Source organism: Diceros bicornis, chromosome 12 (genome assembly GCF_020826845.1).
Source record: "Diceros bicornis minor isolate mBicDic1 chromosome 12, mDicBic1.mat.cur, whole genome shotgun sequence".
Classification (NCBI taxonomy): domain Eukaryota; kingdom Metazoa; phylum Chordata; class Mammalia; order Perissodactyla; family Rhinocerotidae; genus Diceros; species Diceros bicornis.
In genome coordinates this window covers 56,231,029-56,353,114 of record NC_080751.1, presented here as the reverse complement: position 1 = coordinate 56,353,114, position 122,086 = coordinate 56,231,029, and the positions used below count along the sequence as shown (strand labels likewise).

Sequence of the window (122,086 nt, the reverse complement as noted above, 5' to 3'; positions counted from 1 at the left end):
TTATAAGAGAATACTATGAAAAGCTATATGCCAACAAATTGGACAATCAGGAAGAAATGGATAAATTCTTAGAATCATACAACCTTCGAAAACTGGATCAAGAAGAAATAGAGAATTTGAATAGACCAATCAGCAGTAAGGAGATCGAAACAGTATCAAAAACCTCCCCAAAAATAAAAGTCCAGGACCCGACGGCTTCCCTGGTGCATTCCACCAAACATTCAAAGAAGACTGAATACCTATCCTTCTCAAACTCTTCCAAAAAATTGAGGATGGGGGGAAGCTCCCTAACTCATTCTACAAAGCTGACATTACCCTGATACCAAAACCAGACAAGGACAACACAAAAAAAGAAAATTACAGGCCAATATCACTGATGAACATTGATGCCAAAATCCTCAACAAAATACTAGCAAATGGCATACAACAATATATTAAAAAGATTATACACCATGATCAGGTGGAATTTATTCCAGGGATGCAGGGATGGTTCAACATCCGCAAATCAATCAATGTGATACACCACATTAATAAAATGAAGAATAAAAATCACATGATCATCTCAATAGATGCAGAGAAAGCATTTGACAAGATACAGCATCCATTTATGATAAAAACTCTGAATAAAATGGGTATAGAAGGAAAGTACCTCAACATAATAAAGGCCATATATGAGAAACCCACAGCTATCATCCTCAATGGTGAAAAACTGAAAGCTATCCCTCTAAGAAGAGGAACCAGACAAGGATGCCCACTCTCACCACTCCTATTTAACATAGTATTGGAAGTCCTAGCCAGAGCAATCAGGCAAGAAAAAGAAATAAAAGGGATCCACATTGGAAAGGAAGAAGTGAAACTCTCACTATTTGCAGATGACATGATTTTATATATGGAAAACCCTCAAGAATCCACCAAAAAACTTTTAGAAGTAATAAACGAATATGGTAAAGTTGCAGGATACAAAATCAACATACAAAAATCAGTTGAGTTTCTATACACTAACAACGAAGTAGCAGAAAGAGAAATTAAGAATACAATCCCATTTACAATTGCAACAAAAAGAATAAAATACCTAGGAATAAACTTAACCAAAGAGGTGAAAGATCTGTACACTGAAAACTATAAAACATTGTTGAAAGAAATTGAAGAAGACACAAAGAGATGGAAAGGTATTCCGTGCTCTTGAATTGGCAGAATTAACATAGTTAAGATGTCCATACTTCCTAAATCAATCTATAGATTCAATGCAACCCCTACCAAAATCCCAACAACATTTTTCACAGAAATAGAACAAAGAATCCTAAAATTTATATGGAACAACAAAAGACCCCAAATAGCTAAAGGAATCCTGAGAAAAAAGAACAAAGCTGGAGGTATCACACTCCCTGATTTCAAAATATACTACAAAGCTATAGTAACCAAAACAGCATGGTACTGGCACAAAAACAGACACACAGATCAATGGAATAGAATCGAGGGCCTAGAAATAAACCCACACATCTATGGACAGCTAATTTTCGACAAAGGAGCCAAGAACATACAAGAAAGGAAAGTCTCTTCTACAAATGGTGTTGGGAAACTGGACAGCCACATGCAAAAAAATGAAAATAGACCATTACCTTACACCATACACAAAAATTAACTCAAAATGGATTAAAGACTTGAGTGGAAGACATGAAACTTCTAGAAGAAAACATAGGCAGTACACTCTTCAACATCGGTCTTAGCAACATATTTTCAAGCACCATGTCTGACCGGGCAAGAGAAACAATAGAAAAAATAAACAAATGGGACTACATCAAACTAAAAAGCTTCTGCACAGCAAAGGAAAACACCAATAAAACAAAAAGACAACCTAACAATTGGGAGAAGATATTTGCAAACCATACATCTGATAAGGGGTTAATCTCAAAAATATATTAAGAACTCGTACATCTTAACAAGAAAAAAAACTAACAAACCATTTTAAAAATGGGCAAAAGACCTGAACAGACATCTCTCAAAAGAAGATACACAGATGGCCAACAGGCACATGAAAAGATGTTCAGCATCATTAATTATCAGGGAAATGCAATCACAACTACAATGAGATATCACCTCACGCCCGTTAGAATGGCTATAATTGACAGGAAACAACAAGTGTTGGAGAGGATGTAGAGAGAAGGGAACTCTCATATAGTGCTGGTGGGAGTGCAAACTGGTGCAGCCACTGTGGAAAACACTATGGAGATTCCTTAAAAAATTAAGGATAGAACTACCATATGATCCAGCTATTCCACTGCTGGGTATTTATCCAAAGAGTGTGAAAACACCAATGCGTAAAGATACATGTACCCCTCTGTTCATTGCAGCGTTATTCACAATAGCCAAGTTGTAGAAGCACCCTAAGTGTCCATCAAGGGAAGAATGGATAAAGAAGATGTGGTATTTATACACAATGGAATACTACTCAGCCATAAGAAACGATGAAATCCAGTCATTTGTGACAACATGGATGGACATTGAGGGTATTATGCAAAGTGAAATAAGTCAGAGGGCGAAGGTCAAATACTGTATGATCTCACTCATTAATTTGTAGATAACAACAACAAACAAACACAGAGACAGAGATTCGATTGGTGGTTACCTGAGGGGAAGGGGGGAGGGCGGAGGGTGAAAGGGATAATTAGGCACATGTGTGCGGTGATGGATTGTAATTCATATTTAGGTGGTGAGCATGAGAACATAATGTAATCCATGCAGAAATTGAAGTATAATGATGTACACCTGAAATTTATACAATGTTATAAGCCAATGTTACTGCAATAAACAACAACAACAAAAACAACAAAAACAAACAGCAACAACAAAAAAATAAATTTGTAAATTCTAATCATTGTCATCCAGGTTATTAGAAATGAGGAGTCAAGGATCTAACTCATGGTTTTGTACTCATTTTTAAAAATTGTTTATAAAAGCTGGGATATATTTGGTGACTTTCTCTGAGACAAAAATGAACACTAAAAATAGATGAGAAATTGATGCAGGAAGATGTGGGTATTGATTCCATGTTTGTTAATAAATTGCCATCATGGAGGTCAGAGAAGGAACCAATTAAGCGAAGGTACCTCTATTTTTTGTATACCGTGTTCTGTGTCATCTGTGAAATTGAACTCGATAAAGTGTTAATTTGGACTGGGAACAAAGCTTGGTTTGAAGGTTTCTAAGCTAATCATTTTACTGTTTTGTTGACTTTGTACACTAGAATGAGATTAATCTGTATTATATAAGAAAAGAACTGATAGATATATATAAAATGACAAATTTGGACCACAGGCTTTCTTCACCTTGTGCAGTACAGTAAAAAAACACCCTTTACTTCTGGCATAGCGTCATGTCCTGTAATTTTGGGGCTACTTTACCTCAAAGTGTGTTTCTGTTCTCTTTCTGTTGCATCAAATTTATTTGAAAATTGTTTTGTGCCTATACTTTATGACATATTTCCCTATGGTGGCAAAGAATTATACCGTAGTCAGTTTTATTGACGTTGTTAGATGAAAGAAAGGTGGCTGTCAACAAGGTAAAAATGAAAATGAGTAACTAACTGTTTCAGAATACTGGGGACTTATAAATTTTTAGTGTACTGTTGACTCTTTTTCTTCGTTTAGTCTGCCATCTTGAAGTGCATCTTGAAAGCCCACATTTGTTATGTAGTGATATAGCAGCTAAAGCAGGACTTAATTACAAATAGCTCTGTGCATTTATGTCATGCCAATTATCATAACATTTCCAAAGTATAAAAGATATTTCAGGCTTACGCATGATATTTTGGGGTGAGTTCACACCCCAGCCTTTCTCCCAGCATACACTAAGCTGCCTTTTGGGGAGCAATGGCATGGTTGGTCATACATGCATGTTTTCTTTACATTTCAGAATAGAGTGCCTTAGCCAGGCCAGAGGTTTGCTTTGTGTTTCTGCTGACCAAAGTTACCTAGACCTGTGATAAGTTTCTTTTTAGTTTATGGTATGAAAAATGTCCTTTCATGCTCGTCAGAAAATAATTCCTCTATATTTGAGGGGGACATGGGATAGAACAATCTAAAAATACTTGGATAGGATATGTTAATGCTGCCTTTTGTGGTTCTTAAATAACATTAGTGATCTTAGTGCAAGGCACAGTTTAAAATTGTCACAATTTAAATCATCATTCCTCCATTAATGCATAATAGATGTAACAGATGTAATTTATGGGTTTTAGTCTTAAGGGCAATAGAGTAAATAACTTCCAAATAAAAAACTAAATAGTCTTCTTTGGCATTTAATAATATCATGGTTAAAAAAGTTTTAATTCTAATTTTAAAAAGAAAGTTCAATGCCGATCATGGTCTAGGAATGTTATAATACCACTACCAACATGTCATTTATTTTAATATAGAATTATTGGAAAGAGGAGTGTATGTCTAGAGTTGCCCAAATTCTAAATAGATATCGAAAGAATATTGATCATGACCTGGAGCTTGGGCACTGAGGGAACAGGCAAAGGAAAAAGCAGACGTAGTATCCACTTTAAGGGGAAGAAGGGATCACCTTAATGCTCAATGTCGTTTGCCCACTGATCTTAGTGCAGTCCACAGTTTAACATCATCACAACTTAAGTTGTCATTCCTCCACCAATTTCAAATTCAAATGTGAATTTGGAAGTTTCCTAAGTGTTCAGTTTTCAGAGAATTAGTTTATTTTGAGGTCAGTCAAAAAGCATTTGGAATGTACCTTTGCTTTTCAAAGCAGACTTTGATTCTGTAACCTATGAAGAATAAAAAGATAATCTGAAGGTGTTTGACTCAAAGGCTACTTTTCCCCTTTATATTTTCACTAGAAGCCTGTTTGTGCCTCTTGCTCTTCATTCTTCACCTGGGTTTCCTTTTGACCTGCCGCCACTTAGGACAAAGATGCCTCCTTGCTTTGCTGCCCCTAGATCTTGCCACATTCAAATCTCCTTGATTGCCTTAGATCTCTTGACTAGTCAAGGATTGGGAACGTGCCAGAGGGAACAGAGTAAACCTGATGGGCTAGAACTGTTGACTTTGGGTCCCCAAATAAGCCAAAAACAGATTCAGAAATCTTTGATTGTGTTGATTCCTGTGTTCAGAGTGGCCTTTATCTTGACCTCAGTTCTGGACTTGATTGAGCCCTCTATAGAAATTTGTGAACTGAGACTGGAATTTTCTTTGTCCTTTGAGGTGTCTTTGTGAGGCAGCATGCCCTTTTTTGAACACCCTGTGGGTGAATAACCTTACTAAGTTAGCTGCCAGTACTAGAACCTTCCAGGAAGAATTTTAACTAGTATGCTGCATTTGAAGCACTTTGACAAGTACATTTTAAGTGACAGTTTTAACAATAAAATTGTGTTAAATTAATCACTGTGAAACTTGGAAGTGTGATGCTTTTTACATTTTAGGAAGCTTAAGTAAATTTCTGATTTTCCTTTATTATGTAACCTATGTGATTTGTATATTTTACTTTTCATGTTTGACAGTGATACAAATGACTGACATATTGCAGGCAGTTACTTTAGAGTATACAGTAAATCATGGTTGTCTGACTTTTCCAGAGAAAGTTGTGATATGTTTACTTCCTTCTTGTGTGGAGGCATGGGAATTGGATTTATTGGCTAATTCATTTCCAGTGTTTCCACAGTACAAAGTAATTGTAACCTTACTTTTTAACCTGCATGCTAGTAATATCCTTTGCTCTTTAATAAACAAATATGCAAAAGTTAGTAATCTAGCTGATTTTTTTATTTTTAAGCAGGGACCAGCTCTTTGTACAGATAGATGTTAAATGAGCTAATATTTATGGTAGCCATTTGTATGTAGCCTTCTCACAGGTGGCCTGAGTGAGGGGGTTGTGTTGCATTTGGTGTGAAAGGGCAGGTTCCCAGAATTGGAAAGTGGCACATGGAGTGATTTTAGAATTTTTTTTTTAACAAGGGCTTGTCTCTCTAGGAAAGTCCATTTGGACACAGCAGAATGATTGTCTAGTCTTCACAGACCATTCATATTGTCTTACTCTTGACGGAATCATTCTTAGAAAGTCAGGCTAAATCAGGGTGGTGCTGTTTTAAAGCATGTGAATTGGATCATGGCCATAGAGTATCTAATGCTACATTGAAATTGGAGACAATATTGAAGACACAAGGAGTGGCTAAATGTTGTGGATGCCTTACGGCTCTTTGGCTCAAGTCTTCTCTTGAGCAGTTTCTATGGGTAACAATTCAGACTAGAATTGATTTTGGTTTTTTACACAATTCACAATTCACCATGAATTCTAGATTCTGATATTTTTGATGAGCACTTTTTAATCTCTAAAGAGTAAGTTCTTGACTAGGAACATGTTTAGTTAGTACTTGATGTTACTAACCAGGTTATAGAAGGAGCCTGTTTTAATTTTACAAGATCTGTGAATGCTGCATTATAAATTTTTTTGAATTACTGGTATCATTCAGTGTCAGATTTTGAGTTTAATAACTATTAATTAAGACCGCCCACAATATTAACAGTTATTGTAGGTTATTTCGTTTAGATAACTTATCCCATTAGAGCAGCCATTTAGGAGACAAAGACTCAGCTATATGTAATGGTTTTGCTCATTCTGAAATGTGCCGAGAAAACAAAATTCAGTATTAAACTCCAAATTTCAATATTTTTTTAAAGTAGCGTTTCCTCTGGGTAAGGGCGAAGGCTGTGAATAGTTGTGGTGTAAACTCCCCGCTGCCTGCCTTCTCCCCTTTCCCTCCCATCTAACATTAAATTTGTAGCCAATTGTAGAAAAAGAAATTGATACTTTTCTAAGTAAGGTTTCATGCCCTGTGACTAAGAATAGGTGGCAAGAATCATGGCCGAATTAATTATTGAGTTGGTTAGCATGGTCCTGTTACAGCTTGCCTTCTGTAGTATTCTGAAACAAAAGGATGATCCCATCCCTTCTCAGGTACCTAGAAACAACACCATTTAAGCAACTGGAATGTGTTTGCTACAAATAGAATATATGAGAGAAAAAGATGAAGAGGAGCACAAAGTCTTACTTTCCCTTTCAAGTAGTTTAACTGAACATGTTAGTAACTGGTCTGTCTAGGACTTGCTGTGTTCATAGTAAATAATGTAGCATTTATTTTATCTGGTTATGTGGCGTGTATATATATATACGTATTTAATATGTACACTTATATTCTCTGTGCATTTATATGTATGATATATTCATATGTACATGCAGTCTACTCTTGATTATGAGCAAAATGGTAAGCCTCATCAGACTGTTGCTTCATGTTGACTTAATCTGCAATGTAGCCCATAACTCTATGAAGTCTCTTCCTCAGCTGGAGCCAGTCTTTCCTACCTCCAGTGCATCTTGGTCCCCAAGAAAGGCCCTTGAAATGTATCACTTTCCATTTCCCTTTCAGCAGGGATTGTGTGAACCAGAAAGACAGCTTTTGAGAAAGATGGCTGCTTCCCCCAGGGTTGAGGCTTCTGGGTCTGCATGATGATGGGGCCCATTCCTGGCCAGCTCTGGGAGCAGTTGTGCTCATGGGCTTGATGGGGGAGAAATCTAGCTCTTGCAGAAATGGACCTTCGCAACTTGCTTAAATTCCTTAGCTGAAATGTTGTGAAGTCCTAGATAACATGATGTACAAATAGAGTACAGGTATGCATTTCTTCATTATTTTTGCATCATCAGTATTGCTGTTCTCCATTGCTAGCCCAGATAATCCAGACTTGACTGTTTCTTGCCACTAAATTCTGGAAGCCTTGCCCTTACAACTGGATTTATGTTTATTTCTGCTGCTGTGAAACCCAAAAGTAATGCAGTAGGTTTTAATTTAAAATTGTTTAATTCTATTATTGATAAATATTTATTGTAATAAAAGTAGAGAGTAAATGATTTTTAAATCCTTTTAATGGTTTTCGGATTGTCGTCTTTGTTTTTCCTTGGTAGGTGCAAAAGGGGAGGGACCTATGGGGAGAAAATTAACATCCAGCCACTTGTCTCAGAGAATCATTGATTATTTTAGAGCAAAACAATTAAAGGATTTTTTTTTGTTTTGTTTAAGATAAAGATCAGCCTGCTTGCTCCTGGGTGTTCCATAGTCCTGTGATTTGTTTCAGAAAGCAGGGTACTAGGCAGGCGGCAGTAACAGCTATTCATAATATACTGCTCCGAACTCCCCCAGAACTGGTCCTGGCAATATGTAATAATACTGGGTCATAATAACTGGATCACACTTAAATAGTTTGTAAGGTGGTTGTTTCATACTCAAGAAACATTTTCCCATAGAAAGAGTTCATTTTCCAGGCTAATTCTACAAGAACCTACTAACCCACACTTAATACACCAAAACTACAGTATGTAAACCATAAGCTCTTATAAAAACTCTGATTTTCTAACATTGCTTCCGAGGAGAATATTTCTTATTTTTTACATCGGAATTGATCTCCCAGTTCTGGCAGTGGACATTTAAAAAAATTGTAACAGGTTTGAAGAAGGTGGAGGAGGAAATGTCCCATATTTAACCCAAGCTAGTTCTTGGCGGGCCATTCCTAATCCCCTGCCCACCCCTTGGCTGCCCTGGCAGTTGTTCCTCCCTTCTCTGCAGACCTCACACGCCTACCTGACACCCTGCAGGTGCGTACTAGGTGACCACACTTGGGTCTATTAAACTTAGACCCTGTGCCCCAAAGTGTCTTGCTTCTCTCCCTGCTCTCATCTTGTTTCTTCTGTTCCAAATTTTCTGAAAGAAAACTTTATAACTGCTTCTTCCATTTTTCTTCTTGCTTTTCTTCTGAAAGTTTTTCAAGACCTCCCAAAGCTTTACTATAATGACTATTTCCTAGTCATGTTCAACTTTGCAAGCTTTGACCCAGGGCAAGTGACTTATTTTCTCTAAGCCTCAGTTTCCTCATCTGTAAAATTGGATTAGGAATATTACTACAATTATGTGTTATGAAGAATGCATGTAGAGTGTTCAGCACAGGAGTAGTCTAAGCTAGGTGCTCGGTTTCTAGTAATACCTAGTTCTCAGTTTTTTACCTTTGAACTTTTTCCTCAGCCTTATGACCTGCTCATGACTTGCCTTCCTCCTTCCTCCTCCCTTCTCTGTTCCTTCCTTCATACCTTTTGTAGGCAATACAGGAAGATGATGGTGAGGCAGTTCTAAAAATAACTAGAATAAAATAAGATTGCCTTCTGAGAATCTATTAGTAAAATTCACACACATTAGGAGATAGGAATAAACCAAGAAATTATGTAAATATTTGATGAATCCTCAAACCCCAATTAAGGTGATTTGATGTAACCTTATGGATGTAGAATTAAGTGTGCGACTTGACGTAGCATGCTAAAATCCAACCAATGTATCATTATTTTTCTGGAAAAAGACTGTAAGCTGAAGTAGATGGCCAGCCTGTAGCATAGCAAAGGAAGCCCCTATAGCCAGGAGGTTTTGCATGTATCACCCAAAACTTACCGAGGCATGGGGGTGCCATGCCTCAAGGACTTGACCTGTCTAATCTTTGTGGCAAGTTATACCCATTGTAGGCCACTGAGTCTGTCACAGTCTGTTGTCCATTATCAAGAAGCTTCCCAATTATAGTTTGAGTCCCTTGTAGATCAGCCATGGAGATGTGCTGGTCACAGTCATAAAACACATATGCTCTGTGTGTCAGTTGTAGTTTCTTGCTCAAATTAGTGTATTCTCTATATATTTTTCTTTCATGAGTGTATTAGCATAAGTCAATTCTCAAAAGCAGGTCTGCTTTTGGAGAATTGCCTGCCACATGAGGACTAGTCTCTGAAGGCTAGTGAATCCTCAGCGACATCCCTCCCCGAATTCCTCTCATCCGTGACAGCCCTACTACTCTTGCTTGCTGCAGTCTCTTCAGGATCTGTCACTGCTCTTTAAAAAAATAATAAATGAATAAATAAACTTTATTTTTTATTACATCAAAAGTGATTTGTGTTCTTTGTAAACTTTTTTTTTTGAATAGAGAATGAAAACCACCCATAGACCCAACCCCTAGAGAGATCAACTACTTTGTGTTCTTTCCCTGTTTTTCTTGTGTACATACTACATATACTTCAAATAAAACTGGGATCATACTCTACACTTTGTGCTGCATCTTTCCTTCCTCATTTAATAGATCTTGGATGTCTTTCTAGGTCAGATTCATTCTTTGTGACTGCATTGTTTTTCATCCTATGAATGCTTTATCAGTTCTGTTGTTGATGGATTTTGGGTTATATCCAGTTTTTTAATAACGATAATAAATTTGATTAATTAATACAAATTATTGTAAATAAATATAAATATTAATAAAAATTTAATAAAATAAATTTTTAATAACTGGGTAATAACTGCCGTGAGCATACCGATACATTTGTGTCCATTTCTTGCATTCAGCAAATGTTTGTTGAGCACTCACTACATATCAGGTATTGGGCTAGGTGCTGAACATACAGTACTGACTAAAACTGATGTCATTTTGACCCCATGGAGCTATAGCCTAGACCTATTATCTCTCAAGGATAATTCTTATAAGTAGAATTGCCTAGTCAGTGCATATGCTTATTTAAACTGTTAACAGATATTGGCAAACTGTCCTCCTAAAAGACGCCTTTCCAGCAGTGAATGAGAGTGTCTTTTTTTCCACACCTATGAATAAGCTTTATTACTTACATAATTGAGGCTGTCTGTGACAGCAAGGAAGACGTCCCAGCTGATTGGAAGATGGCTGGAGAGAGCCAGGAAAGGAGACTGTCTTGAGGCTTTCATTGTGGTTAGGCGGTGGGGGCTGGGATGAGAGGACCCAGCTCACACAGTTGGAACCTCCTGCCAGCGCCAAAGTAGAGAGCACCCAGGCCCCCTCCCTCCTTTCTTTTAATCAGCTGCCGGGATCTGGAGCAGAGAGGAAGAAAGGCGTGAGGCTTAAAAGCTGTCAACAATCAAACAGCAAAAAAAAAAGAGTCAGATTCATTACAAAAGATGTCTGGAATGAAGGTATCTGGGGACAGCTCTAAGGCCGAGTATCTCATTGATCACTTTTCATGGGTTTTGTGGCACCCCTGCTCTCTCACCTATCTGTGGTGTAACAGCTGGTTCCCACTGACTTTCAGGGTATCCTGCTCCCAGCCATAGACATGCACACACACGTGTATTTGTTTCTCTTCTCACAGATGGTAGAAACACAGACCAGAACCTTGAAGAGTTCGAGGTCAAAACTATACCTTGCTCCTCTGATTCCATGGCCCCTAGGGAAGTTTAACGCTTGAGGTTACAGCCAGAAGAGAGAGATTTGGCAGAGGACCCTGAAGCAAACATCCCCTCCCCCACCCTGGGCTAGATATGGGACAAGGATCCAGGCAGCTGTTGGACTCGGCTGCTGCAAGATTTTGGCACTCCTAAATCTCTCTACCACTTGAAGACTTGGAAAAATTAATTAAAAAAAAAAGTACTCCATTTGACTCTGGGTAGGTCTTATTCACAAAGAGCTTATCTTCTTTGGCCTCACAATTGCATGTGAGTTGAGTAGGCAGATGGTACCATATAACAGTTGAGAAAATGGTCCTCAAGAAGTTGCGACTTACCTGAGGTTGCAGGGCAGGTCTAGGACTACTACCTGCATTTTCTCACTGCTCCAGCGCCCTTTCCCGAGTTTCCCACAGGACAGTGTGACAAGACTCCGTCAAACGTTATCCAGTTTGTTTTTGAAAGGGTTTTAATTTTCAATAAGAACACTTTTTTGTTGGCAATGAGACACAAAAAACGCCCAGGATATAGTGCTTTTTCAAGGGATGGTGCTTCTTTGAGAGTTTAATTGTGCTTCTGCGCTCTTAACTTTCATTTGTACCCCACCGCCCATCCCCGCCCTCACTATTTTCCTCTGTGTATAAGCGTGTGATTGGAAGTGGTGATGGTGGGATTCTCCTAGGTTTCAGCCCTACTGAAAATGGCTACAGAAGACAACAATCCCTTGCTGGATATAAATTTAATGATAGTGGTTGCACATTCTAGAAAAGATAGGGGCTCAATGCACAAAGTAGCTCAAAAATGAATGGATGACGAATAGATGTATACAATATACTTTAGTTCAAAGTATCTGAAGAGGCAATAGGCTCAGAGTAGACCTATTATTCTGCACCCTCCATGAGGAAAGGACAACGCTTGTATCCTCAGCTCTAGCACAGTTTGGCACAGAGTAGGTGCTCAATTATATTTGATGAATATGATTTTGAGGAATATTCATTTGATGAATGAATGGTGAATTAATAATCGGGGTGAGTAAGTGATGAACTACACTTGGTCCAGCTCTTCAGTCTTCCAGGCTCCGCTAATACGACTGGGCCTTGGTGGGGGCTCAAGACGGTACTTACATCCCAACTGCAGAAGAGAACGAAACCCGAATCTGCGCTACAGCGTTCGGAATGCCGGTGGGCGGGGCCTGAGCTGCGCGCGCAATCACTGCAGCTGCGGGTCACGTGACTGCTCTTCCCTGGCAACGGCTTGTTGCTACCAACGGGGCTGCGGTCTGGCGGTGGTGGGGCGGGGCTGCCTGGGGGGCGGGAGGCATCCGCTATGAATCCGCCGGGATCGCTGGGGGTGCTGGAGGAGAAGGAGGAGGAACACTTATCGACCCCGATTCTCGGGCCCTCGATACACTCTGATAACCCTCAGGAGCGGATCCAGGCCCGGCGCCTCCGCATCGCGGCGCGCCTGGAAGCTCGGAGGCGGTGAGCGGGGTCTGGGCGGTCCGACCGCGGAGCGCCTGGAGTGCCGGTGACGCAGTGCGGGGCATGAGGGCATGGCTTCCCGGGGCGGGCGCCCCTGTGGGAGGGCTCGGCGTGCCCCAAATGTGAGCGGGCTTTGTTGATTGATGAAATGGAAAACATTTCTTCCAGAGGGTTCAAGTAAAGTATGGGATATTAGAATGTTCAACACACTAGTAAAGTCAAAGACGGAAATAATAATCCCGTCTGCACTTTTATTGAGAGCCCGCCGTGCCAGACACTGTGGGCAATCCACCGAAGATGCAGGAGATCCACCACTAGCCCTCAGGGGTCTGTCTTTCCTCCTTCCTTCCCAGCCTGCCTCCCTTCCACAAGTATGTATCCAGTGGACCTCAGCTACCACTTCTGCTGGTCTCAGTGGCTTATCTGCTTGTGGACACAAACCCTCATTCCCAAAGGGTCTGAGACTGATAACCATACCCTTCTCAGGCAAGAGTTGCTGCCCTTGTCCATTCGCAGACACAGTGGGCTGTCATAATGGGGTACCAAGAGACACTGCGTGATCCCCTGAATTCCTTAACACTCTCACTGTGTAACAGCACTTATACCTTGTCCTGCTGGTCAGGGTCAGCTGCGCTGCCAAGATGGGACTTCTCTTCTTGTCTGCTGGCCATCGGACACAAGGGGCCCAAAGTGGCATGGCAGTATTCCAACAAAACTTTCCTCATGGACACTGAAATTTGAATTTCATGTAATGTTCACGTGTCACAAAATATTCTTCATATTTCGATTTTGTTTCTACATTAATAAACTTCATTTTTTTAGAGCAATTTTAGGTTCGACAGAAAAATTAAAGGTAAAGTACAGAGATTTCCCATGTACCTCCTGCCCCCACACATGCTTAATGTCCCTCACTATCAACATCCCCTACCAGAGTGGTACATTTGTTACAATTGATGAATCTGCATTAACACATCATTATCACCCAAAGTCCATAGTTTATATCATGGTTCACTGTCGGTGTTCTCTGAATTTTGGCAAATATATAATGACATGTATCCACCATTGTAGTATCATACAGAATAGTTTCACTGCCCTAAAATCCTCTGTGCTCTGCTTATTCATCTTGATCTTTTTAAAAAACCGTTTAAAAATGTAAAAATCCTCACCTGTAAGCCATACAAAACAGGTGGGTCAGATTTGGTCCACATGCTGTTGTTTGCCAACCCTGATGTAATGGATCACTGTGACATTCTGTGGAATGTCCAGATGGTCCTGATCTGTTCAGACTATATTTTGACAGAGATCGGGAGAATTAACATGGCCTTGTGAGTGTGAGGGCTATGTGAGTATATATTATTATCTGTTCCATGTAAATGGGAACTTCCTGATCCTTTTTCCTGATTGAGGTAGAAAATAATGCATTTGGTCAATGAGTGGCCACGTTCCATGCACCTAAGGCCACACCGATCTGCTCTAGTAAAGGCTGCATGGCACTTGCAAGGCAGCTGCCATCAGGACTGCTACTTGGTTGAGCTTGCAGTAATTGACGATAATTTTCTCAGATCTATGCAGTTTTTGCAGGGGCCAGACCTGTGAATTAAATGCAGACTTGATAGGCACCACCACTCCTGCATCCTTGAGATCTTTAAGGGTGACACTAATCCCCACCATCCCCCTGGTCTGCGATATTGTTATTTTATGCACTCAAATGCAGTTTCGGAGGGGCCCATTTTGCCTTCCACACCATGATAGCTCTTACCTACAGACCAAGGACCTAATGTGGGAGTTTCTTAAATTTCTATGTATGTTGAGATCACTCTGGTGGCTCTTTGGGGAATGGTTTGGAGGAGCCAGAAGTGAAAGTAAGGAGACTAGTTAGGAAGCAGTTGCATTGGTCCAGGTGAGAGATGAAGTTGGTCTGGGCTAGTTAGTGGCAGTGGGTTTGGAGAGAAAACAGATGTACTCAAGACATATTTTGGAGTTGAAATTGACTGGATTTACTGATTGATTGGATATGCTGGTAAAAGACAGGGAAAAAGCAAGAATGGCTTGAGCATTTAGGTAGATGGTAGTGCCTTTCGTTGAGAGGGTAAAGACAGTGATGGGGGTAGTGAGGCTGGAATTGGAAATCAAGAGTTTGGTTTTGAACATATTAAGCAAAGTTGGATTTTGTAAGACATTAAAATTGAGATGTCCGATAGGCAGCTGGATATGGGTCTTAAATGCAGAAGAGAATTCTGCATTAGAGATATTAGTGCAAAGAGTCAGCAGCCTTATGATTGTATTTAAAACCATGGGACTGAATTAAATTACACTGAGAAAGAGGATAAAAAGAGATGAGAAGAGAGTTCGTGACCAAGCCCCGAAAAAGCCCAGCATTTAGAAGTTGATAGCAGAGGAAACATTGACAAAGGGTCATCTCTGTCATATGAAGATGGGGTTAGAATGGCCAATTGATGCTGGTGAAAAAACAAATCTGTGAGATGCAGTGGTGTACCTAATGAAGTTAACACCTGGAGCAGGTAATTTTTAAAGTACAGATAATAATAATAGCCTGAAAAGAAAAGTTTATTGAACTTTGTTTATATAACCATGCCAATAAAATTTTTTAAAATAAAATTTACAGTACAAAACAAGAAAAAGCTAATGGATCAATACTTTTAAATTACATTAATGTATTTTTGGGAAAAAAAGGAAGAAATCATATGAAGAAATGTTTCCAAAAGAATGAATTCTGCAAGGTTTAGAGAACGAGTTGCATATAGAATGATAGAATTGAAATAACTCAAGTTCGGTTTCTCTGTGTTTTCAATAACTGGGCTCTTGTTGTTTATGTCATGTCTCTTTTCTGCAAGGATATGTAGTATCTCAGGGGTACGCTGTGCCTGAGAGAGCTGGGACAGTTGTGAACCATTTCAGATGTGCTCTCAGAACACATGCCTGCAGCTGGGGTCATGTGTGTCAGAGGCCAACTGGATAACTGCAAGTTCTCTGAAGTAACTTCTTTGTTAATTAGAGGATAAGGAATAAAAAGTTGCTACATTGAAGCTTATATATATATTATTAAAATCAACAGTAACTGAGCAATTGTTTAGAACTTAGATTAACAAAAGATTTTCCAAGAAAAAGTGTTTTTTTTTTTGTTTGTTTGCTGAGAAAGATTTGCCCTGAGCTAACATCCGTTGCCAATCTTCCTCTTTTTGCTTAAGAAAGATTAGCCCAGAGCTAACACCTGTGCCAGTCTTCCTCTATTTTGTATGTGGGTCGCTGCCACAGCATGGCTGACGCACCCGGGAACTGAACCCGGGCCACCGAAGTGGAGTGTGCCAAACTTAACCACTAGGCCACAGGGCTGGCCCCCGGAAAGAAGTTTTATCACTGACATTGTTTTGTTGCTGGCACATGGTGATAATAAAAAGCAGACTGACTTTTAGTCAGTTGTATTGTTTTAACATTATCTATAGTCTCCTTGATTGCCTCTGGTGCCCACTGCCCTACTGCCTGAGCCTTGGTATGTCAATGGGGTGTAGTTTTAGGGAGAAAGCTGTTAACAGAATCAAATGTCATATAAAGATAAAGAGTAGGGTTAATAGGTAACACCCTCAAAACTCCCAATCTCTCGTCTCAATTGAAGTTTCAAATTTCTGGAAGATGTCACTTCTGAGAAAAGAAGGCAAATGGAATGCATACATGTACTTTGGCTCTCTATCAAAACTCCATTAAAATGACATTTAAAGGGATTAAGTAAAAAAGAGACATAAACTCACAAAGACAAGAAAAACAGGAGGACTCAACAGCAACAAAATTTTGGAAGCTGGGAAGCATAGGGACAGATGGTAAATGGCTTAGCAGATTCAAGAATATGGAAATATAAACCGGTCGTGAGGAAAGCTGAGAGCCCCCTGAATTACTTTGAGGTAAATCTCTAAAAGACTAGGAAGTTGGTAACGTCAGGTTCATCTGGATGTAGGGGTGAAGACAGGGACTAAAATAAGGAGAATTGATTGGAAATTAATAGTTAGATGGCAAGAACCTTTCTCCCACTTTGCATAGAAGACTGGAGGTTTGGAGAAAGTAAAACAGAGGATCTATGGTTTGGGGGATGGTAGACAGAGAAGAGGCAGGGATACTGTGCTAAAAACAAGGGGATTCAGTGAATGTGTATATACTAGAGCTGAGATCTTCCTCCTCCTCCCTGTTCCTGGAGCGCTGGGGGTTCGACCTTCATATCGCAGACAGGAGATTGGAGAAGTCTCTGCAGAATCTGACCAGCCCAAAAGAAGGGACTTAAAGACACTGACGTCCAGGATTGCCCACAAAACAGTCCAAGTAGATTATCCCGCACTGAAGTTCACGGTTGTTAAGCCACACCCTTGCACTCGGATCTTCCATCAGCTTTTTAGTCTTACCGTGAAAAGTTAGCCAAGGATTTGCAGACGTCTGAAGAAAGTCTTTAGTATGAAAGGTAGACACCAAAATGAAAAAACAGAAAAAAGCAGCTTAGAGGAAACTGAGAATCTGTAGGAAGAAAAGAACAATAATAATACAACAAAAAGACTATCATTAAGACCATCAGAGAAAAAAGAGATGGTGTTGCAACCATGAAACAGGACTAGGAAGCTATTAAAGGGAGTGTTCAGAGAACAAAATAGAGCTCTTGGAAATTAAAAATATAGACATGGAAAACAATAGAAGGATTGGGAAGTAAAGATGATGGAATCGCCTAGAAGATAGAGCAAAAAGGAAAAAAGAAAATAATAAAGAGATTTTTTAAAAATTAAAGGACTGGTGCAGGAGATCTAGTATCTCCTTTCTAGATCCAGAAGGAAAGGACAGAGTAAATGGATGGGAGGAAATTACCCCTGAAAGAATTCAAGAATGTTTCTCAGAACTGAAGATCATGTTTCCTGATGGAAGAGGACCACCAGACTGAAAATGTTCAGCACGATGAATGAAAATAGACCCACCCTCAGGCACACCACTGAGAAAGTTCATAACACAGAGAAGTGTCCTACAAGCTTCCAAAGTGAAAAACAACAGCTGTCACAAACAAAGAAAAGATTAAGAAACAAGAAGACTTCAGGTTTCTCAAATAGCAACACTGGAAACTAGAAGGCAATGGAGCAATGCCCTCAAAATTCTGAAGGAAAATGATTTCCAACCTAGAACCCTAAACCCAGCCAAATAATCAGTTAAATTCCAATATTAAATCCTGAGAAAACTTTGATTGCTCAGGGAGGTGGAGTATTCAAGAAGATGGCAGCTCCCATTGAGACCACATGGGTGAAAGTGGTGAGGAAGCAGTTTCCCAAAAGAGGGATTCGGCTCAAACCTGGGGAAAAAGAAGTCTGAGGCAGCTCCTTTGGGGAATCTGCTAGGTCAGCACTGAACAATAGAAATACAATATGAGCTACATATGTAATTTAAAATTCTCTAGTAGCCACATTAAAAAAAGAAAAAGGTGAAATTAAATTTAATAATTTATTTTTAGTAACTTAATTGTAATAATAAATTGGTAAATTTAATAAAATTATTTTATTTACACTAATAAATAAACATATTATTAAAAATATTATTTAACCCAATAAAAGTATTATTTCAACATGTAATCAGTATAAATCATACCAGTGAGACATTTTGAGTTTCTTTTCGTTCAAAGACTTCAAAATCCATCTAGCGTGTATTTTACACTCGTAGCACATTTCAGTTTGGACCAGCCACGTTTCAAGTGCTCAGTAGCCACATGCAGTTAATGGCTACCATATCGGACAGTGCAGTGATAGTAGAAAATGATAAGTAAAAGGCGGCAAAGGGATTCAAGTTGAAGCCAGATAATAAGAATTTGTAGCATAGTTCTTTTTTTTTTCTGAAGCACTGGTCTTTGCCCCAGGAAGCAGTTGGAAGAGATTATTTAGATAGAGTTGGTAATTAATTCGTGGTCAAAGTAGAAGAAAGTCAAGAGAATGAGTGCATTTTGGGTAGTAATGAGAACACCGTTAGCCTGGCAACGTCAGAAGACCTGGATAGAATGCAACAATTAGTTTTCTTAGTAGGGGCAAAAAGTAGGTTCAATAAGAATAGGGAAGTAAATGAAATGACAAGAGAAAAGGGTTTCGGTTAGATAGGGAGTAGGGGATTGGAACTCAACCCCATATCTCAAAAATGGTTTAACACTATGTAGGGCTGTGTTGAACTTTGAACAAAGGGAGTAGGGATGGAAGTCAGTGTCAGAAAAAGTCAAGAAAGAATGAGATAAAGGGATCTGTTTGTTTCATCATAGGATGATGGTTTCATTTTTCTTAAGGTAGCACTGGGAGTCTCTTGGCCACTGTGTGCCAGAGGAGAGAGAGGACTTCCATGATGTAAGTGATATGAGGGCTGGTGGGGTCATTCCCCCATGCCTTCTCCAAAGAAATCTGTAATCTGGAAACTTATCCCCCCCCGCCCCCCACTCTTTAGTCTTATTTTATGATTCACACACACACACACACACACATGCACTATTTGTAAAATTCATGCAATACAAAAATGTAGAAAATAGAAGTCCTTGGTAAAGTTCCCTTTCCTTAAATAATTACTATTATCTATTTGTCGCATATCCTTTCAAAAATGTTTCTATGTGTATATAAGCCTATTTTTAAAGAAAATGTATATTATACTTTATATATTGTTCTACAACGGACTCTTTTTACTTAAATGTTGTGGGCATCTTTTCATGCATGCTTGCTAGACAGAACATCATTCTTTTTATAGGCCACAAAATACTTTCTCGTATTGTTGCTTTGTAAGTTATTTAAACAGGCAGCTGTTAATATGTGTGTAGAATATTTCCATGTTCCTGCTATTATAGTCGGTGCCACAATAATCATTCTTGTGCATATTTCTTTGTGTACTTGTGAAAGCTGTCTGTAGAAAATTGCTAAAGGTTGGGTCAGAGGGAGGCACATTTAAGTTTTTGATAAATCTTGCCCAATTGCCTTGTAGACAGGTTGTTGCACTTCATATTCCCACCCATGGAGTATGAATAGTTGGGTGCCCACACTGTTGGCCCACACCTGATAGTGTCAACCTTTTACATCTTTTCTCATCTGATAGGAGAGTAATGATATCTCACAGGGTTTTCAATTTCATTTCTCTGGTTATATGTGAAGTTGAACATATTTTCACATGTCTATTTGCCATTTGTATTTCTTCTGTAAATTGCCGGTTCACATCTTTTGCCAGTTTTTCTATTTGGTATTTTGTCTTCTTTGTATTGATTTGAAGGAGCCCATTGTAATTTTATAGATAGCAAAATTTTGTGAAATATCTGTTATCAGTTTATCCCTTGACTTTCAAGGATAAAATTTTTAAATTTTAGGAAGCAAAATCTTTCCATCTTTTCTTCTAACTTTGGTCTTATTCTAAGATAGGCTCTCTCCTGTATTTACTTCTAGTGTTTTTATGATTGTGTTTTTTTAATATTTAAATTTTTATCCATATGGAATGTATTTTTGTACATGGTGTGAAGCACTACGGAACCTTTAAATATAGAATTAAGTACTAGAAATAACTTTAGTTTCTCTACTGTTTCCATTACAGGGAAGCGCTTGGAGAATATTTAGATGGGAAAAAGGAGAGTGAGGAAGATCAAAGCAAGAGCTACAAGCAGAAAGAAGAGAGCAGGCTGGTATGAACTGGGGAGCAAATGGGTCCCATCAGTCCTGTAAGACTAGGAAGCTGGGGTGATGTCATGGTTTTCGTATTTAGATTAGAAGAAATTCATTAGAGATTCCATGTTCCTCTCTAGGCAGAACTGAATTTGAATTTTTCCCGTTTTGAGAACTGTCTAGGAGTAAGCTTTCATATTATAGTTTCTTACATTGATGCTGTCTCTTCTTTGCTCATACACTTTTTTTTTTTTAATTTTTTGTTTATTGCAGTAACATTGGTTTATAACATTGTATAAATTTCAGGTGTACATCATTGTACTTCTGTTTCTGCATAGATTACATCATGTTCACCACCAAAATACTAATTACAACCCATCACCACACACGTGCCAAATTATTCCTTTCACCCTCCTTCCTCCCCCCTTCCCCTCTGGTAACCACCAGTCCACTCTCTGTCCCTATGTGTTTGTTTATTGTTGTTATTATCTACTACTTAATGAAGGAAATCATACGGGATTTGACCTTCTTCCTCTGACTTATTTCACTTTGCATTATACCCTCAATGTCCATCCATGTTGTCACAAATACTGCTGGTGGGAGTGCAAACTGGTGCAGCCACTATGGAAAACAGTATGGAGATTCCTCAAAAAATCAAGGATAGAACTACCATATGATCCAGCTATTCCACTGCTGGGTATTTATCCAAAGAACTTGAAAACACCAATTTGCAAAGGTACGTGCACCCCTGTGTTCATTGCAGCGTTACTCACAATAGCCAAGACTTGGAAGCAACCTAAGTGCCCATCAAGGGACGAATGGATAAAGAAGCTGTGGTATATATACACAATGGAATACTACTCAGCCATAAGAAACGATGAAATCCAGCCATTTGCTCATACACTTTTAATTGTATTCACTATTCATAGGATAAAGTCCAGATGTTTTAGCTTGACACTCAAGGCCCTTTGTAGTCTGTTCCATCTTAACTTTCCAATCTCTTCTCCCATTGTCACCTAATTTGGGCCTTCCACTTTGGCTAGGCTATCCACTGACTCACCTCCAGCGGGCTTTGTTCTTCCTGCTCTGTGCCTTTGATCATCTGGAATGTCAAGCTCCTCCCCTCCCCTCTTATTTCCTCCTCTCCTCTCCTTTTTTCTCCCCTCCTCTCTTCTCATCAGACTACTTTCCCACACTTTAAGACCATCTCAAGTCCCAACTCCTCTGTGAATTCCTCCGTAACCGAGGCTGAACTTCTTTAATTCACACATCCAATACTTGTCTGTACCATTCATTTCATTTTAGATAGTTTTCTACCTTGTATGACTTTTCAAATGTGTGTGCGTGCGGTGTCCCCAGTGAAATTTTAAGCTCTATGACAGTGAGAGCCTTTCTGTGTACCTGTGGAGTAGTGCATAGCTTGTACTCAATGAACATTAAAAGGAAATTATTGATTGCTCTCCCATGGCAATGACAGGACTCCTGGGATATTTAATAAAAGACCTGGAACAAGAGATGCAGGAGGGATAAACAGCAGTTCGAAACAGCAAGCCAGAACCGCCAAAGTGCCGTGTTTAATTAATTGCTAAATGAACTGTATAGACAGTGATACTGTAGGAATTGAGATATGGAAAAGAGTTCACCCAGCTGGCCTGGTCAGGGAAGGTTATATGTAGAAAGTGGGATTTGAGCTGGGTCTTAGAAAGTAGGTAGAATTTATAAAAGTGGAGAGGAGAGAGATCATTTCTGGCAGAAATTGAAGTGTACTTAATGAGAGAAAAAATACTCAAGTTACTGAAATATTATTATAGAGCATAGAGATATATAGAGACAATTGAATAACCTTACTGTACTCTGTCAGGGATAAGATATTTCACTGTAGTGGAAAGAATATTGAACTACTGTGGGTTCTATTCCAGGTCTGTTGCTTACTGTGAAATACACGAGTCACGTCACCTCTTTGTACTTAGGTTACTTCATCTTAAGGGTCGGTTATCTCTGAGCAATTCTGTATAGGATAAAAAGGATATTATGTATAATCTTGAGATACTGTTATATTTTATTCTGATATGTTCTTGAAAATACTGATATACAGTTCATCCTGAGCACTCTTTAATTGAGAGTAAAACCAAAGAGAGAATATCGTTTTCATTAGCAGCTTTTCAAGGTTCCTTTCACTTAGGACTTAAGTCATGAAGAGTGTTGGCATTGAGAAGAAATGTATACAAAAAAATGCCACCTTCCTCAATATGAAGGTATTAATAACCAGTTCTGCCCTGGACCTGGGCAGAGGGGCCCCTGCCCTTGGCCCTGCACCTTATCAATCATTTTTTAATGATAGTTCTTTTTGTTTCCTGTTTAATTTTGGTTTACTCCAAGTTTATAAAGATATTCTTCCATGTTTTTCTTCTAGAAGTTTTATTGTTCTACCTTTTATATTTTGGTCTATAATCTATCTGGAATTTATTTTTGTGTATGGTGTAAAGGTAGGGCTCAAGGTTCATTATTTTCTATATGGATTTTTAATTGACCCAGCACCATTTATTGAAAAGATCATCCTTTCCCCACCGCATTGCAGTCCAACTTTGTTGCAAATCGGGTGCTCATATATGTGTGTGTGTTTCTAGGTTCTCTATTCTGTTCCATTGGTCTATTTGTCTGTCTTTATGCCAATTCCACACTATTTTAATTACTGTAGCCTTATGACAGATCTTGATATCTGGTAGAGTAAGTTCTCCAACTTTCTTGTTCTTCAATATTGTCTTTGGCTATTTTTGACCCTTTGCACTTCCATATAAATTTTAGAATCAGCTTGTCAGTTTCCACCAAAAAACCTGCTTGGATTTTAATTGAGGTTGGATTGAATGTGTAGACCAATTTGGGAAAGAATTAATGTCTTACCAATATAGAAATTTATAATCCATGAGTATAAAATGTCCATCCATTTATTTAGGTAATCTTTAATTTTACTCAGCACGGTTTTATACTTTTTGTTGAGGTTATAATTATTCGTTGTTGATATATAAAAGTACAGTTGATTTTTATATAGTGACTTGATACCTAGCAACTTTGTCAAATTCACTTTTTAATTCTAATAGTTTAACTGTAGGTTCTTTTGTTTTGTTTTGACATACATAATCATATCATCTGAAAATGATAGTCTTATATCTTCCTGTTCAATATTTATACCTTTTATTTCTTTTTCTTGCCTTGTTGCACTAGGTAGGCCCTCCATTAAATAGAAGTAGTGATGATGAGGGTCCCTTGTCCTGCTCTGGCCCTCCTCTGGATGCACCCTTTCAAGTGGACATGCCTCAAGTCCACTCAGAGCCCAATTACCCCTTTAGATCACTCTCTAAGTATCACAGATCCCTAAATTCCCTGCCCAAACGGTCTGAGCACACTTTCAAGGCCTGCATGGGCCTCTTCCCAGGGTCTATCCAGCTCAGGACAGACTAGGCCACTGTTGTACAACCTCTAGGCTTGATGAATGGCCAAGGGGAGTAGATGGAGTTTGGACATGCGATCTAGGAGATCCACATGCCTGCATGTGAAGCCCTTCATAGTGTAGGACAGAGGTGGGGGTGGGAAGAAAAAGGGGGTGGGCTAGCCTGGGGGCCAGAGACCAGCTCTTCCTTAGTCACCAAGTTCTGAGCAGAACCAAGATATAGTCTGAATTCGAACTAGGACCTCTAAGTTGTTATGAAGGTGTCATGGTAGAAGGACAGAACATATTTTATTTAACAGTTTATTACACGGAATTATAATTTTTAAATATTTAGATATATGGTATGTGGACCTCTATTTAAACTCTTCCCCTGGGTCTCAAAATATTATGGGTGTGTCTGTTGATCTGTTGGTGATTGTAACATTTTCAATTTTACTTTGAGTCTTAAATAGTTGATTCAGAAATTTATGATGTTTGCACCCACTGAGTAGAAAATAGAAAACTGCTCAAAACTACAGGAAAGCCATTGCTTCCTTATGCATGTAAAACCATTTGGTACATGTGATAAAGCTGCAGGCATTTCAAAAAGTCTGGAGTACCCAAGATATCTGGGTTAAGGCTCTGTTTTGTATTCATTAAAACCACATTTCAAAATTGCCATAGAATGGTGAGATGAAATAGAGCCTCTGATCATTTCAATAACTCCTTGGTACAGAGATGTTTATAGGTTCTTAGTTCAGAAATGATTTGAGAGTTGGAGAATTTGTAAGTTCCAAAACGGACTTGGAAAAATTTAGGCATAACCTAAGGATACCTGAACTGTTTGTTGAAATCATGACATCAAAAAAGGCCAAGAGTGAAGATACCGAGTGTGGAATTTACAAAGAGGGATTAGGAAGGGGAGTACCGACAGCAAGATGCCTGAGTCCGTTAAGGGAGAGGGCAGTGCAGCCAGCTACAGTTCTCTCCTGTATTAGAGCCTCTGTAACAAAAGATCCCACACAATGTTAGCTTAAACAAGATAGAAGCTTATTTCTCTGCCTCACTTAATAGTTCAGAGCATAAGCAGTCCAGGGCTGATATGGGGGCTCCTCGATGTCGGGAACCTCATCTCCTTCTGCCCTTCCTTAGGTTACCTTCATTTGCTAATCGCATTGTACTTTAGCACCATTCTAGCCTGGGAGAAGGGAGAAAAGGCGGCAACAGAAGGTACACCTTTTCCCTTCAACGCACAATTCAGAAGTGGCACATATCACTTCTGCTCATGTGCTGTTTATCAGATCGTATTCTAGCTGCAGTTTGGAGTTGGGAGTTTGGGAGCTGTATCTATTTGGGGATTTCAAATGCCCAGCTAAAATTTGGGTGTTCTGTTACTAAAAGTAGAGGGGGACATGGACATTGAATGACAACTATAATTACCTGCCTCACTTCCCAACTAAGACTCTTAGAAAGAACCCTGGCAGTGTCATTCACTTGGAGGTCTCCTGGGCAAAGTGCTGAGACGTATCTAGAATACATGCCAGTGACTGGTTGGCTGATCCCTGCTCTAACAAGACTAAACTAAAGTACATTGAGAGTTGTAGAGTGCTATTGAATTGTGAGCTATAACATCACATGGCAAATGTCCTGTTGGAAATGGGATGCTAAATAGATGCTACGCTTAAAAGTCTTAAGGTAGCTTTTGATTCCTGCTCGGCTGGATAGAAGAGCTACAGACAGTTGTGCAAAATGTTTCTAACTTGGTAAATTCTTATTTCTTTGCTTTCAGAAATTGGCTAAACTGCTGCTCTGTGGCGCTGAGTTTGTGACAAATATCCAGGTAGCTACAGATATCAGAGAGATCCACAGGCGAGTTGAAGAAGAGGAGATAAAGCGTCAGAGGTGAGGAACCCCCTGCTCTGCAGCCCGGTGGATGTGAAGATGTTTATCCCTGTGGGTCCCTAAATTTTCCACAGTCACTGGAAAGTGGCTTTGTCACACTTAGTTTAGTAGAATCCTCTTCTTGCCCCTTAAGAATCTTCCCTCTCTTCTTCTTTCCTTCTCTTCTTTGTTGCTTCCCTCCCTTCTTCAAGTATTACACCCCTGATATGTGCCAAGCTATGTGGATACAGAGAAGAGTGAACATGGCTGCTGCTCTTGCTGTTCACAGTCTAGTTGAGATAGACATGGAAACACCCAAACATGATTTGTGTTAAAACAATAGTATGTATAAAGAGTCGTGGAAACATATTTGAAGAGGCCTTTAATTCTCTCTGGAGAGGTTAGAGAAAATGTTTCAGGCAAAGTGATGTTTGAGTTGGGCCGTAAAGGATGAATAGGAGTTTGAGGAGTTAGGAAGTGGGCATTCTAGCCAGAGGGGACAGCTAGTGCAGAGGCATGAGATCACGTAATGTACTCGGGAATAGCGTGATAGTGAAAGATGTATGGGAGGTGGGTGGAAGAAAAAAGATGAGGCTAAGAAGGCAGATTGGGCTGTCCTGGATTTAAATTAATCACTTCAGTGTTATGTACAAATGTAGCAGCATATTAAAGAAAAGTAAAGACTCCATACCTAGAAGGATAGAGAGTCAGAGGGATACTGGGAACCCATGGCATACCCTCAGCTCCAGTCCTCAGCAGGCAGGCTGCCGTGCACACCCATCTTCCCAAGGGCTTCCCTTGTTGCCCAACAAGGAGGCAGGCATAAGCTGCTTAGGATTAAATTTCTTTGTTCACACACAGAAGTGGACTGATATCAGCAGGCACAGGGGGTCTCCTTTAAACTCTTCCTTTGACTTGTTCTTCAATTAATGTCTTAAATAGAGGTCAAGGAGAGGCGTGACCCACTTGACCATTTTAGTCCATCTCAGCTATACATACACAGTACATTTTTAACGACAGTATTTTTAGTTGTCAGCATAAGTAGCTCCCCCCATTAGCACCTTTACCAGCTTCACCAGTATATAATTGGTGACTTTATTCTTGAAATTTCCCACTGCCTTTTGTGGGCTGAAGGGAGCTGAATTGGCTGATGCCCAGCAGGGTCAGCTTGTGAAAGGCCCTGAGTGCCAGGCCAAGGAGTTAGGCTTCATCCTGTAGCCACTGAGGAAAAATCGAAGGGCTTAGGTGCAGAGTTACAAGATAAATGTGGGTTTTGGAAAGACGACAGACCTGACGGCTGTTTCTCATTTCTTGAAGGAAAAAATCAATTGAATTATTATATGTATCATGTGCGCTAGCTTGAAGGTGGGGTGGGGGATGGAGAAGGGAAGGGGAGAGGGGCTCACAGGATGGTTAAGTTGTGACTTCTGTCCCTTGTTTAGAGACAATCTCATAGATTTACAGTCTTTTAAAGTTTGGAGAGAGTCTCTGGCATATGTCCTTGCCACTGTTCTCAGAAGGGACCTCATAGCCTTCAGTCCAGTCCCATTCTCAAAATACTCCTTCACAGAGTTTCTTTGGAATTTCTGGAAAGACCATACCTATTTTCCATTGCTAATGGTGGCATTTCCAGTTTGTACATCCCACTGGCCATTTATTGATAATTTGGGAGAGGAATGGCCAGACCCTTGAGGTCATGTTGATAATGAAAATTGATAATATAAGTACCATTTGTTAAGTGACTGCTATGCTGAGCACCTGTGCTGAGCATCATCATATTTGTTTGTTTATTTTTTCACCTTTAAGTACAATTTATTTGTTTATCTGTGATAAGAAATTTTATCCATTTTTCTTTTTTTAAAGATTTTATTGGGGTCATAGTGGCTTGCAACATTGTGTAAATTTCAGGTGTACATCACTATGTTTCAGTTTCTGTATAGACTGCCTTGTGTTCACCACCAGCAGTCCAGTTTTTATCCATCACCATATTTGTGTGCCCCTTTACCTCTTTTATGCTCCCCCCACCCCCTTCCCCTCTGGTAACCACTAATCTGTTCTCCTTACTTATGTGTGTATTTATCTCCTACATATGAGTGAAATCATACAGTATTTGTCTTTCTCTGTCTGGCTTATTTCACTCAGCATAATACCCTCAAGGTCCATCCATGTTGTTGCAAATGGCCCAATTTTGTCTTTTTTATGGCTGAGTAGTATTCCATTTTGTATACGTATACCACATTTTCTTTATCCATTCATCTCTTGATAGACACTTGGGTTGCTTCCACATCTTGGCTATTGTGAATAAGAGCATCATCTTACTTAATCCTGACAGCAGCCATACGAAGGTAGATACTTTTATCCTCTCCATTTTAGAGATGTGAAAAACGGGGCTTGCAGAGGTTAAGCAGCTTGTCTAAAGTTGAGAGTCAGTTAGTAGCAAAGTCAGGACTTGAACACAAGTTATGTGACTCCAGTGACCAAGTATTTAACTACTGTGTATCATCATCTTACTCGGAAGTATGTGGCAATTGACTCTTGATCCATATGTATGGTAATCTGTATATGTTTATATATATACACACACACACACACACATGCATACATATATATACACACATATATCTGTATATGTTAATGTTGATCTGTTTTTGTTATGTGTCACTGTTTATTTGGTCTCAGCTACTTACAGTCAAGCATTAAACAAAAAGATTTCTCAGAGCCTGGTTGGGTTTTGGGTGGGTGTATCTGAGGCAGTGCTTGGTGCCCGGGCCCCGTTATTGTAGGCTCTTGAAAGCCTGCCTACTCTATTGGAAGGCAGCATCCTGAGCTGGGCTGGCATGGTGCGCGTGTTTGTATTTGCAGACTCGAAAAGCTGGAGAATGAAGTCAAGACCAGCCAGGACAAATTTGATGAGATCACCGCCAAGTGGGAGGAGGGCAAACAGAAGAGAATTCCCCAGGACCTGTGGGACATGCTCAACACCCAGCAGGTGCACTGTGCTGGGCTGATAGAGGATAAGAACAAGCTCATCAGCGAGTTACAGCAGGCAAGAGGCCGGGGCCACCCAATCCCAGCCCCGTGTGTTCTGGCTGGGGGACTTAACTGGGTTATTGGTTTGCTTTTCCTGAATGGAAAAATGTGGAGGCCTTACTTCATCATTCATAATGCTGCACAACTCATGCAATAAACTTTTAACCAGAAGAAAAAGCTTTGTAGTAATTTTAGAATTATTGGCTACCTAGTAGAAAGATGTGCTTTCATAGCTAATGCTGTTTCAGATTTTGTGTTTTTTAGTGAAGGAATGGAACTTAGTCTGCAGTTAATATCTTCCCATGTTGGAACCTTGACATTAACTGCTCAGTGGGGATGTCCTAGGCTTTCTGGGAACTTGCAGGGAGATTTGCAATAAGCAGTGATGGAGGGGTTTAGCCTGTGCTGCTCATTCAGAGGTCTGCCCCGAGCCGAGCCCACTCCTCGCCGTCCGCCCATGCTTTCTCCGTCTCAGACTTTGCTGGAGCCGCCTTCGCTTCTTCCAGTTGTAACTCCTAGTGCTCACAGATGCTGATGAGGGGGCTCCAGGTGGAATGTGCATGGCACCTGTTGCTTCTGTCTCAGTTTGTGACCAACCTTTGACACGCTCTTTTCTAGGAGCTAAAAACAAAGGATGACCAGTATGTGAAAGATCTGAAGAAACAGTCGGATGACACCTGCCTGCTCCTGGAGAGGATGGAGGAGCAAGTGAAGAATGTGATGAAGAGCTTTCGTCAGGAGCTCCATAACATCGAGGTAGCAGGGTGCCACAGACTGCTTTCTGCCCTTGGGAGGCCCTGGGAGGAAGGCTGGGTCTGGCCTAACAGTCTAAGGAGGGTACCAGATGTCTTGGTCCTCTGATTTCTGTCTCTCCTCTAGGGTTCCATTAATTTATTTACTCATTCATTCACTCATTCATCAAGTGTCTATATGCCAGGCACTGTCCCAGGGTTGGGGGTACAGCTACGAACAAAACAGAGCCCTCGATGGAGCCTGTATTCATTCTAGTAGGAGGCAGCTAGACAATAAACAGATAAATTACTGAATATAGAATTTGACAGGTGGTGATAACTGCTTCGAAAGAAAATAGAACAGGTAAGGGAAGAGGAGTGGAGGAGGGAGGTGAGTGCTCCCTAACCATAGGCATATATGAGTCATTTATTGATTTATCTGTGGCAGTCGGGGGTGGGGGGATGGGGTGATGGGAAAGGAGAGTGCTTCAGGAATCAGTACTTTGAATTTGAGTGAAATGTTAAGGATTGAGATTGAGACAGGCATTTCCAAAATGGAAGAGAGCCAAGAATTTGGGAACCTCTCTCTTTGGATGACTAGAGACTCATTTCTGCATTCCCAGGCCTAGCTACCCCTCGTGAGCTCCATGCTGCCTTTGCTTCATGGGAACCCCAACATGGCAATGTACCAACCTCGGTCATGGCTCAATTATCTGCCAGGGTTTGCTCTGTGACTGCCAACAAGGGCTCTGGCCTTCCTCCAGCCTCCTGCCTCGGGTATTGACCAAACCACAGGACAGTTGGCACATTTCTTCTCTAAATTTGCGTGAAGCATAGACTTGATAACACCTAATTTCTGTGCATTTGGAAATGCAAATTTCTGCATTTGGATTTGACTTTGTGTGGTTGGTGACATGGCACTTGTGCTGCTGTCTAAGAGTTCTCTGATACTGTGGGACCTGCCTAATCAAACCAGACACAAGAGCCCTTTCCCCTCTTGGTCGTAGAAAGCATTTGAGGTGGAACGACAGGAGCTACTGACCAGTAATAAGAAGAAATGGGAGCGGGCGCTACAGGCTCACAACTCCAAAGAGGTGAAGGGGCGTTGGATAGGGGAGGGAGGTGGCGGGAGGGTGTGTCAAAGGTGATCCCTGGCGACTGGGGTGATTTCTGCTGTGACCGAATTTGCTGGCTGTTTTGTATCCTGGGGAGGATGGCCATGGCACACATTCATGACTGCGCTTCATGGTTAATCAGTGTGGCCCTGCAGATGGCGATTGTCTCTGGTGGTGAGCGCCATCTTTGCAGCTTGCTGTGGTCTCCATGGTCCCATCACTCCTTTGTTTCCTGGGTATCTACCCCAGCCATGGATATTTGTGGCCCAAGAATACGTTTTAAGACACAGTTTTAAAGGGTGTTGGATTGTCACTTTATTTCAGAAATGTAAAGAGCAAAGAAATAACTTGACCAAGATCCAGTGGAGTTTTTTAGAACTATAAACATCTAACTGCGGGGTCTGTGCCTAATTTCTTAATGGAGCATTCCTCTTGGAGTTTCTGGAGGAAGGATCCTGTTAAGCAGTACAAGCCATGGCCTGGGAGTTCAAGGCCTTGGGGCACAGAGGCTTCTGAGGCTGACAGACTCCCTCCAGAGTCACGACACTTTCACACCCTCCACTGTGTCACGCTTGTCAGGTCACCTGAAGGATTGAGTCGGGGCAGGCACGGGGCCTGACTGTGTTTCCTCTCGTCCTCCTGTGCCTTCAGCTGGAGTATCTCATGAACCGCATCAGGAAAGTAGAGGACTATGAGAAGCAGCTGAACAAGCAGAGGATCTTGGACTGCGAGGAGTACAACATGATCAAGATCAAGCTGGAGCAGGACGTGCAGGTGCGCCTCGGTCCTCAGCCGGGGTGTTGGGGTGGCAGAGCAGCAGAGCGCGCCTGTGAACGTTTCGTCCTTAGCGACGACCCATACTAGTCTAGAGTTAGTCCATTCAACAAATACTCATTAATTGTCTGCTTTCCTTTAACTGATCATGTCTGAAGGAGCTCATGTACCAGGTACATGCGGAGGAATGCTTTCTTTAATAAACGGGTGGAGAATCGCCAAGATGCCTAAAGGGGTCTGGAAACCATGACATGTGAGGAATGTTGAGAGAATTGTGCATTTTTGCTAGACAAGGGAAAATGTCCCGAGGGCAAGTTAGCTGTGTCAGGGGGCCAAAGCTAGACAGCCACCGTCTAACGAGTGTCTGCCATATTCCAGGCGCCTAACACAGTTGTCTCTAATCCTCACACTAACGTGAAAGGGAGAAATCACTAACAGCATTTTATATGCCAGGAAACTGAGGCTCAGAGACAAGGCTGCTTCTCTTGTAAACAGTAAGCCCTGGATCCAAACCCATTTCTGTCTGGCTCAGTAGGCTATATCCTTCCCATTATTCCAAACAGCCCCCTGACTGATGGTTGAACGTCGCAGTAAGGCAGATTCTGACTCACCATCAGAAAGAACCTTCTAGTAGTTAGAACAGTGTAATATAGAAAAGAGTCATCCCACAAAACAGAGTCCTTTATCTCATAAAGGATTCAAAGCTGAATGACTGTCTGTCTTCAGTGTTGCAGAAGGACTTCTGCAGTGGGAAGATCGTTAGATTTTCTGGTTTCTAAAATTCTTTGCAAGCCTGGGATTCTGTGTTTCAACATCAGTAAAAAAAAATCATCTCTAATTACATTAAATGTAACGTAATTGCATCTTAATATTCAAACACGGTCTCTTCATTTCAGTCTCTATCTAGAAGAACATGTTAGATTAAAGCTTTTCCACAGAGCCTTTGGTAGAATTTCAGCTCTAACTCCTCTTGTAGCTTTATATAGCGAGGTTAAATTAAAGAAACCCATTAGACTACAAATATTTTTACTAGTCTTGGAAATTTTCCTGGGCCTTTCTCAGATTAATGTCATGGAAATGAGAGTTACTGACAAGGAATAGTAGAAGTCTGTGAGAGAGCAGCACTACTTATGTGGGCTGTATACATTACAGTTTTTTTTATTTTTATTTTTTATTTTATTTTATTTATTTTTTGTGTGAGGAAGATCAGCCCTGAGCTAACATCCATGCCAATCCTCCTCTTTTTTTTTCTCTTTTGCTGAGGAAGACTGCCCCTGAGCTATTGCCAATCCTCTTCCTTTTTTTTTTTCTCCCTTTTTCTCCCCAAAGCCCCAGTAGATAGTTGTATGTCATAGCTGCACATCTTTCTAGTTGCTGTATGTGGGACGCCGCCTCAGCATGGCTGGACAAGCGGTGCGTCGGTGCGCGCCTGGTATCCGAACCCAAGCCGCCAGTAGTGGAGCGCGCGCACTTAACCGCTAAGCCACGGGGCCGGCCCTACATTACAGTTTTAATGAAAATGGCTATTGTTAAGCTTTCTGAAGTTATTTTGGTTCTGTGATAAGTTATATGACAAAACTACACACTGTTGGCCTCAAACAGTGAAATAATGGAAACTTGTGTTTTTGTTATTGTTGTTGTTTTGTTTTGTTTTTTCTTTTGTGGTAAGACCCCTTAATATAAGATCTACCCTCTTAGCAAATTTTTAAGTATACAATACAGTATTGTTAATCATAGGCCCTCTGTTGTACAATAGATCTCCAGAACTCATTCATCTTGCATAACTGAAACTTTGTACCCTTTGACCTATGCCTCCCCATTTTTCCTTCCCCAGGCCCTGGCAGCTCCTGGTAGCAAATTCTACTCTCTGCTTCCTCCATGGGTTTGATTATTTTAGATCCCATATATAGGTGAGATCATGCGGTGTTTTTATTTCTGTGTCTGGCTTATTTCACTTAGCATAATGTCCTGCAGGTCCATCCATGTTGTTGCAAATAGCAGGATTTCCTTCTTTTTTAAGGCTGAGTAATATTCCATTGTATGTATATACCACATTTTTTTTAATCCATTAGTCCATGGATGAACATTTAGGTTATTTCTATATCTTGGCTATTGTGAATAATGCTGCAGTGAACATGGGAGTGCAGATATCTCTTCAAGATCCAGATTTCATTTCCTTTGGATATACATCCGGAAGTGAGGTTACTGGATCAAATGGTAATTCTGCTCTTAATTTTTTGAGGAAACTCCATCTTGTTTCCATAGTGGCTACACCAATTTACATTCCTACCAACAGTGTAGAAGGGTTCTCTTTTCTCCATATCCTTGCCAACACTTGTCCTTTGTTTTTTAGATAATAGCCATCCTAACAGGTGTGAGGTGATATCTCATTGTAGCTTTGATTTGCATTTCCCTGGTGAGTAGTGATGTTGAGCATATTTTCATACCCGTTGGCCATTTGTATGTCTTCTTTGGAGAAATGTCTGTTCAGGCCCTTTGCCTATTTTCTAATTGATTTTTTTGCTATTGAGTTGTAGGAGTGGAACCTCATGTTCTTAATCCAATGCTCAAATGTTTGAACAAAGCCAAACCATTCTGGGACATGGGGAGATTATGGGGGCTAGGGGGTGAGGTAAGACTAGGGAGGTGAGGGACAGATAGGCAGAGAGCCTGGGAGACCTGGCTCTCCTGGCTTTTCCTATCCGGATGGACTAATGGTGGAGTGTGGGTATGTGGGAGGCAGGCAGATGGAGATATTCAGAGTGAGAAATGTGTGTAGTTCCTCTGCATAACGGTCCTTTCCTGTGTTAGAATGGAAACCAAGAGTACTGTACCACATTTTACCCTTTAACTGGGAAAATATAATCAAATCAGGCATTACCATTGCAATAGGTGGAATATTTTAGTAGATTTAACTTTATCATAGTGCCTCTTAGTTGTACTTTCACTAGAAATTAAAGTCAGATAGCATCGATTTTTGTCAAAAAGACATGGCCTGCAGCACAATGTCAAATTTACTCTTCCTAACTAATTCATAGCACTGTGTCAGTTCTAAAATATGGAACTAAAATTTTTGCAAACCACAAAAATACAAAGAATGCAATACACATAGATTTGGTTTGATGGGTAAAGTACAAGAAGTAAAAAAAGAAGGTATAGTTTTCAAATGCTTACTGCCAGTAAGGTCACATTAGTTATGGATAAAGAACAGCCTGTAAACATTATGCACTCCAAAGGGATTTTGCCACCCCCACCCACCACCCCAAAATAAAACCACTAGAAACACATGGTTCTTGATGCAGGAAGCAAATATTTTTATTTTGAGCCCTTACATGCTCATTTAAAATTGTAAAATGGTTTAGTTCAACTTTAATACCAAAGTTTTAATCACAACAAAATAAATACAAGTTATTTATTTAACAAGTAATGTGAACTTACATTGTGCAAAGCACAAAAATAAACAAGATACAGTTCCTGCCCTCAAGGAGCTTATAATCTTTTCAGTTAAGAAAGAAAGCTACATAAATAGTATAAAAGAGTGAGTAGCAGGGCAGAAAAGCATGAGCAAGAGTGTGGGCTGGTTATGAACTTGCTAGTCTACTGTTCCAGAATGGAATCCAGGGGTCCCATCGCAGGGCTGAGATTGGTGATGAAGAGGCACAGTGCGATCTTTGGAATCAGCTGGGAAGGTCAGGGAGAAAGGCTGCTTTAAATTGCCACTGTTGCCATTCTGCTGAGGTGTGGATGGCAGCTGGTTTTCCTGAGTCTATGGGCAGGAGGTGGCACCCGAAGGCAGCTGCAGAGGAGCTCATACTGCCCCAGGAAAAAGGGGGGCAGGTGTGATCAACACCTGCAGTACCTGTAACATTGAAGGACTTTTGTGACAGGTTAGATTGTAATCTTTATAAATTATTCACAAAAATACAAACATGGTATTTTGCCTCTAGTCTTGGGAACATGAAGTATAGCTTTGCAAAATATCTTTAGATAATTAAATAAAAAGCACAGGTATTTAACAAAATCAATTACAATTTTTTAATATAAAACTATATTCAATGTATGACAATCAAGGACAGCTATATATGAAGGAGGGAAGTCGAGATGGCGGCGTAGGCAGACTCTGAACTCACCTCCTCCCACGGACACAGCCAATTTACAACTACTCGTGGAAAAATTACCCCTGAGACAGAACTGAAAACTGGATAAGAGGAACTCCTGCAACAACGGACAATCCTAACTGAGGTAGAAGAGGCAGAAACTCCCTTCTGGAGAGGAGAAACGCCACCTTCACAAGCCGCCACCCTCACGGCCACCAGGGAGCAACCCAAAGGTACGCAGCCTCCCTGGAGGAGCGGGGCCCTGAGCCGGGGAGCACCCCCGCTGGGGGCATTTTGTGGACCCAGCACAATTGAGACGAGTGGCATAATATCTGATTTTGCCTGCTACTAAAACATTGGGGAGCACCCCCAGAAAAGCTGGTTCACAAAAAATTAAAACCAGCTCTTAAAGGGCCCATGCAAAAACTCACTCATTTCAGAAAGCAACCTAAAATCACCAGAAAGAAGGGTGCACAGTGCTTTGGTGAAAAGAGACTCACCTAATAGGCCCTGTGTGCATCTCGGTGAGAGGTGAGACCTCTCCAGGGACTGGGACATTGGCGGCGGCCATTGTTGTGGCCCCGTGTGGGCGTGCTGACACAGACGCCATTGGAGTTCTCCCTGAGGCCTGCTAGCCCAGGGTCTACCCCACCCGCTAGAGCACCGATTTAATCTAGCTCAGCCAGGGTGGGCAGCCCACCCTAGAGACTAGCCCCACCCAACAACAAGCCCTCAGGCAACTTGTGGGCTTGCATAGGTTGGTGACTGGATTCTCTGCAGCCTGGCAACTGAGCTGACTTCAGTGGGGCAGGGTGGGCACAAGGAGCAGGTGGAGAGTGTGGGGCGGTGGTGGAGTGTGTGGGGCTCCCGCCGTGGAGAGACTGGGTCCGCTTCAGGAGGTCAGGGCGTGCACACGGGGCAGGACTGTGTTGACTGTGTGTGTGGACCTGTGGGCGGCAGGGCTTGTCAGCTGCAGAAGACTTGTGCTTCTCAAAGATCCACATAGGGGGTTTGCCCCATCTTCCAAAGCCTGAAACAATTGGGTACTCCAGTTCCTGAGGCCAGCCCCACCCAGCTGCAATCCTCAGAGAGCTGACAAGAGACCTAAAGGCTGGAGGCTTATAGCAATTGTAAGGCCCTGAGCCTAACAACCTGCCACGCTGGGGGCCTACTCGCTTAAAAGAAATATTGCAACATAAATGTGGTATTAGAACTTGCAGCCAACTGTACTGGGGCTCCCCACACCTGATAAAGAGACTGAAGGGCCCACAACAACTACAAGCAGCTGAGCATTACAACAGCTGGCCAGGAGCATAACTCAGCCTCCCTGGGCGCCTACAGGGACAGAAAACAGACCACAACGGAAGGACACACGTAGCCCATATAGGGGTCACCCCTGGAACATTGAGAACTGAGGGAAGCACACTGCAGGCCTCCTAAGCCATCACTTACATAAGGTCACCTATCTAAGAGCAGGAGACATAGCTGACCTACCTAATACGTAGACACAAGCATAGGGAAAGAGGCAAAATGAGGAGGCAAAGGAATACATTCCAAGTAAGAGAACAGGACAAAACCCCAGAAAAGGAACTAAGTGAAACAGAAATGAGCAACCTACCTGACAGAGAGTTCAAACAAAGAGTGTTAAGCATGCTCACTGATCTGGGGAGAAAAATAGATGAACTCAGTGAGAATGTCAACAAAGAAATGGAAGATATAAAAAAGAACCAATCAGAAATGAAGAACACTGGAAATGAAAAATTCACTAGAGGGACCTGAAAGCAGAGTAAAAGATACAGAAGAACGGATCTGCGAGCTGGACGAAAGACTAGAAGAAATTACCCAAGCTGCACAGGTAAAAGAGAAAAGAATTAAAAAGAGTGAGGACAGTCTAAGGGACCTCTGGGACAACATCAAGCGCACTAACATCCGTATTATAGGTGTCCCAGAAGGAGAAGAGCAAGACAAAGGGGCAGAGAATCTATTTCAAGAAATAATAGATGAAAACTTCCCTAACCTAAGGAAGAAAACAGACATCCAGGTACAGGAATCACAGAGAGCCCCAAACAAGATAAACCAAAAGAGGCCCACACCAAGACACATCGTAATCAAAATGTCCAGAATTAAAGATAAAGAGAGAATCCTAAAAGCCGCAAGAGAAAGTCAAGTTACGTACAAAGGAAACCCCATAAGGCTATCAGCTGACTTCTCAGCAGAAACCTTACAGGCTAGAAGAGAGTGGCATGATATATTTAAAGTGCTAAAAGGAAAAAACTTACAGCCAAGAATACTCTACCAAGCAAGGTTATCATTCAAAATGGAAGGAGAGATCAAAAATTTCTCAGACAAGCAAAAATTAAAGGAGTTTGTCACCAAGAAACCAGTGCTACAAGAAATGTTAAAGGGACTGATTTAAGGGGAAAAGAGAAGACCACAAATAGGAAAAATTATCTATTTCCATGATAAGAAGGTAATGGATACAAATGCACAAAAAAGAGGTTAGATATGATATCAAAAACTTGAGGGAGGAGAGGAGTTAAAGAGTAGAGCTTTCAGACAGAGGTCAAACTAAAGAGACCATCAATTCTGTATAGAAGAAGAAAGGAACAGAGAAGGACTACTAAAACACTGAGAAAAAAAAGTTAAAAATGGCAGTAAGTACATACTTATCAATAGCTACTTTAAACGTCAATGGACTAAATGCTCCAATTAAAAGGCATAGGGTGGCTGATTGGATAAAAAAACAAGACCCGTATATATGCTGCATACAAGAGACACACTTCAGACCTAAAGACACTCACAAACTGAAAGTGAAGGGATGGAAAAAGATACTCCACGCGAATGGCAATGAAAAGAAAGCTGGGGTAGCAGTACTCATATCAGACAAAATAGACTTTAAAACAAAAACTGTAAAAAGAGACAAAGAAGGGCATTACATAGTGATCAAGGGAACAATCCAACAAGAGGATATAACACTTGTAAATATCTACGCACCCAATGTAGGTGCACCTAAATATATAAAGCAATTATTAACAGACATAAAAAGAGAAATAGACAGTAACACAATAATAGTAGGGGACTTTAACACTCCACTTACACCAATGGATAGATCATCCAAACAGAAGATCAATAAGGAAACACTGGCCTTAAATGACACACTAGAACAGATGGACCTAGTAGATATATACAGAGCATTCCATCCAAAAACCGAAGAATACATGTTCTTTTCAAATGCGCATGGAACATTCTCCAGGATTGATCACGTATTAGGCCACAAAACAAGTCTCCATAAATTTAAGAAGATTGAAATAATACCAAGCATCTTTTCTGACCACAATGGTATGAAACTAGAAATCAACTATAGGAAGAAAATCAGAAAAGCCACAAATACGTGGAGATTAAACAAAATGCTACTGAACAATGACTGAGTCAACGAAGAAAACAGAGAAGAAATAAAAAAATACCTGGAGACAAATGAAAATGAAAATACGACATGCCAGAATTTATGGGATATGGCAAAAGCGGTTCTAAGAGGGAAGTTTATAGCAATACAGGCCTATCTCAACAAACAAGAAAAATCTCCAATAAACAATCTAACAATGCACCTAAAGGAACTGGAAAAAGAAGAACAAACAAAGCCCCAAATCAGTAGAAGAAGGGAAATAATAAAAATCAGAGCAGAAATAAATGAAATAGAGACTAAAAAAACAATAGGAAAAATTAATAAAACCCAGAGCTGGGTCTTTGAAAAGATAAACAAAATTGACAAACCTTTAGCTAGACTCACCAAGAAAAAAAGAGAGAAGGCACAAATAAGTAAAATCAGAAATGAAAGAGGAGAAATTACAGCAGACACCTCAGAAATACAAAAGATTATAAGAGAATACTATGAAAAGCTATATGCCAACCAGTTCGACAATCTGGAAGTAATGGATAAATTCTTAGAATCATACAACCTTCCAAAACTGGATCAAGAAGAAGTAGAAAATTTGAGTAGACCAATCACCAGTAAGGAGATTGAAACAGTAATCAAAATCCTCCCCAAAAATAAAAGTCCAGGACCAGACGGCTTCCCTGGTGAATTCTACCAAACATTCAAAGAAGACTTAATACCTATCTTTCTCAAACTCTTCCAAAAAACTGAGGATGGGGGGAAGCTCCCTAACTCATTCTACGAAGGCGACATTACCCTGGTACCAAAACCAGACAAGGACAACACAAAAAAACAAAATTACAGACCAATATCACTGATGAACATCGATGCAAAAATCCTCAACAAAATACTAGCAAATCGCATACAACAATATGTTAAAAAGATTATACACCATGATCAAGTGGGATTTATTCTAGGGATGCAGGGATGGTTTAACATTCGCAAATCAATCAACGTGATACACCACATTAATAAAATGAAGAATAAAAATCACATGATCATCTCAATAGATGCAGAGAAAGCATTTGACAAGATACAGCATGCATTTATGATAAAAACTCTGAATAAAATGGGTATAGAAGGAAAGTACCTCAACATAATTAAGACCATATGTGAGAAACCCACAGCTAATATCATCCTCAATGGTGAAAAACTGAAAGCTATCCCTCTAAGAAGAGGAACCAGACAAGGATGCCCACTCTCACCACTCCTATTTAACATAGTACTGGAAGTCCTAGCCAGAGCAATCAGGCAAGAAAAAGAAATAAAAGGGATCCACATTGGAAAGGAAGAAGTGAAACTCTCACTATTTGCAGATGACGTGATTTTATATATAGAAAACCCTAAAGAATCCACCAGAAAACTTTTAGAAGTAATAAACGAATATGGTAAAGTTGCAGGATACAAAATGAACATACAAAAATCAGTTGCATTTCTATACACTAACAACAAAGTAGCAGAAAGAGAAATTAAGAATACCATTCCATTTACAATTGCAACAAAAAGAATAAAATACCTAGGAATAAACTTAACCAAAGAGGTGAAAGAGCTGTACAGGGAAAACTATAAAACATTGTTGAAAGAAATTGAAGAAGACACAAAGAAATGGAAAGATATTCCGTGCTCTTGGATTGGAAGAATTAACATAGTTAAGATGTCCATACTTCCTAAAGCCATCTATAGATTCAATGCAATCCCTATCAAAGTTTCAACAACATTTTTCACAGAAATAGAACAAAGAATCCTAAAATTTATATGGAACAACAAAAGACCCCAAATAGCTAAAGGAATGCTGAGAAAAAAGAACAAAGCTGGAGGTATCACACTCCCTGATTTCAAAATATACTACAGAGCTATAGTAACCAAAACAGCATGGTACTGGCACAAAAACAGACACACAGATCAATGGAATAGAATCAAAAGCCCAGAAATAAACCCACACATCTATGGACAACTAATCTTCAACAAAGGAGCCAATAACATACAATGGAGCAAAGAAAGTCTCTTCAACAAATGGTGTTGGGAAAACTGGATAGCCACATGGAAAAAAATGAAAGTAGACCCTTACCTTACACCATACACAAAAATTAACTCCAAATGGATCAACGACTTGAATGTAAGACCTGAAACTGTGAAACTTCTAGAAGAAAACATAGGCAGTACACTCTTAGACATTGGTCTTAGCAACACATTTTCAAGCACCATGTCTGACCCGGCAAGAGAAACAATAGAAAAAATAAACAAATGGGACTACATCAAACTAAAAAGCTTCTGCACAGCAAAGGAAACCATCAACAAAACGAAAAGACAACCTAACAATTGGGAGAAGATATTTGCAAACCATATATCTGATAAGGGCTTAATCTCCAAAATATATAAAGAACTCATGCATCTCAACAAGAAAAAAACTAACAACCCAATTAAAAAATGGGCAAAAGACCTGAACAGACATTTCTCCAACGAAGATATACAGATGGCCAACAGGCACATGAAAAGATGTTCAAAATCATTAACTATCAGGGAAATGCAAATCAAAACTACAATGAGATATCACCTCACGCCCGTCAGAATGGCTATAATTAACAAGACAGGAAACAACATGTGTTGGAGAGGATGTGGAGAGAAGGGAACTCTCATACACTGCTGGTGGGAGTGCAAACTGGTGCAGCCACTATGGAAAACAGTATGGAGATTCCTCAAAAAATCAAGGATAGAACTACCATATGACCCAGCTATTCCACTGCTGGGTATTTATCCAAAGAACTTGAAAACACCAATTTGTAAAGGTACATGCACCCCTGTGTTCATTGCAGCGTTATTCACAATAGCCAAGACTTGGAAGCAACCTAAGTGCCCATCAAGGGACGAATGGATAAAGAAGATGTGGTATATATACACAATGGAATACTACTCAGCCATAAGAAATGATGAAATCCAGCCATTTGTGACAACATGGATGGACATTGAGGGCAGTATGCAAAGTGAAGTAAGTCAGAGGGAGAAGGTCAAATACCGTATGATTTCCTTCATTAAGTAGTAGATAATAACAACAATAAACAAACACATAGAGACAGAGATTGGATTGGTGGTTACCAGAGGGGAAGGGGGTAGGGAGGAGGGCCAAAGGGATAATTCGGCACATGTGTGTGGTGATGGGTTGTAATTAGTATTTGGGTGGTGAACATGATGTAATCTATGCAGAAATAGAAGTATAATGATGTACACCTGAAATTTATACAATGTTATAAACCAATGTTACTGCAATAAACAAAAAATAAAAATAAAAAAAAAACAGGACAGCTATATATTGAGACTAAAACTGAGGTAACAATAGAGTCACTGATACTAAAATTATTGTGACCATAGGTGTTGCAAACGAATAGTGAGTAGCGTAATTCATGTAATTGCCTGCTGCAGGCTCTGTGCTGCAAGAGGCCAAGACTATTATTAGTTCTGAAAGTTCACTGACAGCACTGCCAATTACTTCTCAGTGGTGTCGTGGATGTGAAGCCCCCAGAGGTTGTCTTGGGACAGAGCTGAGATGAAGGAGTGGCTGGTCTGTGATCTGGTAGAGATGGTAAGCCCTCGGCGCATTCTGGGATGGAAGCCCTTGGTGCATGTTGCATTGCTAGTCTCTCCAGGTGTCAGTCCCCTAAGAACATACTCGAGCAAAGAGCAGGAGCAAACATTTTCCACAAGTGGTAATAAAATCGGCCAATAAATATTCAAGAAGCAAAGAAATGTAAATTAAAACAATCAGGTGACAGGTGATTATTGTTTTTTGCTTATAAAATCAACACGGATTGGGGCCGGCCCCATGGCTTAGCGGTTAAGTGCGCGCGCTCCACTACTGGCAGCCCGGGTTCAGATCCTGGGCGCACACCGATGCACCGCTTCTCCAGCCATGCTGAGGCCCCGTCCCACATACAGCAACTAGAAGGATGTGCAACTATGACATACAACTATCTACTGGGGCTTTGGGGGAAAAAATAAATAAATAAAATTATAAAATCAACACGGATTTAATTCTTTCAGGTCACAAAGAAAAAGACATGACCTAATTACTGTAAGCTGTGTTCAGCTAGGTGAGATACTAGTGGTGGTTTTACAAAAACTAACAAAAAAAATGATGCCAGTGATGTTTTTTTCCTTTCAAGATGTATTATGTAGGAAAAATAGAGTCCATTTACACAGTTATTATTTTGTAATAATCTGCCTTTAAGAATGAAATTCACGGGAAAGTTCACATGATGGAGCTTGCATTTTTAACTCGCATGCTCTGACTGTGTTATGAATATAAAAACTATTCTATGGCCCAATAAGTTTGGGAAATGCTGTCTTAGTGGGACTCATCGCAAAGCTTTGAGAAGAAAGAGGTCCCCGGACGTCGTCAGAGCAGACATCCAGCACCCTGGGTCCTAGGGCTCGTGGATGTGTCAGTCTCAGTGAAGGCTGGAACAGCCACCCATTGTCATTCCAAATCCAGAGCAGCCCTGGAGACCCTCCTTCTCTGTGAGTGTTCATACTTTCTCAGATTGTCACCATGCAACGAGAAGCTTTTCTATTGGACTTTTGTGCCCAGCCACATTGACCAGTGGCCTCCCCTATGTCCGGGGCTGGTCACATTTGAAGCAGCAGGGCCAGTTTCATTTGGAGCGCGGCAGCATAAATCATTGTGACTTTGCAGAAAGCACTGCTGAGAATCCATTTGCCTAGTAGACGCTCAGGGCCATCCCTAGAAGGGCACAGTGCCAAGAGCAGCAGCTCAGCCTGGGACCACCCAGGATAATTGTGCTTGAAATGAAGCTGTGCTGTCAGCATCGTTGAGAGGCTCTTTGGGATATTGTTCAAGTCAGAAATTGCTAAAATTAAACTTGAATCATGCTCAGGAAGAGTGGGGTGCAGCTCCCAGCAGCTCCCTGCCTTGCCCTGAGCACCTTGCTGAAGGGCTGGGCCTGTACTTAGAGCTTGGTCGTCTGCCCTGCACACTGCTCGGTGCTGATATGGTGTGGGCAAGTGGGCACTTGCACGCACAGCCAGTGGGAGTGTAAACCATAAATTGTTCTTTGGAAAGCAATTTCTTGAGAGCCTTTGATCTGGTAATTTCACTTCTGAGAATCTACCTTAAGGAAATAAACAAAATACCCAGAAAGTTCTGTATATAATTTTTTCCAGTATTATTTTATAATATTGAAAATTATCAGAACAATATAAATGTACAACTGTAGGGAAATGGTAAAATGTTATGGTATATGATAAACATAAATATTTCATATGTGATAAATAATATATAAAAATATTAGGTACCATTAAAATTATGTTAATAAAACTTTACTAACATGGAAAATATTTATGTTATAATATTAAGGGAGAAAACTAGAATATAAAATTGTGGCTGTTGGGCCGGCCCCGTGGCTTAGCGGTTAAGTGCACGCGCTCCGCTGCTGGCGGCCCGGGTTCGGATCCCGGGCGTGCACCGACGCACCGCTTCTCCGGCCATGCTGAGGCCGCGTCCCACATACAGCAACTAGAAGGATGTGCAACCATGACATACAACTATCTACTGGGGCTTTGGGGGGAAAAATAAAATAAAATAAAAAATAAATAAATAAAATTGTGGCTGTAGTTTGAGTTCAACTACGTAAAGAACAGTGGAAGAAAACATGCCAGTATATTGATGGAAATTGCCTTTGGGAGGTGGAATTATGGGTAGTTTTCCTCCCTCTTTTCCTATGTCTCCTCCTTCTTTTTCCTTTGCCATACTTTCTGCATTTTCTACAATGAGCAAATATTACTTTCACAGCCAGGAAAAGTTTTTTGCAAAGAAAAGTATATAACTAGAAAAAGTAAATAAAAGTTTAACTAACCAAGTAGAGAAATTGAGAGATACAATTAGTTATCACGGTGACCAAGATGGTTCTTCATTGGCCACCTGTTAAAGAAGAGATATTACAGGCTTCTGTTCTGAAGGAGACGTTTGAATACTTGTCTCAAAATGGAAATTAAAAAATCTCTGGGATAGTTAAGTGGGATACTCTTGACAATTCCCTCAGTTACAATGTGGGGATCACTGGGTTCCACATGGAACATGGAAATGACTCACCCTCTGATGATGTGTCAATGCCTTTGTTCTCCACATCACTTCTTGGCCAGTTACCTTCCTTGAGGGTGACCCAAAGATAGCTGCCAGGAATCACTTCCTCTCTTGATTCCTTGGCAAGGGTCAGTAGCCTAGTGGAGGGAGATAGGGAGGAGGCTTGCAGGAGCCCGCACGTCGCATGTAGCTGCTTTGTTAAGATCTGATTACACTTAATTGCATCCTCCATTCCTGCATGTCCACTCAGGAAAGGCAGGAGCAAGCCTGTCTGTATTTTCCCTGCCTCTAGCCTTGCCCCTCTCTAATCTTTTTTTTTCCCAGCTGTCAGAGTGATCTTTCTACACTGCTTGGGCTCATCATTCCACTCTCCTGCTTAACATCTTTAGTGGCCCTCCATCGCCTTCAGGAGAAAGTATTAAATTCCTAGCTTGGTGAGGCCCTGCTGCTCTGTCAGCCTCACTTCTGACCATTTCCTGCCTCATACCTCACATCCTAAACTGCTTGTGGTTTTCCCAAAGCGCTTCACTCTCCCTTATCTCTCCAGAGCTCTCCCCGCTCCACCTGAGTAACTCCCACTCATGCTCAGGTCTCAGACATGCTGATGCCATCGTTTCAGGGATGTCTGCTCTCATCCTCAAGGCCACAGAAAGAGCTCATCTCATTGGTCCCATACCCCTGTGCTTACCTCTCTCTTACTTCCTGTCACCAGTGCTTGTTATCTGTCCCTTTCCTAGACAGAGCAGGACAGTGCCTTTTTCACAGTGTTGTCCCAACAGCACCTGGGAAAGCGTCAGACATATATTAGGACGTATCTTAGGCACTCAGTAAATATTTGCCAAATGAATGAATACAGCTAAGGGAAACCCAGAAAGTAGGGATGGTTCTGTCTATCCTGCTGTAAAATGAACATGGTTTGCTAAACACTAACATTGCCAACTGGAATGTCAGAGTGGGGACACTGTAAGTTTTTATGGTATTTACTTTTGTAGTATTTCTAGTGTGGCTACTTGTATCTCTGAAGGGTCTGGAGCAGGGTACCAGAGGGAGCTAGCTGTGAGAGCTCCAACCATGCTTAGGTATCCAAGCATTAGCTTGGAGTTGAATGGTTATATTGTTTCTGGTTGGCCTTTAATTTGCTTCTAATGATAGATTTTCTAAGAATTCAGGTGGAGGCACTTGTCCTTAAGGTTCCTCTGACATGACTCCAGAATGAACTATCAGGGACCATCAGGCATAACAATTATACCGGGGCCAATTAGTATTTTTTTAAAAAATTTAACTTTAGATTCTTGAGCAGCAGCTTCAGCAAATGAAAGCAACTTATCAGCTAAACCAAGAGAAGTTAGAGTACAACTTCCAGGTGCTGAAGAAGAGAGATGAAGAAAGCACGGTGATCAAATCCCAGCAGAAGAGGAAGATCAACCGGTAAGCTAGCATGCAGAACATCTTTCTTCTGGGGCCTTCTATGCTGAAAATAGGGATGGGTATGCACTCTTCTCTTTTGTAGGATAACCAACTCTTATTAAAAGGGTTTTTTTGGAAAATACATTCAACTGGTTCTACTCCCCCACCCCCTAGACAAGAGTATGCAGAAAAAAGTCTGTCTCCCATCCCCCACTTATCTGGTTCCTCTTTCCCACCTCTGTAACCATTATTTGTTTCTTTTGTTTCTTCCAGAATTTCTTTATGCATATATAAACACAAATAAATATTCTCATCCCCCTCTGCTTTTACACAAATGATAGCATTCCATACACACTGTTCTGTATCTTGAAGATGTTTCCATACCGGATCATAGAAAGCCTTCATGTTGTTTCTTAAGCTGCCTATCACTCCATGCGTAGATACACTATGATTTACGTAACCCTATTGAAGGACATTTAGATAGCTTCTAAACTTTTGCTATTGCAAATAATACCAATATAAGTATCTTGTTATTACAGAAGCAGTACATGTGCATTATAGAAAATTGGAAACTACCACAAGGGAAAGTAAGATAAAAACATAAAAATACTGTATTCCTAGACCAGAGGCTGTGTATCTTTCTGCATCTCTTTCTCTCTCTCTTTAGGTAGATAGGTAGACACAAATAGGATATAACAGCCTACTGTAACTATTGTTATGTAATCTGCCCTTTTTTTTTTTAAAGTCAGCAACCTCCACCTTTCCATTTCAATAAATTTCATTTCATCTAAATATCTGGATCACATTTAGATTTCCCCACTTGTACAGAGATATTCTTTATAGTAGGTTTGTCCAAACTAGTATGTCATCGAGGACGAGAAATTGCATCAGGTTGTTAAATTAAGTTCCTTAAGTCTCTGATTTATCAAGATCCCTCCACCCCTCCACCTGCCAACCTCCTTTTTAAATGATACTTACTTATATACTTACTGTATACTCTTTTTTTGGTGTGTATGTGTGTTGGGGTGGTGGGTGTGGAACCAATCATTTGCTCAAAAGACTGGACCAGTTATCTTACAGAATGTCCCACTTTCTGGATTTGAATTTTTACATTTACTTGTTTTTCTGGTCCTATATGTCCTTTAAATTGTAAATTATAGTTGTAGACTTATGGATTCAATTTACACATTTTTTGGCCAGAATATTTCATAGGTCAGTGTGTGTGCTTCATATTGCATGATAATGGAAGACACATTATATTATCTAGTTGACCTACCATCAGTGATGCTAGGATTAACCATAGATTAGGGTAATGAAGGCATTTGTGATTTTGATAGATATTGCCAAATTGCTCTCCTTAGGGGTTGTGCTGACTTATGCTCCCAGCAGCAATGTATTCAAGTATCTAACTCCCCACAGCCTTTGAATTTTGTCAGTAGTATAAGTGAGAAATGGTGAGTCAGTGTATTTTTACTTGGCGTTTCTCTTGTGTGAGAAATCCGAGCATAGTTTTGTATGTTTACAAGCCATTTGATATTTTCTTGTCTATGAATTATATATTATGTAGAATATACCTTGTCCACTTTTCTTTTGCTGGTGTTGGTGTTTTGCTCATCAATTCTTAGGTACTCCTTCTGTATTAGGGAGATTAGTCTTCTGTTATAGGAATCGCAAATATTTTAAACTGGTTTGCCTTTTGACTTTACGTACAGACTTGTGCAATGCAGATATTTTAAATCTCCATGTTATTGAATTTGTCAGTATTCTCCTTTACAGCTTCTGGGTTTTGACTCATGGTTAGAAATGCCTTCCCCACCCTGAGGTTATAAAGGAATTCCCCCACATTTTCCAGTGATACATTTATAGTCTCACTTTTTACACTTAAACTTTTGATCTACTTGGAGGTGCGAATCCAACTTTTAATTTGCCCCTGATGTCTAGTGATTGTCCCAATACCATTCCTTACTGATTGGAGATGACACCTTTATTACTTAATTTCCATATATATTTGGGTCTTTTCTGTTCCATTTGTCTTTTCAGGTCCCAATACTACACTGTTTTAATTATTGGGGCACTATAATGTGTGTTAACATCTGTTAGGGCTAGTCTTCCCATATTACTCTCTAAAAATATAACCAACTCTTGATTCTTTATATCAGGGACACAAGCAATTACCAAATAAGGTAACCTTATATAGCTTATTTATTTTTGGTCTTTAAATGAAATCAGAGATGTGTTTTTATACACACACCACACTGGTTCAAACACACCCATTCTTCTTATGCTTGATCCCAACACTGTGGCTTACTGAAAGATACCTGTTACTCAGAACTTCTTACCCATTTTTCCACTTCCCTCCCTTCTTTCCTGTCTCCTTTGTTCCATCCCTCCTCCCTTTCGTCCTTTAAGAATTGTCTCCTAAGTGTGTGAGGCTCTGAGGATCAGAGTAGAATAAGACATCTTGTTTAATCTTTGAGAATTTTCTCCCAAAGCCCAAACAGCCTATTATTATTTATGAATTCTTCCACTTATAGGTTGATGATACATTTTGGACAAATGTTGGGTTTACAGAGAAATACCGGTTGACCTTTTGATAGTTACTTATAGTAGAAAATGATACTAAGTAGATGAACTGGCATCTTAAACCTGTTTATCTGAGATAAACAAGAGTAGTTAGGGGACAATATTTATGAGAAAATCCCACTATATGCACCATACTAGATAGGGGAACATCAATGACAGTCACAAATCAGGACAGTGAGAAGGGGTTATCTGGAAAGTCTTCCTGAAGAAGTGAAATAGTGAAGGGGGGAGGGTAGTGAATTTGCAAAAAGGAGTTCAGAGAAGACTCCAGGGTAGACAGTGCCGGAGCCCAGCATGGCAGGTCCGAAGGCAAGGAGGGAGGAATCAGAAAGTTACGTGCTTGACGAAGAGAATGCATGGTGGGAGAAGGGAGGTTGGTAAGATGGGAGGTGGGAGGAGGAGCGTGAGGCAGAGTTTGGGTTTAATCCATGTGGCAGAGAGATGAGTGGCATCATCCCTACCATTGCCTCCTCACTGGCTCTTCCCTCTGACTTCAGAGTTACACAGCTTTTCCTTGTCCTGAAGAACCCTTCAACTGACCCTGCTGCTCCTCTCTAAGAACTATCTTTCTTCTCTTCTTGCTTTCATGGCTATTTTCCTTTCCTCTTCACTCACCCCTCCTCCCCCATTTCATAATTTGACCTATGACCCCAGAACTGAACAAAAACTACCCTCTGTAGGATACCAGTGATGCCCCTCTAGCCGAACAGTGTGGCTTTTCCTCAGGCCTCATCCTAGTGTTATTGGATACCGAATCTCAGAACTTTTCTCCTTTGGTTTTAGTGACTAAAATATTTGCTCACCTTTCTCAATTTATTCCTAATTTGTTTCCTTTGGTGGTGCTGCTTTTTCATGCCTGATAAGATATTCCAGAGAGCATCTTACCCCTTTGCTTTTTGTTCCACCCACGCTGTACGTCAGTCCCATGGCTTTGAATATCACCTCTTCGTTGATGACTGTCATCTTCATATCCCTGATTCGGACCTCACCTCCTTGCTTTATCTAGAACTGCTAACAGCACATTGCAACTTGGAGAGTCGCTGTCGTTTCCAGTGTACCATGTCTGAAACCAGCCTTGCCTACCGTCCGGTTTTCTAGTCCTTCACCTCTCTCCCGTTCATCTCTAGCTTCCAGCCAGTCACTAAGGCCTTGACTTTTTTTTTTTTTTTTTTTTTTTTTTTTGTGAGGAGATCAGCCCTGAGCTAACATCCACCAATCCTCCTCTTTTTTTTTTTTTTTTTTTTTTTGCTGAGGAAGACGGCCCTGGGCTAACATCGGTGCCTATCTTCCTCCACTTTATATGGGACGCCGCCACAGCATGGCTTACCAAGCAGTGCGTCGGTGCGCGCCCGGGATCCGAACCAGCGAACCCCGGGCCGCCGCAGCGGAGCGCGCGCACTTAACCGCTTGCGCCACCGGGCCGGCCCACTAAGGCCTTGACTTTTTGATGAGCCATCCTTTCCTGTCCACTCCCTCTCTTGCCACCTTACTCAGACCTTCAGTATACACCTGGAGTTTATTTTTGTTTTATTAGCCTCTGTGATTAGATGAAACAGAAACTCCTTTACTAAATGACGTTGATAAAAATACTCTGGGATGGCTACTTAAAGAAAATTTTTTAACACCTATATGTGGAAAGTCTCTTAGAATGCTGTAGTTAAGAAAATGAATTAGATATTTCTTTTTCTCAGAGACTAAATAATTTTTACATTTTATTGAGGAGGAAAATATGAACGAGGAATGTTTGTGTTTTAGGGACCTTCTGATTGTTTCAGAATAATGCTTAAGAGGGAAAATTTTATTTAAAAAATGTTTAAACTGAAAATATATAGGCCTTCTCTATTCCTCTGTAAATGGGGCACTGACATAAGACACCTCATCAGTAGTTAGAAGTCTGAAGTATGGTCCTGGGTCTAAAAGCTGTGCCTGCCATGCATGTTTCATAAGGCAAGTTTCCATGCACAGAGCTCCTGTTAGCAGTGAGGTGGCGGCTGTGGCGTGGCTCGATTCACAGTGCTGTTGGCTGGGTTACTGTTCTCTCACTGTGTGGAGCCTTTGGCCGCCCCCTCTCCTGCAAGCCAGAGTAAGTTCCATGCCTCACCTCTGGGCTCCCCTGGCATCCTGTGTAAAACTCTTCTACAGCACTTTTTTACTTTACTGTAATTAATGTTTGTCTTTGTCTCTGACTGGACTGATGGTGCCTTGGATTCAAACATATCCTTGTATTGATCTTTGTATTCAAACATACCCTTGGCAAAAAAGAGACTTTTCATGTTTGGTGAATGAATAAGTGAATGAGTGAATGAATGAATGAGTTATTGGACTTGTTAACAGCATTAGCTCTTATCATAGGCTTGTGGTGTAAAGTTTTAATTTTTCCTTTCTATTTTCCTAACATCCAAGTCATGACAGTGAAGTAGTTGAGACATGTTATTTAAACATGTGGGGTTGGCACTAGATATGGACACTCTGACAAATGTTGTGTTGAGTAAGACTCAATTACACTCTTGATAGGAGACTGCCTCTTGGCGGATTTGGGCTTCTGGACTGTTTTAAATGCGTTTTGTTCTGGACGATCCCGTTACCTCCTGTTGCCTTCGTTTTCTTGATCACAATTGGAGCTGTGTTTTGGAAAATATGGGAGGGTTTTCTGCTCTTCCACAAATCTGTCCCTGGGTTTGTTGTAGAACTGAGTGAAGTAGATGAGGGGAACATACATTACACCTTCTATTCAGCAGCAGACTAACTTCCTTTTTCTGTTCAATGCAGCCTGCATGATATACTTAACAATCTGAGATCAAAATATACCAAGCAGATAAAGCAGTTTCAGGAGGAGAACCAGTCACTAACCTCAGACTACAAACGCCTTGTGGTGCAATTCAAGGAGCTACAGAAAGCCATGAGGTATTTTAGGGACTTGGGTCGCAAGGCACGTGCCCTAGAATAGAGGTGAGGGTGGAGTTGGTAGTGGCAGTGATTTCATTAGACTTTGATATCACCAGCTTTTTGGAGCTGGACCAGGGCACTAAAGAATCCTTTGTGCTGTCTTCCTTGTCCCTTTACTTGCACGTCACATGCGTTTTCTTGAGACTTGTAGGGATGGCTTCCATTCTGTCATAGGTGTGGATCAGCGGTCCAGGGACTGGGCCAGGCCCAGGGTTTACCAGCACTCTGCCTCAGCTCTTGCCATGATGCTAATTGAGGGGACCCTGGCCAGGCCCTGGGGTTGGCGGGCCATGCTCAGTAACTCTCCTTCACAGGCATTTTGCTCTCATTGATGAGGAGAAGTTCCGGGAGATTTGGCTGATGAATGAAGAGGAGGCAAAGGATCTGATAAGCAGAGCCTTTGATGTAGACAGGATCATCCATACCCATCATCTGGGGCTCCCCTGGACGGCACCTGATTTCTGGTTCCTGAAGAATGTGGGCCCTATTTCTCAGCAGCAGCAGAAGTCGGCCACACAAATATTAGAAGAACTGCTGATGCAAACAGGTGACTAGAACCAAGTCATAGAGTCTTAGAGCTGGAGGGGCCCTCTGATAACATCGGGTCAACCAGTTCATTTTACAGATAAGGAAACTGAAGTCCAGAGAAAGGGAAGGGGTCTCATCTTCTTTTCCCTTAGAGATAAGAGGTCCACAGAGAATGCATGGTTGATATGGCTTTTAAGTCTCCTCTAATTTATAGCTTTACTCTCTCCCCTGGATTGTAAACTGGCAATTAGATTTGAAGCTTGATCAGATTCAGGTTCAATTTATTTTTGCTAAGTACACTGTTGTGTACCCACATCGAGATAAACTAATGTCAGGTTGTCTTTCTTCTTATGATGTTAGCAACCACTGATAATAATTGTCTAAGGTCCATTAATTACAAGAGGGATTGCAAAATGGTGATATTCTGAATTCTATCATTCTGTCTTCGTTTATTAGCTGGGACACTTCTGAAAAGAGAGTCTTCCCCTCATCAGCTGTTCGTTACCCTGAGGTAGAGTTTGTACAGGAAAAGCAGGATGGATGTTTATTCTTTCTCTATTTACCAGTTTTCAGAATAAATGAGTTGGGTCTCTGGCACCTTCCAAAGGTGACCAATGAGGTTTTATTAAAAAAAAAATCACTATGAACACATGGATTTAAACAAATTTGATGTGCTTTGGTTTACTGCAGTTATTATCCTTACTGAAACTCAAACTGTCCCATATTTGGCCAGTGAGACTCTCTTCATGTGGCTTTTGGGTCCCTTTGACACAACCTCAGTAGGCTTTGCTAGGGTCCTGGCTTTCCGGAATGACCAGATGTTCCAGGCTCACATTATACTTTTCCTGCTTCAAGTCTGGAATCAGCCATTTCTCCAGGGAGACCCGGTCCTTTTAAACAGGGAATGGTATTGTGAAACCGTAGTTTCATCGTTTTGGATTGGTCATTGTTTTTAGGCCTCAGTGGACGAGCCTAGGGTAGAGGATCATGTTTTAAAGAGAAAATAAATCATGTGTTTGTCCTAATACTTCCTAATCATCAGGGTGCCAGGATTCTTACTTAACCTTATCAAAGTGTGTCTCCTTTGTCCTGACTTGAAAATCCTGGTACTCAATGACTCCAGAATAATTACTCATTGCTCTTCCCACAATACCATAGAGTAGTCTCAGAATAAAATACCAACCCTGCCACTAACAAATGATTGCTAAAAAGACTTTAAACTTTTTCACAATTCTTTTTGTTCGTAGGCTATATCTTACTAGGGATGTACAGACAGATTGCTGTCTTTTAAGGTCACTTAGAATAGTTTCTATGTGGTTATGTCACCGACTGAATACACATTTAGGTCTTTTCATTTTATTTTTGGCTGTTAGGATTGCTTTTTACAATTTAATTTTGTTTTATAATTATGTAAAATATTTACATGTTTCCAAAGTCAGATGTACAAAACAAGGTCGTATACTCAAAGAAGTGTCGCTTTTATCCTCTCTGCCCTATATTTCATCCCTCTCCTAGAGATTTATCTTTCCGTTGCTTTTTAAAATTATTAAAAAATATGTGTATATATTTATATAAACCCATTTTTTAGGTAAATGAGAGCATATACTTTTCTCTGTCTGCTTCTTTCATTTACTATATATCCTGGAGATCAAGCTATAGCAGTAGGAAGAAATTGTCCTCATTCCTTTTTATCTGGTACTCTCTTGTGTGGCTGTGCCGTAATTTAGTCAAACAGTCCTCTGTTGATGATCATTTGGGATATTTCCAGTTTTTTTGTTTTTTTCTTTCTATTATAAATATTGCTGCAACAAATAGCTTTGTGCATTTGTGTTTTCATGTTTTTGCTGGTGAATTATTGGGGTAGATCCCTAGGAGAAGCATTGCTGGATCAAAGGGTAAATGCCTCTGTGATTTTGCTGGCTATTGCTCCACAGGGATGGTACCATTTTGCATTCCCACCAGCAATTTGATGTCTTGTACTTTTCAAAATCTTTTCCTATCTGTTATCTTATTTTACCTTTTGAACAACCAGTATAAGCTGGGTAGTACAATGATTTTTATTCCTATTTTCAGAAGAGGAATGTATAAGATATTTTTTAATTTTTAATTTTAATTAAAATTGAAATTCATATCAACCAGTCGTACTCTTGCCATTAGCCATCTGTCCTTGCTGACAGGATTCTCCCATGAGGCCGCCACCTCTCCTACCTGTTAGTTGGCTTTTTCTAGTCCACTGCAGGTTTAGAAACCACATAGCAGATGTGCCAGATTTCTCTCTAGAATAAGAATGAATGGATTCATACTCTCCCTCTCACTTCCTAGTCATGGCTGGATTTTGAGCATGATGTTTCCAGGAAGGTGAAATTTGGAAAAATGAGCCATTATAGGCTGACCGAAAATGGCAGAATTCTCCAGGTAGTCTCTTATTCTGACCCCAGCCTCCCTTTTCTCCCCACCTGATGGACTTTCTTCAGCCATTTGAAGAGACTTGATGGCACCTTAGAAAGCCATTTTAAGAGGTAAATGTTCTCAGGGAAAGCCATTTGACTGTTTTTCAAAGTCAACAAGGCCAAGAAATTATCTTCTTTTTCTCTCGCTCTCTCTCTTCTCTTTATGCCCCTTCTGCAGAAGAGGAGGAGACAGAAGCAGCTGCCTCAGAACCAGAGTCTTACCTGGACCTACCAAAGCAAGTTTCGGCAAAAACTACCAGAAAGATACTGATGCTCCTCTGTGACGAGTCGGTGAGGTGGGGCCAGGGCTGCAACGGTGGGACTCCTGGTGGCTGGCTTTGCCGACCTGCTGCCGTTGCATCTTGTGTGCTGCTTCTGATGACTCTGGCTGGGCCAGATGTAGCCTGGAGGCAGCAGGGGACCGGCCCTCAGGAGTAGAGCTGAGGGACAGCCCCTGGACTTCGTGAGGCCGTTTGCAGAGAGGCCATGCTTCAGAGCTGGTGCAGCTGGCAAATGGGTCGTCCCTTAGTGGGTCAGCAAGGCGTGGTTCAGGCCTACTGACTGGCTTCTGCTAATTTAAAAAAATGCTCATTCTTTGAGAGATGGGGCACCGGTCTTGCCTCTATGAACCCACCTGCCAAGTCGTGTGGCCACAACTGACATGACCTTTCTCTGGAAGCTCAGTTTGCAATTACTCTGGGTGTGTTGGGCTTTGGCTATCTGCGTTGTATATTAGCAAAAGCCACTAGACTTAGTGTAAAGGCTACTTTGGAGCCTGTTCAGCAGAAGGCGGGGTGTTACCAAACATGATGGTTGTTTAGTTAGACGTTACAGTTCTGAGGTGGTGGAAGAGCTGGACCAAGGACGGGCAGCCTCCAGTGCCCGTGGGGCACTTTCCTTTGGCAGCTCCTGCTGAAGGAGGCAGCTGGCAGGTGCTCCCCTCTCCATTTGCAGGCTTGCTGCCAGTGGCCACCTTTCCATGGAGCCCTCCCTCAGGTGTTCCCAGCTCAGAGTGGGCACCGGGCACCCAGTCTTCTCACCACCGCCCACTTTGTGTGCACTGTGTTCTGACACGGTGTGTCCATCTCCCTCCCTGCCTTCCTCTCTTCCAGCTCAATGCCTACTGCTGTGTTCTCTAGATATTTGGGGACTAGCATATGAGTGAAGTGACAGTGGGCAGGTGGGATTCTGTGACTCGATCAAGTTTGGACTGCTGCCAGAGCTCAGGTGTTTGCCCAGTGTCTTGTGGATGAAGTGAGTCAGCCCCCTCTGAGGTGGAGAAACTAAATCCATAATGAGCATTGGCTTCATCCCTGGGAAGGGCTCTTAGGCATCCCAAGAAGGCCTTCCTCTGGGGGCCCCACTGCCGGAAGTCTCACCCCTGGGGCTTCTGCTCTGTGGAGTCACCCCCGGCTAGTTACACAGAGGGAGGCTGCAGACCCTACGATTCGTTCCTGAAACCTGTCTCTGACTGGAGATGTCATCTTCCTTCTCCTCAGGGTTTCCTCATAGAGAGCAAGCTGCTGAGCCTTCTCCTTCCCCTGGAGAAGAGTGAATGCTATCTCCTGAGGCTGGACGCCATCTTCTCAGTGAGTCCCACTGGGCTGAGTGGACGGGGGGGGGGACCTCATTCTAAGACAGCCACTATGTTCTTCCAGCCCTGGGAGTAGAGGCAGGTCTCCTGGGGCTTCCCTCACCATCACATCCTTCCCTTTACTTGTTCTGATGTGACAGATTGGCCCCAGAGTCATTTAGATGTCTCCCATCCCTGACCCTTGCTCTACTAGCTTCTCTCTCTTGTGGCTCAGCTCTCAGACTGTAGGTTCTCTGCTATACTGCTAAACTCAAGTATGCGTTCAGCCCCCTGTAGCGTTCTCGTGCCCACCAGGCCTGTATGGAGCTGTTCCTGACTGAGCATCGTTCCTCTGTTCTGATGTGTGTCCCTGATCTCACTGCCTTTCCCGGTGTTGAATGCCGTCTACCCTGGGCCGTGGCAGGTGCCGGGGGTGTTGAGGGGGCAAGCCAAACCCCTTGCTCTTAGGAGCGAGGGTCTGTTAACTCGGAGCCGGTGGGCTTCTTGATGTGGCGTTTTAGCAGTCATTCTATTTTCTCCCCAGGCCCTCGGAATTGAAAGTGAAGATGACTTGTATAAACTGGTGAACTTCTTCCTCAAATACCAAGCTCATCATTCACCCTCCAGCCAGGTAAGGTGAAGTGCAATAAAAAAGATAGCGTTTTAAATTCTCCTGGAAGCCCCCAGAGGGCATTGCTGCCTTTAGATAATACTTCTGGAGAAATAGTGAAGGTTTTGTGTCAAGGATAGCTAACTTAGCATTTTCCTTATTATTGTTACTTTTTCTGTTTGCAAAGGGAAGCATGGTTGGGGATCAGATGCTGTTCTCAGCTGAGACCCAAGGGGTCTTTTCCTGGCCCCTCCCTCAAAGCCAGCCTCAGCCACTGTGAGACCTGGGCCCACCGAGTTCTGTGTATTTTGATCTGTAACACTTTCCTGCAAAGCAGGGCCCATTTGTAATACCTATCTTGACTGACTCTTCTGAAGAAGTCATCATGTTAAAAATACTATAAAATTTTAATTTAAAAATTAAAAACTTGAATTTAAAAAGTTGTTTTTAGTTTACTAGCCTCAGGGTGAGATTCCTGATATGCTTCCAAAAAGAGTTGGCTGAGTGAACAAAACCCAGCAGCCATAAAGGCAAAAAAAAAAAAAGATATATTTGACTATGTTAAAAAAACTCTGTAGGGCAAAAATCACTACAAGTAAAGTTAAGATAAGGATGGCAAGCTAGGGGGAAATATTTTTAACTCATATCACAGGTAAGGGCTAATTTCCTTAATATATAAACAACCCCCATAAACCAATAAGAAAAAGACCAACAACTCAATGGCACAGACAAGGAATATGAACAAATACCTCCTAGAAGAGGCAGTACAAATAACTTCTAAACACATGAAAAGATAATCAGGCTTTCTTGTAATAAGAGAAATGCAAATTATAACTGCCCAAATTCCATTTTCACCTGTCAGATTGGCAAAAATCTGCAAGTTTGAGAATGCATAGTGATGGCTGAGGTGTGGGAAACAGGCACGCTTGTAGGAGTTGTGTAAATTGCTGGTGGGAGTGTAAACTGTTGCAGCCTCCATGGGCGGCAGTTGGCAGTATCAATTACAAAACCATATGCACTTTACCTTGCAATTCCTCGTCTATGATTTTATTCTATAGATGCACCTCAATACATTTGAAATGCTGTGTTTACTGTAGCTTATTCATTGCAATATTGCTTGAAGTGGCAGAAGATTGGAAATAACCTAAGTTTCCATCATTAAGAAATTGATTAAATAATATATGGTGCATCTACACTGTGGAATACTATGCAACTGTAAAAAAAGAATGAAGAAGTTCTTTGTGTATTTGTGTGAAAAGATCTCTAAGGTTTATTGGTATGTGAAAAAAGCAAAGTACAGAACTATGTATGTAGTATAGTATCATATAAACATGGGAAGGAAAGTGTGTTTGCTCATATGGACATAATGTTTCTTTGGGAGGATACATAAGAAACTGATAACATTGGTTTGCCTGTGGGAAGTAAACTGAATGAACTGCAAGACAGGAGTAGGAGGCAGACTTTTGTAAATTTAAAAATTAAAATGAAATTTAATTTGTATTATGATTCAAGAGGATATATCTATCATGTAAGTTTTATGAATATTCGTAAAATGAACACCTGGGAACCCCAATTTGGAAACAAAACATTATCATTGTTTTGAAGTCCCCCCCCACCCCATGGCCTCTCCCTGGTCCCACACCCCTTCTTTTCTACTCTTTCTCCTTGTGGTTTCTTTTCTTGTGTAAATGTCTCCCTCTGCATCTTTTCTGTAACTTTGGTAACTTTCTGCAAACTTTTCTCCATTTTTTCTCTTCCTGTCTGTCTTCGTATGCTCATGCTCGTGTACCCCCGACCCATAGTTACTACCCTTGCACCTTTCTTCAGATCAACCCCTGCAATCTCTGTCACCCCCTACAGGAGCCAACAAGCCTGATCTCAGCATTGGAGCCAGCAGAGCAGATAGACCGCGAGGGAGAGGAGGAGGAAAGCCTTGTGGAAGGGGAGACGGAAGAGAAGGAGACCCCCCCTTCTCCCAGGCTTATCCACCCCAATGACGTCCTCAAGATTCTGGAGGCCTTTGTCATGGGTCTGAAGAAGCCCAGGTGGGCTGTGGTGCTGGAGGGCTTGCCCGAGAACTGGGGAAGCTGGATAGGGGGGTGCCAAGCAGATGCTAGTGAGTGGAGAAGAGGCCGCTGAGCAAGATCTTAGGGGGTGAGTAAAGGGATATCTGAAAAGAGGGCTAGAGGAGTCGTTGGACATTATAATGAAATATATGGCGTGTAGAAGTGATTTGCATTTTTTCATTCATCATTCATTCATTCAATGAACAATCATTGCAGTCTGCTGTTGTAGGCCCATGGGGATAACACCTTGTGATCAGAACAATGGTCAGAGCACATACAAGGTGTCACGTTGCTCAGAGGAGGAAGTAGTCAACTCCAATTGACGTGTCAGAGAGGGCTTTAGGAGGAGACGGCACCAGAAGTGGGTTTTCTTAGGTGGATAAAGTGGGGGAGAGAGCATTTCAGGATGTCACAGCCTGGGGAAAGGCCTACTGTATTTAAGAATCATGACAAAGAGGTATGGTTAGTGTCAGGGATCTGGGAAGTGGGACTGGTGATCTCCAGATCTTGGAGAGCCTTGCCTGATGTGCCCAAGATCTTTGTCTTTACCCTTCAGTCGGCCGGAGCCAGAAAAGGATCTAAGGCAATGGGGGAGCCATAATTAGACTTGTGTTTTAGAAAGATCACTTTGGCAGCAGGGAGGAGGGTGATGCTGGGTACAAGGAGAGCAGTCAGGTTTGTCCAGGTGGGAAGTGATGTCCTGGATTAAGGCCATCCTAGCGGAGATGGAGAGGAGAAGACACATTTTGAGAGCTGTTTTGGATGCGTTAGTGAAAGAAATGGGCGTAGTATGAGCTGTAAGGCCAGTGAGGCAAACTGATGGAGAGAAAGAGAGTGCGTGAAACCCCAATGACAAAGGTGACAGTGGCACCAAGAATTGGGAACACTGATGATAAGCATGTGTCCTTTCTGAGGATCTGCCATAATCTGACAAATGTGTATAGCTGAGTGGGGAGGTGACAGGTGGGAAAGCTATCAGTCTGTGAGGGACAGGCACGGTGACTGGCACTGCTTGGGGCCTAGTGGTGCCAGGTGGGGAGAATGGGACCAGTGCTCTTGGCCTGCAGGGACTTTCAGGCACCAGTGAAGTTGCTGAAGGACGTGCGCAATAACTCAAAGGACTCTGAGTACTGGAAGGCCCTGACCACGGTTATCCCTGACTCCACGCAGAACCTCTGGGATGCGCTCTACATGGCCTTGGAGAAATACCAGTAAGTGTGGACGTCATGGCCCAGGAGAAGGAGGGAGCCGGGCAGGTGGGTAGGGGAAAGATCCTGCCTGGAGCAGCCACATTTGCCACCTCCCATCCCATGAACTATTAGGGACAAAAGCTGCCTTTGGCACCTCCTGTTGGGGGGACATGTGGTCTTGGGCGGCCAGCCCCCTGGCCCTGTCCTCCCTGCTCTGTTCCCTCTGGCCTGGCTCACGCAGGGCAGGAGGGTTGCTCTCATGGGTAAGACTTCTGGGGTCCTCTTCCACCTCCAACCAGAACAGAAACACAGAGATGCTGGCCCCTACTTGGTAGAGGATGAAGGATTCAGTGGGCCTCTAACCAATGTTTCCTTCCAAAGCCTCGTCCTGACCCAGAGGGCCAAGTTGCTGATGGAAAACAATTCTCTGGAGCAGCAGAACACGGAGCTCCAGATGCTGCTGCAACAGTATCTAGGTTCCAAGGTGGGTCACGAGGACCCCGCAAGGGGGGTTGGCAGGAAGCAGGGAGGCGGTGGGACTGGAGTTGATGTTAGGAAATGAGGGGTCCTCTCCCCCACTAGAGGCGAGGGGGCTTGGAGATGTGGCTGGTAACAGCGTCCCTTTGGTGCCCACAGTTTTTGGCACCAGCTGCTGTTGGGCCACTCTTAGAAGCAGTGCCAACAGCTTACAGAGCCCTTCCATAGGAATTTTCTTCTTTGGTCCCAACAACCAGTCTGTCAGGTAGATAGGGCAGAAATTATTCTCCCCCTTTCACAAAAGGGAGAATCAAAACTCGGAGACTTTGTGACGTGAGCAGAGTGTGGGCTCTTCCCACTCTACCAGCCGATTTCTCTGGTGTAGGATGTGACGTGGGGAGAGGAGGCTCCGAGTGGGACAGATGTTCCCTGGCCCCCACTCCTGCCTGCTCCAGCGATAGTTGGGGCAACTTCCCCGTGGCCTGGCAAAAGGAGAAATCTCATCATCTCTGCTCCAAAGGAAGAGTTTTGTTCATAGTGCAGTGGCTGGCTCTGCTCTGTTGACGTGGAATTCTTCACGTGGTGCTGAGGCTGTGGGCCAGGAGGGTTGTGACATACTGGGCTGAGCGTAGGTCTTCTGTCATCCACTGTGCATGTGAGAGGTGACTGAGGCCAGGCACAAGCCCAGGCACTGGGAATGTGTGGCTCTGTGTGGTCTCAGACCCCAGGCCACACCTGAATGGGGATGTGGTGAGCCTGGGCGGCATAATGGCTTCTTGGCCTGTGATAGGACTCAGACATGAGGGGACCATGTGGTCCATGCTTCCATTAATGCTGCTGTGTACAAGAGGATGGGGGAGGAGGAGGGAAGGGCAGGGCTAGACTGGGGATGGGATGGGCAGGTGAAGAGGGGAGGGGAGGATTTAAGAGAATGGATCAGAGCGGAAGGTGAAGAACGTGTTACCAGAGGTTAGCTAGCTGGAGAAGCCAGAGGAGAAGCCCCGGGACTTGTCTTCTGAAGGAAGGCCAGCTGGGGCTTTCCCAGGCATCTGGAAGCGTTTGGGGAGGACATGCTTGCAGAGATTTGGAGGCCTGTGGGAGAGCCACCATATGCACCTAACCCCCAGAGTCATGAAGAAGGAGGGCCCGGGGGAAAGTGGAATGACCTTCACTCTTTCTTTTCCAGATAAACTCTGAGCTGCAAGTTCCTCCGACTCAGGTGTTCCAGGTACCTACAAAATAGAGCCAGACCTCGACGGCTGCTGTGCTGGGGCGGACACTGGTGTTGGTGCTGGTGCTGGAGGCGGCACACGTCACCAGGGAGCTGCCTGGGCCTGCTCTGGATGTTCCAGAGCTGCTGTTGTAGGGCCTGTCCAAATAAGGCAACGAGAGGAGTTACCTGTATCCTACAGTCATGATTAAAGTCTTTAAAAAGTTGTGGCTGAATCTGTTTGAAGAGGTCAGGTCCAGGGTGACATAGGCCCCTGCCCCCACCTCTGTGTCGTGAGGGGACTTTGTCCCCGTCCTTGGGTTGTGGTGTGAGAACAGGCAGGTCACTGTGAGGTGAGGCCCAGGCCAGTGGCATGGGGCTCCCTCCTCGCTTTGGGGGAAAGTTGGTTTCTACGGGTGGAGGCTGGAGCGTCTGGGCCCTGGTGGGGTCTTAGGCCTTCAGACTGTCCTTGGGCCTGCAGGACCCTTTTGGTGAGCTTTTGGGGCCCTGGGGTTCACCTTGGTGTGCCCCCCGGGCTGTGATGCGAGGCTGCTTCTGCGGGCAGCCTGGGTGGGCGGCCCTGTGCCTTATACCCGCTTTGAACCCTGGGCCACGAGGCCGCCAGAGGGGCAGAGCCAGAGGGGCCCAGCTGGTACTGAGTTTGCCAACCTCAGTGTGCCCGCCGAGCCTGCGCCCCACACCAGTCCCCTCACTTGACCAACTGCAGACTTATCAGCTCAGTGTTCGATTTCTTTTATTAAGAGAAAAATCACCACTCAGGAAAGGAAAAATAGCCATGAGAAACACAGCTCATGCAGGCAGGGGGCAGCACTTCAAGTACAAACTCCTGGCTGAAGTGGAGGAATGGGAAGGGCCGGCTCTGCAGGGCGGGGAGGGCAGAGGTTGCCTGGGGAGGAGGAGGGGGCTCAGGGGTTCACTCTCCTTGCTCCTTGTTGTCTAGCCTTGCAAGCACTGGCTCGGGCAGAGGAAGCTCTGGGAAGCGAAAAAAACCCACAGGCAGGGCAGGGACTGGGCTGTGCACCTGTCATGGCAGCAGGAGGAGCCCAGGGGAGTGGAGCAGGGGCGGAAGCAGCCACACACAGGATTAGTGGGAAGGGTCTGGCCCACTTCTGCAGAACAGACTGGTGGAGTTGGCTGCCCTCAGGAGATTATGCCTGGGGGAGGGGAGGGTGATGTTTTTAGCTTGATCATTCTTTTTAAAGCCCTGGGCACTGGCCCATGACATGATTCTTGGTTAATTTCATTAAAGCTTTACTCCTTGACCGGAAGGCCTAGGGGAGGGTGTGGGGTGGCATCCTCAGAGCCAGGGCCTGAGAAAGGTGCCTCAGCAAGGTGGGGCAGACCCCCTCCCCTTCCCACACTCCCCACCCCACAGGAAGGGACTGGACGGGTGGGACGGGGCAAGCAGCAGGCTTGGGGTGGTGAGGACGGGCGCCCCAGCAGGCCCCTGGGACCTGAGCCCCAAGGGTGGACAGCGGGCTCCTCAGGCCCCCCTGGGAGACGGGAAAGCCCCTGCCAGAGGAGGGGCAAACGCATAGGCCCAGGAGAGGAGCTGCAGGGAGGCCAGGGGCCTTCATGCTCCTAGGAGCTTCTTGACCATGTAACCGGGGAGGCTGTAGAGGAAGAGGGCCAGCATGAGCAGCCCTAGCAGCGCCAGCACGATCTTGATGATGAGCCACTTGTACCGTGTGCAGATGAGGTACTTGATGGACTTGAGGGGGTTCAGGAACCAGACAAAGGCTGTGTCGGGCCGGCTGGGGGAGGGGGAGCCTCTGTTAGGCGGTGGCATCTCCCAGGGCGCCCTCTCCCCTCAGCCATTCTAGACCCCAAGAGGCCCCGTCACAGCCGCGGTCCCAGAAGCAATGAGTGCAGGAGCCAGGGTTTGAGCCCATTTCTAAGCACCAGGTTTGCAGCGTAGGTTCCCTGCCCTCTTTGCAGGGCCCCCTGGCGCCCCACTCTCCTCCCAAGGCCTAGGCCGCATTCTGACGTTGGGCAGCCATCCAGCTTCTACCTGGACACTTGCAGCGATGGCAGCTCACCACCTGAACAGGCAGCCACAGGACTGCAGGCGGTTCTGGGTATTAGGAAGCTCCTCTGTTTAGCGGTTCATTGTCCGCGGTCCAGTGCTGCCCCTTGCGCGCTCTCAGTGAGATCAGGGTCTCTCACCTACCCCCTTTCCCACGAACATAAGCTTCTGTCCCACTGGCTCTGCCCAGGGTCTGAGGAGCACCACCCCCTCACTGATCCGCCCACCGCCAGGGCGCCATCGCTGCTCTACCTTCTACGTGGCCTCCAAGCCAAGAAGTGTGTGTAGAGCTTTACATTCTGTTGTTTGTGTTACAAAAACAACAGTTTTTCGACAATAATATGTCAAGATATAAAATCAAAGTACTGATTCAAACTCCTGCCCCGCCAACTCCTGGAGGACACTGCCGAGCGGGGGAGCGGGCACGGGGCACCTGGTTTTCAACCCCAGCAGGAACTGGCAAGTGAGGCACCTCTGAGAGCCTCGGGTTCCTCACCGACACAACAGGGTTGACAGTGGACCCTGTCTCCGGGGTTGGTGAGGACTGAAGCAAGACAGTGAAGGGGGATGCTCCCAGCACTGCCTGGCACTGAGCGGCGCTCAGCGAAGGTTGGCTACTGAGACGTGTGAGGGGGATGGAGCTACTGACCGTCCTGCAGGGTGGAAAATGGCTCTGGGTTGGGAGGTGGGTGCTGGTAGAAACTATTCAGGACTCACTGGCTAATCCTAGGCAAACCCTTTCCTCTCTCCCTTTCCACATCTCAACTTCTTTCTGCCAACAGGACTGGGGTCAAGTCTCAGGAATGTCGCTGGGAGAGGAGGTCACATAGCACGAAGAACACTGGATTGGCAACTGGGAAACCCAGGCTGAGTCCTATCTCTACCCTAATTTGCTAGGTGACCTTGGGCAAGTTACTTCACCTCTCTGGCCTAATATGTAAACATGCAAAACAGTCATTTCCAGTTCTGAGTCTGTGATACCGTTTGAAAGCTTGAAAGTTGCTGTGTGTGTCTGTGTGTGCATGTGTGCACCTGTATGTGTGCATACGTGTGTGTATGCATGCGTGTGTGCACGTGTGTGTGTGTGCATGTGTGTGCTCCACATGCTGCCCAGCTCATGAGCCCTAGGTCCAGAGGAAGAAAGAGGAGTACCAGACCCAGGAGGACGCCAGGCTCAGGCTCCCAGGATCTTCTTCACCAGGTAGCCCGGCACAGAGTAGAGGAAAAGGGCGAGGAGGAGCAGCAGCAGTGCGAGCAGCAGCAGTTTGAGGAGCAGCCAGCGGTATGTGCGCCACAAGAAGTAGCGGGCAGACTTGAGAGGGTTCAAGAACCAGATGAAGCTCGTGTCGGGCCGGCTGGAGCAGCGAGAGGAGTGGAGGGAGCACGGAGAAAGGACACAGAGGATGAGGCTCGGGGTGCGGCGAGGGGCCCCGGCCAGGAGGGGGCCGACCCTGGGCTGAGTGTGTGTAGTTCTAGGTACCTCCGCAGCCATCAAGGCTGCCTGGGGCCCCAAATTCCACCACTGCAGCGGTTTGCCTTTGAGAAAACTAGGGAGAGCACTTAACTCTGCTAAGTGGGGCCTTCCCTGGGAGAGGAGCTGCTTCTCTGTACTGACAGCCCCTGCTCTGGTTCAGAGGGAGCTCGTGGATTCCAGGGGGAAGGAGAGGAGGGAGGAGGCTCCCCTGCAATAAGGCTGTGGCCCAGGAAGGGACAGAGAGGGCAGAGGCGGCTGCAGAGTGGGGGCAAGAAGACCAGAAGGTTCTGGCCCCGCCTTCCTGTTCCAGTGCCCCCAGGGACCAGGGGGCAGGGTGGCCTGACAGGCAGGGCACTCACTTGGGTTTCTCTAGGGGGTCAGGTTCATTGCGGGCCAGGCCAACCGGATTCTTCTCCGCCTCCTCAGCAGTGAGTAGATGCAATTCCGCCTCCACCTTGCCCTGCAGAGAGAAACAGAATGGTCCCAGTGCCTGGGCCAGGTGCTGGGCACTCAGCACCCTAGCCTGGCCCAGCCCTGCCCTCTGCTCGAGCAGAAGTGGTGCCCACCGTGAGCTCAAACTCGTCATTCTCATTGCGAGCTAGGAGAGGCCACCAGCCTTTGACGCGCTTCTGCTTGAAGATGGACACCAGCGGCACGTCCACCTCCCCCGTGGCCATCTCCATGGTGCACTGCTTGGCTGTCTTCGCGCCCCGTGGGAACCGGTTCAGATCCAGCTCGATGGCCCCTGGGGCAACATCAGAGTCAGAGATCGGGTCAGACTGGCGCCCTGCCCCACTCACCCAGGGTGGGCTCACCCGTCCCTACCTCCCCCTCTCCTGTCCCCTCTGTTCAGGGTCCCAGTCCCCCGGCCCCGCCCAGCCCTGCACCCAGGAAGTCGTCCGCGGAGAAGTGGTCAGCATCCCAGATCTGCAGGGTGAGCCGCGCGGGGATCTTGTATTCGGTCTCATCCCAGGAGAACATGGACTCCTTCTTGGAGATGACGATCTTCTCCTCGGCAGCCAGGTAGTCAAAGGGGAACAGGTAGCGCCAGTTGAAGTTGCCCTCGCCGGTGAGGGAGTGGTAGTGGACGTCTGTGTCCTGCTTGTCCTCCTGCTGGCCCTTCAGCCACCTGTGGGGCGCCGCCCGCTCCAGACCTGCGGCACACCTAGTGGGGCCTCTCCCCACCCCACAGCTCCCCTGCCTCCCAGGAAGGTGGCCCCCCAGCCCAGCCCCCTCCCAGCCAGGGGACCTCTCACCCACCCCCGCACAAAAATGTCACTGGACTTCTCCCCAGTGAAGAAGTCATCGTCCTCCAGGACCACCTCATCCGTGTTCCACACGATGACCCGCAGCTCATACCTGGGCAGGGGAGAGGCTGGTTAGCAGCCTGGGGAGTGGGGTTTCCCAGGGTCTTGGGTCTCGGAGGGGGCAGGGGGCTGGAGATGAGATGACCGGTAGTCCTGGGGACTCAGGGCCTGGGCCAGGTTGGGGCTGAGCGAGCAGATGCGGGAAGACGCTGAGGGCATGGTGAGATGTTGGGGCTCCCGGTGAGCAAGAGAGGGTCAGCCAGCCAGCATGGCTGTTGTGAGGAGAGCCCTGGGGTCGGGGGAAGCCTGTCTGGCTGGACCATCAGGACCCAGAGCACACTCCTGGGCAGGGAGGCAGACTCAGGACAGGGAGGGGCAGGGGCCGGCTCCTGGGGCTGGCTGAAGCGAGGCCCAGAGAGTCAGGAGCAAGTTCCCCTGTCTCCAGAGGCCAGAAGCTCCACTCCAGTTCCGCGAGAAGTTTACATTTAAGCCCAGCAGCTGGTAGTGGACGCCCACGGAATTTGGTTTCCTTTAAGTCCTTGTCCCCAAAGAGGATTTTCTCCTCAAAGTATAATTGTCATTATAAATTGTAGTTGTATTATAAAAGTTATTTTATAAATAACTTTTTTATATACATTATGAAAATAATTGTCATTTTAAGTGAGTTAGTTACATTTCAACCATTATGAGTGAGGTTGAGTCATCCACTAAAAATTGGAGTGTGGCTCTCCCTGAAGTCTCCCTGGACTGCAAGTCCCAGGTGATGCATAAATTCGGGTGTCCCCTAGTGGCAGGCTCTGGAACAGCACACTCGTGGCCTCAGACCTGGAGGCTATCCAGAACTGGCTGCATAATTTGCCAGCCCAGCGCAAAATGGAAATGTGGGGCTCCTTGTTAAAAAATCATTAAGAATTTCAAGATTGCCATCGTGAAATAAGTGCGGGGCCCTGTGCGAATTCATATGCCCATGAAGCTGGCTCTGATTCCAGGCACTGAGGATGTCAAAGCTGGCAGCGACTCCATCCTGCCACTTTACAGATGGGAAAACTGAGGGCCAGGGAGGGGAAGTGACCTGGCCAGGGCCAACTAGGAGAGGCAGGTGGCTTGGTTCCTGGTCCAGTGCTCTTTCCACTCTACCACCCTCCCGCCTCTTCCGGGCACTCACGCCTGCTCATCTCATCACCAGGTGCTTTAAATAAAACGTGGCCGAGCTTAATGACAGCCTGGAGTGGGGACTGTCAGAGAGCAGAGCAGGCTCTCGGGGGTTCTGTGTCTTGTGTGCAAGTGTACGTGTGGGCACCCTGGGAGTGCACTGTGTGTGGGTGTAGGAGGATGTGTGTGTGTGCGCTCTCCGTGGAGGAGAGCAGCTGTAAGGATGAAAGTCCACTGGAGGGTGCTGGCATGTCCTCCTCGCCCTCATTGACCACACAGTGGGGGGTGTGGCCCCTGCCTCAGCAAAGGGGACCACTTAGGGCAGGCCCCACGACTCTCTTGATGGGTTGGTCTGTCCCCCCAACAAGGCCACACCAGGGGCCTAGGGAACGCCCACTGACCAAGGTGATCTGGGTGGGCCTGGGGCCTCCTACAGGAAGGCCAGCCATGGGGGAGTAGCAAGGGGTGTGGGCAGGGAGGGAGTGGTGCTGGGTCTGAGCAGCTCACTTCTTGGGCTTCCGGGGGGAGATGTCCAGAGGCGTCCCCGGGGCTGGCATGTCCATGGGGAACATGTCCACCCACAGCTCCAGGCGGCCCTGAGGAAGAGGGGGCATGGCAGATCTCCCCACAGACTCCTCCCTGTGCCCAAGACGGCCAGCTCTCCTCTCTCTCCCAACCTTTGTTCTATCAGGACCTATTTCATCAGTTTTCATCCTTGGACGCCAGGAATTCCTACGACGTCATCAATAGCCAATCACAGCTTCTAAGCGGGAAACCCCAGGTCTCCACCCGAGCTGATGTGATTCTCACTCAGAGCAAAGACACATGTCACTGAGTTACTGTGAAGGGCCCTGGTGGGGAGGTGTCCCCAGGCTCTGGGGAACGCAGACAATAGCCTGAGGATCTGTTTTTATGGTTCCCAGTTGGAACTCTCCGATTCCAAATACCAAAGAATCTCAGATCCAGGCCAAGCGTCACCTGCTCAATGCCCGGCTTGTCAGGGTTGAGCAGCGGCCGCGTTTCCACGTGTTCCGGCACCAGGCGGCAGCCCACGCGAGGGATGTCCTCCCAGTGCCTCAGGGCGGACAGCGCCACGTGCTCTTCTGTGGGCTTCCTTTGACCTGTGGGGCGGCGGGTCAGTTGCACACATGGGCTCAGCAGAACAAGAGACCTGTCCTGGGCCAGGGACTCAGGGGCACAAAGAGGCCCCTGAGCCATCACCTGTCTGCCCATCTTCATTTTACTATTGGGGAAACTGAGGCACAGAGAGAGAAGTGGCTTGCCCAAGCTCTCGGCTGCCTCATAGGGCCCAGAGAGGCCTGCGTCCTTGGGTTTCCTCTGCTTGGGGAACTTGACCAGAGAATCCTGCTGTGAGGAGGGCTGTGAGGTCAGGGAGGTGAAGAATCCACTTCCCGTCCCAGCAGCCCGAAAGCAGTCAGCACAAGTCCCCAGCACAGACACCTCCCGATTCTCTGAGAAGTGCCACACGGGCGAAGGAGTGGGGAGAGCACAGGGCTTGGAGCCACAGGGACCTGGGCCCATGTCCTCGCTCTGCCTCTTAAGAGCCACATGACCTTGGGCAAGTCACTGAAACCCTTCGGGTCTTGGTTTCCTCATCTGCAGAATGGGGAGAATCTCCCTACCCGACAGGGACACTGAGAGGGAGAGAGAAGGCCACAAGAGGGCAAGCATTGTGTAGCATGAGGTGGAAGGGCAGAGGCTCAGCAGACAGCAGTGGGACACTGGGCTGATGAGCAGAGGGTCTAAGGAGACCCCAAGCTAGTCTCCGAGGTCCTGCCACAGGGAAATGTGGGTCCCTTCTTGGCCTCTGACACCCCGTAGTGCGTCCAGTGCCCCGTTACCATTCTCGTCCTCGATCTCAGAGGGTCCGGTGAAGACGCGGTTGGACACCTTCACTCTCCCGGGGGGCCCAAAGTGGGGGCCATCCACCTTGCCCTCCTTGCAGAGGCGGGTCAGGATCTGGCTGGGCTTCATGGGGTCCCGCCAGATATTGTAGCCGTGTCTGTGGGAGGGGCAGACAGGCTTGGTGGGGCTCCGGTGGGGCTGGGCCATCCCCAGGTCACGACTGGCTCCAGCAGTTCTCTTAAGTTGGCTATTGCCTGGATCAGCAAGTGGGCCCTGCCCTGGGCTCCAGGCTCAGCTGAGACTCTAGAGATGTTGGAGGCTGATCCCTCCTGCCCCAGGCTCTGGCCCGACATGCCCAGTGTCCCAAGGATGAGTATCCAGTCTCCCCACTGCAGCTCCCTGTGCCTACTCCTCTAGAACCTCAAAGACTCCCATGAGGAAACTGATAACCAGAGAGGTTAAGGGGCTTGACCAGTGTCACACAGCCTGTCCACGGCACAGGCCGGCCAGATCCATAGTGGACTCTTCCTAGTGCACAGTGCTGCCTCTCTTCCCAGCCCACTTTTCTCTCCTTGTCCTGCCTCCTCTGTCTTAGAACCCTCTGGCTCTCTCCTTGTCTTGGAATCTGCAGACCTGGCCCCTGAATGCTCTGCCCAGAGCCCGTAGGGGTGGAGGCCTGGCCTGGGACAGAACCTATAATATGTCTACTTTCCCAAATCATATGCTCTGAACCTTGTGTTCAGAATCGAGGTGCAGCAGGCACGCCCCGCCCTGCCTGCCCCACGCACATGGAGTAGGTCTGGGCGATGCCACAGGTGGCGCGGTGCTTGCTGTAGAAGCGGTTCTCCAGGTCGATCTTGGTTTCCCCAATGAGGTCGTCGGTGCCTACCAGATCCCAGTCGTACACGGCCACCGTCAGCATGGATTCCATGGGGAAGGAGGCCTCGATATCAAAGGACCTGGCAGGACGGGGGTTGGGAGATGGGTTGAGGGTGGGGTGGGGTGGGGTGGCAGGTGGTCTCGGCCAGGGAAGTCGGGGCTGGGCGGGGCACCAGGAGGCCTTACTTCCCAAAGACAGGGTTGAGCTGCTTGGAGATGTAGTTCTCCTTGTCGCGGATGTCAGTCTTGCCCAGCCGGATGGCGATGTAGGGGTCGGCTTTGCCATTGATGTCTGCGGGGTGCAGGTCCGTGGCCTGGGATGGGGGAGGGGTGCTCCTGAGCAGGCTCCCCACACCCTCCTCCACTTCCAGTGCCCCTGCCCCCTCCCTGATGGCCCCATGATGGTGAACGGCAGGAGCACTGGACTGGAGGTAGGAGACTTGCTGTGTGACCCTGGGCAAGTCACTGCCCCTCTCTGGGCCTCGGCTTCCTCCTCTCTAAAAGGTGGTGACTAGAGCAGATGACCTCCCTTGTATCTCCCAGTTGGGGGCTATCAGTTTGCAGCTGCTTCAGCTCCTCCTGGGCAGGAGGACTGGGGACTAGCGGGATGCGAGGGGACTCTCACCCGGACCACATAGACGCGGACCAGCACGTTGATGGGCTCATTGCTAGGGATGCCCTGGAACATGCCATAGGTGGGGTCGTAGCTGGCTTCCCGGGACACGTCCTCTGGGAGTGGCACTTTGTACACGCAGAGGGAGCCCTGGGATGAGGCAAGCTTGGGTCAGGGCACAGGTTCCCACAGGCACAGGCAGGAGTGGCATTCAAAATAGCCAAGAGCACTGGGGTCTCTGCACCCTGCTTGGGCAGGGGCTTGACTCTGTAGCTGCTGGACCCCAGGGAGGTCAGGGGTTCTGGAGGGAGTAGCCAGGGCAGTGGCAGGGGTGGGAGAGGCAACCTGGGGTGGGGGCTCACGGCAGATGCTCTTTATGAACCAGCATAGGAGTATTTTCACCTTTCACCAACCAGCGTGGCTGACAGTTCCCCTGACCGTCAGCCCTGGGCCTAGGGGTGGGGAGAAGAGCCAGTGGGGGGTGGGGGGGTTGTGGGGTGGGGGTGCTCAGGGCCTGGGGCTTACGGGCTGTGCCCCGCTCCTCGCCTGACCTTGAAGCGGCCCACGATGCGCTCCTCCTCGCTGGAGCCGTCCTCGTCATCCCCCGTCTTGCCCCGCAGCAGGTTGAACGTGTGCAGCCAGTCCTCAAAATTGTCGAACTCAGACTCCAGCTCCTTGGGGTACACCTGAGCCAGGCCGGGCCGTCAGGGGGATGAGGCCTGTCCACTGGCCTCCGTCTTGCCCTGCCTGCCGCCTCACACCCCCAGGTGTGACCCCATGGCCCTGGTGGGGTCTGTCCCCAGACTCTCACCTTGAGCTCATCAATCTTGGGTTTCTTCTTCTCAGGGGCCTCAGACCCCTGGCCGGGGCCTGGGTTCTGGGTTCTCTTCTTCTTCTCCTCCTTGGCTGCCTTTGCCTTCTCTTTGCCCTTCATCAGCCCCTTCAGGCCTGGCCAGAACAAGAGAAGGAGGCCTAGTCAGTTCGTGGCAGAAACGATCGAGCAGGAAGGCCTGGGTTGGAGACCCCAGCTCCGCCGCTAATTTACTTTGCTAATTTAACTTCAGGTGTCTGTGCACCATCTGTAAAATGCAGACAAATGCCTGAGAGGCGTGTCCGTCTCAGGCAGGGGCAGGGCACCAATAAGGCCATGCTGGGAATGTGTACAGGACTGTTGTCATGCCCCTTTGACAGGGTGGGGCATGGAAGGAGCATGGGTCTGGTGCCAGCCGACTTTCCTCTCTGGCCTCCGTCTACTTGTCTGTAATATTAAGAGGGTTGGTCTACATCAGCATTTCCCAAACTGCATTCAGTGAAACACCAGGCATGGGTGTTCTTGGAATGCTTTAGAAGAAAGGGTACATTGTGGTCAAATAAGCTGGGGAAATATTTTATACTGTATCTTTCTTTTAGAGATTTATAATAACATTTGTATATTGAAGGTACTGAGAAGTCCTGCACCAAAGGACCTGTTTAACCCCTTTGACCCCAGAACCCTCTTTTCTCTCCAGAATACCCATTAATAGTGTTCCGTGGAAAAGGTCTGGAAAAGGGTAGATGGGATGAGCTCTGAGATCCCTTTGAGATCTGATGTTCTGTGGCTTTAAATGTCTGTCCGTCTCTGTGGTTGCTGAACTGGTCAGAGTAAAAGCTACTCTTACGTAAGAGCCTAATCCTGCCCCCTGGTGCCCAGGGGTACCTGACAGCACCTGCTGTTGGCTGCTGCACCATGAGGGCCCACGGGAGGGAGAAAGAGAAGCAGCTGGTGTGGCAGGCAGGGGAGCTGGCCATCCAGGGGTGGGGATGGGGAGCAGAGATCCAGGGTTCCGGGGCTCACCCTCAGTGTTGTCCATCTCCTCCTTCTCCTCCAAATCAATTCCCGAGTCCTCTTGCTGTCGAAGTTGCTGCCGAAAGATGAGGTGAGAAGAGGGAAGGTGGCCTTCCTGGGGAGGGGGCTGTTGACCCGTGGTCTCAGGCCAGTCTCAAATGCTGAGAACCATCGTCTTTCCTACTAGGTTTCAAACCCACCATGTGCTCTACTTAAGTGGGTTAAAAAGTTTATGATGTGTATAATATAACTAACTGCACTTAGGAGTTTATGATTTTTTAAATTGTGTATCATTTAAAACATATGGTGTCCTTTAATGTTGCTTTCTTAGTGGTATTTTTTTTTTTTTTAATGTAGAGAAGTATAACTGAGTAAGAAACGGTGCTTTATTTTCTTTCACTCAGTACACCCCACCTACTGGAAATGAAATCACCGGGTTTCAACTATGGTGCTACCATACCAGCCTAACCCCCTCCCCGGCCCAATTCCTCCTCTGCCGCCAGCCCAGGCTGGAGGCCTCACCTCCTTCATGGTGTCAATGGAGGCAAAATACTTGGACCACCAGTCGAGCATGCTCTCATCCGGCTCCTCCTCCTCTGGCTCTTCCGAGCTGCCCTTCTTCTTCTTCTTCTTCTTCTTCTCCTTCTCCTCATCAGCCTGGGGGGTTGGCCAGGGCCAGAATCCTGCACACAGTCCTGCACCCGGGCCATTCCCAGAGCCCGGGACAATCCGAGGTCCCCTGTCCATTCTGACCATCTGCTCCTGGGAAGCCCTGGGCTCCACGAGGCTCTGTGGGGCCAACATGTCAAAGGGGCAGGGCCTTGTTTTGTAGAGGAGGATGCCACGGCCCAGAGGGGTCATGACCTGCCAATGTGAGCCCCTGGCCAAGGCAGGATGGCACTCAGGGCCCCTGCTGCCCAAGCAGCTCTCTCCTTGCCTCTGTGGAGGGGTGTGCTGGCCAGAGCATCTGGGGGCTGCGGGAGGCTCATCCCCGATGCTGGGCCCCTTGGCCTGACACCCTATGCCAGTAGGGTCCTTCCTCCCAGAGGTCCCCAGATGGTCCCCATACTCACCACATCCACCTTAACAACAGCATCAGAAGTCTGCAGAAGAGAGCCAAGGGGACAGGGACAGAATTAGTCTCTGGGGCCTGAAGCGGCAGCCCAGCCAGGATCAGAGGAAGAGGGAGCTCATGCAGGGACGTTCTCTGTGTGTCGGGAGCCCTGTGCTCACAGGGCCAACTGTGCACTAACAAGAGCACACTGCCTGGCCAGCTGCAAAAGGTCCGCCCTGCAGATGTTTCCTCAGACCCTCGGGGTGGGGGTGCTCAACCCTGAGAGGGTCGTGAACTCCCCAGATAATTTCAGGGGGCTGTCAAGGTTGGGAGAGGAGCAGACGCAGCAGGCAGTAGTTCAGTAATGTTGGCTAGATGGAGGCCACTCCAAACTCCACTTTTCCTCCCTTACCAGGGCCAGTGCCTTAAAAATTAAGCGGCCACACACACACTGCATAGCTGAAGAGGACCCTGCTGAAGACGCCCCACCAGAGCCTAGGGCCTATGGGAAGATGGGGAAGCTCAGGCCAGTGCCGTCCTCTGTCTTGTTTGCCAATGGCCTGAAACTAGGGGGCTTCCCTCCCTGATCCCTGCCCCCCAGGCTCCTCAGGGAGGAGCTCAGGAGGCTGGGAGCTGAGGGGCTCATGGGACCTCCAGGTGTAGCCCCAGAGCCTCAGCAGTGCCGTCCCAGGGCTATGGGCCAGGCACCGGGCCTGAGCTGCTCCCCTTTCCCAAGAGCCACGTCCACCGCTAACTCAGCTGGCTGGCCAGGACCCTCTGGGGACACAGATTATGGGCCAAGGGAAGGGTGTTTCACACCAAGCTCAGACCTCAGAAGCCGGGAGATGCCCCAGGCTGCGTAAAGTACGTGAGGTTGGGAATAGGATGCCGAGAGTGTGGTGAGGAGCAAGCCCACTTCCGGCCCCTCAGCACTGTCCGGACTCAGGATGGCCTGTTTCAGGCGGGCCTCCATCCTGCCTTCCCCTGCAGATGCCATCTCCTTAGGCAACAGGTCTCCCTCTGACAGATAAACGGCCCTAGTCTCAAGGCCAGGAGGAATAAGGAGCTTCCACCTGGAAATCCTTCCCCAGCCCAGGCCTGGGAGAGCTGTGTGTGAATGACTGGGATGGAAAACCAGGGACCTCTGGAAAGAGCACTGGTGTTCGCACAAGGAATCCATTGCCTAAGGTGTCTTTTGTTGGAGTAAAAATTGCAGGCTATTATCTCAAACTGTTACTGCTCTCTCTGTCTCTCATACATGCATACCACACACTCTTGCACACGTGTGCACACGTGTACGCAGAACTGATAGAGTCTTGCATGCCAGGACAGTGCCAGGATACAGCTGTTTGCACATGCAGTCAGAGTTAACCCTCCACCATCACGTGCCAAATGAGGCGGCCTGGCTCCCAGGAAGCGTCACACGCAGCTGCACATGCCCAGTCAGTGTGGGACTGACCCCGCGCGCCTTACCGCCTCCAGCTTCACCATGGTCTCCAGCTTCCTGACAGGCACCTCCGGCTCCATGTTCACCACGACCTCCCCTGCGGGGTGAGAGGAGGGGCCCCCATTGCACAGCACACGGCAGCCCCGGAGGAGCCTAACTGGACAGAGAGATGGACAGACAGGCAGACAGACAGGGAGGAGCAGGAGTGACAGTGAGAGTCAGGAGTGGCTGGAATGTCCAGAGGCCTAAAGCTGATTCTAGAGCTTTCTGAGGGGAGAGGGAGGGATGGGGCAGTTGAGGGAGAAAAGATAGGCAGAAGGAGAGGGATAAAGTGAGCCAGAGAGGAGAGTGAGATGCAGTGGAGTGAAATAGTGGAGGCTGGGCTGGGAGGGAGGCCGGGACGGAGGCCGCGAGGCAGGCTGGGTCTTCTCTATGAACCAGTGGAGGAAGCCATCTGCCCTCAGGCCCTCTCAGGACATCTCCAGCTCTGGCCCTTTGTGGCTCTAGAGTGAGGGGCAGCCCTGGGCAGCCCTCCTTGTCCCCCAGGTTGGGACCTCCCTCCTGGCGTCCCCCACACCCACTTGGAGATGCCTCCGAGGAGCAAATTGGCAGCTGTGTGGACTGGACTGCGAGCTAGAGCCCCTCCGCGGACAGAGTGGAGCCAGGCCTGGGCTTGGGGTGCGGCAGTACCCGTGGTGTTCCAGTTGGGGGCCAAGCGGTCTGGGGGCCGGTAGATGAAGCGCCGCAGGGAGCTGACGGCGTGGGAGCCCACCAGGGTGTAGCGGCCAAAGGCCCGGCAGTCCACCACGCGGATGTTCAAGGGCGGGTGGAGCAGCTCATTCTCTGGGAGGTCCTGGGGGTGTGGGCCCAGTGGAGCCTGAGCTCAGAGAAGGGGGCAGAGGCCCCCACCATGCCCAGCACACCAGCTGCACCCAGCCCTGCTGGCTATACCCGGGCCTGCACCCACCACTTCAAACCACTTGACAAGAGTGTTGAAGTTGGGGTTCTTCTTGTAATTGTGGATCAGGGAGGACTGCACCCCTTTCCCTGCACACTCGATGTCCACCCGCGGCCGGTCCACCTGGGCTAGGTTCACCCGCTTCAGATCCCGCAGGCCCCAGAACAGCACCTGGGTGAGGGGAGTGGGGTGGGGAAGAGGAGAGGCTTTCAGGCAAGGGAGCCAGCTGTGCGGGGGCTGGGCCACCTGAGAAAGAACTGGGCGGTGGATGGGCAGTGGGTCAGGAGGGGCAGGGCCGGGAGAGCTGATGAGGGGTGGGTTCCCCAAGGGGCTGCGGGGTGAGGGTGGGAGTGGGGGGCAGACAGGAGGGCTGGGAAAAGTCCCAGAACATGACAGTGTGACTCTGTGGAGACTAGACAGGCACTGGACTGGGGCGGGAGCCTGGGTCTGCTGCTGGCTCCGGGTGTGACCTTGGACAATCACTTCCCCTCTTGGGCCCTCAATCTCCTTGTTTGAAAAATGAAGGGTGGCCTGAGGCTGCTGAAGACCCCTGGAGTTTAGTGCCAACAGTGTACTGTGTGCATATGCTCCTTGGTGGAGAGACAGTGAGGGGGGCTGGGAAGCGAGAGCACAGCAGGGCCTGCCCAGGGCAGGGACTGGAGGGGCTGAGTGGAGCCCTCACGCACCTCGACTCGGTACTTGCTGAGCACAGGCCGGATGCCCACGGGCACGGGCATGATGGGACCTCTGTCCACGTCCACCGGGCCATTGATGGGTGGCAGGTCGGCCTTCCCTGCCGGCCCAATCTGGGGGATGGGGGTCACAGTGTCACACCCTGAGGAGCCTGGGGAGAGCACTCACCCTAACACCTGGGGAGGGAGAGTGTCACTGCCCACCCACCGCCCAATTCATTCTCAGGTGGCCCAGCCCCCCCATAGCTGGCTCCCTTGACTGAAAGCCTCTCCTCTTCCCCACCCCACTCCCCTCACCCAGGTGCTGTTCTGGGGCCAGATTGCCATGTGATCTGGGGAGACAGGGAAGGCCAAATGGCCCCAGGCCCCCAAGAACCATGCCCCCAGCTTTGGTCAGGGGAGGCCCCGGCCCCACGCCCCTCTTCCCTGCGGCCCTACCTGCAGCAGCTCGAAGGCAGCCAGCAGGTCTCCAGCCGTGGCATTGCCACGGTAGATCTGGTAATACTCCAGCTGGGGCGGGAAGCGGGGTGGGCAGTACGCCTCATCGGCCATCTTCACCAGGGGCTTGGCAAAGGTCCGGCCCATGAAGTCAGCTTTGCCCTGACACGACAAACAATAGAGGTAACCTCACAGTGCTTGAGTTTACCAAGCACGGTCACACCTGCGATCTCATTCAGTCCTCACCACTGCCCCGAGAGTTGTAAGGGCGCAGGTGTGATCATCCCATTTTACAGATGGGGGAAACCAAGTCTTGGGGCCCACCACAGACTTGCTCAGGGCCATGCTGGCAGTGGATGGCAGATGCAAGACTCAGGACTAGAAATAAGGTCCTCCTACCTCCAGTCCAGAGCTCTCTCAGGGTACCCCAGTAGCTGAGGTAGCTTGTAGTAAGTGGCTCCCCAGCTCTGGAGGGGTCACCCCAATCCTTCACTCCCCACTCCAGAGCTCCCATGGAGACCTGTGAGGCTGTTACTGACTGTGGTAGGCAGGGGCAGGAGGTCGGGGGGCCCCTGGGATGGGGGAGGGCAGAGGACAGCAGGACTTGCTGGCACATCTCCTGAAGACTCTGGGCCTGAGCTCGGTCTGTCTACGCCAGGAGGTGGGGACGCCCTGGCCTACCTCTTCCTTGAGATCCCAGAGGCCCACAGTGTTAGGAAGGGGTCAAGCTGTGGTGACAGTTAGGAGACACCTGGGGTTCCTGGGAGGGCTGGTCAGTAGCCCAGACTCCCAGCTTCCCGGCAATCACCCTGGCCGCGGAACTCTTGGGTGGGCTGGGGAGGTGGCTGTCAATGCAGGTGGAGTGCAGGGAAGAAGGGTAGGTGGGGTGCTGCTACAGGTCCCTGGTGCCAGAGCCCACCCATACCATGCTGTCCTGGTCGTAGATTTCAATGACAATGATGGGAGGATCGTTCCGCAACTCATGAGCTTCACCATACAGCTCCAGGTTGTCGAACACCAGCATCTGGTCCCAGGTGGGGCATAGGGTCTCATTCAGCACCTGCAGCATGGCATGGGGGAAGACGGGTAATAAGTGGCGGTGGGTGGGCAGATACAGGAGCAGGAGTCACCCTCAGTGACTTCAGCTTCCAGGGGACTCAGGGGGCAGGACTGCCATGTTCTCTGACTCTTCCGGGAATCTTAAAATGAAAGCTAATATGAGGTCTGCTCCCCCACCCTCAATGTCTTCCCTGTCTTCTGTGTTGAATGTAATCACAGTTAAAGCCTCTACCAGTGTGGCCTGGGCCTGAGCTTATCTGCAAGGCTTCCCTCTAAAGATCTGGGCACTGGCTGATCTATTTCTCCAGGTCCCACAAGCTCACGGGCCACCCAGTGCTCTCAAAGCCAGAGCTGCTCCCTCCTGCCCCGGCCTCACCTCTGTGCACTGACTCTGGTTGATGAAGAAGACACGGGCAAAGGGGTCTGAGAGGCCGCTGCTGTCGGCGGCAAAGAGGCTGCGAGCCTGGTACATGTGGGCACGGAGCTGGAACGCCTGCTTCTCTGTGGGGAAGAGCAAGCTGAGGCTCTGGGAATAGGTGAGCCCTCCAGTGCCCTCCTGGGGTGAGGGCTGGGAGCCAGGGGCTGCCCAGGCCAGGAGTCCCCACTCACTAGTGTAGACCAGGCTGATGGGGGGGAAGGAGTGCAGGCCCAGGCCCTGGGCCGCCTTGACCTCCTCGAAGCCGCAGGGCAGGCCACACAGGAAGTCCTTGCGCTGCTTGCTGAGGCCCAGCCACAGGTAGAGCTCCAGCTTGGCCTGCACCGTCCAGCCAGCCGAGCCGAAGCCCCGCTTCCCAGGCAGCTGAGGGTGGGTGCAGGGTCAGCTGCCGGAGCCCATGGGGTGAGGAGGGGCCAGGGGCTGGTGGAGGCCTTGGTCAGAGCTGCCCCTGCACCTCCACAGCCATCCCACTGGGCTGGGGGGAGGGGAAGGGAAACCCAGCACAGAGGGGGATGGGCAGGGCGGCCCCCGCCTTCCTGTTATCTCTCCAGCTCTTCTCTGAGCACCTGCTACTTGAGGGCTCCACCCATCAGCTCAGGTCTGTCTGACCCTGGGGTGGGATTGCTGCTCCCTCCAAGCGGGGGCTGACCCCTTGAAAGAAGCCAGATGGAAACCTGGACCCCAGTGGCCCCCACCCCAAGTCTCTCTCCCCTTCTGGCACCTTGAGGAAGAGCGTCTTGACCTTGGCACAGTCCTTGCCCAGCTCCTCCTCAACGATGGAGAAGAGTAGGTCCTTGGAGGGCACCCGCGCATAGGCGACGCGCTTGTTGTTGCTCATCATCCAGATGAAGACGTCGGGGATGCTGTGCTGGGGCTGGTGAGGGCAGGAGGGGAGCCAGTCAGGGAGGGGTCCCGTCTCTTGGCTGGGGCCCCCTGAGCCTGACTGACCCTCAGGGTCCCTGCAGAGGGAAGGCCCCACGACTCTGGGTCTTTCTTCGCCTCTCACTGATGGAGCGGGAAGATCACACAACAGGATGAAGGGCTCCTTCACTCCTCTCCCCCAACCACTGTCAGAGCAGGAGGGGCCTCCTAGGTGGTCCGGTCCGACCTTTCTCTGTGCAGCCCGCATTCCCACTCCGGTCACTCTGGCTTGGGGCCGGGCACCCCCTCTGTGCACGCCGGCAGAGGGCCCACCTCATCCGCCAGGAAGCGTAGCTTCTGCAGGAAGTTCTGGCACAGCCGCAGCTTGTCCCGCACCGTGTGCCGCTTCACCTGTGCCCGCAGGGTCTTCGCCTGCTGCCCCATGCTCTCCTGCAGGGGGTGCAGTAAGTGGGGCTCAGGCCATGATGCACGACGAAGGGGGCTGGCCCTGGGGGCTGTGACCTCAGAGACAGATGTCCTCCCACCTCAGGTTCCCCTTTTCACCTCCAGACCCTCCCTCTGTCCCCCGTGTGGCCCAGTGTTGGGGACCAGTGCGTCCTCACCAGCTCCCGCATACAGGACTTGAGGCGCTCCCGGTCGAGCCTGGTGCGGGACGAGTGGCCCTGGTCCTTGTCAGCGAGGGAGAAGAAGCGGCTGGGGAGCGGGGGGCAGTGCTTAGCAGAGCCCAGCCGCCAGCAGGAGGCCTGCAGACACCTCCTCCTCTGCCCAGTCCCCCACCCCGCTGCCCCGCACTCTCACTGGCAGCCACAGCTGAGCTCCTCCAGCACGCCCCGCAGCCGCCGCTCGGGGTAGGACTTCTCCGTTTTGATCATCTCCTGCACGTCATTCAGGCCTTCTTCCTGTGAACCAGGAGTGGGGGGGTGCATGCTGAGCCATGGAGACCCCTCAGTCAGCTCCCGCTAATGTCTCCCCCCATTCATCAGGGGGAGTGAAGGGCTAGTGACCTGGGACCTCTCACTAGCGCCACCCCCCGGTGTCCCACCATCATAAAGAAACCACCCATTTCCCAGGTTCTGTTTTCAGAGTCTGAAGGTCTTCATGTTCGTGGATCTTCAGTTCCTGAAGGAAGAAGCCCCCTCTGGGTTCTGAGTCTGTGGTCCTGGTGGACTCACAGGGAATGGACAGATTCAGGGCTAGACGGGGTGGCGGTATAGGCCAGGACAGAGGGGCCGGCCAGCCGCCTCCAGGGAACGCTGGGACCAGATGGCCAGGGTTCCCAGGTTCCACTCCAGGTAGCCCTCACGCCCTCCGCCTGCTCCTGGGACCTGGGGCAGGGACAGGAACAGAGGTCCTGCGGGGGCCATTCCTGCAGCACCCTCTCCCTTCCCCCCACAACCTCCATGGCAAGCTGCTGGGCAGATGGGCCTTGTGTGTTGCAGGGGAGGCTTCCAAGCTGGGCGAGGCCCTCGGACGGCACCCCTCCCCCTGCCTCCCCGCCCACCCCAGCCTGGCCCTGACCAGCTTGTCTGCGATGCGGTCCATGATGTTGGCGTTGTAGAGGCGGCGCCGCTGGTCCGGCCACCAGCTCTTGATGTAGACGCAGGGCTTGCACTCCAAGTAGGGCAGATGGAAGTAGTTCCTGGGGCGGGAAGAGGAGGAAGGTTGAGGACTGGGGCCCAGGGAGGTGGGAGGGCCAGGCCCCAAGAGGATAGGAGGCAGCAGGCAGGCCCTCCCAGGACCCTTTATGCCACCTGGCTCACCTGTCGGTGATCTGGGGCCGCATGGGTGGGGTGGAGGAGACTGAGGCCAGGTCCCCACCCTCATCAGTCTCATCATCACTTGAATTCTGGATCAGATCTACTTCCTCCTCGTCGCCAGCCTCCTTCTGAGGCCGAGGCCGCTGGGGTCGGGACAGGCCATCAACTTCGTTCCCATAGTTGCCTGGTGGCAGAAGGGGGTATGCGAGGGCCTAGAGTCCTTCCCCCACCAGGCCCACCCTGCCCTCCAATCCAGAAGTTGCCTTGGGTTTGTGGAGGGAAGAGGGAAAGTCAGGGAATGGGGAAGGTGCTGGGGGTCTGTGCCAGCTCAGACATGACAGAACACCAGCCAGAGGAAGGTGCCCAAGTCCTCCACCCCTGCAAAGATCTTGCTAGGAGCCCAGATGACCACTGAGCCCAAGGTCCAGCCCCGGATGTGGCCTGTGTTCCCACTCTCTCCTCTCTCCCTTCTGCAAGGCAGGCTTCTTCCTTCCCCAGGTCCTAAACAGAGTCTAGGCCTGTAGGTGGACCTAGGCCCCTTGTGGGGCCCGTGCGCACTCCCGTGCACACATTGTGTGCTATGTGGGTGTTTGAGGACACGTGGAGGAAAGCGATCAACATCTCCCTCCCCCGGGGCCGTGGAGCAGGGCCTGGCCGGTACCACCCAGTAGCCCCAAGGCCTGCGGACCCCTCTGTGAGCCCAGCACTCACCTATGGTGACCTCAAAGGTGACTGGCTTGTCTCCGTTTTTCCGGTCGATCATGGAGGCCTCCAGGAAGGCTCCAAATAGAAAGAATTCTTCCATCTTCCCTGTGCAGCTCTGTGGGGAAGGTGGTTCAAACCATCCCTAAACTTTAGCAGGGATGTGGGGCCTGGGGCCAGGCCTCCTCCTAGCGTCTCAGGGTCTGGGCCTTTTGGCTGACGGTGGGGACATCCCACCCAGCTGTGGAGCTGGGCAGCCCAGACCCTGAAGGCCCAATTCTTTTGCCCTCCAGCCTGGATGTCCCTGGAGGAAGGGCTGGCTCCATACACCACAGGGACAGCCATGGCCAGGAACAGGGCAGAGATGAGGCTCCATCTTGGGACCTCCAGGCAGAGCGCAGGCACAGGCAGTGGATGGGGACAGAGGTCCCGCCCACTGAGGGGCCGAGTGGGGCCCCGCTTCCTGCGGAGGGAGGCCCCATCCTGGGGTCTGGCCCGCTGGGCAGACAGGGCAGCAAAAGGCAGAGCCCAGGCCCAGGCTGCCACGGCAGGAAGGGGGCTGAGCTGGGGGCTCTGGAGGACAGTACAGTCCCCTGGGCCTCACCTCCGGGACTGGCGTGGTCTGCTCCACCTGCACCTCTGCAGAGCTGGTGAGCTCAGGGTTGGAGGTGTCCAGGATCTCCACGGCCAGGCCCAGCATGAGGCGGGCGCGGAAGGACACGCCCTCCCCCAGGCCCTCGTTCAGGTCCTGGTGCTCGTCCAGCAGTGTGTAGTTGCGTGTGGAGCCATACATGTTCACCCAGGCCGGGCCCAGCGTGGGCAGGAAGCCTGCGGGCCGTGGGCAGAGGGAGGAGGGGCCTGCATCACACCCCATGGCTCACTCGGGGTGGAGGGACCTTTTCTGGGGGCTCCTGGCTTCGCTGGTGAAACGTTTGAGGCAGGAGAAGGCCTGCAGGGGAGTGCGTGGCTCACGAGAGGCTGTGTGCAGGCAGGTGTGGGGCGGCCTTCTCACCAGCAGGGGGCACTTTCCTGGGTCTGCTTATTCTCTGTGGGGGCCTGAGCTGGCTGTGGTGATGGAGGCAAAATCACACTCCCTGCTTCCTGGTACCTGGAGCAGGGGCTGCCCACAATCTATTTGAAGGACAGATGCCAGCTCCTCCCAAACTCCTCAGCACTGCCTTCTGGCCCTTTGCCATCTGTGCAGATATGCGACCCACCCTGCTTCCACCCCACTTATGCAGACCTCTCCCCTCCTCCCCGAAGGTCCTCCCTCTCTGCCTCTGCCTGTTAACCGCTCTTCCTCCATGAAGTGTCCCAGTTCCTAGTCCCAACTAACTTCTCCCGCTGGGATTTGCCAGGTCTCATGTGTGGCACGGATCCAGTTCTGCCTTATGTGTTTTGTTTGGTTTTTGTTCTGCCTTTTTTTTTTTTTTTTGTGAGGAAGATCAGCCCTGTGCTAACATCTGCCAATCCTCCTCTTTTTTTGCTGAGGAAGACTGGCCCTGGGCTAACATCCGTGCCCATCTTCCTCCACTTTATATGGGACGCCGCCACAGCATGGCTTGCCAACCATTGTGTCGGTGCGCGCCTGGGATCCGAACCAGCGAACCCCGGGCCGCTGCAACGGAGCGCGCGCCCTTAACCGCTTGCGCCACAGGGCCGGCCCCCTGCCTGTTTTTTTAAAAAAATGTATAGCATTTTAAAAATTGAAATATACTTCACGTAACATAAAATTCACCATTTTAAAGTGTGCATTTCAGTGGTTTTTTAGTATATTCACTATGTTGTGCAACCATCATCTAATTGCAGGACATTTCCATCCCCCCAAAAAGAAGCCCCATACTGATTAACAGTTAGTCCCAATTACCTCTCCCCCACCCTCTGGAAAGAACTGATCTACTTTCTGTCTCTATGGATATTTACCTATTCTGGATATTTCATATAAATGGAATCATACAATATGTTGCCTTTTGTGCCTGTGGTTTTCAGCATTTGGTAGCACATCCATCTTCCTAATCCCCAGTGAGCACCATGAGGACAGGAATGGATTCTTCTCTCCCCATCCAGCTCAGTGCCTGGGTCCTAGGAGGGGGTCAGTCCCCACAACAAGTCTATGGATAGGTACTATGGCAGCAGTGCACATATATATGTAATATATATGTATATGTGCACACATAATTATTATTATTTCATTTTACAGAAGGGAAAACAGGTACAAAGGTCACACAGCTACTAATCGTCAGAGCTGGGGTTCAAACCCAGGCAGCCTGCTCAGGCAGGCCCAGTCAGCTCTGCAGACCTGAGCCATGAGTTTCCACCTCTCCCTTGTGGCAGGGCTGCTGACAAAGCCCGCACAATGCCCAGAGCCTTCCAGGTCGAGGTGCGGGATGGCAGTGGTGTGTGTGGGGGATCTCACCTACTCCTTCCCTTCAGGCCCCCCGCATCGCCTCCACATACACTCCATCTCCTGTGTCTGACCTTTGTCTCCATCGTTGGAAATCTTGCGCAGGTCAATGAAGTGGGTGCCGATGGCCACGTCGTTGACCTTGTCCGAGTCCCGAATCTGCACCTTCATGCGTTTGCAGAGCGGGGGGAACAGGTCTGTAAAGACGACCTGCTCATTCCACAGTGGTTCATAGCTGCTTTTCTGCACTGAAGTCTTGCCCTGGTGGGAGGGAGCAAGGGTTAAGGTGTGTGTATGTGTGTGTGCACGCACACGTGTATATGTGTGTGGTGTGTACGTGTGTGTATACGTATGTGTATACGTATGTGTGTGTGCATGTGTGTATATGTGTGTGGTCTGCGTATGTGTGTGATGCGTGTGTATGAATGTGTGCATGTGTATGTGATGTGTGTATATCTGTGTGCGTGTGTACGTGTTTGTGTGTATATGTGTATGCGTGTACATGTGACGCGTGTGTAGACGTATGTGCGTGTGTATATGTGTGTGTGGTGTGTGTGTATATCTGTGTGCATGTGTGTGCGTGTGTGTGTGTGTGTGTGTATGTGTGCATGTACTTATCTCCTCACCCCTCCCCATCCCAGGCTCTCAGACTCGCCTCCCTTTGGGCGCTCCCCGCTCAGCTCTGGGTCTCTAGGACTCGGAGGCAGGGAGGATTCCCTAAGGCCCATCCACGATTGAGACGATTCCCAGCCTCGCCTTACCTCCCAGCCCCTGTGGGTTGGAGCTCCCTCATCTCTCGCTCTCCTCACTTCTAGAGGTGAATGCACTAAGGTGATCAAAGGCTAGTCTTGCAGCTTCTGATTTTGCCTCATCTGCCCCCAGGTCCTCACACCAATCACCCTGCACCTCTGATGCCTGTCACCCCGAGTCCCAGCCTCCTGCACCCTGTACCCCAATACCTTCTGGCCGGCAAAGAAGACTTGCACGTAGGGGTCAACCAGGTCCTTGTTCTCACCAATGAAAGCCTTCTTCACATTGGCCATGAGGCTCGTGTTCATACGGGGCAGCCCCTCTGCTCGGTAAATTTTCACGTAGAACCGGGCCCACTGGCGTTCGGGAGGCACCCCCTCGGGGAGCAACAAATTCCTGCCAGCACATACAGCTAGGGCTGTGGTGGCCGGGCCCGGGCACCCCAGCTCCTGCCGCAGCATCTACATACCCCTGGGGCCTGGGACAGTGTGTGAAGGATGGCTGAGAAGGCCCACACCAGGACTAAGGACACTTGAGTTTATGGCACCTGCTCTCTCGTGGGATCCCAGTCAAATCACTTCATCTCTCTGAGCCTCAGTTTCCTCACCTTTAAGATGGGAATAATAATACCCAACTCCCAGGAATATCATAAGGCTCAAACAGGCTACAATATATGAGTGCTTTGTAAATTGTAGAGTGAGAGATCAATCTTAGTATAACTACCCACCTTTCTCAGCTTTGTGTCACACCCTTTGTTCCCTAGACAAAAACCTCACAGGTTGCCATCGGTCTCCCACCCTAGCCCGTGGGAGACATGATTCATTGGATCTCAGGGCTTTTTCCCACTGAGTCCAGACAAGGTCCCAGAATATTTCTCAACAGCCGCTGTCAGCTGCCTGGAATTGGCACAGAAAACAAAATCTCTCTGCTCTCCTGGGCGAAGACTGAGGACCAAGCACCACTTCCTACCAGGTTTCCCATGGTCAGAATCTGGATGTCAGAGGACTGCCATTCTCGACGCTCCTCCAGGAGCCCCTGCGCCCACCCCCCCACCGCCTCAGTCCTTTCTCTCCCGTGACAAGGAGAGTCTGTGGACACTCTTCCTTCTAGGAAGAGCTGGGCTGACTGGGAGTGGGCAAAGACAGGGGTAAGGGACACAGAGGGTAAGATCTCTGGGCCAAGTCCACCCCAGGGGCCGCCTGTGCAGGCAGGAAGGGCTGTGTCCAGTCTCCAGGGACTGGAGGGAGATGGGAACCTCACCCCTCAATGTCATCCTCGTCCGTCTCGTTGGCCTTGTGGGGCGTCTTGATGTTGTCCCCCTTGCCCACCACAGCGACGTCACACTTCACGTAGCCCTTCAGCCCAGCGGAGATGTCGTCGGGGTCTGACAGGACGGCCCACTTGTGGTGGAACTGGTGCTCTGCAGTGGCAGGAGCGAGACTGCACCTGCCGCCCCCGTCCAGGCGGCACCAGCCCTCAGGGCAGGCCGCGGAGACAGAGCCGCAGAGCTCAGCCCCTCGAGCTCAGGCCAGCAGGTGCCCAGGGACCAGGCGCCACAGCTCTGCCTGCCTCGGCCAGGGGGAGACAGAGGTCCCCAAGTTGGGGCAGCTGGGGCAAGATGCTGCCCACGGTCATGCGTCAGGTGTGTGGTGTGACTTCAGTGAGGAGCCTCCTGATTGGTTTCTCTATCTGAGGCCCTCCTACCCCCACCCCTGCAGTCAGCCTGCACATAGCTGCCAGATAGAGCCTTCAAAGGGGCTCCCTTCTCTCATCCTCCCTTTCAAAGCCATCTGGGGCTCCCCAGTACTTGGGGTAAAGAACACAGACCTTAGCGCGGCCCATGGGGCCTCCTGATTCAGCTCTCTTCAGCCCACTCTGCTCATCCCACCTCACCCCTATGTTCCTACCAGACAAAGCTGCTTATCCCTCTCTGAACAATTCACATTGCTGTTTCACACCCCTACGCCTTTGTGGCTGCTGTTCTTTGAGATTGGAATGCCCTCATCCCTACTCTCCCCTGCCCCCACCTCTCCCTCCCTGTTCAAACTACTACTCCTTTTGCTCAAGTGTCTCCTCTTCCATGCAGCCTTCCCTGATTTCCTCAGAAGGGCCGATCCTGGCTCCTTCGGTGTTCTGCATGTTCCATGTTCTGCACGTCTCCTATCTCACTGTCGCTATAATCATCTATTGTCTGTCTCCAATTTCAGACTGTAAGCCTCCTAAAGACGGACTGGTAGTGTCACCCTAGTATCCCCAGGACCTAGGAGAGTGTGGAGGAAAGGACAGACGTCAGAGGGGGAGCCCACTCTAGGACAGGTCTGCCCCTTCAAGTCTCCTTTAAAGCTAGTTTGCAAGCAGAGGGAAGCCCTGGGCCTTGCTGCCTGAAGGGCACAACTTCTTCCTCTGGTTTTGTGTGGGCACTGGAATCTCCAGGGGCTCAGAATTTTCTTCCCTCCCTCCTCTTTCACCTTTACTACAGCTCAGACCTGTCCCCAACAAGGCTCTGTCCCCAGTGGGCTCCGTGAGGTGTGTTAGGGGCTGTGTGCAGAAATCAGCCTGTCTGGGGATAGGCCAGGCCAGGAGAGATAATGCCACAGTAGAGTCTGAAGAGAGAGACCAGGATGCTGAGAGGCGAAGAAGCCATGTGGCAAGGAGTTGCTGAAGGCCATCAGCTGAACTGGTACACCTCAGGAGGAGGTGGCCATGTCCCAGGCTGTCCCAGAGCTTCAGGGTCTTGCCAGAGCAGATGTTTGTGGCATGGATACATGAACAGATAGCTAGGTGGTTGGGTGGGGAGATGGACAGAAGATGGTTGGTGGGCTGCCTGGCTGGCTGAAAAGGTAGATGAATGGATGGATGGATAGACGGTGGATGGATAGACGGATAGAAGGATGGATTAATATATGGACGGACGAGGGGATGGGTGTATGGGTGGGTGGATGAATGGATGTATGGGTAGATGGACAGATGTGTGCATGGTTAGATGAACTGGGAAAATTTAGCAAGAAAAGAGAATAAGACTCGAGAGGGACATGAAATTTGCCTTCAAATTTAAAGGCTATTTGAAGAGGGAATGGGTTGATTCTTTCTGTCCCTGCAAGACAGACCTGTGAACGTGGGTGAAGGTTACAGGGTGATGGATTTTGGTTTGATATAAACAAATGGAGCTACCTAAAATAAGAGGTGGTGAGTGCCCCATTCCTGGGAGGTCTAAGCAGAGGCTGGGTAATCAATCAGGGATGCTGCCTGGGGCCCCTACGTTGGGTGACACTGGCTGATGACCTCTGAGGCCCTTCCAGTCCTAACACTGTGTGATCTCAGGACAGCATGAGGCCCTGAGCTATCTGCCTCCCAGCCTGAAACATCATTGCACCTGCCCGGGCCTGGCTCTGACACCTGCCAGGGAAGGCTGGGTGGGCTGGGGAGGTTGCTAGCATCCCAGACCTCCTCTATGATCTACAAGAGGACGGGTGGGGCCTTTTACAACCCTTCCTCGTCTCCAGCAGAGAGTAGCAATGAGTGAGCGGTTTCCTGTTGTTGCATCTGATGGTGCAAATGTGGTCCTGCCAGGGTGAGAATAGGCTCTGGTCCCCAGGAAACCCTTTCAGTTCCAGGAGATACTGACCCACCCAAGGCTCCCAGCAGCACCCAGGAGTCCTGTGTCCCTGGCAGCATGCTGTCCAACATCGCCCTGGCTGGGTCAGGAACCAGGGACTCATCAAGAAGTTCAGGCCAAGCTGGAGGTCATTGGAGTGAAGACATCAGTGCCCCTGCTGAAGGGGCCGGGTGACTTCAGCCTCCCATGAAGCGTCCCAGGCTCAGGGACAGATTCAGCAGGAGCAGCAAATCTTGGGGTTGGTGACCCCAGTGGAAAGCCTGGGCTTTGGGCCCACACAGACCTGGGTTCACATCCCATTTCTGTCATTGACTCACAGTGCGGCCCTGGACCAGCTATTTAAACTTGTTCAACCTCAGTTTCCTTATTATGAAATGGGCGCGATAATGCCTGCATGGGGTTGTGCGGGTTAGACCTGCTGGGACAGTGTGCTCAGCCTGGCGCCTGGCACTTAGTAGGTGCTCCTGGAGTGTCAGCGGTTTCCTTACCAGAACTCTACCACCCGGAAGCCCAGAGGTCCACGCCAGGCTCCTCACTGTCTCTCCACTCCCCTGACTTCCTCTTGGTTCCAGGCCTCAGGCCTGCAGACTGTACCGGGGGCACTGCTCAGCCCTGGGGCAGAGGACCTCCTCAGGGATGCCAGGGTCATTCCCACCCACGCCCACAGCAATGCGTGCTCCCTGGGAAGCAACAGAGCGGCAGGCTGACCCTCTTTCCTGCTCCCTACAGGGCTGATAGTCACAGGGCCGCCCTCTCCTGAGGACCACAACACGTGTAGGGCAGCAGAAAGGCACTGGCCTGGGAGCCGGGAGACCCAGGTTCTACTCCCAGACTTTGGGCAAGTCCCTTCATCGCCTCGGTTTCTCCATCTTCATAAAGAGATTGGACTAGATGTTTTTAAGGTCTCTTGCAGCTCGAATGTTCTACGATTTTGTGATTTTTATGTGTATACTGGGTTTTAGACTTAGAGTCCCTGGTCTGAGTCACCGTTATACTGTGCACCAGGCACGTGTCTACTAGGTTGAACCGTGAGAAATTGCCAATTTGTTCAACCTACTAGTTTAGGGGCACCTCCAAGCCACTTAGCTTCTCTGGCCTCATTTATGTCGTCTGTAAATGGGAAGGAGGGCTGATGCCCACCTCACCGTTTTGTGAGGGTCAAATGTGACAGTCTGGGTGAAATTGTGTTGTCACTGTCAAAGGGTCTGTGTCAGTGGGGTCATTACTGCTCCCTGAGTGACAGGTTCACCTCAGGGACATGGGTGGGCCCAATGCCAGGTTGGATGCAGTGGTTCCTGAGCTGGCCATGTGGTCAGTCGTCATCTGCCAGGCTGAGGGCACCTCCTCTGCCTGGCCCAACCCCCACAAGCCCTCTGGGCCACCCTTGGGTTCCCTCACCAACCCCACACAGTGTTGGCCCATGGGTACCCACAGAGCTGCTGGTCAGACACAGCCCCCCAGGCTGTTCTCACGCGGCCTGGGTCCCTTGAGGAACGGTCAGTGAAAGTGTTCTTAGAGCCCAGCGTCCCTCAGAGGCTGTCACACTGCATTTGGCATTGAGGACAGTGTGGCTCAGTAGGGTCTCTGGAGTCACACAGCCTGACGTCACCCCAGACCAACTGGGTGGCCGGGGAAGCCCCGGAGCTTCTCTGAGCCCCAGGCCCCTCAACTGTAAAAGGGGGCGACGGCGCACACCCCACAGGGCTCCCGTGAATCCAGCAGACTGGGCGCAGGTAGTCACCGTGTCGGTGTGCAGCCTGGGAACCCCATCACTCTGCACACCCCACGGCTCTGTGCACTCAGGCCCCATGTGAGTTCACGGTCCTGGCCAGCTGGGCCCAGGGACCCCCAGGGTGGGAAGGACAGCGTGTGCCACGCCCCCTGAGCCGTGTGCTGACCAGACGCACAGCTACTCACCAGGCTGGGAGTACACGGTTCCCACGTCCATCTTGAAGGACCCCACCAGGGTGCCGCTGCGCAGCAGGTTCTTGGAGTGAATCACCTTCCGGGCAGAAGCACCAGCACCAGTCATGCCGGGCAGGGCTGAGGCTGTCTGTGGGGCTGACTGATGGTGGTGCCACCTCCGTCTTCCCGGGACTCACGCTTCTCAGTGAAGCGGGAGGGTGTTTGGCAGGGCAGGGGCGGCTTGCTGAGGCTCAGCATCAGCCCCTCCTGCCTTCGCCTGTTTATGCTAGCTGCCAGGTGTGGGTGAGTAGGTTGTAAACTATAGAGAGGCACCAGCTAAAGGGGCAAGGGGGGCCCAAATCCGGCTGTGTCCGGGCGCGGGGCTACCTCTTTATGGTCAGTCCGCCCAGAGGGGGCGCCCTTTTCAAGTTTGCGCAAAGGTGCAGTTTGAGCTCGCGGCCCCACCTGCCATGGGCTGCTCCTCACTCACCGAGATCTTGATGATCTTGTCGAACATGACGTCAGGAGAGACGTGGAAGTCGAAGACGAAGTACTGGAGGGCGGAAGGACGCAGAGCGGCTGTCACCAGGAGGGCAGCGGCTAACAGCTTGGGGCAGTGCGGGCCCCTCCCTCCGAGCAGCGCTTGTCTGCACCCGGCCATTTCCCCTGAGCCCCAAAGTTCGAAGAAGTTCGCATGAGCAGCAGTGGCAACCACTGGCCCTCCCTGATCCCGGGGCAGGTGGGAGCTGTGTGGCCTTGAGCAACACATCGTCTGAATCTCAGTTTCCTGAGCTGTAAGATGAGGCTAATGACAGCCACCTCAGAGTCTTGTTACCAGGCTTGAGGGGACACCACAAGATACTGTAGGATACACTGTGCTTACGACAGGCAACAGAGACATTGCCATTAAACTACAATGCTCCACCGCCTAGAAGATGTGTCCCCACTTCAGAGATGTTAAAATGTAGAGTAAGGTGTGAAGGCACTTCATCTGCTGTAAACGTAAAATGCCATGTGCGTGAACTGTCCTCTTGAGCTGGGAGCTGCCACCCACATCTGCAGCTCCCTCCCATCTCTCCCGGCCTCAGTGTGCAGGTGCCGGGAATGAGGGAATGAGGATGTAGGGCCGTGAGCAGAGGGCCCACTGCTGTGATGGGCTTGAGAGCAGGCAGAAGGAAGAAATGTCGCCAACGTGCTTAGGGTAAATGTCGGAGGAGAATCTGTTCCTGGCTGCTGGATGCTCGCACTAGAGCATTGTGGGTAAAAGTGATGGCTTTAGAGCCAGACAGACAGAGCTTTTACTGTTGGGCCAATCACTTCCTTCTCTGAGTCTCAGTTTACCCCTCTGTGATGTGGGGATAATGATCCAGGGCTGCCATGTTGAACTGCTCCAGGGGCACCATTCACGGGGGGGCTGGGAGGCGTGGTTGTTGTGAAGTGTAAATAAGATGACCCCTGTCAAGCATTTGACCAGTTGTGCACATGGTCAGGGCACAATAAATGCCAACTGCTATGTGTGGCAGCAATATGCCCAGGTGGTGCTGGTTGTGGGGGACTGAAGCTCTGGCGATCTAGACACTCACATGGCAACTGATGCCTTGGGGCTGGGGAGATGCCCAAGGAGAGTGTAGGAAGGAAGCAGGCCAGGACAGGGCTCCAAGAAGCAGCAGCATTTCAGCAGTGCGCAGAGGGAGCGATGCCAAGAAAGGTGGTGAGGTGGGGAGCTGGCGAGAAGGGGAAAGCAAGAGAGAGGCACAAGAGGTCCCCAGGGGAGGGTGTGGCAAGAGGATGGAAGGAGCTGGCAGTCAAGGGAGAGGGGGTGACAGTGGATGTTGTACTTAGGGACAGCAAGGTCCTTGGTGACCTGGAGGAGGGCAGTTTCAGTGAAGCCAGGGGTAGAAATGACTGCAGAGACTGAGGCCTGATTGGGAGGTGAGGAGTGGGGACAACTCACACAGTTGGACTGTGACTCGGAGGAGGGAAAGAGGTGGTCGCTAGGAGGCGTGAGGGATTGATGAAAGGCATAGCTGGCTGGCTGGCTGGCTGGCTGGATGGATGGATAGATAGATGATAAGACTTCTAGTTCCTATCCTTGAACATACATGGCTTTTCATAGTTGTACTTAGAATATTATAGAGTAGAATGCCTTACAGGCAAAGGAGCAGCCAAAGAAAAGCAAAGACAGAGCTGGTGATGTTCAGTGGATGGTGTAATGCCGGTTTCTTTGGGATGTAGAAAGAGAAGGAGCCAAGGCAAAGGGGAGAGGTGGTTTTCGGCAGAAGGAAGACACCAGTGGCCGGGACTGTATGCACCCATGGAGAAGGGGTGTCGGCCTAGTCTGTTACCACTCAGGTTGCTCTGGTACAGTGATGGTCGCAAGCCTCCCTTCACACGAAGACAGGCCCAGAGCCAGGCAGGAGGGCCAGGCCAGGTGCCTCAGAGCTGTGCAGCCCTAGGAGAGCCAGCAAGCTAAGCGCGCACTCTGAGCTCTCTGTGCTCATATTCCTTGTATTTTCTGAGCATATTTCCCTTTTGTAATCACTTGGAAATCTGCTAAGTCATGTTGATTGTTTTCATCTCCCTCTACTGTGTTTAGTGGAGCCAAAGGAAGGTTCACATCAACTCAGAGAATTGGCCAGAAGCAGTACATACACCCCGGGACCAGGGGATATTTTTCAATGAAGAGGAACGAGGCATAGGAAGAGAAGAAAAGGGAAAGTAAGTTCTAGCTTTGGGGCTGGGAGGGACCATGGGAAGATAGTTTAGAGTGGTGGTTCTCAGCCGGGGGTGATTTTAACCCCTGGGGGACATTTGGCAATGTTGGGAAGCTTTTTTGGTGCTACAACTGGGTGGGGGATTGCTATTGACATCTGGTGGGCAGAAGCCAGGGATGCTGCTCAACATCTTATGATGCACAGGACGATCTACTATAACAAAGAATTATCTGGTCCAAAATAGCCATAGTGCTGAGCTTGAGAAACCCTGGTGCCATAATGCTGAGTATGAACAAACCAGAGCTACTTGGGTTTGTGAAAAAGAACAAAAATGTGGTCAGAAATAAACTAAGATGGTCCAAAGATGAGTGGAATGAATAGTCTTAGTGGATATAAATATAGAGTTGAGAAAATGGTTTCTAGGCTGGAACTAGGAGGTGGCCTGTTAGGGCAGAAACTGTCAACTTTGCAGCCCCCACGTTGCCAGGCACGGGCCTGGTGCATGGCACATGCTCAGTGAACGTCTTGTCTTTGTTTGGGTGAGCATCCATTCAGCCAAGTGTTACAAAACCCCTCCAGGTACATGCCAGGCTCTGGGCTGAGCCACAATGATGCAGGAGACCAGAAGCCTTCAGTCCACCAGGGGGACAGAGATATGAAAGACCAACCTCAATTCAGGGACGTTATTGTCACAGAGACAGGGGTGTGCTGACCTCTGACCCAGAGAGTGCAGGGATGGCTGCTCTCTGCCCTGCAGGGTGAGTAGGAGTTTGCCGGGGAGAGCAGCTCTATTTCCTTGGGAAGGAGGTGCAACTTGAATGAAACATGAGGTGTGTGGGCCTGGTGCAAGGTGAGCTCTTGCTTGAGTCAGCCAAATGTGGCTTCACTGCTATCAAATAACCGTGGAAGGCTGTGGGCACCTGTCTCCATATCCATTAGGGAAGAGTAGACCCTTATCTAGGCTGGAGGCTTTTCTAGTCAGGGATGTGTCCTGACATAAGGTCAGAGATGTTAAGCCTGAATTTCCTGACTCCTGGGAAGGTTGCCACATGGGGCTGAGGGGGTGCTGAGCACTGACGTCCCAGCCCTGTGGGCCTGCAGGAAACTAGCCGTGAGAACGGGGTCCATTTGTGGTTGCATGGAGGGACTTCAGCCAGGTCCCAGCCTGGGCCTGGGTCCCTGTGAAGGGCAGAGATGAGCCCTGGTTTTCTTCCTGAAGGTGCACAGCTGGGGGCTCCCACAGCTTCCCAAAAGATGCCCTCCCCCAAGTTCCAGATGTCACCCTCAGCCCTCACCACTCCTCAGGACAGACACTGAGACACAGGCCACAGACGTCTTACTTGGGCAGCCTGGCACCCCTTACCACCTGGAGCCTCTGAGAGAAGCAGACTGGATGTCCCCTCCAGGAAAGGGAGAAATGGGGCCCCCAGGACACTGACTTCTGGGTTAGTATGATGTGTGCTCAGGATCTGAGGGGCATCCCTCATGGGAGCTGATTAAGATGGGCTTCCTCTTGGAGCCCAGTCAGGATGCTGTGTCTGTGGCGGCCATGCAAGGTGGCAGACTGAGTCCTGGGCTGAGGCTGGACAGTCTGGGCCCTGCTCCACCCATAATACTCTCTGTGATCTTGGCCCTTGCCATATTGAGACCTCAGTCTCCTCCTCTGTAAGATGGGGAGACTGAACTACAAGGTTTCTGAGGTCATTTGACCTCGATGTGTCCTCAAAGGCTGCAAAGAACAGGAGTGGGTACCGGGCTTTTTCTCTGTCACACCCCCAGAGCCAAGGCCAGTGCTCAGAAGGAGTCCCACAGAGGTTCAGGCACCTGTGAGGGCAGCCTAGTGCAGAAGGCATGCACACAGAGCCCTGTGTACCTGGGCAAGATCTTTCTTCAGGAGCCTCAGTGTCCCCTGGTATAAAACGGGATTAATGATGACAACCTCTGATGGATGTTGTGAGTGAGAAGAGAAGATGCACCTAAAGCATTTGGAAGAGTGCCTGGCACACAGCAGGTGCCCACGAATGGTGCCAATGCCTCAAAGGGCAGGGGCTGGAAGGAGGCGGCACCGCCCCAGGGCTCTGGCCTCACAGGGGCATGAGGTTCACTCACAAACACTGCTGTGAGCTGCCCGGGAGTGCCCGGCGTGGTGTTTGTTTCAAAGGGTGGCCCTGGCCAGGCCAATGTCAGGCTGGGAACTAGACTGGGAGTCAAGAGGACGTGGCACTGCATGTCAGTGTGCTGGGGGTTGTCACAGGCTGGGCCAAGGTCACCCCTGCTGGTAGCCCTTTGTGCCCCTTGACTCCCAGCTGCTCCTGTTGGGCCTGGGTGGGGCTGCGGTCCAGCCTCCTGCCATATTTTGAGAGGCCCTTTTCCCCACCTAGGGCCACGGGGCACTGACCTCATTGTAGTAGGGGCAGTTAGTGGACTCCTTCATGGATGTGTACTTCTTGTCGTCGCCCACCTCCACGCACACCACTGGGTCCATGTTCAAGCCCACCAGCTGCCGAGCCTCGATCACCGTGATGCTGACCTATGGGCAGGAGACAGGGAGGCCAGAGGGACAGCCGTGTGAGCCTTGGAGCTGGTCCTGCTGGAGTCAGGCCCGGGCAGCGAGCTGGAGGGTGCAGGAAGCCAACACTGGACGTGAGTTCCAGTCTGAGCACTGCCTCTAATCTGCTGGTGATCCTGGGCTCTTTCCCCGCTCAGCCTCAGTGTCCTCATTTATAAAGGAGGGGCACGGGCTGATAACCTCTAAGTTCAGTGTGCACTAGAATCACGGCGGGGGGCAGGGAGGGCAGTGGTCAAAGACCCTGGTGCTTCAGCCATACTCCAGACCAACCTGGTCCAATCTCGGGGGGTGGGGCCTGGCATCGGTATTTTTAAAGCTCCCAGTGATTCCACGTGTTCCCCCAGGATCCATGGCTCTGCCTCATAGAGGGCTGCAAACCCACTTCCCAGGTCTCATGCATTCAGGAATTAAGCTTTCTATGTCTCCATTAACATGCATTTAATTTCCTTCTCCAGCATTTCTAATTTTAAGCCTGCAGGCCTCTGATATCTTTTTGTGCTTTTGGAATTTGGCCCCCTTTCCACATTCCTGGTTTCCTCCTTTGGTTTAATTCCTTTGTTTGAATGCCCACTGAGGCGTTGGTGACCGCTTGAGCCACCTTTTCTGGTTTGATTCTTGTGTGTTGTGTGCGCTCTGTGTCTTTTCAGTGGCATTCAGTTCCCTGGAATCTTACTTCTATACTGGGAATCCCTTTTTCAATTGTTCATTCATTCAACAAGTATTTGCATATATATACAGAGAAAGAGAGAGAGAGGTGTGTGTGTGCAAACTTGTCCTGAACCCTCATTTTAAGCCATCAGTTCTTGCTCTGGATTTGGAGGTGTCAGTCCCCATCAGGGTGGCCTTGATAAAATAGGAACAGGCACAGATGTGGGGTCGCTGGACTGGCATCGAGCCCCAGATCTGACACATTACTAGGTATGCAAGCAAGCAACCAAGCGGGCTCAATTTTCTCAGCTAAAGGCGGAGACACCACCCGTCCATAACGCTGTGTGAGGGTTAAATGGGATAATGTGCACCAAAGTGCTTCATAAACAGTAGAAAGTTCTAGAAAATGTGAACGATTGTTGTAAATAGCTTCTCAAATAGAATTTACCTTCAGTTAAGTGGTTGGGTGGTGCATGATGCTTACAATTGCTTCATTGGACTCTCTTGAACTTGCATTTTAACAAAACAGCCTATGCTAAGCTAGTATGAGCATTTACCTCAGCACATTCTTCTAATGATACTGTACGAGTTGATTTTTATGTTTCTCATCTTGGGGATTTGGTATTTTAATTGCTGTGCTTTGATGCAACTCCTAAATACGATTTTACTCAAGAGAATTATTTTCCCTTTTCATAAAAAATGAATAACCATGAAAATTATCATCTACTGTGTCCATCAAAGTCTTATAAGTATTCTAAAGGCCAAGAAAAATCCACACATCAAAACTAACGATGTTAAGACAAAGAGAAACTCTGATGCCAATGAGAATGTTACCAAGAAAGTATATAGAACTGGAAACTGGACATTTACTAATTGAAGTAACACTTGAACTATGCTTCTGTTTGGAACTTGAAGTGCCAAAGGGCATGGAGCTCAGAATCCGGAGCTCTGAAGAAGTTCAACAAATCACCATTTGTTCAGGGAGCTAAAAAGGAAATAGAGCTAATTAACTTAGCTCTGAGAAGTTTACTGTGAAGAGAGTAAACAGACATTAGAAGTCCTTCCAGAATATTCTTTGCATCGTAATTCATAGTTTTAACCTCTATGAAACTTTTTATATCAAAGATTTTTTTTTAATCTCGTTACTTTTTCCAACAACTAATCCATCCCCTCCCCTCCATTAAAAAAAGACCTTCTGTAACTTAAGACTGGGAAGTAGACAGACACAGATTTGGCATAATAAGATGCTAAAGACATGCCATCAGGAGATTAACCTTCCCCATGTGAATGGTCGGTTGGTTTTCATATTTTTTGTCCACAGGCCGGACCACGATGATAGCGTTTTTGCCCCCTACTCCTTTTAGGGACCCAAAGTTTCCGCCTTCCTCCATTGAGCAGAGCCAACAATGGTGGACAATCCTGGTTGGAAGCTCTGATACCCAAGAGGTAGGAGGTGGAGAAGAGAGGAGGGTAAAAGGTTGAAAGGAGCAAAGGATGGGGGGGTGGAGAGGCCACAGAGGGTGCTCTTTGCTGGCTGAGGGGTGGCCCTGAGGGGAGCCCTGAGAGTACATGATTGAGGTCGCTGCATGGTGTTGGTGGGGGAAGGGAAGGTCATTCCTGCTGACCCCCATCCCCCACCTGGGGCTATATGGAGGGGAAATGTATCCCCTGGACTTGAAATTGAAAAAAAAATTCTGAGGGAGAGGATTGGCCATCCCTTCCTTCCACTCTCCAATCATCAGCAGAGAACTTGATCTTTCCAGGGCGGAAGATGAAGAGGCAAACAGAGCCACAAAGGGACCAACTGACCAGCTGACCAGGGAGACTCTGGTAAGTGACTATTCTGCCCTCTCCTTCCAAGATAAGGGAGATAATCCCCAGGTGGCTTCATGAAAGCCATGGCAAGAAACAACGCTGAATGTAAATCTACACCTCTGTCCGGAGAGAACCCAAGCCGAGTCTCTCTTGGTGCTTTGTGACCTGCTCCCGAGGGATCTGATCAGGCTGCAACAACAGCAGCTGGGAGCTGGGAGTTCGAGGTGGTGGGCCCTCTAGCACTGCTCTTCTGAAACGTCCTTTACCTTCCCTCAGCTCCAGGTGGCAGAGACGGGACATGACCAGATATGCATTTTGAGATCACTCCAGTGGTGGCACAGAGAATGGAGTGGAGGAAGCAATATGAGGGCAGGGAGACCAGATAGGAAGTGGGCGCAATATTGCAGTGGAGGCTGCGGGTCCAGGGTCAGTAGCAGGGGAGATGACACGGAGGTGAAAACTGGAGAGATATTTGGAGGTGAAAACGTATTAGGTCTTGGTGTCAGGAAGAGCGGGCAGGGAACAGACTCCAGACTCCATGACCCACAGGAACCAGGAACATCTCTGCCAAATGCTGAGCTTTGCTCACGCTGATGGGAAACTGCAAATTCACGGGGAGGAGACTGTTGCTTCTCACTTTTGAGATGCCAAGAATCAGGGAAAGGTTGGCGCATTACACATGTTCTAAACAGAAGAAACAAAGGGTATGGGGGCACCACGGTCTTTTCACCATTTCAAGCCCTCAGGATCCTTCCTGGATCTGAGTTCAGCTAAGTCCCCTCTCCTCTCACCAGCTGGGTACCCTTTCTTTTTTGTGTGTGTGTGTGAGGAGGATCAGCCCCGAGCTAACATCCAATGCCAATCCTCCTCTTTTTGCTGGGGAAGATCGGCCCTGGGCTGACATTCGTGCCCATCTTCCTCTACTTTATATGGGACGCCGCCATAGCATGGCTTGACGAGCAGTGCGTCGGTGCGTGCCCAGGATCAGAACCTGTGAACCCAGGGCCACCGAAGCGGAGCGCGCGCACTTAACTGCTGCGCCACTGGGCCGGCCCGTGGGTGCTCTTTCCGAGGTCTTTCTAACTCAGCAAAGCCAAGTTCTCCAAGGCAGTGAAGTTCCTTCTGGTAGGGATTCTTGCTTTATACATTGTATTTATTTGCATCCTCATAGCTCTCTCTCAAAGGGTGTTAACGCTTGCAGATGTGATGTGACTGAACCTGTCAGGGAAGACTGTGTTCTCAGGTTAAATACAACTGTTCTGTTCAATTCAGAATGTTTACAAAGTCTTTGGAGGGAAAATGTCTGATCCTTAATACAAGTCTCTGACAGGAAGCAGTCTGAAAAAGCTTTGGAAAACAAGCAGTAGGTAGTCAGCTAAAGATGACCAGGGACCAGAGCGAGTGACTGTCCAAAAGGCTTAATTAGAGAGAATTAGTTGTTCTGACAGCTGTGGTTGGACACCCTTGGGTTTGAACCCTGGCTCTACTTTTGAATAACTGTGTGACCTGGGGCAAGCTCCTCACCCTCCTAGTGCCTTAGTTTCTCACCTCTGAAATGTAGAAATCCCTATGTTGGGATGGTTGTAAGAATTACACTAACCTAAATGGAAAACACACATACAGCTCCTGGCATAGTGCTTAGCACATAGTAAACCTTCAAAAAATAACAGTTACGTTAACAGCAACAACAATGACGACACCATTTTCTATGTGCCCTTACATGTCAGGCTGGTGACATTGTAGAAGGAATGGTCTCTGACCATAGGGTCTTTGCTCTTTGGAATTTTTCTGTTCTCAGCACTCAGAGAAGTGAAACCCTGAGCCCAGCCCCCTGGAAAAGCCCCCAGACATCTTCCGACACTCTTGGTTTGGGTTTTGACAGAGAGGTGAGGAGGTGACATTCCCAAAGCTCCCAGGAGCCCAATGGCTTGAGGTTGCCTAAAACCCCAGGGCAGGGCCACTTGACACTGCCTGTGGTTAGTTTTCAAGCACCTGGGAAGGTGGTCACTGACTGGATGAGAACAAACTGAAGCAAGGATTAAGGGAGACAGGTATGTCCTGAGGAAACATGACCAGATGTACCGGACACAAAGAAAGGTGCCATCTAGTCCATTAGATCATCACCTGAGTGAGCTGAGGTGGGGCCGCCCTTGAAGCAGGCATGATGTGCATGGGGCTTAGGAAACGAGTATCAAACATAAAGCTCTAACCTAGGAGAGGGGGCTCACTCTGATTCTGGGGCCTGGTGCTGGTACCTAGGGCAGGAAGTGCAGCGGCAGCCGGGTGGGGTCTCCTGAAGGCTCTGCCCTCTTGACCAGCCAGCATACTCACTCAATGCTAGGAATGCCCCACAGTCTTCTGACCTAGAGCTGGGTCTCGTTAGTCCTCAAGGGAGGGTCTAGAGCAATAGATGCTCCTTGGGCCCTTCTTGCTTCCAGTTTATAAATAAGTACTAGGTACTTCTGGCTTACACATTAGTCTATTGTGAGTTGTGTTGGTGTAACTCAGTCTCTCTGGCTCTGATCAACTCGGAGAAGAGAGAAAATTGAGGATGTGGCCCTGCAAAGCTGAGGATCAGGCGCCAGGCTGGGAGGGCTGCACTGGGGTCCAGTTTCCCCGTGTGGCCCTCTCCCAGCAGCTACCAGCCATGCTCATGACCCATCCTGCCTGCACTGTGGCCACATTAACAATCTTACAGCTGCAAATCTCTCCCTATCTCAGCCGTCCTGTCTCCAGTTTTCGAAACATACAAACAAAAAAATTAAGTGTTAATTTCAGAATATACAGATAAGCAAAAAGAAGAAAAAACACCCACATTCTCACTGTCTGTAGATAACCGAGATTGACATAACTTCCAGCATTAAAATAATATAAAATAACAATTTAAAAACACACACCAAAAAATCTTTCTTCAGTGGCTCTTATTTTAACTGTTGGAATATTTTTTTGGAGTGTGGTGCTCCTTGGTCTCTTTATGATTTTTCCAGGGCCCTCTTACTTTATGAAGTCCAGTGATAGACACAGAATCCTGGGAGAGCTTTGATCAGCATAAGCAGAGTTCTCAAGCTTTTCTTTGGGTTTGTATCTGTCTATTTATGACACTTCTATGAATGACTCCTAGGAATAAGCTTACTTTGGGAACCTATATTCAGCTTGTGGTTCTCTATGACCCCCAGATCTGCGCCTCCACAGAGTCTACAATGCACATCTGGCTAGAACCTCCACTAGAGCAGAGTCTGAGAGGCATAGGCCTCCAGGTGCCCACCTACCTGGTAATCCATGGGCCGCCCGGCACTTGGCTCCATCTTAATGTCTGGCTTGGATCTGAGGAGGAGAATGTACTGTCAGGCATACTGGTATAAGGGGACTGCTTGCAGGGGAGGAAGAGGGTACTGGAGTGGTTAGACCTTGGAGAAGGGCAGAGGGACAGAATCATGGTCTTCAAACACTCCGGGACTGCCAAATAGAAAGAGGATTAATTGTTCTCAGAGGCCCCAATAGGGAGGACTAACCAAAGGCAGAAGTAACAGGGAGACAGATAGTAGGTCAACAGGTTCAAACACGGGCTGGGCAGCTCTGTGATTTCCCTGGGCCCAGAGGTGTTCAATGACCTGGGAACAGGCCTGTAGCTGTTGTACTCTGCCTTTGCAGGGAGAGAGGAGAGAGAGACATCCAAGAAAAGAAGAAAGGGGCAGTGTTGGGAAGAAGCTGCCCACGGGCCCTGATTCTTCCCCACCCAAATTCCAGACATGGCAAGCTGGGTCCCGCCTGATAGGGTGCAGGCTAATGGGGCTGCGGGGCTCCTGCCCACTCACCGCTTGTTGGAGACATTGGTGGTGAGAGCCGTGACAGAGGCTAGAGACAAAGTGTCAGGATCCAGCCCACCCCCCAGCCGAATGGCCAGGCGGTCCAGGTCCTCCATCTCCAGCACGGCTGGTTCATCTGGGGAAGAAGAGAGGCCGGTTAGGTAGGCTGGACGGTGGGATAGTGACTGTCTTTTCCTTTTAGCTTTGGCGTCCAGGAAGCTAAGAGTCAAATTCCAGGTTTCCTTGGTAGCATCTGCTTCCAATGTTATGGGCTGTATATCTGCAGTTTTTTCTACCTAGTCTTGAGCTCTGATTTTAATTGATGTTATACCTGGTCTTGATTTTTAATTTTAGTTGAATGTAACTCTTTCATTGTATATTACTTATGTAAGCACTGAATATCCTCTGTGGAAGAAGGTAGGGAATAAAGAATCCACATGTACGTACCTCTCGTAACAATGCTACCATTTATCGAGTGGCTACTATGCACAGAGCACAATGCCAGGCACTTCATACACCTATCTCTAGTCCTCATGGCCATGTCCTACCAGGATAGGCATTATTCTCATGCCACAGATGGGGAAACTGAAGCTTAGGGAGTAACTTATCCATGTTAAATAGCTGATGGACTTCAGAACCCAACCCTGTACTGATGTGTATTAACCCAATGAGATGAAGAAATGATGATTCTGAGAAGCCACCCAAGAATGGTGAGTTTGGGCCTCAGCCAGCAGCCATACCCTCTCCAATCTAGCAAGGAGAAAGGCACAGCTGGAATTGGTATTGGGGCAAGAGATTCTGGGGCAAGTGGGCCACACAGGGGATGCTGGGGAGGTAAGCCAGAACCCTGAGGGTGGGCATGAGATCAATAGACTTGAGCCAGAAAGCTACACACAGGGGAAGAGGAAGACAGGGGAGAGATGGAGTTCCTGATCCACTCCATCTCTCCCCTGTCTTCCCCTGTCCTCCCTGCCTCCTCTGAAACAGCTGTCTTGCCCCCTCCCCAGCCCACTGCTCCAGAAGGACAGTGCCCCAGCCACTCCAGCCTCCCAGGGCCCACCCTGCCTCTCTCCCCCAGGGCCTTCCCTGCAGCCCGGGGAGAAGGCATGGGGAAAAGGCAGGACAGTGAGTCCTGACACCCAGCCAGCATTCTCCGGACTCTGGTTTTCCCTCAGAAATAGGGAACTGGCCAAACAACTTTCAGTTTTTGTTATTCCCTCCTCTAATTAAAAATCTCTAGGCTTCTGTGTGGAGAAAAAGAATGGGAGCAAAGAGGGCAGGAGGAACCTTTCATAAGCAAGCCCGTCGGGCAGAGAGCTCTGCCTATTCTAGACCAGCGGAGGCGCCGGTCCCACCCTCAGCGCTCAGAGCGCCCGCTTCTCAGGACCACTATCCGACCCGGCTCCTCCGCCAGCCAACGGGAGGCCAGGCCCCACCCAGGTGGCTCCGCCGGCCAATCGGGGTGCTGCCCGCGGAGGGGTGGGGTTTGGTCACCGTCAGGTGCAAAGAGATGGCCCCGGTTGGCCTGTAGGCAGGGGCGTGGCCGTACCTTGTCTTTGGGGTTCCTCCTTGTGGGGCCGGCTTTTGCCGAGCTTCATGGCAGAGAACACGCTCCTCCCGGCTCTGTGACGGGGGCCGCCAGGGTGGCGGGAAGACACGCAAACACAGAAGAGAGCAAAACCCGAGAGAACACATCAGAGAAAGAGATTCAAACCTCAACCCCTCACCTACTGGTCCCCAGATATATTGGGGGCCCAACTTCCCAACTGGGGAGCCATGAGAGGAAATTCAGGCAGAGGAAACCCCACCACTCTCTCTTTCCCCATGCCCTCACACCACCGAGAAGCAGGTCGGGGCCCCAGCGACCAGAGAAGGTGGCCTTCAACAGGAAAGAACCGTTTAACTGGAGCCCCTCGGGGTCCTGGGCTGATCTCAGCCCCCTCAGTCCAGTCTTAGAGCTCCAAGCCCCGCCAGTGCCCCCAAGCTCATCCTCTCTGTCCTTGCACCCCACTCAGCTGGTTGGAAAGAAAGCCAGAGGACCAGAGACAAAGCATCAGAACAGAAGGGCAGGGACAGGACTCGGAGGGGCAGAGGCTGAGGAGGAGATGGGAGATGTGGTTGAAACTAGCTGCTCAGTTCCCAGATGGCCGTGGTGCTCAACGCCTGCCTTGTCTTTCCCCAATCTCTCTGCTTCCTGGGAGCCTCCTTGGTCCCCAGTGAAAAGGAGGAGATGGGTCCTTTCCATCTATCTTTGGTCCTGGCTTTGCCCCTTCTTCCTGTCCCCTCTCACTGTGGAATCTCCCCTTCCACCAACCCCTAGGAACGTATGGCAGGCTCCATAGTTCCTACCTCTTCCTCTGGCTTGGTGTGGCCTTGTGCCCCCAGGTGAAGGGCCTTGCAGTCAGGGGGGCTGTGGGAAGAGGGCAGGGGTCCTCACTGTCCCTTCAGTGATGTCCCCGCAGTCGAGCCTGTGGTCCCTGGCTCCAGGAGGGACCAGGAGTAGGATCAGCAGCGGGTAAAGTGCAGTATTCCATTACCCCATCAATATTGCATGGGCTGGATACCTGACTCCCTCCACTTCCCAGTCTCCCTCCTCTTGGGTGTGGCCTTGTCATCCTGTAGGCCCAGGTGGGTGAGATGCAGGCTCCAACCCTGAGCTCACCCACAGCGTAGCCCACCCATCTTTGGGTCACCCGTCTCCCTTTGGAGCCTTGACTATGGTTCCCAGGACCCCCTGGGCTTTTTGCTGGGCAATGTGAGATTGGGGAAAACCTCCCTGACCTTGTAGAGATGGCCTAGAAACCTCAAGCCCCTCTAGTCAGGGTTGGGGAGCCAATCTCATCCCCACAAACCTGGCCCTGTCCTAGCCCCAGGCTTTTTCTTTACTCTTCATGTGCCGGGCAAGACATGAAGGGGTGTGTGTCTGCATCCCAGTGAGAGAGCAACCAAGAGCCACCCCTTTCGTGTGGTACCAGCTCAGTTTAGGAAACACTAGTATGTTCACGATTTCCTATAAAGGCACAAGGAGGGTGAAAGAAGGCTCGGGTAACGCTGACGTGTCTGCACCAGTCAGCATCATGTTATCTGGGACGTAACAATGGGAGGAAAGAGAAAGCAAGTTCCTCTAAAAAGGAAAACTGGTGCCTTTGGAATTATTTAAAAAAATTTTCCCCTTTTAGTAAGGGAAGATGTTACATATATATACCAGATATAAAATGGCCAACAAGAGATTATTTAATCTTTCCTGAGCAACTACTATGGGCCAAAGGCTTTTCCAGGTGTTTGCTCATTTCAACTTCAGAGCAATCCTGGGAGGGACGTATGCTTCTCCTCATTCAACCCAGAGAGAGACTGAGGCTCAGAGAGCTGGGATTGCAGCATACAGCTCCTCTCTCCTAGGCCAGCACTATTTCCCTTATGCTCTTGATGCTGTGGCATTGCACTTCTCTGTGCGTGTGAATCCCATCCTGACCACTGGGAACTTGGGCAGAAAGTCTGCAGGGCCTGCACTTGTAGGTATAGGTATGGGCCATGTGCCAGCGCAATTTGCAGATGGGGGCATCATCTGTGAAGAGTGTCACAGACTGTGCCCATGTTTACGGAGAAGGGGCTCATTCAAAAATAACCCAAGCGTCAACACATTTTGGAAGAGATTGCTATGAACATTAAATGACTGGTGACATAACACTGAACAGGTCAATGAACTAATTAGAAAAAATTGTGTGGTGGCGAGAAAGGAACCATCCAGCCTGGCTTAGGCTGAACCATCCTGTGGCATTGCTCCCTGCCTGGTGGCATTAGGAGCAGAAGTGCTGGCTGTACTCTGACCCCTGCAACAGGAAGCGTGCCTAGTGTGGGTCCTCACGCCGCTCCCTGTCTCAGTGTTTGGAATTCCTCGCTGCTCTACTGCTGCTCTCCTGGATTACCCAGGAGCCTCCTGAAGGGCCCCATGCTTGACTTGTACAATCACTTCTTGGCCATTCCTGGGCTGTGACATCCTTAGAGTCCCCAGCCCCACTCCATGTGGGTCTATCTGCAGGATGCCATCGCACGCAGTCTGTTCCAGCCACACAGCCTCCCCCTCACACTGTTCCCCTTCGGCCTGCTGTCCCCCAGGAAAGTGCTCTGAAATGGCAAGTCTAAGCCGTGTGTTGGGTCAGAATCAGCTGGCCTGGAGAAGCCAGCTGCTAGGCATCCTGGGACGGGATCTGGCCCTGCTGCCTGAGGCCTAGAGGAGGTTAGGGTAGCAGGGAATCATGGCTTTCTGATGCTGGTTCTGAGGGCCCACCCAAGTGGAAAAGAGCTTCTCCTTGGGCACTTATGGCTCTTGAATTCCAAAATCACCTTATTGCTTAAAACAAACATATTTGGAAGTAAAGATTGAAACTTTTTAAAAACTATACTTATCTAACCATTGTCTACCATACCTTATGTAATTCCAAGGAGAAACCCCTCTCCCCAGACCCTGCATAATTTTAACCATCTCAGGTGGACAGGTTCACTGGTGGGACTCCTGTCTGCCTGGGGGTATCTCAAAATCATGATTTGTCCCTTGATGAAAAATGCAGAATATGTAGGGTGAATGCAATTTCAAGAATTCTTACTATAGGCTCTGTGCCTCTGTTTGTTTCTCCTAGACTTGCTCTTCAGTTCATCCGAACTGTGGGCAGTAGAGCATGATGTCATCACCTATCATCGCCCTTTGTAATTTTCTGATCGATGGCACATCAGAAGTTCACTATAGAAAAAGCCTTTTCTGCCTATTGCAGCACTGGTTCCTGGAAAGCATGGCGCCTGCTTCTCTTGGCAAAGGGTAAAGGTTATTTTTGAAATAAATGTTAACTTAATCAGGGAATTTTGAAGATTATCCACTTGCATTAAAGAGTTAGATTTCCAAAAAATGCAATTTCTTGATTAGGTTACTGGTGTACTGAGCATTTTTTTTTAAACAAAGTTCTGCATTTGGTCTAGTTGGGCTCCCCAGTTACTAAAGATATAATTCGATGAGAAACAGACAAAGAAAACAAGCCAATAGTCAACTCATTTAAAAACTGCTTTGCAACCAAGTGGCTCCTTATTCATGGCTGCATGAAAGCAAAAGCAGGAGCCAGCGGAGGGGCCTCACAGACTCTCTGAGGACTAATGATCACATCTGCGCTTCCCCATTGCTGGATTCACTGCAGTCAGAACGATATGCACCTACAGTTTCCACTGCTATTTCTTTCTAGAGAAAAGATTTTAAAGTTAGTTCACTCCTCGTAAACTTTTGCATTTATGGGTCTGATGATTTCTTTGCTGGTTCCAGGGCTCAGATCTAGAAGGACATTGTTGTGGTTGGTTGATGTACTTGGAGTCCTAGGGGAGAGCTTGGTATTCATAATGACCTGGGAACGTTGGCCAAACTTAATTTAGGGAACTGGGTGTTTCAATTCGGGTCTATGTATTATTCTGGAGGTTGTGACTTAGAGAGGTGTGGCTGCCCAGGGCTTCTGCCCCATGACTGTCTGCCATCGGAACTGTCTGGGCTCATTAGCTCAGGCTTCAGGTAATCAGGAGAAACAAACTGCTGCCTAAGAGAAACAGGGTCTGTGGTTCTTCTCTGCGTTATTTAAATGGCCAAATTTTCAAAACTCAGGAGATGTTCTCCAAGGGCCCCTTGATGGCTTTATTTCTCCCGTTTTCCATGCCCCAAGTACAGGTAACTTCACAACTGCAGTGTTACAGTCGTCTTTCAAAGTGTGTTGAATTTCAGATGTGTTAGTTTAAAATGTCTTCCCACATCTGGGCAGGACAGGTTGACCCTTCATACAAGAACCTGTCTCCAAACTGGCTCGTTTGCACATGTGCTTTTGTCATACCAGCAGGCCTGGGAGCCCCTCGTGTATTTAGCCCCAGGCTTGCCAGGGAAGCTGGCTCCTCGGCTCTCCCTGGTGGCCCAACCCCTTGCAAGCCTCAAGCAAACAGCATCATGGAGACAGACTTCCCATCTCCCCAAACCAACCTATGCCCGAATTTCACATACTCACAGGCAGCATGAGTTCTTTCATGAATCTTAAGTTTTCCCTACTGCAACTTATACCTATTTCCACTTATGCCTCCTCCGTGGAGATAGAACCAGCTTTGCCACACACTAACCTTTCAGAGATTTAAAACTATTTCCACAGTTTTTCTTCTCCAGGCTAAAGAGTTTCAACTTGTTGAATCTCTTCTTAGAAGTCCCATTTTCCTACCTTTTCCATCATCCTAAGACTCTACACATTAAAATAAGAATAAATATTGCTGGTTTACTTTATCTCATATGTTAATTGGAGATGGCAAGACATTAGGATGGGGTCGTTCTAGGGCACCAGCATTTACTGTGGGCCTATTGTGTGCTCACTGTGAGGCACTTCTTTGTCTAGCTGTGGCCAGTCTGAGGGATCAGGCCAGTCTGAATCCCTTGGGTCTGGCCCAGGACAGACTGGGGAGCTGGAAATCAAGAAGGGCCTTAGAGTATCGCTGCTCTCAGATAGGGAGCCTGGGGGATGGACAGGTTGTTTGTGTCTCATACAGGCCTTTTATGTCTGTGTCCATGCAGAAACCTGACCCCTTGAAACCACTCCCTAAGAGGGACCCACAGCTCAGCATCTGCCATCATCTCTCACAGCCCCCAGGATGCAGCTCCCTGGCTCCCTCTCCACGCCTGGCACATGCTCTGCCTGAGGCTTCTTCCCTTGCTCGGAACCTGGCAAAGTCCCTGCCCCTTCATTTCCTGGCCCCGAGCTCTCCCCATGCTGTGCTGGTGCCTTGGCATCAGGCTTTTGCTCGTATGTGACAAGTGGGAGCTGGAACTCTATATGCTTTTGTTAAAGCAATGAACGAGGCTGTGAGTCCCCTGGGATCTTAATGCAAGTAGATGCCCCAAGTCCACACCAGTGCTGATTACTTCAGACCCCCCTACACATGCTGTCCCCATGATATCCTCATATCAACTAAGTTTTAACTTATTGGGCCCATAGTTTTGGGTAAATCTCTTAACATCTCTGGGGCTCAGTTTACCTATCTGGAAAATGAAGACCACATTCCTGGCTTTTCAGCTCTACTGGTGTGTTTGGAAAATTAAATTAAATTTGGACTACAGTCAAGTGCTCTAAACTTCCTGGGCCTATTGTAAACTCTAGGTTGGAAGTTAACTTCCCTGTGTTTTAGTCCCAGCTCTGCCCCTATTCTGGGGCAAGTCACTTTCCCTCTCTGGGACTCAGATTTGTCATTTGTAAGAAAGGATGTTGGACCAGAGTCCCCCTCCAGTGTGGTCAGCCTGACCACCACCGCCCTTGTGAATTCCCTGTGATGCTGGAGAGTCCTTGAGATGACATGTGCTTCTGGGGGAGTCTGTGAAACCCATTCATCAACCCTGGGCTTTGAGCCTTTCCAACCCCGTGTGGCCGGCTCCTTTCATCTGGAGCCCCCAACTCCTCTCCTCTCCCAGACAGCACCTGATCACTCCACTCCACAGGAGGCCTTTGTGGGGAATGGAGAGGGTGAGGACTACCAGAGAGTGGTCATCTGTCCTTAGCTTTCTGGGGCTTCATGCTCTAGCCACCCCCTGTGGCCACTCAGTGCCCAGAGTTTGTCCTACTTGGGCCCTCAGGGCTGCGTGTTCATCTGCCTAGCCTTGCCTTGACTCTGTGGGGGAGGTGGCCATTGGCTTCTTGGGCCCCCACTCCTTTATCTTCAGTCACACCTTCCCTCACAGGGAAGCCTAAGGGCCTGACCCAGGGGTGGGAAGCTGAACAGGGAAGTGGAGGAGGAATCAAGACACGAGAAAGGAGGGAGGAGGGAGTGGAAACCAGATGGCCCGACCCCCTGCCCACCCCTACCCTAACACCTCCCTGTCCCTCAACCCCACATGGCCAGATGGAGAGACCTCCCTTGCCCTGCCATCCCTTGGTGCTGGCTCCAGCAGAACAGCCCACGCCTAAGCCCTCTGAGTCGGGCCATCCCGACATCCACACCCTGTGGTGAGGAGCCTTGGAGCTCCATGGGCTCTGCCCTGGCCTGGGACACCTACTTGTGCTCGCCATCTCTGCCTCCCTTGGTCTTCTCTCTGCCTTTGCTGAGTAGGAGGAAGAAATGAGGAGACAAGGGGATGTGTGTGAGAGGCTGTGGACCAGAGACACTTGTAGACTTAGCCCCTGGCCCTGCTGACCCCCACACTCCCCAGGGGCCTCCTTCTCCCAGGGACCCCTCACCCCACAGCCTCTCACTTTAGCAGGCCTACGCCTGCTGAGCAGGGATCTGATGGCCTCAGGCTCTGCCCTGGGGAGAGTGGGGCTAGGTGGCCCCTATTCCAACCCCAAGCCCAGGAGAACCTGGAGCCCTGGTGAGGGAGGAGGCCTCAGGGTATCAGCTGATCTCCATCCCCAGGCCAGGATCTGGTGACTTCGGGATGTGGGTCGCAGGTACTTCAGGAAACACCAGGTTAGATGAGCCTCACCACCCTCCAGGCCTGGGCCACCCTGCTTCTCCTTCACCTCATCCCCTGATCCCCTCCATGGAGTGGGCAGGTCCCAGGCTTTGAGGGCCCCTCAGAAGAAAGTAGGCCAGGGAGGTTCTGGGCGTGCTATGGTAAGCAAGCTACTGCTTCAGGGATCAGAGCAGGGCAAGAATGATGCTCCTCTCCCTCTTTAGGAAGGCTTCCAGAAAACCCTTCTGGAATGTTCTCTCAAAGTTTCCTTGATGTTGTGGCAATGAAGATGAAGAAAAGAAAGCAAATGACAATTAGAGATTTTTTCCTCTCTTCACACTCTGTCCTGGCACCAACCTTGCCCAGGTAGACAAGACTCCATGTCCTGATAGCTCAGGACCCGAAGGCCTAGACAGATCACAGCCGAAGTCCAGCTTTGGCCAGCTAGCCTTTCCATTAGGCAAGCTAGTCAGTTTGTAATTCTTTTCAAATGAGTTAACATTAGCCAGGTCTCTGGCTGCTGAAATCGGCTGAGATCACTGAGCAGAGAACAGCTGGCTGCAGAGAAGGGGAGACTCTTTCAGCAGCCCTGCTCTGGCCCTGGGCCTGGCTGGTCTTGAGGGCTGGTCAGCCGTGGGCCGCCACTGAGACCCACCGAGAGCTGCGTGAGGCTTGCTCCAATGGAGCAGGGCCTGCAATGAGCTTTCAAGAATGAGGGCCCCGTGGGATTTGCTGGCCCCACCCTCACATTAATCCAAGCAGGGCTGCCTTTCTCTGAATTATCAATCCAGGTTTTGAGTGAAGTTAGTTGTTAGTTAATCAATTAATTAATTATTTTTTAAAGAACTCTGTGACCCTGAAAAGTTTGAAAATCCTTGCAATAGAGGAACCGGAAGGGGAAGTATATCATCTGGGAGTAGGCAAGAGTGGAGCGGGAAGGTCGGATTTGTGCACCTGAACGATAAAAAATGTGATGCTTTTTCTCTTTCTCTTTGGGTTTAGCTCTGAACTTGCACAGGGGTGTCAGGCTGGCTCAGTGGGGACTCTTCGGGCACACAGCAGGCCAGGGCCCAGCATGTACCTGTAACCCGGGCACAGAGCACACACCACCCAGCACACACCCGCCCTGCCCCCTCCTCACACACTCCGGGTTTCTGGGCTGACACAGGGGCCCACACAGGCCCACACTCTGAGTGTAGACATGGAGAAGGGAAAAGGACTCTCTCTGTGAAAAAATAATACTCTCATGATTGTACCACAACCGTGATTATGACAACTGCCAACATTAAGAAAAACTGTGAGGCCGTGTGCTGAGAACTCTAACGCGCCTTGACTTACTGCATCCATCATCTCACGAGCTCGATGTCCTTATTATCCTACTTTCCAAACGAGGGACCTGAGGCTCAGCCTGCCCTCAGTCACTCAGCTGCAAGTGATGGGGGTGGGAGTTGACCTCACGGAGGTCCTTGCTGCCAGGGGACCTTTCCGTGAAGCCCTGGACGGGCCTGACTTTCCTCCTGGAGTCCACATTGTGTTTTCAGTGTCCCAGCCTGGCCGGGTAAGTTCTGTTCCTCAGCCAGCGCTCTCTCTCTCTGAGCCCCAGTCTCTTGGCTTCACTCCATTTCTTCCTCAAGCTCCCACCCCCATGGCTCCATGTGCACTGGTAAAAGCAGCCACAGGGTGGAGGATCAATATGGCGGCCTGCTGGGGAACTCCAGGGTTTGCTGGGACCTAAGTGCTTCATGGCACCAGGCCTCACTTGGACACTCAGCCCTGGGCAGGGTGTGGGAGGAGACCCCAACCTCAGGGGAAGCGGCTGGGTTTGAGAGGAGTCTCCGGAGCACCATTTCACCCCAAATCGCAGCATGGCCCTGACCCTGGCTCCTCTGAGCTGCTGCACCTCTGGACCTCAGGCTGGTGACGGGTGGCAGGGGAGGGGCCATGAGAACTGATAAAGCAGCACTCTGGGGGGCAGGCTGGGTGTACCCAACCCATTCACGTATGCTTATGCACACCCCACGGGGCCCAGGCAGAGGAGGGAGGTACCTGGCTTCCACGGGTCTCTGCTGGAGTGGAAGAATGATCCATTAGGAGAACAAGAAAAGTGGCCCCTGCCCTTACCTCCCCCCAGATGAGACCCGGCAGAGAGGAGCCCAGCAGGAACGCCTACATTCCTGGGGACACCAGGAAGGGAGGCTGGGCAGCAGAAGGAGGTGGGGCCATGGAGGGCAGGAGGGCCAGGAGATGGAGAAAATGAGAAGGAGAGAGTCTCAGAATACAGGGAATCCACAGGCGAGCCCAAGTCTCTACAGTACAGCTATGAGATGAAAGCTGGGGCTCCTTTCTTTGTCCTTTCTAAGATGTGGCTCCTAGAACCACATCAGCAGCAGCGCCCAGAAACCAATGGTGTATGCAGCTCCCTGGCCTCATGCAGAGGGAACATGTGTGTGCATGCGAGTGTGTGCAAACATCCGGGCACGTGTGTGTGTGCACTCGCGCACGTGTGTTCAGGGCCAAAGTCTCCTCTCTTGTCAGTGACTGAGGCAGATATATACTAACATACAGGGGCCCAGAACCTCGATTTTGTGCTTCTGAGAGCAAAGTGTCCCTGGGGTTAGTGATTCATTCCTTCACTGCAACGCTGACAGCTGGGGGAGGTGAGGGGAAGGCTGCGAGTGAGTGAGACCCCCGCCCTGGGGCCCAGGGCGGCTGAAGCTCTGTCTGTGGGCAGTGTGTGTTGGCAGAGCCCTTGGTATAAGGGTGGCCAGAGCTGAGAAGGAGCTTGGCAACAGGGCCTGGGCCAAAAGGTCAGATACTGCTCAGGGTAGAAAATGTTGGGGGTGGGTAACATGGCGACTATGAAAAGGGAGGAGGAAGGAAACGGGCACTGGCTGAGCACCGACCACAAGCCAGGCTCTGGGGTGGGTGACCCACATGTATTATCTCATTTGATCTCAACACTCCTGTGAGGCAGCAGGGGCCCCCATTCTACAGATGGCAAAGTGGGACTCCAAATAGCAGAGCTGGGATTTGAGTCCTGTGCTCTCCATGGCACTGCACTGCCTCCTGGCACATTCCTGGGGGTATTTTGCAGAGAGCTGCAAAATCACAGGCCCCTGGCTTGCGGGCAGGGACTAGAGAAGTAGGCAGAGTGGCTCAGAGGGCATTCAACTACCAGGGCCTAGGAGAGGTGGAACCATGGGAGGAAAGGTTAACAGTCGTGTTGGGTTGGGGTTGGGGGCGGCTCAGGCAGAGCTGCCAGCAGACATTCCCTGACGTGGAAGGGGAGGAACTTGGGGCAGTTACTTAAGGCCTTGGGAGTGAGTGCCTTTAAGGAGGGGAGACTCTGCAAAAGTCCCTTCCCAGGGGGTGGTGAGGGCAGACGTCAGGAGGCCAGTCAGGGGGGACTCAGGCCCTGGAGGGAGAGGTGTGGGGTCACCAGAGGACCTCCCCACATCAGCTTCTTCTGCCATTCATGGAAGATTCCCTGCCAGTCCTGCTCAGGGACTGCCTGCTCTGAGGCTGTTTCCTGCCCACTTTCTCCACCAGGACCCCCATGCCCCTTAGAAGCACTCCACCGAGCCACATAGACAGGGAGGAATGGATCCCCACGCCAGACCCCTGTAGTCCAGATGACCAGGTGAGACAGCTGCTTGTCAGCAATGAGGTTTTTCTCTTGCTGGTAATGGGCTGAAGGAGAGACAAGAGGGGCACCTTGCAGACTGAGCACCTTGATCTACAAAAGGATGGGCCTTCCCAGGAGGGGATGAAGTGTGGGGGGCAGATGAGGGTCAAGGAGGATTGACTTGGGGTCAGAGGCTGGGCACAGACACCATTCCTTCTTGTTCCTTTGTTGGCCAAGTCCCTTCTGGAGGGCTCTCTGGCCCAGAAGGCAGTGGCTTCCTCCTAGACCCCTGAGCTGACCAGCTTGGCTTGCCAGGCACTTGGGTGATGAGGGTGAGACTTAACACCTAGGGCTTTGAGGCCAACCACCAGGTTTCCCTCAGAACCTCAGCACCCCTTGAGGAGAGACCTCAGCCAGAATTAAACTGCAGGAAAAGCCCAAATTCTCTAAACCACCCACTTTCTCCTCACCAGCAAATGGCCTGCGCCCTCTTCTCCCCAAGCCCAGTGTGCTGGCTGCATGGCTTGGCCTGGGAAGAATACCACCCCCAGGGTGCTTGCAGGGTCTGGGCTGGCAGCCCCAGCGGCAGCCGGGAAACCACGCGCACAGCCCTGCCAACGCAGGGCAGTGGCACCTGGAAGACAAGGAGCTCTGACTGCGGTTGTCTCCCTTGCCCAATTCCTGATCCCCGGATGAAACCCCTCCTCCTGCTCCTGCTTCCTGCTGCTGCCCTGGGAGAGGCACAGGAAGGTTGGGAGAGGTGGGAAAGCCAGGCCACGGCCGTAAGGAAGGATGGGAGGATCCCTCTGCATCTCCATATTTCTGGTGCCTAGGACCCTCTGGGGGTCTGGGGACCAAAGATCCTTATCTTGCTTTACTGAATCCTCTCACGCTCGCTCCTCAACGCTCTGGCCCACTCTTGCAGGACTGAGAGAGACACTGGCTCGGCATCACCTGAGCTATAGCTAGCCCAGACAGGGCTGCCCTCTTGGCTGTCAAGAACTCCCACAGAGTTGTTTCCCAAGGGTGCCTCCCACAGGATCCAGAGTATCCCTGGGTCCCTCAGGCTGTTGGAGTTGGAGTGGAGCCAGGATGCTCAAGCCATTCCTGTTGCTGACCCAGAGGGGTTAGTGACTTGCCCAAAGTCACTCAGCTAGTTAGTGGCAGCCAGGCTGGGACTTAAAGGAACTCAGTTCTTCTGATTCAGGGCCAGCGCTCCTTTCCCTGCAACTGATGGCCCTCACATGGCTTCCAGTCTTGTCCCCAGAAAGCCTTTCTTAGAGCCCACCTGCAGTCTCAGCTCCCTGATGGGCTCTTTGCTATGTGGGGACAGAGGATGGGGAGCAGATAACAGATGGTGCCCTTTGTGTCAGCATCCTCTGGTTCCCCACGAGGTCTCTGCTCCTCCTCTCACCATTTCCAGACTGATTCCTGACCCTTTGCCTTGTCCAGCTGCCGAGAACCTGTTTGTCACCAGCCCTTACCTGGGGCAGCACACACACTCCGGTTACAACCTGTCCCTCCATCATCCCTTTGGGTCTCCCAACAACAGGGTGGGGGTTCTCATTGTTCTGGGCCCTGTTTTACAGGTTAGGACAGATGGTAAAGAGGGTATGTGACTGGTCAAGGGTCCCAAGGCCAGTAAGAGGCAGAGCTGCGACTCACACCTGGAGCTCCTAAGGCCAAATTGCACACTCATTCCACCCCACCTTGTCCTCCATGCTGGCCTGGGCAATGCTGCCCCACCCCACGCCTGGCCTGGAATTGAAGGTCCAGCTGTATTTGCCATAGGCCTGGTTCCTTTGATCTTATTCCTCTTATTCCCTACCTGGCTCCCAGGGTCTAAAGTTTGTATCTGTGTGTGTGTGTGTGTGTGTGTGTGTGTGTGTGTGTGGAGTGGTTCAAATGCAAAGAAAGAAAATATATTTGTCTAATAAAAGTATAAAATTCAATTACACTAATTTAGAATCTGTGTTTTTTCAGAACAGGGACTGAATACATTTACTTGGAAAAGAAAGGTGGAAGGAGATGGGAGGGAGGTGATTCCCATGGGAGGGGAGAATCGCCTTCTCGCACAGCCCGTGAGACACACCATTGACTTACCTGCATCTTACACATTATTCCCAGTGATCTAGGAACTGATGGACCACTTTTTACTAGCCTACAGTCTGCCTCTCTGGACTCTAAGAGTAATACAACTGCATTCCCTTTTTTGTAAAAAAGTGCATTTGGAATGAGCAGGCCTGGACACGGCTTCTGATATCGGTGTGTGGCAGGATATTCGCAGGTGTGAATCCTGGACCCTGATGGCACCTGGATACATTCTTCTCAACAGAAGAGAGGCCAGGTCCCAACCAGGACCTTTGTCTTCTCTCTGGCAGGAAGAGGCCTCCCGCTCTCGCCTTCACTGGGCTGGGCTGGAGGCCAGGCTGCGGGGGGCTGGAAAGGCACTGCTGGGTCTTGCACCAGGGAGGTCAGGGTCTCCTCCTGTGGGCTTCTCCCTTTCTCTGAGGAGGCAGGAGGTCCAGTCTCTTCCCCTTTGTTAGAGCTCAGCCTCCTGGAACTTTGTGTTCCTCAGGGTAGGAGGAGGCCTGGCCCCTTGGCCTGATCCCAGCCACCCTGCTGCCTCCCCAGTGAGTTCCAGAGTGGGGGGCCAGGTGGGCGAAAGCTGCAGAAACACCCTCCTGCCTCTTGTATGTCTCTCCAGCACCCCAGCCCTGTCCTCTCAGCCCATTCAGGCCAAGAGGGGACTTCCCAGGGGTCCAGGCCCCAGGCATCCTCCCTGTCTCTTTAGGGGCAGTGGGCAGCCAGAGGGCCTGGCCTGTTACCTCCGGAAGCTCTTCTCGCCTGGCAGCTGGGAGCTGGTACGGGAGCCGGGGAGCAGTCCATCTGTCTCCTGGCTGTCCTTCTCTTCTTCTTGAAGGGACTCATCCCCCAGGAAGTCCCCATCGTCCCAGGAGCCCACTGTGCCATCTGTGGCCTGGTACCGGACCTCCACACACAGGCTGGTCTGGAGGGAGAGAGGCGGGTGGTGAGTAGCGGGGCCAGCAGAAACAATCATAACCTGGTACCCTCCACTGCTTTGTGATGTTTACAAGTGCTTTCACAACCTTAACTCACTGGAGGAAGGAAAGGTGGGTATTATCCTCCCCCACTTTCCCATTTTGCAGATGAGAAAACAGAGGCTCAGAAAGACAGACAGACTCAGTCAACTTCATGGGCTCTGGCTCCAGGTCCTGCTGCACTTGGCTCTACTCCTCCCTGAGGGGGACCCCGCCCTGGACTGCTGAGCCTGGGCTGGGGGTGGGCTCTGTGAATCCACTGGATACGTAATTAAGAGTATCATTCAGGGTTCCCAATGAGTAGGTCACACCCTCGTCCTCAGAACCAGGTCAGCCTGCAGGGATGAGGGGCAGCCTGCCGGAAATAAGCTGGCCTCCCCTCACTGCTGATGCTCGTTGGAGATGTGATGACATGAGCTGAGTGTGGCCTTCAGGAGAGGAGCCCAGGCCGTGGACAGCCTCCAAAGATGCAGGGTCAGCATCTTCCTGCTCACCTGGCACCCACCCTCCTGCCCTGGAGAAGAAGGGACCTGTGGGTGTCCTGGGCTTTTCTCTGGAAGAAAGTGGAGCCCCGAACCTGGGCCTAGGCCGTGCACTTGAGAATCCTGATTCGGCCTCTTGGTTTGTGTCCTTGGGCCACTTACCTCCTTTCAGCTCTAGTTTCTCCCCAGTGCACAGGGAAGACTCATTCTAGCCCCTTCCTCAACCCACACGGGTACTGGGAAGGCTCCCAGATGCACTTGCCCTTCCTCACGGGTCTGGGGGTGACTTGCTCCTGTGACCCACACAGGCAGCCTTTACTCAATGCATGCGCCAATGAACGCCCAGCGTTAGATTTCCCCAGGGAAGGAAAAGGTGCGCACATTTTCTGAACCCTCACTGTGATAGACGTCATGCTAAGATGCTTTAATGTAAACTCATTTGATCTTCTTAACACTTCAACCCACCCTACCTAACATATCAGAGAGGTTAAGTTACTTGCTCAAAGTCACACAGCTAGGAAGTGCTGGAGCTGAGATTTGCTCCCAGGAGGGCCAACTCTAAGCCCCAGGTCTTTTCCATTGAGCCAAAGTATGGCTCACACCACACTTTGGTGTGACCAAGTATGTTGTGGTGGGAAAATGGGGGCCTGGAATTGGAAGCACTTGGTCCATTGGTGGCTCTGCTGTGGACCAGCTGTCTGTCTTTCATCAAATCCATTCCCTATCTAGGACTTCAGGGTTCCCATTCATAAAATGGGCAGGTGGTGGGTGGGCTAGATGATCTGTAAGTCCTTTCCTCAGATGAATTCCTAAGTCTGATTCTAGAAATACAGGTCACGAGCTGGCTGTCTGTTCATCCCTGCCCACTTCTCCAGTTCTCTCTCATCTCACTTCCTGTTCTCATCTCACACGCTATTTCTCCAGGCATCTATGTTCTCCTCCAAGTCCTCTGTTCCCACTGATGTCCGTAGCTTGTTCTGCATCCCCTCTCCCCTTGCTGCGGCGGCTGAGACCCAAGCCCCCCTGACTTCAAGAAGCCTCCCTGCCTGCACCTGCCCATGGAGAGAATGGCCTGGCTGGGGCCAAGCCGAGAAGCCCTAAATGCTCTCCTGTTCTCAGCAAGGAAGTGTCCTGAGACACGAGGGCACCATGGGAATTTCTGCCCTACCCTTGGCACTTCTCAGAGAGGGCTCTTCTTGTTCTGGCTCCCTGTGGCTGCAGCCCAGCCTTCTGAGGCTACTCTGCTGACTACTACATAGGGCCATACGTTACAAAGGCCCCCAGTGGAAGAACCACGGTTCTCCATTCTACACATGGGTAAACTGTGGTCAGGAAATAATAGCTAATATTATTTTATATATTTATTGAGCACTTACTATGTGCTTAACTGTTCTAAGCACTTTCTGTGTATTCTTTTAATCCTCAGAACAATCCTGTGAAGTAGATGCTATAATTTTGCTCACTTTGCAGATGATATGTAACTTGTTAAAGTTACACAGTTAGCCAGTGGCCTAAGGTTTGTACCCAGGGGTTGTATTCCTCACCACCATACCAAATTGCCCCTGCGTGCACATGAATGAGCTCGAGGGAGCGGGTGCATCAGAGCAGATCTGGGGTCTGGGCATCCAGGTTGGTTTATTTCTTTCCTTTGTGAGAATGTGTATTGAGTGCCTGTGGACTGTGCATCAGTAGTACATGTGCTCACGTTGGAAGTGCTGAGATGAGATATGACAAATGGAATAGACAATGAGGTCCCTGCCCTCCCACAATGGCTAGTCTTAGAGAGGAGCCAAGACAGGCATGCAGAATGATGACCGTGCCCTGGAGTGGCCAGCAGGGCTCAGTATGGCCTTCGGATGACCAGAGAGGCCTCTTTAGTGATCCCTGAGCTGGGTCCAAATGGAAGGCCCCCTCGGTGGAGACGGGAGAGCATCCCCCAGTTGCCCTTCTTTTGCACTCTCACTGCAGGAAGGGCTACGATGTCCGCCTTGGGGCAGCAGACCCTGCCATGCCCCAAGGGCTCTGGCCATGGCCACCAGGCTGAAGGGCTCCAGCAGAGTCTGACCTGAGTCTCCTCCTCCTGCCTCACCTTGCCATCTACGAAGGGTGCTCGCCAGACCATGCTATGCTGGTGGGGGAGGTAAAGTAGGTCCCCAAGTGACCCCATAATGGGCAAGGCCAGGGACTCTTTGGGGCACACCCACCTTGATGATAGCATTGTTGTCATCAATCAGCGTGTCGGTCACCTCCACGTGGTTCTCCTCCACCACCTTCTGCAGCACCATGCGGAAGGTCCCGATCAGCCTGTGAACGGCAGAGGGGACATGGCGGTTTCACGTGAAGAGGCCAGAGTGAGGAGCAAGGCTGACATCCCAAGAGGCTGTAACTAGCTGGGAAGGAGATGAACGGGCTGGACAGAGGCAGGGCTTGATCAGGCTCCAGGCTGGGCTTGGAGAAGCTGGCCCAGCACCAGGGCTGGTCCTGGCCAGGGCAGCGTGTCCAGGAAGGTATGTGACTCCTGACAACTGTGTGGGGTTGTATGTATAGGATCTATTTCTCTGGGAGAGCTTGAGGGCAGTGAGCACCCTGGGGGCATGTTCACAGACTGGGGTCAGGGTACAATGGTAGATCCTTGTGTTCCTCGGGGATGTGGAATTGGGGTTTAGCTGAGCCCCTGCAGAGCTACCCCCAGTTGCCCAGTGTGGAGGCTGTTGGGGAAGGACCAGAGGCTCCTGGACACATGAGCAGCTCCTCCTCCTTCCACCTCCATGACCGAGGCCTCTACCCACCACTGACACCACGGGCTCATTCATTCTGTTTAGGCAGTAGTGACGCCCACACCTGCATTCTGCAAGCTCCTTGAGGGCAAGGACCCACACGATTGTGGGATCCCCGTATTTCCAGCTGCATAGCAGGGGAGAGGCAGCACGGTGATGTGAAGAGCACAGTCTTGGAGTCAGAGAGACAGGGATTTGAAACTCAGCTCTGACACTTACTAGCAAGTTACCTGCTTCCTGGGCAACTTACTTAGGCTGTCTCAGTCCTAGTTTTCTCCTTAGATGAGCTAATAACCCCCACTTTACAGAGTTGTTGTCTAGAGGTCTAACTGAGATCTCTGTGCCAAGTTCTTATCAGAGCGCCCCACGTAGTCAGCACTCCAAAAGCAGTCGGGCCGTTATCAAGGGGAGCTGCTGTCCTGTGAGCCTCTCCTGGGCGGGGCTGCTTCCAGCCTCTATTTGATACTTTCGGCACACAGAGATCTCAATATCTGCCAGCTGAATTACTGAACAACAGTGGGCACCCAGTCAATGCTGACTGAGGTGCCTTGAACCCCATCTCATCCTGTGGGTTGAAGGTTATTGCTCTGGGAGAGAACAGGGTACTCAGAGAGATGTTCTCATGTGGGGTAGATGAAAACATACACCCCATTTCTGGTTGAAGGGACAAAGGCTGAGCGGACAGCCACAGTGTGAGAGCTGGAGGGGCCTTGGGATCATCTGGTGCCGACCTGGATTCATAGAGGAGGAAGGTGAGGCCAAGAAAGTGGGAAGGGGTGCAGCTAATTAGCGGCAAATCTGGGAGAGGCGAGGTATCAGGCGAATTCTGACTTGAACAGACGTGTTTGA

The 122,086-nt window shown here is 48.5% G+C and overlaps 2 protein-coding genes across 2 annotated transcripts; one reads left to right on the top strand and one right to left on the bottom strand.

The window, feature by feature from the left end:
• Positions 1 to 12,604: 12,604 nt before the first annotated feature.
• Positions 12,605 to 62,257, top strand: DRC1 (dynein regulatory complex subunit 1). Its single transcript, XM_058551625.1, has 17 exons — positions 12,605 to 12,759; positions 20,341 to 20,428; positions 25,625 to 25,737; positions 28,579 to 28,762; positions 29,365 to 29,502; positions 30,485 to 30,571; positions 31,244 to 31,366; positions 46,279 to 46,418; positions 51,750 to 51,884; positions 52,241 to 52,473; positions 55,083 to 55,195; positions 56,404 to 56,493; positions 57,022 to 57,108; positions 58,948 to 59,132; positions 60,221 to 60,364; positions 60,725 to 60,827; positions 62,007 to 62,257. The coding sequence occupies exons 1-17, from the start codon at positions 12,605 to 12,607 to the stop codon at positions 62,061 to 62,063; spliced, it is 2,175 nt and encodes a 724-aa protein (XP_058407608.1). The 3' UTR covers positions 62,064 to 62,257.
• Positions 62,258 to 63,541: 1,284 nt separating this feature from the next.
• OTOF (otoferlin) lies at positions 63,542 to 81,096 on the bottom strand. Its single transcript, XM_058551620.1, has 28 exons — positions 80,958 to 81,096; positions 80,762 to 80,852; positions 80,472 to 80,588; positions 79,999 to 80,151; positions 79,451 to 79,640; positions 79,218 to 79,342; positions 78,708 to 78,842; positions 77,783 to 77,944; positions 77,339 to 77,458; positions 76,662 to 76,823; positions 76,385 to 76,547; positions 75,721 to 75,851; positions 74,267 to 74,296; positions 73,716 to 73,850; positions 73,203 to 73,269; positions 72,180 to 72,316; positions 71,920 to 72,054; positions 71,381 to 71,518; positions 70,942 to 71,069; positions 70,665 to 70,835; positions 69,873 to 70,033; positions 68,989 to 69,131; positions 68,518 to 68,606; positions 66,812 to 66,910; positions 66,439 to 66,680; positions 66,118 to 66,296; positions 65,911 to 66,011; positions 63,542 to 63,805 (listed from the first exon to the last, which is right to left on the bottom strand). Exons 1-28 carry the CDS (start codon positions 81,083 to 81,085, stop codon positions 63,625 to 63,627), a joined length of 3,813 nt encoding a protein of 1,270 aa, XP_058407603.1. The 5' UTR covers positions 81,086 to 81,096; the 3' UTR covers positions 63,542 to 63,624.
• Positions 81,097 to 122,086: the final 40,990 nt, after the last annotated feature.

Coding starts and splice junctions, on each gene's coding strand:
- OTOF (XM_058551620.1), bottom strand. CDS start 81,085: ATGCACCCCCCCACTCCTGGTTCACAGGAAGAAGGCCTGAATGACGTG. Junction 73,851..74,266: donor CTGTTGTTAAGGTGGATGTG/GTGAGTATGGGG, acceptor CCAACCCCCCAG/GCTGATGAGGAGAAGGAGAA. Junction 70,836..70,941: donor CTCAACCCTGTCTTTGGGAA/GTAAGGCCTCCT, acceptor CCGTCCTGCCAG/GTCCTTTGATATCGAGGCCT.
- DRC1 (XM_058551625.1), top strand. CDS start 12,605: ATGAATCCGCCGGGATCGCTGGGGGTGCTGGAGGAGAAGGAGGAGGAA. Junction 57,109..58,947: donor ATCATTCACCCTCCAGCCAG/GTAAGGTGAAGT, acceptor CACCCCCTACAG/GAGCCAACAAGCCTGATCTC. Junction 60,365..60,724: donor ATGGCCTTGGAGAAATACCA/GTAAGTGTGGAC, acceptor TTCCTTCCAAAG/CCTCGTCCTGACCCAGAGGG.